The sequence below is a fragment of the Siphateles boraxobius genome, unplaced genomic scaffold (genome assembly GCF_051911475.1).
Source record: "Siphateles boraxobius isolate OS27281-9 unplaced genomic scaffold, OSU_SipBor_1 19, whole genome shotgun sequence".
Classification (NCBI taxonomy): Eukaryota; Metazoa; Chordata; class Actinopteri; order Cypriniformes; family Leuciscidae; genus Siphateles; species Siphateles boraxobius.
This window is the reverse complement of record NW_027508799.1, coordinates 21,516,730-21,650,939: the sequence shown is the minus strand read 5'-3', so window position 1 is coordinate 21,650,939 and position 134,210 is coordinate 21,516,730. Positions and strand designations below refer to the sequence as shown.

The following is a 134,210-nucleotide window of genomic DNA, read 5'->3' as shown; positions in this document are numbered from 1 at the left end:
GGTGGATGGAAGAACAAGGTGGAACATTGTTATTGGTCCAAAATCCTTTTCAACATAACTGCACATTAAAGTTGCAATGTAAAGGAAGTTAAAACAGATCATTTCAAATGTATTATGACATATATTCAAGTTAAACTCTGGGACTGCAAGCTTGCAGTCGAATGTAAGAACGGGTTTAAACAGACTAAACCATTGGTGGAGTCTGGCATATGTCACCTTGTTTCACCAGGAGATACAGTTTAAGATTTAAAAAAAAAAAAAGTATATGCATGGATAAATTGTTATGCATTGATAAATTGCTCACAATAAGATTGATAACATAACATGCATTTAGAAAATAGATTTCCATTTCTTGCCCACTTTAAGTATCAAATATCTTCAGAGTGGCTGTTATGTCATGGTGCAGTTTTGTGTTCATTGTAGATATACAAATTGCTAGATATACCAAGACCATTTAACACGAATATTTGATACTAATGTTCAGGCAAAATTTTTGAATAGAGGCAACATTTCTGTTCTATTAACACTTCACATCATTATGCAATCTACAATAAGTCAATTCTACAATAATGAAATAACAAATGAGAATAAAATTGCCATAATGGAATACAATAATATTTCACTATACAAAAAACAAAAAACTGAAATTATTTTCGTTAAACAATCGTTGGTTGTGTAAATGTGCCATCACATTAGCAAAATTTCACAAGCAAAAAAGATCCATTGTCAATATGAAGCACAGTTCACACAGAAGTCACTTTTGTCGGTCAATGCAGAAAATCTGTGCGACCAACTTGACCCGATGCAAAAACTTTCACCCATATGCAAAATTCAGGATCTAATGGCATCCTGTTAAAATGCCTGGATTTCAACCGAGAAATTTGCCAAAGAACAGTAGATGTCACCACAGCTTAATACTGGGGTAGGGATGGCCACCTATAACCACATAGCAATACCCTGGGAAGGCACCATTCACATTTTCTCCAGTTTTTTATTTCTTTATCTTGCTGATCCCGACTGTGGATATAACGGCCTGGCTCGGGAAGTACAGTCATTAAGTCAATGAGTTTATGTCTGTGATCTTGCTCCAAAAACGCTTGTTCCTTTTAGAGAGCACTTCATTAAAGTACCATCAGAACTCCCGTCTGAACCTCAGCCACTCCTCCGATCTCTGTCTCTTGCTGTCTCATTCATTAATTGCCATTCTTATTCATTCTGATTATATCTGTTTGTCACACTCCCAAACAGTCTCTATCTCCATCACTGCCTTTGCTCAAACTCTCCTCATCAGTGTGAGCGCTGTCGCCTCTGAGGAGAGCGCCTGCTTCGGCTTCAGCCGTTATATTGCAGCTGGACAGAGAACAAGCTCAGATATCAAGGGAGGAAAAGCAAGCCATGAGCACAGGTCTTAAGAGTCACTTTAGGACAACACAGGCCTCTTAAAACACTGGAGAGAAATTAGGATAAGACTAAGGTTTAGGTAAAATATGGATTTTCTGTCTGGTACATGTGAATTAGCACCAAGGGGTCAAGTTTTGGCAGGCTAGAATAGGCCAGTTTGCCCCTACTGGTAGAAGTCTGCAAAAAGCATATTTTCTCATTTACAGCCATTGAAACGTAGCCATGTTTTCTGATGGAATATATATTTTTTTGCAAGCAACATATAAATCTCAAGTATTTCATTGTGTTATACTACATGATTTGTTGGTGTTTTAATGTGACGCTGTGCTTCCCCTTTTTATTGTAAAACAATTGTAAAAAAAAGAAGCTTTTCTACCACCACTATCGCTCACATATCTCTCGTCCTGTTTCTTTCCCATTCGGGCCTTTCAAATGTATATTATCCTTCCTTCTTAATTTCTAATCTCAAGAAAACATTACTGTAGATATACTAGGGCATTAAGTTTCAAACACAAACACTTATGTACTGTAAAATTGGTGTTGTGGTCTTTGTCTCTCATCTTATTTTACATTTGCACACACACACACGCACGCACGCACGCACGCGCGCGCGCGCACACACACACACACACACACACACACACAAACACACACACACACATGACATAAGTCTTTTAAAACGGACTGACTCTGAAACTAGCGAGATGGAAGGTGAGTCTCACAGAAAGTGGGTCATCACATTTTTAATGATGTAAAGGTAACTAAATGTTCATTGCAAATATAATAAATAAAGACAAATAAAGAAAAAAAACAATTGGGCAACATGTTTATTTATTCATCCATTTAAATTCATTCACTTTATTTAAATTAGCACTGGTTAAAATATATAAAACAGGAACAATATATTTAATATATTTATTAATAATACACAGTTTAAATATCACAAATATCAAATTTTATTTTCATTTGTGTCCTATGCTGGCTAATTACGACGTTAAACCTGTTATCATAACACTGAACAACCAAACATTGTGTTTCTTAATAGAAATCTATCGGGGGTACAGTTGAGACACGTGTGTCTCAACCATACCCCGCTGGCCACCTCGCACATTTCTCTAGATTTTGCAATGATCTTGCATGACCCAATACCATGAAATAAGCCAGTTTTTAGGGCACAGAATAACGTTTGTGATGACACCAGTGATGTTTAACAGTCACACAAGGATATAAGCTATTCATTGTGGAGTGTGCATGGTGAAGTGAACGTCTTATCTTAGTAAAAAAAAATTGCCGATATCTTCGGATCGGAGATGTGTCCGTTGTTCAAATTTCCCACGATCAAAGAGGACACTAATACGTATGTGCACAGCAAAAATCACAAGTTGTGCTTGCTGCGCACGCAAGTTATATAAGGTGTCTCAACTGTACCTATGTCTCAACTGTACCCAGTCTACCCCAGCGGGCACAAGTCTGGAACTTCAGGTCTGAAGGGTCATGTGTGCACCGTTTTGAAAGGCCAAACTTCCCTGACGTTTATGGCAAGTCAGTCGAAAGTGTCAAGAAATCCAGGTTTATTATTATTATATAATTTATTAGGCTATACTATTATTATTATGGTATATTTTTATTTACATTTCTTACTTTTTTTACTGTATTTCTATGTTCTAAGTTCATGTTCATCCATTGAATTAAACCCAAATAAAACGAAACATTTGTTTATTTTGCGTTTCTTTTTAAAAAAATTATATTCAACAAGGGAGCAAGTGAAAAAATAACAGAGTAGCAGACAGAATACGCAATGTATTAAAAAAAAAAACTACTTATACGTTTACCCGCGGGATTTTGCGGGTGGGAGTGGGACGAAACTTGATTGTTGCGGGCGGGAGCGGGAGAAAATAACATATATTTTTGCGGGAGCGGGACACAATTTTGCGGGAGCGGGACGGATTCGCAGATCTCTAGTTCAAACCCTAATCAAACACATCTGAACAAGCTAATCAATGTCTTCAGGATTACTAAGGCTGTAGGCAGGTGAGGTTTTTTTCAGTGTTGGAACCAAACTCTGCGGGAAAGGCGGCTCTCTAGGACCGGACTTGCCTACCCCTCCACTAGAAGTTTGAGGGAAACACTTCTTTTCCAAGGCTGGGGTCTGTCGTCCCCCAAGGTTAGGAACAGGTTTTGTGGTGTGGTTAGGCTTAAGGGGTTACTAAACAGTGTAATTAAAGATGTAATTGCAGAAATTAATTACAGCTGTAATAACATGCAGGTATTTGTTTTAGGTTACGCTTTATTTTGAGGTCTCGTTGTTACAGTGTAATTTTATATTTAAGTACTGAGTAATATTAAGCAACTACATGTACTTACTATAGGGTTAGGGTAGGATTAGGATTTGGTTGAGGGTTAGTTGCATGTAATTATGCCTAATTTACAGTTAATATGGTAAGTGCATATAAGATATGTAACAAGGACACTGTCAAATAAAGTGTAACCTTGTTTTATATATAATAACAATGTAAAACAAGTAGTTAAAGACACTTAATAGAAAGTGGGTCCGAATGTTGCTTTGTGGTTGCTAAAGTGTTCTAAGTGGTTGTTAGCATGTTAGCAATTTTATCACTGTTAACATGTTGGCATAGACCTAATGCGCCAGAGAAACAACCGCACAGCCATCTTTAGAATTTCGTGTTTGAACTTCCGTTATTTTTCCGGTAGCTGCTTATATTTCTATGGCATCGCTGCTTTAGAGTAGCTGGTGAAGTGAATTTACTTATTGTGGAGTTAACCAAAGTTATCACGGGCACTGTAATGTTTGAAGCGGATGTCATAACAAATGTCAGAAGACCGGGAAGATTCCAAAACGAGCGGTTCGTTCATAGTTTGATTGAGTTTGATTGCTTTGAAAAGAAGCACACGTAAAGCATGATGCGGGACATCTTGCATGCCCAAGTTTAATACTTAGGGTCAGGGGTTTTGTAAAAAGAGTTAGCGATAGTAATGATGATGCTTGCCTTTTAGCAAGCACAACTAAATGTATAGCTAGCAATAAAACATTGATATATGTGTAAAGGAAATAAACTTCGACAATGACAACTTTGAAATTGACAATGGAAAGTTCAGAGTTTCTCACTGAAAATGGTTCAGAGAGTCTAACTAGCATAGCAAACGCAGTTGTGGAACAGCCAATCATGGAATCCGCATTCTGGAACCATAGTTCTCCCTTGTGTGGCAATAAAGTGGCCCTCCAGCACTATGAATCTGCACGTCTGGGGCTTTCCTTGCTTGTTGTGTAGCGATCGTTGGTCCCATGCTCTAATAGGGAGCAGATGGCGAGCTATTTCACAAGTCGCGCCTTGGAAAAACATTCCTGCACATAAATCCAATTACAAACGAGCAGGTTTCTTAACCCCGGTGCGCGTGCGACCGGCCACAGATCACATCGGTACAGCTCGCGCTTTCCCCAGTATGGAAACAAAGGAAAGTGGACTGACCAAACTTTTGTAACTTGACGTCAGTGAGGACACAAATGAACAAGTTCCACTGAAGCAAGTATAATAATTATGTTGGAATAAACAATGTTAAGAGGACATTTTGCTTTGTGGTCATGACTCAATCTGGAATTTTCAGGGTAAACTTCTGAGGCATCTTCACTTTCTGACGCAAGTTTGTCTTCTGCTCTCAAAATGAGTCTTTACAAATGCTTATTACATCATATCTGGTAAAGAATTGATGCTCTTCCTATTTAAACAGCAAGTTGGGGCGGGTCAAAGGCTAATACTTTTTTTTTTTCAAATAGACAATAAGGTTTAGTTACATCACAAGTATGATCCACAATTCGGTACTTGCTATTGCTAATTTGAGGCAGGTGAATTAGGGGGAGGGGCATTCTAATTCCAGAGAGAGTTTCATTGGTTGTTTGATCTCTGTCCTGTTTCCATAACAAAATGTTGTCATCATGAAGCTTAAAACAATACAGATAACAGATCAAATGAAAATGTTTGACAAAAACTAAATCAAATTAAGTCCTGTAAAAGATTTATAATCTCAGTGGTGTTGGCTGACTCAGTCCGTTTTGCTTATTGGTTGTCTTCCAGTTCCTGGTTTACAGTTTTGAAATCAAGCCCAAAGAAAAGACCTTGCCCTGGCCTGGAAAGGGTGGAGGGCTGGAGCTCTGGTGCTGTGGCAGCTGTGAGATTGTCTGGCACCTCATTGCTTACTAAGTGGCTCCACGTGTGCGGGAACAAGCCTAAATAAATTGCTTTACCCTTCCAGACACTCAGCCACACGGCCACCCCTAGCACCCTGCTGAGACCGCTCAAGACCGGACTCGGGGTGACTGCTGTGTCTTAAGTGGAGTTATTAGCGAGGAAGAGAGAACACAGAGGGAGAGGGTAAGCGACAGAAGAAAGCAGGAGACAGGTGTTAATAGATGTCCTGCAGCTCACAAAAGCCCCTAATGCAGGTCTGGGTGCTGGACTTCAGTTTCACAGGCAGCAAATTACCTGGACCGCAGTTTGACCCCGTTACCTTAGTACACACACCACCCTAACCAAAAAAGATGTTTGGCATGTGAGTTTGGACACTAAGGGTGTAAAGTTAGTGACCTACAAGCAGATTTTCATTGTATATCTCACTGACTAAAAAGAGAAAATATTCAGAAAATCTTGGCCAAAAATATAAATCGAAACTGCAACTTTAACATGTCTGGTAACCGAAAATGAGACCTGAAGGATATTGGGATTTCACATAATCCAAATACTACATGAATGTTTCTAATATATCAATGTGCTGTAGGGTTTTTGTTTGAAATAGAGTTAGTTAAAAGTCAACATTACATTATGTATGTATAGTGTATATGTTATTTTTTAACAGTCCCACCCAACTATCTTTAAGGTCCGTGAGAGAAATGAAGCGTTTAGGGGTATTCACACAGTTCTCTTGGTTCTTTATGTCCGGACCCAAAAGGAAAATGATGCATTTAGTCCTGATTCGCTTAGCATTCACACTGTCATGTTTTAATGTGCGTACTTATGGTGGTATTTCTAACAGCTGAAAACTCACAAAAAGTTAAAACATCAGCAGGAATTCCTCTGTTGCACATACAAACCAAGATCTGGGGCGAGATGGCGGTTCTGAACTGTAATGGGCAACGTAACTCCTATGACGTGAAGAACCAGGTATCCTTGAGCATTCTGTCTGTCTATCTTGTCTATCACACCCTATTTTTGGTTCATTTAAATGTCTTTGGTCTGTGTTGCATTCATATTTCAGTCGAACCGCACCAGTGTTTATTTGGAATGGAAAAGGTGGGTGTTCGGATGGCAGCGTCTAAACTTATTCAAATGAACACGAACTAACAGAGCAATCGCAACAGAGTTTGTTCTAATCAAACCAAACCTGCCAAGTTTGAAGACACCCTAACTTCTTTGTGCCAGTCAGTTGGCTTGTTCTTGACTCATAGGTTCGGTGACTAATGAGCCAGCAATAATCTCCTTCTCTTCTCCAACAAGCTATACAGTACAAACTTCTCATCGGATCCTCTTGTTTGTCTTGGCTTCAGAAAATATTACTAATGCTAGCTGCTAAACTCTGCACAATGTATCTGGTATTGTTGAGGTCAAGGTAAATGAGCAACCCCAACAAGTAAAATCTGAGCACCAAAGAATTTCTTTTTCAACATTGCATACCTGGACTTTTGTTGGGGATAAGAACTTGGATGGATGATGAAGACCAACAGATGTTCCTCTCCCTTAATTCTTTGGGAAGTGAACCATGAAAAATTAAAAATGCCCATTTAAAGTCTGGAGGAGAAGTCTTGCAGGACTAGGTCAGTGTCGAGAGTTTTCTACAGTGATGAACTATGTTTCTGAGCTGCTCTTTGGACAAGAGAAGTTGGCCATCATAAGATGCATCCCAAATGAGGAAATTGATTCCAGACAGATTCTTCCTCCTTCTGTTATGACTTTATAAGTCCAGGCCTGTCTGAATTCTTTAGTGCACTTCCAAAAGACCCAAATACCATTCCTAGGGTGGCACTGGCTCGGCTGAATTAGGTGCGGGTAAAAAACAGAATGGCACCGACAAGGAAACAGAAAAAAAAAAAAAAAGCACATACACAAGCTCCGTCTGCCACACACACTGAATTCCAGTTGCTGGAACACCAAGAGAAGATGCCACTGAGATGCAGAACTTGAAAGAGGATAAAAGAGCATCTGTGTGCATAAATAAACCAACCCCCGGGGCAGAGTGACTCCACAGCTGAAACATAAAGCACATTAAAGCAGATTAAACACTCAGGCAGCTGCCTGGCATCTCACATCGTGCAGACACTTTTAATAACCCTATCATGTCACAAGATCATTATCACAATCACTGCTTCCTGCTACAAAACACATTGTGTTATTGTGAGTCAAGAGGTTCAGAAATACTGATTTTTGTAATCCCACACCTGCAGATTCAAAAAGACTACACATCACTACCGTCTGAGATACCATGCTTTGGTCAATATTTGAACATAGCACAACAGCAAAAAAGTGTAAAGTATTAGTCATAATTACAACCCCAAATCAGAAAAAGTTGGGACATTTTGTAAAATGCATTAAAATCAAGAATCTGTGATTTGTTAATTCTATTTAAACTTTTTTTAACTGAAAAAAGTTCAAAGAAAAGTTTTCCAATGTTTTCAGTGACCAAAATAATTATATTTAGTAAATATGAACAAATTTTGATTTTGAATATTGAGCTATAATATTGAGAATGGATATTGGATGATAGATAATTGACAATAGATAATAATATTGCTAATTTGACTGCACCTTAAGAAAGTAAAAAACTGAATTCGGAATACCATACCAGCATGCTACTATTACTGACTAACATCTTTATATAGCAGAAATAGACAGATTAACATGCTAGAGTGCTATTCCAAATTCAGCCAGTTTTTTTTAGAAATGTACCATTGACATACCATGATAATCTTTGAAGTACAGTGCCCTAATAATACCATAAAGTATGAATATGATAACATTTCATTACCATAGTAATAACATTTATTTGCATTAGATCTCAAGGAAAACACATTCATGGTACTATCATTGAATTAGCAATGGCAGACAGAGCTCAAGGAAATATTATTTATGAACTGTGTTCCGCTGACAGTTACAGGTTTAAGGGTGAACCTATACTTGTTTTTTTTTTATTATATTTCTGTTTCTATATGAATCACGTCATATGAATGAATAAGAAATAGCCTTCTCATAAAATAATTTTGTGTTTTCTCATGAGATTTGTCGGTGAGGGCTTTTGGATGAGTCTTTTGTTTGGATCACTCTTCTCGTTCTCCGTGCAAAAATTCAACACGGAATTTACTCGAAATCAGTTATTCATGAGGTTACATTTTGGTTAAGGCGCTGTTTATTGAGCCCGCTGCATTAAGACAGCCATTGCACTAGGTTTTGAGACCATATCTAGCATTACAGCATTCGTAGTTTCACTGATGGTTGAAAACTTTGCTTTCCCTTCTCTTTCCCTCCCTTTTGGATTTGTGGTGGGGTTCAGCCGGACATTACACACATCTGTGAGAAGTTATTGTGTTTGGCTGTGCTGCGTGCGGCGGCCAAATCACTTTCACAACAGACAGCTAGACATGAAAGGACATGAAAAGCAAGAGCGCTACCAGACTCCCGCTTGCAGAGCGCGTGTCTCAAATGAGTCGCAGGTGAGTCACAGTCATACAGTTCAGGGGGTCTGTGGAGTTTACAGCTGCCGGTATGGACCCTGTGTGTGTTATATCCATAAAAGCAGTCCTTTTATTTCTAGTGACCAACACCCAGAAGAAAGACTTGGCATCTAAACATTCTTGATTGTAGTGGTTTTTCTCTAGAAATGACTACAGAACTGTTTACAGCACCTGGAATTCCTATTCATCCTCTGCTGAGCATCTGTATCTAGCCAGCTTATAGGCGATTCTCACCAAATCTTGGTTTCAACGTGTTCTAACAAGACTTGCATCAACAAAGTTGGATGGATGGATGGATATAGTGCTTTGCTATGTACTACTGTATACCCAACGCGCTTTACAATCATATCAGGGGTCTAACATATATCTTTAAATTAACATTTTTAATTGATTTTCGCTGATTTCTCTCATTACCGCAACACCTTCTGCAATTCGCAATCTAATCTTTTTTTACATTTCATTGAAACTTGACATATTTTCAAAATGACGTGGCAAGCCTGAAAGAACATCAATTTATAGATTATGCACAGATTAATGTGTAGATAATGTATAGATTAAACAGACTATTCTTTTTCCATGTTATATTTACATTAAATGAACACCTGTTGCAATAATAATGTGCGGTTATGGAAATAAGGTTTATGATTTTGGTAATGATAATAAGACTTAGGCATGGTTGAAAACATTATAAAATTTAATGTAGAAAAAAGTAGATAATACTAGCACAGTAATGGATTCAAATCTTATTTTGCAGTGGCTTCGGGTTACAACGAAGAGTTACGCGTGACACATACGACAGGATGCACACAACCTGAACCTGAAGTGCAAATAATGATAGAGCCATATATATATATATATATATATATATATATATATATATATATTACACTGTATATATACAATAAGGAGTACTAAAATTTGAATTGTGCAGTGAAACGGACAGCTTTCTTGGGTATCTGGAATCTGGAGACTTTCTTGAAAAATAGCAACCACTGCCATTTCATGAAGCATCAGTGAGCCTTTATAATGGAAATAAAGTGGTCTAATAACCAGACGAGATACAAACAGTGGGGTTTATTCAAAAATAATTGTTTAGCAATCAACATTTAACCCCACCGAAATCCAACCACAAAGCTAGAAATACAGCAAAAATGAGACAACCTCGTCTGATTCTTGAGGTTTGGGCCTTTACTACTTCTTTAGTTGTAGGCTAGAAACACTGAGTCCCCACAAATACCAACAGACAAGAAAATACATTTCAGGCTAATATCACTTCTGGATTAAAGCCCTGCAGTCAGACATGTTGTTCCAGTCTGATTTGGTTTCGACCACTAAGATGTTTTGGACTCTGTAATGCATCCTTACTTAAAAATGCACATGAAATGTGCAACAGTTAGAACGTCTAGAGAGAAAACATGCTGTTTTAATACAAACAACTAAACCATGTCGTTTTCAAAATCCCTGGAAGGAGATAGAGGAGGGCCGAAGATGGCACTTGTGAAATATGTCCGGTTGAAATATGTGCAGAGTGAGCATGTTTAGTTTGCAGTGTGCACTGTCCACTTTTGTTTATGAGTTCAGGGTCGAAGCGGTGACAAGGGAGGAAAAACAAAAGAACACGTTCCTTTCGAGAGCCACCACGTCTCCAGCGCATTGTGAAATAAGGCCTTGTAAAGAGTCTACAAGAATGTCTAAAATGTGTGAATTACTAATTATTTAAAGCAACTTTTAACAACAGCAGATCCACACAGTCATTAAAATAATAATAATAAATAAATAATGTACTAACAGTACAAGGATGGTTACTCTACGATCCTATTCACATCAGTCACTTCATGCGTCATTATCAAACATTATCAAACATGTTATCAAACATTATCAAACAATTGCTATTTACGCACAATGGCCACATAAATGTGACACTAGAAATCTTTTCTACCATTTCCATCCATGACTTTGACAGACAGCAAATCAATTGTATGAATTTATAGATAAATGAAACGTTCAATTTATAAATTAAATTAAATATTGAATTAAATGTCAAATTAAATAAAAATTTGAACAAAATTTTATTTTGAATTAAATTAGAATCAAATAAATTTAATATCGAATTAAATCAAAAATTAAATGAAATATTGAATTACATTAAAACATCAAGATTTAAAATGAAATTGAATATATAAATAATGTAATTAATTACATAATAATAAACAATAATACATATTGAATTAAATGAAATATTGAATTAAATTAGATTAAATAAACTTTGAGAGCTTTTCTGAGGAATCCCAACAGAAATGCATTCACTGTAATTGCCATAACCTAACGTTAAATTGCTTGCTAACTCTTGGCCAACTTTTAGAAAGGCAGCGTTATCTATAACAGTATAGCCAAAAACAAACCAAATATTGCTAATTGGCTATTGAATAACTAAAACAAATATTTGTTGAAAATTCATACACTGATGAATCATTCACAATAAAGCATGTAGCTACAGTGGATAGCATAAGTAAAGTTAAACTTATAAAGTTCCCTTGGCCTTTGGAATTAAAAAATTCCCACACCATCACATTCCCTTCACCATATAGAGATTGGCATGGTGTTATTTCAGTTAGGCTAATAGCTGGTATGATTTGCATTGAGAGATGATCTTATGGAAAGTGCCCCATGCCAATCTCTAGGTATGGTGAAGGGAATGTGATGATGTGGGGCTTTTTTTTAATTCCAAAGGCCAAGGTAACTTTATCAGGATGCATAGTATCCTGTATCCATGAAACAACTGGCCTTTAAAAATAAAAATCTGCCTGCCTCAATGGCAATTTAACATAGGGGTGTCTTATGCAACCTGTATTTTAAGTAAGAACATTTATTTATTTACGATACATTATTCATTCACAAAGAAAATTGGTGTCCTTAAAGGTTGGATTTTTCCTAATTTTTTTAAAATTAAGGTATTAAGATCAATTTCCAAAAGATAATTTTTTATTCCTCATTTTAGTCAACTTTAGCATGGGTGTGTTCACTAACTTATGCTAGGCACTGTACATGTATCAAGCAAGTAAATAAGGCCAATGTTGATTTCATGAAGTCATTCTCCATATCCAGCACCCCTTTCTGTTCTATACCCATTCAATGGCATCTTGCGAGACAAATACTACAAACACGAATCATATTAGTAAGCAAAGTTGGGATTACAATTAATTATGAGATGCAAAAGGACCAGAGACATCGCTATGATTTCCTCCGTCTCACACCTGCTCAAGTAAACACTGCCTTTTTCACATCAATTCCGAAGCACAATCAAATATTTACACTACTGCTTACGGTCCACAAAATATTTTACAGCATTATAAGACTGACAGCTTTAATAATGCCTCAGCCGTTAATATTACAGCTTATTTCCTCCCTCCAGTCTGTAAAATCGGTAATTTTATATCGTACGTGTCCTTTTAGGGTTTCCCCCAGCTGTTTCCCAAATATAAACGGGCCTTTCATTAAACAAAAACACTGCGGGGACTGTAATTGAACGTATTTGAAATGTCGAGCACTGAAGTACCATACGTGAGCTTTAACGGTCTCGGAGTATATCACACATCGCAGAAGGAGACCGTTTAAGATCTGCAATAAACGCAGGAACGACCCTGTAAATCTGCATGCTGCTGGTTTCACATTCAAACTCAAGGTGAAACACTACAGAGGCCTTCAATGTCAAATCAGAGTAAAAAGCAAAGCAGAGCGAGCAACAGAAAAGCGATGGCAGTCAGATAACATTGTGTGAAAGCGTCGATGGCTTTCAGTGATTCGAGGGCCGTGTTGTGCTTGGCTCGGTCAGAGTCCTCGCCGATGACAGAAGAATGTCACATGAGAGCAGAGAAACGTCTCGGTTACGTATGTAACCCTAGTTCCCTGATAGGGAACGAGACGCTGCGTCAAACGCTGCGGGAACGCCCCTGCGTTGTGCGTCATGAAGCACGTATGGAATCAGCCCAATGGAGAGATGAAACGTCATAGGCGGGTGACGTCATCGACCAGGAAACTATAAAGCACCCCAAAAACACAAGCGCATTAGCTTCTGATAGGCTTGAAGGAAGCGCTAACGGGAGTGCCGGGAGTATGGCGGAGCGACGCAGCGTCTCGTTCCCTATCAGGGAACTAGGGTTACATACGTAACCGAGACGTTCCCTTTCAAGGGAACTTCGAGCTGCGTCAAACGCTGCGGGAACGCGAATACCCACGTCGCCATAGGACCAAATGACCGTCATGTGAGACTAGCGCACAGAGGACGAGAGCACCTGTGCCCCAGGGGTAGAGCTTAAGTCTAGGTCATAGAACTTAATAAAAGTATGCGGTGAAGACCATCCAGCCGCATCACAAACATCACTCAGGGAAACCCCCGACAAAAGAGCTTTAGAAGCAGCCATACTCCTGGTAGAGTGAGCTCGGACAACCAAAGGTGAAGGCTGGCCAGCCGACTCATAAGCAAGTGAGATAGCCTCAACCACCCACTTGCTCATTCTCTGTTTAGACGCCGGACACCCTTTCCTGGGTGGCCCGAAACATACAAAAAGTTGTTCTGATTTCCTCCACAGGGCAGCTCTGTGGACATAAGCGTCTAATGCCCTAACAGGGCAGAGTGAATTAAGTTTCTCCTGGTCCGATGACATAAATGGAGGAGGACAGAAAGCCTGCAGAACCGTAGGTCTAACAATATTAGTAGGAACCTTAGGAACGTAACCTGGTCTAGGATGCAGAAAAGCTTTAACCATGCCAGGTGCAAATTCCAGGCACGAGGGTGAAACCGACAGAGCCTGCAAATCTCCGATTCTTTTTAGTGAAGAGATAGCAAGCAAAAAGATAGTCTTAAAAGTGAGAAACTTCTCGGGAACTTCTTCGATAGGTTCAAAAGGAGCTAGGGAAAGACCTTCTAATACAATGGCCAGATCCCAAGTCGGCACCCTCGTACGAACTGCTGGCCTCAGCCTCAAAGTGCCACGGAGGAAACGAGTTATAAGCGGGTGTCTCCCAAGAGAAACTCCACTGAAAGGGACGTGGTAAGCAGCTAGTGCCGCCACATACACCTTTAGTGTGGAGGGGGATAACCCTGTGGAGAAGCGCTCCTGCAGGAATTCCAGCACTGCACCCACTGGGCAGTTAACTGGGTCCTGCAGGTGTTCTCCACACCAAGAAGTGAAAAGTTTCCACTTCAAGGCATAAAGCTTCCTCGTGGATGGAGCTCTGGAGTTAAGAATGGTCTCAACAACCTCGGTTGAGAGACCGGAGTCTATGAGCTGGGCCCCCTCAGAGGCCAAGCCCACAGTTTCCACAATTCTGGGCGGGGGTGAAGTATCGTGCCCCCCGCCTGGGAGAGTAGATCCCTCCTGACCGGGAGCTCCAAAGGAGAACCGTCCAGGAGAGAAATCAGGTCCGCAAACCATACTCGGGCCGGCCAGAACGGGGCTACTAGTAGTAGACTGACCCCGTCCCGGCGGACCCTCTCCAGAACTCCTGGTAACAGAGCAATCGGGGGAAAGGCGTACAGACGTGACCTCGGCCACGGCTGCACCATAGCATCCAACCCCAGGGGGGCTGGAAGAGTGATGGAGAACCACCGATGACAATGAGTGGTCTCCTTGGAAGCGAATAGGTCCACCTCGGCGCGACCGAAACTCAACCAAAGGAGCTCCACCACCTCGGGGTGGAGTCTCCATTCCCCTGGCCTCGGCCCCTGCCTCGACAGGGAGTCTGCTACCACATTCAAATACCCAGGGAGATACATTGCTCTCAGAGATAGTAGCTTCCCTTGGGACCACAGGAGGATCTGACGGGCCAACTTGTAAAGCCGGCGAGACCGCAGGCCCCCCTGATGATTTATATAAGAGACCACCGACGTGTTGTCTGATTGAACTAACACATGATGGCCTCTCAGGTCTGTTAGGAAGTGTTTCAGAGCCTGAAACACAGCCAACATCTCTAGACAATTTATGTGCCACGAAAGATGATGATCCTGCCACAGACCTTGGGCTGGGCGACCACTCATGACCGCCCCCCACCCTGTGAGGGAAGCATCCGTCGTTAGCGTTATGCGACGACAAAGAGCCCCCAGCACAGGACCTTTGGATAGGAACCAAGTTTCTCTCCACATGACCAGAGCACGAAGGCAGCGCCGCGTGACTTTGAACGTGCGGAGCGGATTTCCCCTCGGGGAGAATCCCTTGGTCCTGAGCCACCACTGTAGCGGTCTCATGTACAACAGGCCGCAAGGTATAACGTTGGACGCTGCTGCCATCAGACCCAACAGTCTCTGAAACTGCTTGACAGTGAGTAGCTGGCCTAGCTTCACTTGTTTCACAGCTGAGAGAATCGAAGCGATGCGGGTCGGAGAGAGTCGCGCCCGCATCGATACCGAATCCCAAACGACACCCAGAAAAGTGGTCTTCTGGGAAGGAGATAATACACTTTTCTTTGCGTTCAGCCTCAACCCCAACTTTCTGATATGAGCGAGGACGACATCTCGATGCCGAACCGCCATCTGCTCGGTCTGAGCTAAAATCAACCAATCGTCGATGTAATTGAGAATACGAATGCCCTGAAGCCTCAGAGGCACTAGTGCTGCATCCATGCATTTCGTGAAAGTGCGGGGAGATAAAGCTAGGCCAAACGGAAGAACCCTGTACTGGTACGCCTCGCCCCCGAAGGCGAACCTCAGGAACTTCCTGTGTTGTGGAAGGATGGACACATGGAAGTATGCGTCCTTCAGATCTATCGTGACAAACCAGTCCTCGGACCTGATTTGAGACACGATCTGCTTGATAGTGAGCATCTTGAATTTTAGCTTCCCTACCGAGCGATTCAATATGCGCAGGTCTAAAATTGGACGCAACCCCCCATCCTTCTTTGGAACGATGAAATATCGGCTGTAATAACCTGACTCCAAACTGGGAGGAGGAACCCGTTCTATAGCCTCTTTTTGAAGGAGCGTTTTCACCTCTTGTTCCAATACCAGAGCCTGCTCGGGGCCCACCACTGTGTGCAGAACCCCTCTGAATTTTGGTGGACGACACCTGAACTGGATAGCATAACCCTTTTCTACTGTCTGCAGGACCCAATGAGATATTTTTGGAAGGCTTTTCCACTCTGCCAGAAATTCTACTAAGGGTACCAGCCTCTCGAGACTGGCCTCTGGTGTAACTTGAGCAGCAGACGCAGCGCCCTGTAACGGCGCACCGGCAGGGAACAACTGGTCTGACCGCTCTGAGACCCTCCTCAGAGGGAGCGAGCGTCCCTCGGGAAAGCGCTCGCTGGGATCGTCTGTGCCCCGGCATAAAGGCGGGGTTGGCAGAACGAGCCCCTGAGGGCACCGAGGAGGAATGGGCACCGTAAAAAGAGGTGAACACCTTTCCGCCTCGGTGGGGACCACCCTCAGCATCCTGAACGGCTTGGCGTCAGGACTTCTTCTTAGCCGAAGCCTTCTTAGCCAATATAACTGTCCTCAGATCAGTTCTACTGGGAGAAGGCTTCGGCTGAGAGTGTCGCGGCTGAGCCCACTGTCCAGCAGGGGGAGCACGAGACGCGACACTCTGCCTCTGCTGCGCTCTATGTGATGAGCTCGAAGACGGCCGGGGCTGCTCCCGCCCAGCAGCCCCAGGGACATGAACTTTAAGGGGAAGAAACTTTTTAAAAGCTGCAGTTTGTTTCTTTTCTTCTTGGAATTTATCGATAACTGAATTCACAGCATCACCAAACAACCCCATGGGAGAAAGAGGAGCATCTAAAAGAAAAGCTTTTTCTCTCTCTTTAATATTAGTCTGATTTAACCACAAATGTCTTTCTGCGGCCACCAGAGCTGCCATAGAACGACCCATTAATTTGGCCGATTCTCTGGTGGCACGCAGGGATAAATCAGCAGCCTGACGCAGTTCGCGAACTACGTCAGTACTGACCTCCTCACTCTCACTCATGTCCCTTAGCAGATCAGCCTGGTATGCCTGCAAGATTGACATAGTATGCAGACATGACGCAGCCTGACCTGCTGCCGAATATGCTTTACCCACCAAAGCCGAAGTGTTTCTTAAAGGCTTGGTGGGTAATGCCGGTGCCTTAAAAGATGATGCTGCTTCGGGGGAGAGATGGCTCGCAAGCGTCTCTTCCACACGAGGCAACGCACCATAACCATGAGCCTTGGCTCCCATAATATTAGCGTATGTTGAAGTCTGGGGACTAAACACTCTATATGACACCGGTTTTCTCCATGATTTCGACACCTCGGTGTGGAGATCATGGAAAAACGGCAGGCACCGGCGTGGAGGCTGCACACGTGACGGCAAAAATCTCTCATCCAACTTTGATTTAGAAACAGACTCCTGTCTAGTCACTGGCCATTCAATATTAAGTTTTTCAACAGCTCTTGTTAACACCTCCATAAGCTCATCACTCTCAGGAGTGTGGGGTGGCGAATCCTCCACATCTCCCTCAACACTAACAACATCAAGTTCCTCAGAACTGGATAGCATTGGTGCCTCAGCCCGAGCGGAAGAAACCGCAGCGCGTGCTTCCGAACCCGGGACTGAGGCACTGGATCTCACAGGTGAAGGGAGAGATAAGGCAGAGCCCGTCTCAAACCCCGCTGTGAGATCCATCTGCGATCCCCACGATAAGCGCCGCCGCTCTGCCTCGGCAGAAGCGGGACCCGAACCGCGGGGAGCGCGCACCGAACCGCTCTCCTCAAAGAGCGACCGGCGGGAGCGGAGCGTCCTTAACGGCAAACGCTCGCAATGCTCACAGTCTGCTCCCTCGAGAGCAAACTGGGCATGCTGAACTCCCAAACAAACAACACAAAGATCATGTGTATCCCCGCTCGTTAAATAACGCGAGCAGGGAGGAACACACTTTCTAAACTGCTGTTCGTCCGCCATAATCTCTCAATATATATATATATAGGGATAAATTGTTTGTGTGGTGCAGGGTATGTAAGACAGACAATATCACACAGGGACAGATTCACATGTAGCGCGACTGAAAGCACAGAAGCTAATGCGCTTGTGTTTTTGGGGTGCTTTATAGTTTCCTGGTCGATGACGTCACCCGCCTATGACGTTTCATCTCTCCATTGGGCTGATTCCATACGTGCTTCATGACGCACAACGCAGGGGCGTTCCCGCAGCGTTTGACGCAGCTCGAAGTTCCCTTGAAAGGGAACTGCAGACTTCAACTTCCCTCTGACATACATGGGGAAAAATGTTTTGGCACCAGGACAAATACAAGTAGAAGTGATTTGGGGAAAGAAGAAAAACAGAAATGTGTCACGGTCAAAGCAGTCAAGGCAAAGGACACATCACCTCTTCCATTGATGGCAAAGTTTTTATTCTGAATATACTTGAACATGAGGATTATAAACATTGGGATTTTTGTTTTCATCATATTTGTTGTAGAGAATTATTTTTACTTTTTAAAAATTTTTTTTAACAAATATACACACTGGTTGACTCCGGTGAATCAAGATTTACAAGAGTGTTACGCATTAAATCAGTGGTTCTCAACTAGTGGGCCGCAGAACACGGAATCAAATAATAAAATGCAATTAAGCATATAATAATGCACGAAACTAAGGTCAATGCCATATTCAGTTCTATGCGAAGAAAAACAACGATGTGAGGGATGAAGATACAGTTGGTTGTACTGTATACCTTAGTGTCGATCGTTCATCCAAAAAGCTTTGAAAATATGTATATCCAAATATTTCCAGCACACGCACACAAAAACTAAAACTGAATTTAAAAAAATTAAAAACTGTAAAAAGCAGACAGACATCAGTATGTCTTTCCCTCACAGCTTACAAAAAAAACATGCTGTCTAGCCCAACTAAGGTCACAAATTAGTAGCAAAAGACATATAAACATTTTAAAGGAAGGAGAAAACGCTTCCTGTATCTTTTTTAGTTGACGTCAAAAGCCTTGGCGTAATTTAAGTTGTCATTTGATAGAAACGATTTATCCAAATTACGCAGATGACAACATCGTTACTTGAAAGCAGTCAAAATCCTCAATCACCATAAACGAAACTATGTATAGTAAAAGAAAATACAACCCGGATTACATTAAATACGGGTTACGTTTGATATTGTTTGGGTCGGCACTTAAATTCTGGCTCCTGAAGCAAAACCAGATGGGAACCACTGGATGAAAGTACAATTGAGGGAGACTGAAAATAAGCCCACAGATAAGTCCTCCTAAACCCTGACTGAGGCAGACTGACGGTCAGCCAAGAGGCAAGTGGAGGCAGCAGGATCTGACTGACCACTCAAAACACTCTTCACACTAGTAGACTATTCCAGAGATCAAAACCCACACAGTCCAGATAGACAGAGAACCGAAACACCAGCTTCAAAAAACCCACATTTTGCAAATATTCTGTTCCTTAGGTGACAGCATCTGAACTCGCAGTCTACAGGACGTTAAACAGGGCGGCTTTTTTCATCCCAGTTTGACTGAAGAACAAAAGATGCTATATCTAATTTTGTATTTTCGAAGGAATAATATGAATCGATCTCATATTTCCACAGAACATCTGTCTTTTTGATATCCTAGAAAACACTTTCACCTCTATTAAGGTATCCTGTAAACAATTTCTGTCAGAAGCTGGAGACCCTTAATTCTTTCAAATACAGCTCCCAAATCAGTTTTGACATTTGAGGTTAAGGTTAGCTTGGACCGTCAAGATTGGGATACGTCTCGGTTCAGCAGCTGTCGCCCCAAGATAAAGGCAGTGAAAGTTAAGGTGCGGTCACATTAGCAAAAAAAGGCCCTTTTATGAAGTGCAGCTCACACAGATGTCACTTTCAAACCAAGCAGCTTTCCGTTGGTGAATGCGCTGAATTTGCGTGACTAACTTGAATATGAGCGAAACCTGCACGGGGAACTTTTTCACCCTCATGTGAAATTTCCTATTGAAATTACTGGATTTCTCCCACCAAATTTGGCTGAGGAACTGTAAATGTGACCGCAACTTTAAGGCAGTGTTCTGAATGGAATATTAGCATACTACTTACAGTATACTGTACAGTATGTTCTATCTCTTTAAAAATTCCAAACTGTAGAATGCTATATTGTGACATCATCACATGGCATCCAGTTATCCGGGACTCTGAACAGTTAATTAGTCTAAATATGTAAATTTTTGCAGTCACACTGTAAAAACGAACGTCAAGTCGGACGCATTGCATTGTGGGACGCAGTATTCCATCCAGTGTGATGTTGCATACTGCATATTTTTAGCAAAAATAGTTGGTCTTCTGTATTTGCATATTGAAAATTTGCATACTGCCCATAGTATACATACTATATACTTGCGAATATGGTAGTAGTATGCTAGAATGCTATTCCGAACAGAGCCGTGATCTGTTACTTTACACACTCCAGCACCTACAGAGGCAAATACTCTAGCATCACACAAAAAAGCAGATGTTCACATGCACACAACAATGCTTAGTTTTCACTTCCAGTGCAATACATGCCAAATAAACAGGCCATAAGGAAGAGATATTAATATATTAAAGGTTTGAATACCCTCACTGGCCGCTTTCCTGTTTTTTGAAGACAAATAGTTCTATGGCACTTTTAAGTACAGCTAGAGGAAGTGAAAAACATGTATTTTAGTACATTATACTTAGTATAGATAAACAGGATTACATTAGTTTAGCTGGGAATCAACATGGGTAATTCGTCGAGTTAATGGTCTGGAGCTGGAGATGTTTTCAATCATTTCTCATTTTGACAGCCAATTAACTATGATGTTTATGGTGTTTATGGTATGGAATACATTGATTTAATGCACTTCACTTCTAGAATGCATGTCTGATAACAGTGAAGTGAGGAATCATGGATGCAAGCCACTTCACTGACTTGAAGCCAACTCCACCTAGTACAATCATGTTGTTTTCAGGTGCATTAACAAAGACGTTTCCCGTGTACAGAGGAAATTATGCGTAAAGTAACAGTGGCATTGCTCACTGGAATTCACTTTCCATCCCAGATTTGGATGTACTGTGGCTTCGTGTCTTTTATTTTCCTGTTTTTCTAAGCTAAGATACAACATAATGATGGTAATCTGCTGATTGAGATCTAAATAACTTTGTACATGTTTACACCAAACCAAAAACAATGCCGATACGGTTCAGTGGCCATAAATAACTCCCAGAAATCACGTCTGCTAGTAATTGAGCATTTCGAACACATTTCATAATCAATACAATATTGAATAAATTGAATATTGGCACCAGGCATCACTCCTCCTCTTCAAAAAAACAACAACAACTAAATGCTTAAATAGAAAAGAAAGAAAGAATAAAACATTATTCGTCTTGCTTTTCTTTTTCACAACCTTCCATAATTATCCTTGTCTCTTCTCAAAATCTTAATTATTCCATACATTTTGGATTCGGGACTAGATTTCATTGAGGCACAAAGATCCAGTCAGGATCTCTAAAGGGACGGAAGTTTCGTTAGTCAGATCAGAATGACGATATTATGCATTTCTCTGCAGAGCAACCAGGGTCAGATTGCACATGTGATATTCCTTCACTTATTTTATATGTATCCATTTAAATCAAGGCACGTTGACAGGAAAGAAAGGCTGACAGAGCTCTGCCTCTGACATTAAAGTGAAATATGACACATCAGAGACCCGAAAGACAGCTCAACCAGGGTCAACATTTCTCATATAAACTCGAGTGTCTCAAAATAACTCTAAACATTAGATGATTTTCTTTCTACCTTTTTGAGTTCTCAAGATGATATTAAAGTGTGGGAAAGAGCAACTGTCATAAATTTCTTTTCACCCATCTGCATATCCACACACACATACATTAATTATAGAACAGAAAACTTAACATTAAACATACAAAAAATCTTTAAATAACTTAAAACATCTTAAAAGATCTAAAATAAACAGGTAATTCACCAAAAAAAAAAACCAAAACACACATGCAACAGCATTTTTTTTCCCCTCTTCATATTCACAACCAGGACACATAACTTTGCGAGCTAGCTTTTAGGTCGGTACGAATTGGCAGTAGTTTAAAAAGCCCTAAATAAAAATGACAGGGCAGTTTGGCCACACGACCTGCTTGGCATGGTGCAAAGTAAGGCAAGACCACACACAGGGTAAATTTGGCAGCAGTGCACATTTGAATGCACTATGGGCGGATAAAAATCATGTGTGATAGTAAATACGGGCAAATGGAGGGAGGGATTGTTCTCACATAGCGGTTGGAAATGAAATCGATATTCCCGAGGCACAGAGGTGGACACCACTGGGAAAAACAAGAGACTTTTGCTATTGGGTCACTTGCTCATTTGTCCCTTTTTTCAGTAATGGGCTGCAGACCACAAACAAGGTTGGATTCTGATCCGACCCTGAGGGGTCCATTAAATATCTCAGCAGGGCAAATGTGACAAGGCCATAAAAGTCACATATAAACAGTTTGTAATACTGAGGAACTAGTCGCTGTAAATATGTTGAAGGACAAATAGGTTAAAAAAGGCATCACACTGGTAAAGGGTGAAACTTTGGTTGGCAGTGTTGTGATTGGATAATTTTTTCGTTATTACGCTGGGACGTAGTTCATCTCCATGGGCAAAGTGAAGATTAATTGTCAATGTCTGCCCACCCAGTTAAGTCTGCCCACCCCGTCGCTCATGTGGAGAGAGTCCGACCTCAGAGGTCAAATGTTAAAGGTCGTTGCTCATTTATCATCTCCGACCTACTTTGACCTCAAGGGCTGTGAGTGATCATGGCTTCGGTTTTGTACTTCCTGGGTCAGAGCCTCTCCCTCCATGTGCTGGGTTGTGGCGTGGGAGTCTGGATGAATGTACATATGTGATGTGGTATGTGTTTTGGCATCGTAGAGGGGTGTGGTGTCTCTGTGCTGAGGTCACGAAAGACAGTGTCCTCGTCCAATCAGAAGCCAGAGCAGCAGCAACTGGAGGATGACCATGGACACGATAGACGGAGTCAGACCTGATGCCCCACCACATTCCTCCAAAAACTCCTGTTATCATGCCGACAACAGAAAGACAATAAGTCATAGGGAATTAATGGGATGATTGTGTAGGAATTACCGTAATGACGAGACGTAAAACCTTTTTTTCAACCTTGTAATAAATTGGGGTTCAGAAAGTAAAAGTCCCATTGAACGAAGATTTTTTTTCCTTAGAGAATATGCAATATATTCAAAGTTTATAGCAATATATAGAGTATATATAAAAAAACATTAGTGCTGTCAAATCATCTAACATAAAGTTTTTGTTTACATAACACACACACACACACACACACACACACACACACACACACACACACACACACACACACACACACACACACACACACACACACACACACACACACACACACACACACAGTTATAATCAAAATAATTAAAGCCCTATTGCAAATCAGGTTCATTGACAGAATTTACATACTTTCAGCTGTTTGCAATCAACAAATCAAACAAAAGTAATCGAAATAGCTCAACACAACAAATGTTTCCAGTGGTTTCTCAAAAAAAAAACTGAAAATGCAACTTTTAATGACTTCTGCGGTCTCAAAATTATTCAACCCCTGAATAGAATCCCTCACAACAGCAGAAATCGGCAAGAGAGGTGTTGTCTCAAGCACAGAACTAATCAAGGGCTTCATTAGTTGCACCAGGTGTGCTTGAACTAGAACACATGTAATATCTGAACTGGCTAGGTTTGTTGAGTGTCATGTTTTTACTGCATGTTAGAAATAGGTCAAAAGAATCGTCCAAAAAGTTAAGACAAGATATCCTCGCCCTTCACAAACAAGGAACAGGATACAAAAAGATAGCGAAGTTACTAATTGTTCCTGATACCGTTGGAAGGATAGTTTGCAAGTTTAAACGTAAAGGAACAGTGGTTACACTACCTGGACGGAGCAGAAAAAGGAAGCTATCAACGGCTGCAAACAGATTTCTGAGAAGGCAGGTTCAGAAAAACTCTTGATTGACTACTAAAGACCTGCAGCAAGACATGGTGGCAACAGGCACTGAGGTTTCCGGTTGCACAGTAAGGCGCGTACCAAATGCATGCCAGACGTACAAGACGCCAAACTCCAAGACATCCACCACTACTGACCCAAAAGCACAAGACAAGTCAGCTCCAATTTGCTCAAAATCATATAAATAAGCCACAGAAGTTTTGGGATTCTGTTCTGTGGAGCGATGAAACAACTTTTGCAACTTTTCAGCCCTATGGATCAGCTGTATGTTTAGAGAAAGAAGAATGGAGCATGGGCTGAAAAGAACACTCTGTCTACAGTTAAGCATTGTGGGGTTTGTGATGCTCTGGGGCTGCTTTGCATCCTCTGCCACTGGAAACTTGCAGAGGAAGGGAAGATGGATTCATTAAAGTATCAGGAAATCCTAGGAGAAAACATCATGCTGTCAGTGAGGAAGCTAAAGCTTGGGTGACATTGGACCTTCCAACAGGACAATAATCCCAAGCATACCTCATATTCCACCAAGGCTTGGTAGCAGAAGCAGTCCTGGAAGATTCTACAGTGTCCATCACAGTCACCTGACTTGAATCATAAAGAAAATCTCTGGTGGGATTTGAAGAAGGTGGGTGCAGCACACAAACTGCTTGCCATGAAACGGGTTGAATAATTTTGAGACTACATAAGTCATTAAAAGTTGCATTTTCAGTTTAATTTGGGGAAACCACTTGAAACATTTGTTCTATTGAGCTGTTTCAATTACTTTTGTTTGATTTGTTCATAGCAAATAACTGAAAGTTTGTAAATGTTGCCAATAAACCTGATTTACAATGGGGGTTTAATAATTTCGATAACAACTGTATATATATTAATACAATAATACACACACACACACATATTATGTAAAAAAAAAACTTTTGTAAGATGCAATTAATTGTGATTAATCGATTTGACAGCACTAAAAATATTAATAAAAATATTAAAACATACAAATATGATTACTTTTAATTAAAAGATGTCATCTCGTAATTACGGTAATTGTGACAGTCACAATTAATCTATACTTTTGGATAAGTACAATTACTAAATATGCTGTAATATGTTGGTGATAATTTATTCATATGAATGAAGAGGTGTTGAATTAGTCAAGAATGAGTTAAATTAGCAGTTTAAGAAGATGCAAGAAGCCACAGCTAAGCTAATTAGTCTCGTGCAAAATTAAATGCATGAAAGAAAGAGATATTAATCTGAATTAGACAGAAATAATAATAATAAAATAATAATAATAATAATAATAATAATAATAATGAGCGAGGCAAGAAAGTATCATAAAGATGAAAAGACGTGTGCCGGATGATAGCCTTATTTATTAAACGAAATGCCTGATCTGTTGTAGCAGCAGATTCAGGTAACGCATCAAATCTGCATAGAAAGATGTCTTTGTTCTGAAAATAAAAATAAAATAAAAATGTACTATTTAAATACTCATTGTACTCAAGGTGCAGTTAACCCACTGCTGTTTAAAATAGATTGTGGAAACGTTGAGAGTAAAATGCGATACGACGCAAAACGTTTTAATAAATGTACTTCTCAGTTGGCAGAGAATAAATAAACAAATAAATAATGCAGGAGAGAGCGAGTGAGAGAGAAAGAGAGATAGAGAGATGGACTGACCCGGGACAGCACATGAACACTGGCAGCAGTAACATGAGCAAAGAGGAGAGCAGAGGAGAGCCTGCATTCCTCCTACACATGGCCTCATCCTAACATATATTATACAGCCAAATACACAGCAGGAGAGAGAGAAAGAGAGGAAGAGTCATGCAGAAAAATGTTTGACAGTCAGAAGTTTAGGCAACACACAACAAGAAGTGCTTAAAGCGTTAATACTGTAAGTACAAAGACAGAATCCAGAGCAGGAAGTAAGTGTGTGTGTTTAGATAAAGATGCACTACTTGCTCAAAGTATGTGGACACCTGAACACCCCACTCATATGTGCTTGCTGAACATTTAGATTCAATATCATGGTGATTAATAGAGCTTATTCTAGTTCACCCTTAAAGTGTTCAGTGGGGTTAATGTCTTGGTTTTGTGCAGGTCTTCCACACTAGATTCTTTATTTCTATACTGTAACTATACGCTTGACCTGTTAGTCATCCATCTTAAACACCCAAACCAGAAAAAAGTGGGTGTCCACATTCTTTAGGCCATGAAATATACGTTCTTGTGAGATTACAACATGTCAAACAAAGCCAAGCTCTCCTAGATCTGTCACACAGAGACTAACATCAGAGTCGATTTACATTAATTATATCTCAAAAATTTTCATGCAGTGTCTCAGTGTGGTAGATGTCAGGTAATGACTGAAATGAGAGCAGGTAAAACAAGCCATTTTAGAAGAATAGGGGACATGTGAGATCCAGGCATAATGCACGTGCTGAATGCTAGTTTGGTCTCAATCTGTTGTAGGATCTTGCCAGAAGAAGGTGTTTGGGTGACTTACAACTGAGTTGTTGTCAAAGCACTCTTTTGGACCTTTCCGATACCGTGGGTTCTGGGCTAACTTGCAGGGATCTGGACCCGGAGCTGTGAGCCCAAGTTCAGGAAAAATAACATGCTAATATTCTAAGTGACATTTAAGATAATCTAAATCTGAATTTATGGGTCAAGTTAACTATTTTATGAGGTGTCGATTTCGTATGAATTCGGACAATTGGTATGAATTCGTATGGAAACGATTTTTTGAAGAAAAGCATGGAGGTCCAACTCAACTCCACCCCTAAAACTAAATGTCAATGGGACATAAGCAGATCATACGAATTCATTCGAATAAGTCACCAATTCACCAAAATGGATATAAGACACTCCTGCTGAAAACAAAAACAGTTTATAAATGCTGGTCCATCCTGGTTTATGCAGGTCTGGTATTGGTGGTCTAGCTGTTGATTTTTCTGGTACAACTCTAAGTCTTGCTAGTTTAGCTAGCAATGTAGCCTGATGGAGACACCTGAATTCAAGTGTCCCATTATTTAAAGTCCAGATAAAACTTTGCAACCCATTTGACCTTGACATGTGAATGAGGCATTTGTTGAGATAATCATGGTGGGTAAGATGAGAGATAACTGGGTGAGATAATCAAGTTAACTGAAATCAGCTGTTTGGATGAAGCAATTAACTAAAATGAATCAGACACGAAGAGTTACTGGAAATTCTACTTCTAGTTAGTTTCTTAACTTCCTTCCCAACACTGACAGTAATCTAATGAGTTATCATTATCATTGTGTGTTTCAATACCAAATGGTAAGTTTGTTTGTATGTGTATGAAGGATACAAGGCTTTTCTTCCTGGGAGAATGGATTTTCATCACATATCTGGCAACTCATCTGTGTGTCAGCAACAATAAGCACCATATTTGTCTTCGGAAGCTTTTCAGCTATGAACTGCCTGCAAATAAAAACAAAAATATACACAACCTAATGGGCACAATTCACCTGTGATAAAAATCACTTTGATCATTAAGAATTGGGCCAACAATCAATTAACAAAATTATATAATTACATAATAAAATATTCTATTGAATTTGTTTATCGTTATACGATATTAAATAAATATTTTATTTTTTATTTAGTGTTACATGATTTGCCATTTAATTCATCAAATGAATCTCAATCAATATTTGTTTGAAAAATGCTCCCAAATGAAGATAATTTGCTTTGTTTGTAGGAGAATGCATGTACATGTCACGAGGAATAAAAATTGAAAATAAAAAAAGTTTTTTGTTGCATATACTTATTATTTAGAAAAACATAACATTAAATTGAATAATTAAATGTTTTTGTTTCATTTTCCCTCCCTGATTAAGTTCAATTTCCAAAATGGTCACCATTTCTTACCTAGAGCAGTTTAGACACTCAACAGTCCCCTTAAAAGTTGTCTCGTTGTTCTCAAAGAAATACTGCGTCTGCTCTTTAATGCAACTCTCTTTATGTGGTATTTCAGACAGGCCATCATCTTGTTCCACTGCGAACAAAACACAATTGCAATTCAATTACAATGAGCTACAATACTTTCAGTGTTTCTTCAGATTAAGGTTGATTCAGTGCCTAAATAACCCCTGCTGAAGTGTCAATGAGCCAATCATTTGTTTTTTAAAAATACGAGAAAAATAAAAATTTCCCAAAGTACACAGAATGCAGTCAAAATTTACAACATGCTTTCCATTACATTTATTGTATTTTTTACATTCTGAAACAGTCTAATGAATATGTGGTCATGCTTTGCACACAATTTCATCTTTAGCATTCATTAGCATTTGTAGTTTTGGCAGTAAACCAGAGGATAATACAAACAGGCCAAATGCCAAATTGCAATGGCTTAATGTTTCACAGCATTTAATTACTAATGTCTGGCTCTTACCTGCCTCAAGGAAATTAGGAAATGTGATGCTGACAAACAACTGCTGCAATATTGACCTGGAGAAATGAAAAGAAATATTGATTCCACTAAGAAATGTTTCAACTGCTTTTGTCTATATAATAGCAAAGTCCCTTTAAGACAAGTCATTTCAATCGGCAGCCATCTTTGAAACTCCTATCGGGCATGTAAGTGGAGCTACTAATTTGAATGGGGAAACATCAAGTTTTCCAAAACTCTTTGCCAAGCTTCCGATTGAATTTCATATTTGATATCACCAATGAAATTTGACAACAACTGTCTCATAAATTTTGTTTCTAAATGCTCAAATCATGACAGAAAATTTAATTTTTCAGGCTGGATCAAGCTAATGCGCATGCGCAGTGGAACAGCGGGTCTGACTGTTTCTATAGGAACCGGAGCTTCTAACAGCAACTGCAGTGACACAATGACTTTACCAATCACCGATTGGCTCTTATTTAGAAGGCGGGACTTATTCAGCTATGTTGAGCGGTGCACTTTTCCCGATTCAAAACAATACAAGACTTGTGTTATTCTATAGTCTTTGATATAATAGGGTCCAAAACAACATTTGGCGTCTATTGACTTCTAAAATACTACAAAACACAAAAGGAGAGATCTTCTTATTCCACAGAAGGAAGGTAATATGAGGGTGAGTAAATGATGACAAAATTTTGTTTTTGTATGAACTAAGTTAATAAGGGCAACATTTCAAAAACACTTCTTCACTCACCAGGCTGCTGCAGAAGCCCACCAACCAATGTTCAGGATGTCGGCTATGGTGGGCTAAAAGGGACAAACAACATGTTATTAAACCTACACAACAATTCCGGGGGCACCTAAAATGTCCTTGTGGCATACCATCGAATGCGTCTCGCAGCATAAACTCTGGGATGTTGGCACCTTAAAGGCCATGTTGCAGGTTAACCACCACTGTCGATTAATGGGTACATAAATCACTCAAGATATGTATATCATTTTTAAAATGTCTCAAAAATGGTCTTAAAGACCAGTTTTTTACGTTTTTGGTAGTAACGTTTTTTTTTTACGCAATTCGGTGATGACGTCACGTTGGGGAGAAGTGGAGGAAAGGTAGCCTCAGTCTAGTATATGGCGACTGACTGGGATGAGGAAGAGGTGGCAAGAGCCAACATGTATGATGGCCCGCAGCCGTATAATTTCGAACCTGCCAGACGTGAGAGGGCAAATGAGGAATTGCCAAGAACTGATGGCCGTTAAAGCCAATTAAATGCATGGTCCGAGGAGAATGAGCGGAGAGTTGGTGAAGTGTCCTAGTGAATTGCTATCATTTTGCAACGCAGCAATGAGCACTGGAGCTAGTCTACGAGCAGCAGAGCACAATAACGACACATATTTTTGTCATTAAATAGCACCGAGTGAAAAATCTGTCTTTTTATCTAGTGGCAGTGATTATGACGTTAGTTCAGATAAGTACCGGTAACCCTTTGTCATAGTGTCATAGTACTGGTAAACTTTGTCTTTGTCATCTAGAAATAGAAGGCATCATGCTAGCTATATAGGCGTGGTGTGTTCACACCGAACGCAAATTTAATTATTTGCGCGAGTAGATTACATACAAAGTCAATGCAAAGACGTGAATAGGGCAACGCGTTTGCCGCGAACGTTTTCCGCACAAGTTGAAAAATTTGAACTCGAGCGAATGTTCAAGCCTCCAACTAGACTCGTATTTGACGCTCTATTCGTGCTATTCAGCACTAGGAGTCTCTTGACCAACACAAAATAACGTAGTTGTAAACATTTGGGCTTAATTAACTAACATAAATAATATTTGTAATTTGTAATACTTGTAATGTTTAATTTTAGAGTTTTGCCGAAGTTTGATTGACAGTCGATCTGACAGTCAACAGATTTATATAAAACAGTTACACCTCAAAAGAGAAAGGCGAGCACAGTTTATTATTGAATAAATTGAGGTGTATTCTCAGTGTATAATTGTAAATGTTGCAGAAATTACTTGCCTTTTTGATGTTGATACTTCCTCAATATAGATATTTTATTATTTCCAATTTGTGAATTGAACTGTTCTCAAATCTTTTAATTCTTCCTTTACACTATATTTTCCTGCACTAAATAACATGCTACTATCTCTGTTTCTACACCTTCACTAAGCCGTTGAACAGGCTATTAGTAGGCATAGTCAAACTTGCATGTCTCAGACTAACCTAGCCTACTTTTTTCTCATACCTGCAAATGTTATTTAGTTTCCCCAATTAATTTAGATCTGCATTATTTGGCATGATGTTTTTACGATGGCAGATTGTAGTTGTATTTTTCATTATTTTTTCTAATCATAGTTTTATATATAGGCCTATATATATTCTATTTTTCTTTTTATTCCAAATAGTAAATATGAATTTACACAAATTATTTTGTGTAAAAAATGTTTTTTAACAGACAGTTTTCAGAATATAATTTTTCTAGTTTACCAAAGTGCTGTAGCCTAGCCATTTTACAATTATAAAAAATTAAAATCACAATAACAACCAACAACACGCTATAAAAATGCAATAGCCTATATTAATTTGGTTTCTTCATAATTCTATCTTTGTGGGGGCATTTGGCCCTCAAAACGTGGGTTAAACAAGAACACACACACATATCCTATATAAAAATCACAGACACAAGTATCACGTTCATTGAGACCAGTGCAAGTTGCAAAGTCACATTAAAGAACCGATCAGAACGCCGGCCGCTGACACACTGCACTGAGCCGTGTTGTACTGTGAATAGCGTGTTAAATACGTGTTAGCGAAAAAAAACATTAAATAACTTCACTGCCACACGTGGATGACGCGTAACGTCTGACTCGACACTTCACTGCCACACGTGATTTGCGTGACGTCTGCGTGACGTCAGCGTCTTAAATTGAATAGAAATAAATAGCAGAATAAAAAAAATAAATAAGACGTTGAGTGAGACGTTCATTGAGACGAGTGCATGTTGCAAAGTCATATTAAAGAGCCGATCGGAACGCCATATATCTCTTCCTCCGGTGAAAATGTTGTTGCAAACGTAGCCGCCGCGTGTCTGTCGCTGTGTTTGGCAGGTGCTTGTGTGGGCGGTATAGAGAGAGATAGGCAGACAGCTAGATAGCATAACGTTAGCATAGATAGCTAGCAGCTAGATAGATAAATAGATAGAAATATATAGTAGGTAGATTGACAACGTACAGTTGGTCGCACGTCAGAGGCGCCCGCGCCATTGGATGTGCAGTTGCCGCATATACTAGCCTATCTATCTATATCTATATATCTCTGTCTGTCTATTTATATATCTAGTCTATATATCTATCTATATCTATGTATTTATCTATTTAATTTATCTATAATCTGCCATCTGAATAATCTCGTCTACTACTCGTCTCTCTCCAGTCACTCTCAATGCCCTCAAGGCGGTCTTTGGTAAATTCTCTCCCCAAGGTGACGTAATGCAATGCATTGTGGGGGAAAGGAGAATCGTTGCAAACCGCTGTAAGATAGTACCTACTTTTTCGTATTATATTCCGTTTTGTGATACCCAACAACATAAAATACAATGGATAAGTGTTTAAATGTTTATTACCAACAAGCAAATTGCACAAATTCGTTGAAAAATTAACCCTGCAACATGGCCTTTAAACTCTCATTCTTCTCAGACATTCTTTTCTAACTTTGCAAGTTGCATATCCGGAGCTGAGAAGCACCAAAACATCCTGATTTTATTGGCAGGGGCCCCTATTACGACCCTGCCAGATAGAAAGGACCCTGTGCCAAACAATACGGGAGATATTAGATGAAACCTCAGCAGATGCAAGCATAAATCCACAAACAAGGCTAAACGAATGAGCTCAGGGGACGATTAGCTGCCGCACACGCTGCTCTGATTAGCATGAGAGAGGAAGTGTCTCTTTGTGATGATTCATGGTTGACTGTGCGTGTTTTGAGAGATTTAGTCACCATGTAAGACAAGGTTGTAATTGTTCAAGTCACACAGATCAGAGAGAGTATCGTGAGGCTAACTTATCAGTGTGATATGGAACAATAACAAGAAGTTCACTAACCGCATGACTAAACTTTATATTCAGAGGAAAATGTGCTACATAAGCAAATCCCTATTTACAAGTGATAACTTGGCCAAAACAGTTTTAAGACAACACGCAAACCACTACGGGATAGACTTTCATTGTGAGTGAATTGTTGTAAACACATTTTTGTTGGATTTACAAACTGACTTTATTTTTGGTCATGAGGAACTGAAATGAATTCAAAAGATGAAGATGAAACTCACCACGTAGACTGATCTGAGACCAGCGGCAGCTTTAGATTCTTTGGTGGGTTCACAGAGGGCCTGGTAGTCATAGGTTTTGGTGAGTGAGTACAGGGATACATTCATCATATTTCTCATTAGGCTGGGGTCAATCATACCGAAAAACTGTCCGATCTGAAAACACAGAAAATGCACAAATACACGTTTACTTAAAAATCGACGTCATAACTCTACCATAGACTTGTTTTTTTACTGGGATAATTATAATTACTAAAGACTAAAGCTGCGGCCACATTAGCGACATTTCGGACACTTTTGCTGGCAAAAAGTTCCATTGTTTATTACCAAAGGTGTAGCATTGCCAAGTTTTGTCAGATTTATCTTATTTCTGGGGGCATATTTATTATTTAATTTCATGCCCCTCATGAATCTTCATTTTAAAAAGAAACAGTCACAGACTTTGAAGATGTACCACTGAAAAATAAAGTATACAAAGGCTATTTTTGTTTTCAGTTAACATCATTTAAGCCCGCAATGAAATGTTTGTTTATTCGCCATTTGCTCTGCAGATGTCCTGAGATGAGCTACAAACAGTATAAGGAATCAAGCTCTGAATACACATACATCTGCTCCTGAAGAGGGACTCGTCAACTATTAGCAGTTTTCTGCAGGACAAAGTGCGGCTTTCTGAATCTGATTCTTTGTCAGTGAAGCTTATTGTTTGGTTTAGTTTTTGGTAAGGTAAGGTAATTTAAGGCAAGGTAAGGTAAAATAAATGTAAAATAAAATAAATCATGAAAGCAGATGGTATCCGTCTACTTTTTTTCATATTTTTCACACTGATTGTTAGGAAAAATCTGCAGAATGTGTTTCACTATTCAAAATAGTGAATAATTCTGACCTAGCAAAGTCATAATTTCACAACATTGTTCTATAGTTTAATAGCAGGCATCAGACATGTGTCACTATGGGGATGAGGATGTCTGTCTGTACTTATCTGTAGAATAAGTTGTGAACTACATGGTGTGTGTTTAAAGAGTGTGGAGCCCACCGTGCTCGGGGGGGGTATATAGGATATAGGATATCTTCTAATCTAATTAGGAAAACCTACTTCATTACCATAAATTAAACCATAGAAAGAGTTATCTGAGAGCCCAGAAAATCTCTGAGGTGTGATACCGACCGCATGTGTGTGAGGAACAAACGCCCCCCCCCCAAAAAAACACGCCCCTGTTCTGGTTACTGTTACGAACACACACAGGTTTAGCTTCCAGCTTCGTATTAGACGTAAAAATGTAAGAGCGCATTCGTCCGAGACTATAAGTCAGTCCAAAGGTGATATAAATCCTAGAGTGTACAGAACCGCCGCCGCTCCCCGTGCAATAACAGCCGTAATGAATGTCCGGTCCTAGCCGACCCCTGGAGAGTCTGCCCACACGGAGGGGAGGAGACGGGATTTAGGGCACAATCGGTCCCCATGGCTTCAGTCCTGCTGCCAAACACTCCGGCCGTGATTTATCCCGCACACACTTTGCTCTGATTGGTTTCCCTCACTGAGCCTAACTTTAAACATTTACTCTACTGCTGTTGCCGGCGGGGTGCAGGTGGGGTTGGGTGGGTGCTCTCCAGGGGTCAAAGAAGGGGAATGTGGAATGGAAGTAAAATGGAGAGGTTCTGATTGGGTAAGAGAGAGAGGCCCACCATACTCATGTACTCGTCCTGATTGGACATGACAAGGAAGCCTCCATCGTCCAGAAGTACACAGTCCAGATACTTTGTGAGAAAAAGATAAACACAGGTTTAGAGTAATATACACTCATTTTCAAAAGATTGGAGTCAAGTTTTTTTTTTTTTTCTGAAAGAAATTCATACTTTTATTGAGCAAGTGTATTCACTTGATCAAAAGAGATATTTATATTATTACAAACAAAAAAATCACTAAAGAATCCTGAAAAAAGTTTCCACAAAAATATTGAGCTGTTTCTTGAGAAATGTTTCTTGAGCACCAATCAGCATATTAGAATGATTTCTGAAGGATCATGTGACACTGAAGACTGGAATCATGATGCTGAAAATTCACCTCTGATCACAGGAATAAATTACACTTTATAACATATTAAAACAGAAAACAGTTGTTTTAAATAGTAACAATATCTCACGTTACTGTTTTGTACTGTATTTTTGAACTAACCAATATCAAATTGCATATAATATAGATAGGTATTCCATATGATATTATCTCTTCAGATCTAACAAATAAATATGATCTTACCGCATCATTTCTCCTGCACCCACAGATTTCACCAACACACTGTGCAGGAAGATTTACAAATAGACAGATTGATTTGCACAATAGTATGAATACAATATCGGTTATCAGTCAATATTTTATTTATTTATTGGTAGATGTTGGGCATATTGGCTCATATTGGATATTTAATTGTGCATGTTCTTTTTCACATCTACATTTAGATAAATAACACACAATAACACTGTTATTAACACTGTTAAATGTAAATCTTAAAATGAATATACAGTAAATCTTTACACTGTACATGTTATTGTTGTGATGTCTAAGTTCACCTGTAGCATTTAAAAGGTTGATTTTGGTTTAAATGTTTATGTCTAATGTATTTAGACAAAATAGCAAAAATGTACTGCCATTTATGTACTTCTCAGTATCAGAGAGAATTTTACTATCTGTGCATCCCTAATTTATGCAAATGCCAAACTGACACCAGGATAAATCAAACTGGCAATATTCCCAATCATCCTTCTAACTTGCACTACAGTAAACAGAAATACAGGTAGTTAACTCTTTGCACTCACTTTAGGCGTAATTGTAGTGTTCATGAAGCTTTCCATCCAGGTCTGTATATCCAGTTTTACACCGACAACTGAAACATATAACAAAAATGAGTTTAGTTTTAAATTTTGAATCAGTTCACATTATTAAATAAACAACTATTCAAACGAGAAAGACTCATCCGATTATTACTAATAATCTATTATTGGTATATTATTAGCTCTACTGATAATGTTGATGCCAATATCTAGGGAGCAAGATGGCCAATGGCCAATGTCCAATGAGTTTTTATATTATATTATATATGTTTCAAATATTGTCCGATTACTTGACCAGGCTTTTATGTTGGTTTATCACAACATACTTTGTTGTATCTTTCTAAACCACTGGCTATCTACAGTGTATTCCTATGGTAATTATTAAAACTATAACGTCAGACTCTCACCTGCTGGTTTCAGCATGAATTCATCAATTCTCAGGTCCATTGCTCTACTCGCTAAAACTGAATCTTGAGTTTCTGATAAAGAGAGGACAGAAAATGTCAATTAATCCATAGGAAAAGTGGTATATGCCTCTATAATCATCTCAAGCTCATACATACTATTGATTGTGTATGATGTAAATATATAAACATCATTGTCCAGACTTCTCTTGTAGAAACTGGACTCATACGTTTCTGCCTCTTCTGTCCATTCTGGACCAGCACTGCGAAACACACACACAAAGACAATTTTAGTCCTATGGGCCTGCCTGCTATTCCTAAAACGTAAAAAAATATAACAGATTTACCTCGCAGGGTAGACTCTAGTGACACCGCCATCTGTCGCCACAAACTTAGCCTTGATTCTGTCATTCCTGACAATCAAAAAAATAAATAGGCTAAATTAGACTGAAAGAAATGTACTCATGCCAATCAGTGTTTAAATGTATGAAGATGACAGAAAAATTCATGCTTCTCATGTGACTTTCTTTCTCTCTGTGGACATCAAAAAGAGATGCTTAGCAGAATGTTCATGCTGCTCTTTTCCATACAGTAAAACCATACAGTGCCCAAACTCCTAAAAGGACAAAATAGAACCAAAAAATTAAAAAGCACTTTTGTCCATTTTGAAAGTTGACAGCCCCTGATCACTATATGCTTTCACTGTATGGAAAAGAGCAGTGTGAACATAGTTAAAAACATTTTGTGTTCCACCAAAGAAAAAAGAAAAAAATTAAAGATCATACAGGTTTGCAACAACATCAAGAGTGTAAATGATGACGGAAATCTCTCTATCCTATGTTAAGGTTAAATGAAAGTGATTTTTTATAATTTGGTGCAACTCACAGTCCTTGTTCGCTCCAGTGTTTGGCCAGTTCAGCGGTGATGCCAGCGTCCAGCAGCATCCTGTTTATTAGGTCCATATTACCTGAGGAACAGTACACAAATAAAAAGGCCTCAGTTGACATATCGCCATTCCTTTACTATCGTCCATCACCCATCGCCCGAGTATCAAAATGACCCTTACACTACAGGAGCAAAACCTAAAGGAGGAACAATAGGCACAAAACAAAGCTTTACATCATTATAAGCTTCACCTTTGACTTGATAAATGCATAAACACCTGTTGGTCATGAGTAAGAACAGGCTCCACATTCTGACCTTTGAGGCAACCGATGCCAAAGTCATAAAGAAGTAGAACTTCATAAAAAGAGAGCGAGACAGTGACGCAAAAAAAGAGGCGGTGAGACGCGTCGGGAAAGTAACACGCAGATTAATTTTCCGAGACGTGAAACACGATTGTATTCTTTGGCGGTATGAACAGCAGTAAGTGTTCAAAGGTTTTCCGTTTTTTTTGGTGCGGGTACCTTCAGAACATTAAAGTGTTTTATAACATCGCACTGCAGTTCATTACCGCAAAGTCTTTACGACAAAACACACACACTTCAGAAAGAGCAGCTGGTGTACAACTTTATTCCGCCCCCCTTTGCACGGCGCATGCTTTTCATTAGGACCTGATTGAGAGCAGCGCAAGAACACAATTCAACTGATCCGCCTATGTTTGACAGCGAGGAAATCGTGGACTTAAAATACCAGGCCTCTGTGACAAATAGCCCCAAAATTGAGCGTTTACAGTGCTATGTTTTGCCGGTTACAACATTTTACTGTCTGTGCTCATGAGGAAGTTTCATTCTTTGACTGAAAAAAAGAAAGAAAAAGAAAACCAGTCAAAATCATTGTCTGTTGGTGAATGTGAGTGAATTTTTGTTCTGTTGTATTTCTTCTTCTGAAATAGAGATCAACTTTTGGAGCATTATTAAACATAAATATATTATAAATCTAAATATTTTAGTTAAGTTAATGTCCTTGACCCTACCAATGTACCAGCACAGATCCTCTCTCTCTCTCTCTCTCTCTCTCTCTCTCTCTCTCTCTCTCTCTCTTTCTGTGACATGTCCTGCTTTTCCTCTTTCACACACTTCACACAGGGTAATTGGTGCCGAATTGGGGGGGTGGGCTCGTAGGTATAAAGTATTATAGCCAAACCTACACATTCAACACATGTGCACCAAACCAAGTGATTACCGCAGCACCAAGAGATCCTGGTGAGATCAAAGCAGCCTGTGGAGAGGAAGGTGAGGGGAGGGGAGGGGGGTGTCTGTGTGTGGGGGCAAAGGGAGGAGGTTTACTTAGCATTAACACGGTCAACAAGAGAACAATAAATATAATTAGACTGAAACACAAAACCTCTAATTTAATCAAGAAAAGGTGTATGAGAACAGCTTTAGATATCACGTGTTTAAACCAAAGTAGTTTGATTGTGAATAAAATATTTCATCTATGCAAGAACTTAAAGGTGGGGTAGGTAAGTCTGAGAAACTGGCAGAAAACTCCTGGATTTTGAAAGTATCCAACAGAGAAACTCCCCCCCCCCCTTCCTTCTGAGCTCATTCCAAAGCCACGCCCCCAAAACACTTGAACGCGCAATGCCAACCGCTCAGCTGCAGGACGCGTTTACCAGTGCGGAGCAGAGAGGAGCGCAGTGCGATGGAGTGACATCATGTCAGAATCACAGGTAATAAAATACCTTTTTGACAGCTCTTTCTCTGCCATAATTGTGAAACTTCGTGGCTTGACGAAAACCTCTCCTCTTCAGAAATTAGCGAGTCAACCGAGTGCGCGCATTTGGCTAGCTCCTGTTGCAGAAGGGCTGGTAGCCATAGCAGCGAGGGAGAGTGACAGTCGCCCAGTCAATCAGAGCACTCCGTCCGAATGGAATAATGAGCTTTGTTTATTGCAGCCCTGAGAGAACTACAGACACTCTATTTTTATAAACTCATTTTCAGAGTACTTACATTTTAGATATGTATTGGTATATAAAGACAGTTTAAACAAATTTGGCAAAAAGTGTTTTAGAAACACATAGCCTACTCTACATTTAAATTGATTCCAATTGTTTTTTTTTAATCTAACATCCTACATGAGTCTATGTAGTTTATTTCATTTTGTAATACTAGCAAATTAAAATATGACTATTACTTGATTTTTTTAACCGTTTAGGCATTATTTAGTCAACAAAAATTATATATACACACACATATACACACACACACACACACACACACACACACACACACACACACACACACACACACACACACACACACACACACACACACACACACACACACACACACACACACACACATATAGATAAACACACACACACCACACACACACACACATACACACACACACACACACACACACATATATATATATATATATATACATACATAAAATATTGTGTAAAACTGTTTAAAAATTTTGTATTAAAGTATTTTTAAGTACAATCAACTTGGATGTTTATGTCATTTCAATTTAAATTACATTAAACTGACTTTAAAAAATTAGTTGAATCTTGTATAACTTATAAAAAAAATCGAAAATTGCTTCACTTATTTTGATGAGTTAAAGCAATGTAAAAACATGTTATCATATATTATCACTGTATTACATTTTTTTTACACATTTGGTTTAGGATTAGGTGCTTATAATTACGCATAAGTTAGTAATCTTTACTATAGTCAGTGACGTGTACAACAAGGATAAGTGTTAACTTATTTAAAATATTAAAAATATTAAAAAGTGTCATTGCAATAATTTGTAATAATAGAATATTGCATATCTAAAAAAATACATGTATAATATTTTACAAAAAAGTATTAAATATGTAATGGTATTATCTAGTAATATAATGTGATCATTTTTTTATACTATAGTATTTTAAAAATACTATTATAAAGTGCAACATGTTTGAATAATGAAACAAAATTAGTGAAATAAAAATAGTTCTGAAATATATACATCATTTAGCTAATAGATAATAGTAGCTACTACTTTAAGTAAAGTTGGTCGTTCAAAAGACCTACATGTTTTAATATAGATTATGACCCCTGGGCAGCCCCAATGAACTTTGAACTAGCGGTATGAATCCCTGGCCTTCAAGCTAATTGTACCACCACACTCCCTGTAACAGCTCAGTGCTGGTTTTGAACCAGAAAGATACTCACACAGTGGGTTGTTGGGGGTCTTTGTGTCAATGTATTCATTGAAGTCGATGAGAAATTGTGTGTTGTTGTCACTCTGAGCTTTCAGATCTGTGCAGTAATCTCTAAAACATGAAGAGAAACATTTCTCAGAATCATTTGGAGAACAACATGAAGGCAAGTAAACAGAACTATCCCTTTAAGAAACTGACCTGGGTGCTATCAAAGTATATCCATACTCTTCAAATTTGTCCACCTGCAGGCTTTCAGAAACTGAAAGAAAATATCAGAAATCTGTAAGAACAAAGATCATTTCAATAAGTTCTGTCATTACAGTGTGATAAAATAATACAATACAGATATACAGGAAAAAAACAGACCCCCAGAACTTACAGGTACATTCAAAATGACCTGACAGTGAATCACAACTCTACAGTCAGCAGGAAGCCAAACAACAGCTTGTAAAAATATGTCTGTGAGCTTCTGTCTAGTAATGCAGTTATCTGCTGTGACACCCTGCTGTTCCGGCACACGACCTCACATACGGGTGGGCCAGAGAGAGAAAGTTAGCCCATTACATTTGATCAAAATAAGCAGAAAATAATCAAATAAAAAAGAAGGAAATAAACAGAAATGGTGAAAGTCATCCTAAAAGATCATCATTAAAACAGGTAAAAAAATTGCTTTTTAATGTATAAAATTGCAGGGCACATATTTATGCATGTGGCTATGTTTCTGAGTAAAACAATTTTTTTTTCTGAAACCAGATGATGGACTCAAACATGAGAGAGGTCAGATGTTACATCCGGAGGGTTCAAACATGAAGGAAAAGACAAAAGGGAGAGAAAAAACAGTACTTGCCAGTTTCTTCTGAAGGGTCAAATGGAAAGGAGGGAGCGATTTACCGAGGAAAGGAGGAAAAGAGAGGCAGAGAAATAGGGTAAAACCACAGGGGTCAAAGGTCACCAATATTTTATTCACAGAACAAGCCTTGAATAAAAATATTGCATTCTGATCTAAGGCTTTCTGCTCATTGTAAAGTGAATGACAAGAAATGTTAATGAATTATGCATGCACATGAGCTAAGAGAGATGGCAGATGGACGGGGGTAAAAATTACACAGAAATTAATTACAAGTCACTTTAAAAGTTTGATTTTATATTTTGAGTGGCTAAACTGTCCAAATAATTATTGAAGCCACTGCATTTCCAATTGATTTGATAAAACTTTTTTTATTCAATCTCTGTGATCATGTGTAAAAGGACAAAAAAAAGTGATAAAATATAGCTTGGTTTGTGCTGTCACAGGGAAAAGTCGAGGACTGCTGGCAGATCAGTTATTAGTACAGACTGTTATTACGGAACAGTAACGTTAGTAGCCTTGAAGTTGCACAGTCCTGTTAAAGTTAAAAAGGGACACACACACACACACCACATCTGCACCTGGACATGAACACGTGGGCCCAACACATATATACGGAGGAGATGCTTCCTAAAGAGTGAGGCCTGTATTTTGTTAGACCGCCCCTTTATGAGGCTTTGAAAGCATCCAGATGATTCAGAGAGCGAAGGGGCGGAGATTATAGTACCAGTTCAGAGCACAAAGAGTCACACTCATGTCTTCTGTGGTTTCACCTTCTAAACCTCCAGGAAAACATCCACTAAACATCTGCTGATGCTCTCACTAATACACACACATTCACAAAAATCTCAGGCCCAGTAAGGAAATGTACAGTCGCACTTTATGACACTCATACTGTTGACAAACACAGTGAAGTTGCAAGGAGAGAATACATCTAAACTGCTTTACTCAGCTGGGAAACATTTACACTGGCAAAGCAGACATTCCGGTATGTGTGTTTGTGCATTACTTTCTATGGTGACTGTGAGCAGGTTAGAGATAGACCGATAAAGAAAAATAAAACAAAATCTATTTTAAAACACGTGCCAAATTCCCAGGAATGTTCTCTCTCTCTCTCTCTCTCTCTCTCTCTCTCTCTCTCTCTCTCTCTCTCTCTCTCTCTCTCTCTCTCTCTCTCTCTCTCTATCTCTCTCTCTATATATATATATATATATATATATATATTTATTTATTTAACTAAAGTGCACCACAGATTTTTTTAAGGAAATAATAATATTATCAGTAAAAAGTATGCCAAACCGTTTAGTATATTTTCTTTTAAAGAATTTCATCCTGTATTTTTTTTCCTCATTTTAATATCAGGACAGGTGTATCACCCTGACATTTCGTTTTTTACTTTAGAGAATTTTAACTTCCTTTTTTTTTTTGCATGTATTTTTGAATACCCCACAAAGTGTACTTCCATGCAAGCTCTTTCTGTCCCCAATCTTAAAATTTTAAAAAGTTGCATTAACTCAAGTGTCTTGGACTAAGTGCATACAATCAATAAAATGGGTTAAATTTGGATTCAAATCTTTATTGACAATGAACAGCTCAGAAAATGTGAAAGACGATTCCATCTGAGCCTGGATATCGTCACAAAAAAACAATATCGGCCGATCTCTAGTGAGTATCACTGGATACAGTGAGAAGGAAAAACAGAAGGAAAATACTTGCCGGAATTATTCGAGGGACTCCAAGCTATATACAGACCGGGAAAAAAGGAAAGGAGGAGAGATGGAGAGAAAAACACAGAGAGAAAGAGAATGAAAATGGTTTGGGGTGGACAAAATAAAGGAAAGCACATGAGGGGTCTCACAATATTTTATTCAACCCCAGAAACTTTGAATAAGAATATTGCACAGGAACTGTGAGGGCTCTCCTGAACGGATGGGAGTGTGAGATTGGCTTTCCTCTCCCAAAAGCCACATGAGGGAGGACGAGAGGGTAAACACACGCACAGAGGTGCATCTGGAAGGAAAACAGGGTGTAATATGCTCAGGATGAGTCGCTATTTTTTCCTTTAAGGGGGTCGTCGTCCCGTTTGGCGAAGCGCTCATGAAGACAGACCACAACTGAGGAACCACACTGTTGCATCTCCAGAGGAGGTGAGGGTGTCAAAAAACAAAAGATGTGAAATGAACGGAGGGGGCAGGGTTGAGCTCTCTGAATATAAACCAGGTACACACACTACGGCTTCTCATCTCTGAGGCAGAGAGATTGGCATTTCACTGAGTTTGATAAAGGTGAGTGATGGTCCGGTGGGTACTTACATTTTGCCTGAGTGATGGTATCTCCAATAGTGGCCTTGATGTAGCTCACACTGTAATTGGGTAGAACTAAAGCAAGACTACAGAGAGAAGACACAGAAAATTAATGATGGTTAAAAGCAGGTCCTCCTGACATTATCTGAAGTGAGAAATTTACACCCAGTGGAATCAAAATTGGTGTTTTGTAGCTTTAAGTCCATGTAGGTTGCAATTTATAGATTCAAACTCAAATGAAGGAGATTTTATCCTCATCCTATGGCTAATTTACTGTTTTCTCTCATCTGTGTCCTTATGGAAGTATAATGTCAAATATCTGTTGAATACAGTTCATTGTGACTTTGAACAGTGCCCTCTAGTGGCAATTCATATGTCCACAAACACACCTCCACAAATACAAAAACATGTAACAAAGAACTTAAAATTAAAAAAGATTCTCAGACCTGTAGTCTGTCAAATTGACTGGAGCCCAAGTGTAGGTTCTCGTGCCTCTGTCTATGTAACGCTGCAATGAGAATAAAACAATGAACCAATGAAAGTGGTTTAATGAACCATTAATTCCTGTTTTATTTCTAAATAACTAGTGTTGTAGTCAATGGTTCTCAACTGGCTGGTTGGAAAACAAAAAAACACTTAAAAGGGAGGAGAAAATGTTTTCCATATCTTTTTGTTGTTGAAGTCAAAGGATGTGTGGCCAGTCAAACTCTGTACCATTTTAGTGCAATTTCATCTGTCATTTGTTAAAAGAAAAAATATGATCTATTTAACATTAATACGACTAGGATAGACTTGGTTTTTACTGACAACAATGTGTTTTGTGCTGTGAATTACTACAAGATATATTTTTTAAACTAATAAAAAAAATTATACATTCAAATGTTTGATTTTAAGGCCATTTTGATAGCTTTTGTACAAGTGTTACAATTTGAAATCATTTTTATGTTGTTTCCATGTGTGTAAAATCTGGGATATGAAGAAAAAACCAGCTGAGAAGCACTGCCTGTTTAAAGTATGCACAATTACCTCATCTTGTGACTTTACAAGTGTGTGGAATCCCGTTTGACCCTTGTGACCATCTATCATGTTTCTTCTGATCTAAAGACAGATAGAAAGTCAAACAGACAGGTGTGTCACTGATTGCTGTAAACGCTTCACTGGATCTCTAAAAGCCGACAACTAAAAAAGGACATTGCTGTCATTTGCTATTGTAATCTGATGTCCCGTTGGTCACTCTCAAGTGAGAAAATAAGTCATTTGGGCTGTGAGGTGAGAAAATGATATTTTATATTGTTCTGAAATCAAACAGGACTGAGATCAACTTTGCAGTTTGTTGATGCTTCGATAATCACTTTGTTATGACTTCAACAGCTGTACAACAGAGCACAAGGGATGTTACAAAATCAAAATCACACCAGCTTTGAATCTGATTGTTGATATTAGATTATTGAGCTTAAAGGGACAGTTCACCCACAAATTTAAATTCTGTTATTTATTCATGTAAAGAAGATATCCTGAAAAAAAAGTCTCAAGAGTTTTTTTTTGGTTGTTGTTGTTGTTGTTTTGTTCATGCAATTCAATTCAGTTGGGTCCATTGACTTTCAATGTAAGGACAAAAAACAATTTATGTCCTGCAGAAAATAGAACGTCATATATGTTTGCTCTATATTGCTCACCTCTACTTTCATTTCATCCTCTAGTTCAGCATCCAGGAAATCCAATGTCACGGGTTCCTGAGACTTGAGATCCTGCAGACAAACAACAACAACTTTCAAAGTAATACCATAAATCAATACTGGTCAACACACCATATTTGTATGCAAAACTATTTACCAATGAGTCACTTTTTCCTTGAAGAAGTGCCTTACTAAGGAAGCGTTTCTCAACATTCCTACTTTGTTCCATACAAAGTGTTCACTAATCCCATGGATCACTCACTAAACATTTACTAATTGTCATGCACGTGTTTTGAATAAATGTAGTTTCATCTGTGAACTAAACAGAACGATTGTGTTTGGATTGCACAAATGATATTCATTACAAAGGGCGAATGAGCTCTGCGGATGTGGGTGGCCTGCATTATTTCAACATAAACTGTAGTGAAGGTTCTTCAGCCATGCACAACTGACCATACACATGGTTATGGGCAGCAACTTTGTCTAAGAAGAGAGAAAGAAATATGACTGAGAGCCATACCTTTGGCTGAAGGTTGGGATGAAGTAGCACATAACCGTTGGGGTCGATGGCGAAGTAATATCCATTTGGCCCAAGCTTTATAAAACAAAAGACAAGAACGATGAAGCATTTGATAGGCTGTTTTTGTAATTGTACCTTTAAGACTGCAAAATGACATTTGTTCTTATTGTATATTATTATTTATTATTATATATTATTGTACTTAAGCTATTTTAGTTTCATTAAAATAATTGAAAAGACATTAACATTAACATATTTCTTGAATTTTAACAATGTGATAACTATTGGGTTATAAGTATTGACTTAAATTTAGATGTAAAATTTAAAGTCATTGTTTCAATTGATTAATTTATTCAGTAATTTCATTAACTGTCAACTCAAACAAAAGGTCAAATTCAGGCACAAAAGGTTTGATTCCTTGCTTTCATTGCGTATGTATGTCTATATTTAAGATTAAATATTTATTTCAAAAGAGTTGGGAGAATTGTTTCACATGATATGACCCGTTTAAATTAATTTGCCATTATAAAAAACAAGATTTAGTAAACACAAAGAATGCAGCAGCACTGAATGTGACCCAGCTGCTATAGTTCAATGCAATGGTTGTGCAAGTTCTTCGATGTTGCAAACCATCAGTCGTAAATAAAGAAGTGCAGATTGCGCCTACACTCTCTCACGGCTTACAGTGAAACGAGGAGTCAGTCTCTTGATGTCGTCCAGAGACACGTCTATGGCCATCACCCCCAGAATCAACTGGCTTTGGCCCTGCAATTGATAACAAGGACTTTTGAAAACAGATCTGGTTCCACTTCAGTTCATCTGATTCATAAGACAAACATGATTTAACTGAGAACACGAATGTGCCACAAAATAGTACCATAGCCTTCTCTTTACTGTTCCTGGTGCTAGTGCTGGTGCTGGTTTTATTGAACACTGGTAGAGTGCCTGTAATCACAAGGCCCAGTTCCTGCAACACAATCAACAGCCATTTAGTGCTTTTGAATCAGTATCATTTAACACATTTACTGATACAGATGTATAAGAGTTGTCACACCAGTGCATCCACGTAAACGTTGGTCCACTGCACATTTTTTGCTTTCTTGTCTTCTTTCACCATGGGTCTGCCCAACACATCCAGGTACTCCTGTATGTAAAGTAGTCTGGTTACATTGAAATATGCTGGAAAGAAGTCATATTTATGCACTAGACTGATGCTGTCAAATACCTGGGTGTTGATCCTGATGGCTCCAATGGATGGAATCTCATAGTAATAACCTGCAGGAAACCTTAACATCTTAATACATGGTTATATATAAACACATATTAGGCTAAATGTCTTTCAAATTTGATATCATTACATTTCAGTGCGTTTTACCTTTGTTATTGCAAGCCATCCATTGAATTGGTGTCTTATCATAGTTATGCTGGCCCACAGAAAAGGTGAAGATTCGAACCTTAGAGAAGAGAGAAACAAATGGATATTGGCATAATTATAGTGGAAAAGTAGGTGTATTTGTGTACATCTTAGCTGTACTTTGGGGACTCAGTATATTAACATAACCGTTTATTTTTCCTATGTTTTATGTCTCTTGAATTGTTTTATCTGTATTATATGCTTTACATAATGTAAAGAAAAAACAATTATACTATAAAATATTATTACAATTCAAAATATTTTTTTCTATTTTATTATATTTTAAAATGCAATTTATTTCAGAGATGGCAAAGCTGAATTTTCAGCACCATTACTCCAGTCTTCAGTTTCACATGATCCTTCAGAAATCAGTATTCTATGATGATTCCGTGCTTAAAAAACATTTCTTATTATTATTACTGTTAAAAACAGTTGTGCTGCATCAAATATATGTGGATTTGTTATGGGAAGCAAATATTTAAAATGTGTAGCAAATATTTGTTATGGGATTTGATTAATTGAGAACAACATCTTTGAAAAAGAAATCTTTTGTAACATTATAATTCTCTTTGCTGTCACTTTTGATAAATTTAATACATCTTTGATGAAGAAAAGTAATAATAAAAAAATATACTGTATATTACTGACCCCAAACTTTTGAATGGAATACATTTTAAAACAAATAAAAAAGTAAGAAGGTGGGGTTAGTTAAAACTAGTTAGTTAGTTAGGTTAGTAGGTTAGGTTAGTTAAAAGGTTAGTTAAAACTAAACGAAACTAACAACATTTACAGAAAAACTAACTAAAATAAAAGAATAATTAGCAAAAATAAATAATCGTTTTCGTAATTAATAAGCTCTCGTCCTGTGCCGGAAAATAACTTTTTTCCATTCCACTGCGCTAATTTATTTTTCAATGTATGACCATTGCACTCGAGTCTCGCGTCTTTTGCAAAGTTTTGCGAATGGCACTACGCAGCACACTCAAGTTAAAATAATTTAAACTTGTAACTTTTAAGACGCATCTCGAGACCTTGCGCTTTTGCCCCATTCCACTGCCTGTGTCTTTTTTCCATTTTTCAAAGCAAAACCGCTTTCTGTGTGAACCACCCCTAAGAAGCAGAAATGGCCACATAAAATTTCCATAATGACTAGACTTTATGTAAATATAGCTGTACCTTAATTCCAGGTAAGATAACCATCTCATGTGAAACTAAATAAGATACCACACATATTAAACAAGATACCACACTGAGCAGAAAAAAAAACAAAAAAACAAATAGCATGTCTAGCCCACAAATAGACGTAAGCTACATTTGTCAGAGTAGAAGTATTCCTATACTAAATGTCTGGTCTGAATAGAACATTTGAATACGAGTATAACTATAGCCCTATTCGCACTGGATTAGTATTATCTGGGAACCTCGTGTGATTTAGAAATTACCCCCCCCCCCCCCCCCCCCCACACACACATATTTATATTCGACCCCGCCAAATAACAGAGATGCCGATTCGCACAGGACTAATATTATCACAGGACCTCTGTGTTCGGCGAAATATGGTAGGTCATTTGCGGGGGAATTTTTACTTTACAGATTACAGACATGGCCGATTCGCACGGGATTTAATATCACAGACAATCTCCGCAATTATTACAAATGACTAGAGGTCACCATGTAATACTTATACAGTGCGAATATAGGGCTTATAAGTATATGATTTTAAACGGTGCAATAGACAAAAAGCATAAATGTATCAATACAAGAATAATGTTTGAAAGGATTAATCATAGAAATAACCTTAAAGAAAAATCATAATCATACACATTTTTTTTCCTTTTCTTATACATCACGTTTAACAAGATTTCATTTTTAATATGAATGAGTATGAATTAATATTTTTTAGTTGCATTTTAGTGTGTGTGTGTGTGTGGATCCTCACCTTCCTGTCGGGGTTGTACTCATCAAAGATCTCTGAAGCTCTGTCCTCCCCTCCGTCAGTGAATAGCATGATGATCTTATTACAGTTTGCTCTGGAAACATTAATCTATGAAATGAACAAATCAATTCGCGAGTGCAAAGTTTCTGGACAACATAATAACAGTCCAAGAAAAATGAGACCTTAAACCACTGTGATGCCTCTAATATTCACAGCTGCTGTTAATAAAATCAAAATGTGAACATTTTATTAGTGGAGTTTTGTTGATTATAACTAGCACAGGCCACAAGATGGTGCAATAAACTAAAAACTTGTCTTTAAACATTAAAATTGTAATCTGGCATGAAGTTCTGTAATGCACAAAACTGTAATCTTTGTATATCTCAAAATACATAATACATTATATTCAACTTGTGGGTCACACATATTTATATTAAGATTATAAAAATCCACTACAAAAGAAGAGTTTCTTATCTGATTGACAAAATAGAAGGCTATACATTGTGAAGGTAAATATGTTACATCTGAGGGGTAGAAACTGAGTAATATTTTGGCCCCATAATGTCTCTTGGTTGACACATTTAAGCTACATTATTTATTCTTACTGAGGAGAGCTGGTCAAAAGCCTTCTTGAAGCCGATTTTATAGTCAGTGGTGCCGTTCGCAGTGATCTTCTGTACCGCCTCCTTCAGAATCTTCTTATTGCGGACGTTTGCTTGGACCAGGTTTTCAAAGCAGGCAACTGACTTGGCCGAATTGTTGAACTGAAACCATATGAAAGCATAGTGGTTAGTTGGTAAGTTACCAGTAAAAATCTAAGAAAGCTGTGAGGTAGAGTACATCTCACTCGCACACATGCAAGGACAGTTATGAAATTATTTTACATCATTCAGATTCCAGGCTTTGTTCAGTTCCTCAATACAAGTCCCATGGCTCAGTGCCAGCAATACACTTAGAGCACTGTTGCCTAATTTCATTAACGTCAAGCTAACGTCACACAGCTGGAGTCAGGCCATAAAATACAAGTGCAAAACTATTAAAGGAATTGAGGGAGAAAGTTAATTGAAAATATACAAAACAACTCACTTGAAAGCAGAACACATAGTTTGTGATTTCTATTCCTGTCAGTAGTCTCACACACAAAATAAAATAAACGATGCATTTCATAAATGAATTGCACAGCGTCTGAAGCAGAGGATGATACGAAACATCAATAATTCTTTGGCCTGCCGCCTCAGCGGTGCCTAACTGAAACCGCAAAAAAAAAATTAACTATGACGTTATGGATGCTTGGAGGCCTCTGTTTCCCTCAAATCTTCTATTGCTACAGTAGTCAGCAGGAATCCAGATTTTTTTGAGGAACGTCAGAGGAGTTCATCATTCAAATAGACTCTCACCAACACACACACGTCCTGTATACTTACAGAGACGATGTTGACGTAATCATCATCAGAGAGGGTTTCCAGCATCTCACTGACGGAAGTGCGAATGAGCTTCAACGTCAGACCCGACACACTTCCACTCCTACAGAGAAGCACAGCATAGTTAGAACACAGTTATAACATGTTTATTACTATATAATAACTACCTGAACAAAAAAAAAAAAAAATTATAATACAACTGAAATCACATTTAGGCTTTTAACGGCTCCAGAACTGACATGCTGGATCAGGTTTTTATGGGTTAATAATCACTCTGTGATTCCACTGGGAGGTGTGTGGGCTTCAGTGTTTAGTCATTTAGCTAAACTACATTGATTGGCTAAAGTTGATCTACACTAATGGGCTCAATGCCCAGACAGCACAACACTATCGTCATTATAGCTGAGCAATAACAGAATAAACTCTACAAGGCCATATTTTCTAATACAAAGAGGCTAATTACAATCGTAACCTAAAGACGCCCCTTAAGTATGATAAAAAATAGAGCATATTGATCTCAAATGCTTGCTTTTGGTGAATTTTGAATATTTCTGGATCATATCCATAACCTGACTTTTCAGTTACATCTACATGACACATTTATTTGAATGCCAAGCAGAACTCTAATGTGCTTCTTTATTTTGAATGTAAATATTAAATAAATTAATAAGTTGTGAATAACATTTTTAGGTGCATAATGGGGACAAAAAAGTGTTTTTTTGCTTGTTTTTTGAAAGATTCGATGTTTGATATTCATAAACTGATTCATTTAATAAAATACTCTATTAAACAGTCTGCCAAAGATCTCCCCCCAAAAAAAGTTTCACTTTGCATTGGCTCAGCGCCACATTGTGTCATTCTTTAATCAGCCTCTCTCTCTAATGTTGATAAATGACTCTAATGCAGAACTAACATGAGCTCTTTAAGTGGATAGTGTGGAATCTGTCACACGCAATGAAAAATTACATTATGCTGATAAACCAATTACTCAAAGTGCACAACCGAATCAGGATTCAGCTCAGTGGCTTTGTGTCAGTGAGTGTATGAACTGTAACAGTGAATCACAGAGACTTCACTCACGCGTCCACCAGGATCAACATGTCTTTAGGTGAAGCTGCACCCTGGATATACCTGCAAACACACAGGAGAAAAACCATCAGGCATAACAACTGAGAGAGAAAATGAAGAAAATAGCACTTATCTCCCTCACATGTAGACACATATGGAGATAAAACAAAAAAAACACACACAGGTTTCCTCACCAGGGCCTTCGGCGTACATCATACAGGTCGATCTTGTTCAGTGTTTTCTGTGTGTCAACCCAAGGAGAAGCTATAGCAGATGGGATACTGGGATTATTATCGGTTGGTCATTAAATTAATCAATTAATCAGTAATCAATTAACCAAACCAAAAGTCAGTCAGTCAGTCAGTGTGTGTGTGTGTGTATATGAGTGTGTCAGTGAGTGAGTCAGTCAGTCAGTCAAATCAATCAATCAATCAATGATTTTAAATCAGAACAATCAAAGTATTTAATATTAAATATGTGTTGTAATAAATTGTACTTAACATTTAATTTAAAATTAGGCTTAGTATTAATTAATAATCTAATAAAACAAAATTCAATAACTTACAATTATTTTGATACTAAAGAAAAAAGAAAAAAATATCTAAGAGATTATCAGAGGTATGGTTCATAACGATAAAAGCTTCTAAATAAACAAACAAACAAACAAACAAACAGTTTGAAATCAGCACAACAGCTTTTAATAATTTAACACTTAGACCTGCATGAGTTTGTCTATTGTTCAGTGCACTTGTTTTTGATGTCCTGTTCTTGTATTCTTGCCCCGTTCATTGTTCGCCGGCCCCTTAGCTCAATAGTCTATTGCTTTGTTCCAAATGCCTCCCTCAAAAAACAACTATCAGGTATGAAATGTATTTGTTAAAGGAGAACTCCGGCGCAAAATGAACCCGGGGTGTAATAACACATCGGTACATCGGACTGTTTTCTTTGGAAAACAGTCTCGACCAGTCGAACCACGAACGCCTTGCTACGAGCTGACCTGTGACTTGGAATCTCACAGTTCAACTCACTTAGCACGGCGTTAGTGGTTCGACTGGTCAAGACTGTTTTCCAAAGACATAGATAAGCACTATTCTATGACTGTACAACTATACCTGGGCCCAAAATGAACACTGGCCAAGTAGCAAATGCGTAGTTAAAAAATGGAAATAACATTTAGGCAGTTATTCCATTCCATATTGTTTAAATCAAAATACATGAATCATGTAAGTGACTTACATTAATCAAACCAAAAAGAAAATATATGCCACCTCTTTTAACAGATTTTTTTTCTAAAGAACATTTGGTGACACATACATGAAAATATCCATCACATTATGTGACCAAAATTAATATTATGTACAAATGTGCCACAATGTGTCTTCATGACTTTGTACTGAAATATACTCTAAAATAATAATAATAATAATAATAATAATTGGATTAAGAAGAATAATTATATACGACTAATATATATATATTCAATGGCGCAAAATTAACTAGGGGTGTAATAACACATCGGTACCGAGTCGACTGTTCTCTGGGATTTGTTTTCATGATAATCGAGTGTAAAGAGTTTTATCTCTAAAAGCTGTTTAGCTTATAACGCTAGTATATGGGACATATAATAGGTAAAAAGAGGTCGCTAGTTAATACCACTAACAAGGCTCAAAATAGCCCCACACTAACACGGTAGCTTAATGAGGGTCTCTACATACAAACCGAAGCACTGAGAACTTTGTAAGTGTACAAACACTTTAATAATAATATACTTTATAAAGACAGTACCACCGCGGAGCCATCTTTGGAAAACAGTCTCGACCAGTCGAACCACGAACGCCTTGCTATGAGCTGAACTGTGACTTGGAATCTCACAGTTCAGCTCACTTAGCACGTCATTAGTGGTTCGACTGGTCGAGACTGTTTTCCAAAGATGGCTCCTGCCTGTATACGCGATGGTACGGTCTTTATAAAGTATATTATTATTAAACTGTCTGTACACTTACAAAGTTCTCAGTGCTTCGGTTTGTATGTAGAGACCCTCATTAAGCTACCGTGTTCGTGTGGGGGTATTTTGAGCCTTGTTAGTGGTATTAACTAGAGATCTCTTTTTACTTATTATATGCCCCATATACTAGCGTTATAAGCTAAACAGTTTTTAGAGATAAAACTCTTTACACTCGATTATCATGAAAACAAATCCCAGAGAACAGTCGACTCGGTACGAATGTGTTATTACACCCCAGGTTCATTTTGCGGTGGAGTTTTCCTTTAACTGTAAATGCACCATACTGTATGGCTGCATATACAGTGTTATAGTGTTATATAGTGTATGTGTTATGGTGAATGTCTGTAAATATTCTTATTCATTCCAGTGGTCTACCTGGGAAGTATCGAGCCAGGCCAGTTGCACTGCCAAACACCTGCCAGAGGAGGGACGGGTCATCTTCCTTGTTCTTCCTGAAGACGTCATCCAGAGCCGCAGTCCAGTTTAGCTCATTCAGGATTATAGTGGCTGTTACAAACATATACATATACAGGATAAATCCCATTCGATGATTGTAACTTACGGATGTGAAGCATCTCTAGGTCTAATGGTATTTAACTCAAGCTGACATGTATTCTGAGAGCTTTGTTCTAACAAACCCTCAAATGAATCCCAATTCAGCAACAAATCAATAAACTGGCTCACAAAACTTCAGACACACCATCATGTTAAGCTAAACTCGAAAGTGATAAACCACTTGGAGAAGCTGTGGTAGAGGAAACAACAAAGTGAACTATTAGCTAATGCAGTTCTAATGGGATTAGAGGAAAATTGGGCAGTTTTTCCAGAGAATGTCATAAATGGGCACTATGTCTGCTGTAAGTGAGAGTGATGTTAACATTTTAAAAATGAACATAAATGAGTGCCCTAGCAAAGATATGACATCATTTCCCATGATGCCATGTGACTCATTCTTTAAAAATAAAAGCCTTTGATATTTCTTACTTCTGTTGGTTTAGTATTATAATACTAAATGATTATTATAATCATTACCGCCTTGGCAGTCTAATTCTGAAAGGAACTGGTGTGTTTGATCCCATGGGACATCTTTTATTACCCTTAATGCCACCCACTTCCTCTTTCCATCAAGACTCCTCCCACTCTAGGTGTGTAAATCGATACAGGCTTCACTCGAAAGCAGTCCAGACCCTATCGATATTCTTTAAAAGGGTCCATCAGCAGCCAAATGCCACATTTCATCACTCTCTATTTCTATCACTCAGTCCTTCCTAGTACTCACTCTGGCTAAGGTTAAAAAAAATAATGTGGAAAAAAGTACGTACCCTGTTATTTGTACTCAGTTTATAGCCAAGCATCGTGTTCTCAGGCTCAAGTCATCTAAATAATTTTTTGTCCTAACCAGCCATTGGTTCAAAATCCTGCTCTTCATAATTGTACATTAAACATCAAATATCTTCTGATTGGCTGAGACTGTGTAGTGCTGTTCGGCATTTTTGCTTTCAGTGTGGACAGAAAAATTACTTGTTGCTAGAAACTGACATGTCATGCATGGTTAGGACACTTAAGGTGATTAAAACAGCACCCCTTACACACGCACAGGGCACAACAGTAAGGATTTTTGTCTGCTGGTCCAGATTTGGTGTTAGGCACTATGGGGAGCGCCATATTGTTGGCAGCATTTAGCTAGATGTGGTGGAAGTAGGACATGATAATGAAATTACTGAGCCTACTCCCTGCCCTGTATACGGGAAGTTGCTTGATGTAATGGCCCGCACCATGGTCAGGTTGAATTTGACGCGGTCAATTGGATAAGCAATTTTACCAATGGTCACTCTGAAGGTGTTACCCATACCATATATATACAAAGCTCTCAACTAGCTCCAAACTCTCTCACACTGGTCCAGGAAACAGCTCTGCACACACAATAAGCATTATAGTGGTGTTGTGGATATGTTTGTGAGTGCTAATTTTCAGGACCAGTGAAGAATCAAGAAAGCGTGTAATCATCCCATGAGAGGATATCCCTTATGCACACATACACACACAAACGCACACTTAATACACACGTCATCTCTTCACATACAGACTCTGTAAGTTAGAGGTCAAAAGTTCAATGAGAGGACGACACATCTTTCTACATAAGAATAGTCCATGAAGGCATCATAATTTACTGTTTCTAAAGGAATTGCATTAGTGAATGAGAGTGTAGCTGATCACAAACGTATATTTGTGTGTGTATGTGTGATCAGATGTGGTTTCACACCCCTTCCTGTTGTTTATCCATCAGGCTGTCACTCTGCAGGTTTAGACACGACACACATCCTCATTAGCTAACACCCATAAAACCAGATCTCTATCTCTGTCTATCTCTATTAGCTTCTGTCTGGAAAGTTAGCACAAATAACTTCCCTAAAGTTCAAACACTCATTACAAAAATTGAATTTGAAATTGGAAGCACTATGCTATGACTGTACAACTATACCTGGGCCCAAAATGAACACTGGCCAAGTAGCAACTGCGTAGTTAAAAAATGGAAATAAAATTTAGGCAGTTATTCTATTAGGAGCTGTGACCTAATAAATTGTTTAAATCAAAATACATGAATCATGTAAGTGACTTGCATTAATCAAACCAAAAAGAAAATATATGCCACCTCTTTTAACAGATTTTTTTTCTGAAGAACATTTGGTGACATACATACATGAAAATATCCACAATGTGTCTTCATGACTTTGTACTGAAATATATTCTAAAATAATAATAATAATAATGATAATAATAATAATTGGATTAAGAAGAAGAATTATATATGACTAATATATACACACATATATATATATATATATATATATATATATATATATATAGAGAGAGAGAGAGAGAGAGAGAGAGAGAGAGAGAGAGAGAGAGAGAGAGAGAGAGAGAGAGAGAGAGAGAGAGAGAGAGAGAGAGAGAGTGTGTATGTGGAGGAAGATTTAACAACTTCCATTGGTTTAAATGAATCAGGGCAGATAGTCAACAGAAAAAAAAAAATCTGAGCACTATGAGCACAGCCAGAGGGATCTGTGTGACATACACACGTCATCTTGCTCTCTCTCACACACTCTAAGCATGTCTATGTCCATCTTGAGATCATCTTGACAGATGACACGCTGTGTTGAGGCAAAAAGTACAGATTTGTGTCTTAATAAGACACAAATACAGACAGCCCAGAGCCTCCAATAACACACACATATAAAAATACACAAGCACTTGAATAATCAGCCACATTATTACATAATAAAATATTATTAAATATAGAGAGTTGAAAAAAAATCTGATTTAATGAAAAATAATGAATATTGCCTGAAAGCTTCACCCAGTGGCTGTCGCTGGGAAGGGGGTTATGGGTAAACACTAAGCAATGCTGCCGGACCAAGAAAATCAGGCGGAAAGCAAAAGGTACTGAGAGTAATTTGAAGTGAGTAAAAGTAGATAAAGAGAGACAGCGGGACAGAGCGAGATGAGTCATATGATGAACGCGGCTGCTTCAGTCCTCATCTAGAACAAAAATATCACATCAAACTCATTTGCCTGTGAAACACTCACATGTTAAGCCACAGTGAGTCGACCACTGAGGACAACAGATTTCTGCCAACACAGAGAATATGATACATCTTGTGACTCTTAAGAACGTGCTAGCCATTTTGACCAATATAATAAAGTGTTGCAAAATCACAGCCAACATACACATTTGTTGTTTAACATACCCTTTAACATAAGGGACCAATGAGATGGATTATGGGTGGGGTTAACTAGTGAAATGCAACAAAAAAAATCTCTTCTTTCAGTATTTAGTATGTATACTGTGGACAAAATAACCTTTTTCTCTATGTATTGAATGTTTGACCTACTGTATTTGCCTAAATGTGCAGTATGTCTGCTCAAATGCCTAAGCCTTTGTGAACCTCCTATAAGCCCACACTTTGGCTGATATACTAGTATACTAGTATACTAGTGCTGAATATTTGCTGAAAGCCCCTGAATGGACATGGTAATGAAAAAAAAAGTGAGATAGAATCTTTTTTATATATATTTGAATGGTTTTGCATTCGCTTGCATAAGTTTTGGGTTCCTCCTTGAAACTTTGAATTGTCTTGTGCTTTTAATTGTTCGAAACTATTATTACAATTTAAAATAACTAGTAATTATATAAATAGTTTTCTATTTTAAAATATAATTTATATCTGTGTTGGCAAAGCTGAATTTTCAGCATCATTAATTTACAACAGTCTTCAGTGTCACGTGATTATCATTACAATATGCTGATTTGCTGCTCAAGAAAAATGTATTATTATTATCAATGTTGGAAAAAGTTGTGCTGTGTGGAAAGTTGTGCTGTGTTTTTTTTCAGGTTTCTTTGATGAATATAAAGTTCAAAAGAACAGCATTTATATGGATTTAAAACATTATAAATGTCTTCACTGCCACTTTTATTCAATTTTAGTCAACGCGCTTGTTGAATAAAACTAGTGGTAACACTTTAGTTTAGGATCCAATTCTCACTATTAAAGGTGCAATATGTAAGAATTTTTTAATAAAATATCCAAAAATCACTTGAACAGTGTGATATATTTCCTGCAGTTGTGTACTTACAATATCCCAAAAGTTCCCAAAGATTTTTAATTTCAGAGAAATTCCAATTTTAAATAATGGCTCGTCCCGGACTCCGTTCACTTGTCGCCTGTCAATTATGTAATATCCGCGTTATCCCTGGTTTCCGCTCATACTGCCATAGTAACCATGACGACAGACGTGGACAACTGCGTTACGTCTAGCGGCACGCTCACGCTGTTGTTGTTTTGTTTAAACATTATGGACCATGGCAAGCAGACTTTGGGACAAAAGGAGAACTAAAACGAGGATCAATATCAGCGTGGCGTTTTCAAGATGCCGAGAGCTCCACGTCCGTGACAAACTTCGACTTTTATTTTTATTCCTTTATATATGTGGAATCGCGTGTGGCGCTGATATCTGTCCCTTATTAGCAATCGCGCCCTGCTTCATACCACAGTCATGTTAAAAACATCAATGTATTCACTCATCCATAAACATTATTAGATTCATCATCTTGACGACAAGTTCCATAATTCTGCTGGAATTATGCGTCATGAACCTACGCCTTTGTTATTGTAAGAGGTTAGCGACCCCTAGCGGCGGAAAAAAAAAAGCACATTAATGCCTTATTCTGAATGAACATATTCTACATACTTAATCCTACCCAATACCTAAACTTAACAACTTTATTACAACCTTATTGACTATTAATAAGCAGTAATTAGGAGTTTATTGAGACAAAAGTCGTAGGTAATAAATAATTAAATGTATAAAGTGTCAAAACAGATCAAACTGACTAAAATGGACTATTATAATATATATATATATATTTGTATTCAATATCCATCCATCCATCTATCCATGGGCGTCAGAAGCAAAAAAAGGTGGGTGGGTCCTCCCCCAGAAAAATGTTACTGGAGTAAATGCCATTTCATGTATTCTGGTGCCTTTTAATTAAACAAGTAAACTAAACTCCGCTTCACGTCGTGCATTAAATACACAGCTATCCGTGGATTATCCCGATGCTGATACCATGGTCATTTGCCAGCATTGACAACTTAAAACTGTTATTGAAGTTTACAACGCAATATTTTACTGGAAGGGTACAACAGGCGGTTATTTTGTCAGTTGCGGCTCGTTGAGAAATATAATGATTCAGCAGAAATGGAGTTTAATTTATTAGGGCATTCCTCAAGTGGAATGGATTTGACTGATAGCGCTCTGAATGCGCTGAATTAGAGATGGTAAAAGTGAGTGGGTCCAATATCATTGGTCTTAAAAAGTGGGTGGGTCTTGTCCCACCCATATACAATGGTTCCGACGCCCATGCATCTATCTATTTATTAATTAAATACTACAGGTTACAAGCTACTCATAATCTACTAGCTTTCTCAACAATGGAAAAAACCTGAAAACACTCATAACCTATAACCTTTTAAAGCAAAAGACAGAGAGTGAGAGTTATTCTCTTGCTGGAGGATAAAAGGGGGTTGTGGGGACTCTCATGGGCCAGGTGTGCTGCGTTAGAGCTGGACTGCTCTCTAAATTTAGTCTGTAGTTTTTCCACAAGCCTCTGGCTGTCCACACCTGACAACACAGCAATAAAGCTGAGCTGTCACTGAAAGATTGATTTTATAAACAGATTTTAGTTACCGCGCAAAGACGTAAAAAAGAACATGTTTGGATGAGTGTGTGTGTGTGTGTGTGTGTGTGTGTGTGTGTTTGTTTGTGTATACTCACAGCCCTCATAAATATCTGTTGGAATGTGCACTGCAGTCGTATTGTATGAAACAATGCGTTTGAAAGCAGGATCCTCTTTGAATTCTGGTCTGACCCGGTTTTGGCGTATTTCCGTGTCATTAATGTCAAACTAGGAAATAACAAAAAGCAAAATCTCTCAAATAACAAAAACAATTCTTTAAATTACATCTTACAATTGTTTAGTGCTTATCATAATATGTATTTTAAAAAATGAAATCTTACCTTGTCCTTGGCATTGTAGTAGATGGTCTCATTCACCTGTTTGATAAAAAGTGACAGAAGACAATGTAAGTGTTTTTATTTATCTTCTATATTTTTCAATAGTTTAAATATTCATTAGAACAGTATCCTAAAATAATACGGTTTGTTTTGTTTAGGTTTCCATTCGAGGAAACTCTCGCTGCGTCCCAGCTGAACCTTTGAGGAACGCCCTAAGCGTGACTGCACCTGAAGCACGTGTGCAACTAGTCCTTTTTTGATTGGTGCGGATCGGGTCCCGCTTCTGCCGAGGCAAAGGGGCGGCTTCATTCATTGCGTGGAACTAGTGGAGGGGTTTGAGACGGCTGTGGCCCTTTATCAGTCCTTACCCGCTGGTTCCTCTACTCAATCTTGGGATACCGAAGTCCGCTCTGTGGCTTCTTTAACCCCGAGTGAGAGTTTAATGTTGGGTTTGTCTAGTGTCTAGTTAGACGTCCTCAGAATTTATGCGGGACATATTAGTGCTTCGCCAGCAGTATCCCCGCAGTACGAAGAGTTTATGGAGGTTGTGTCTCGAGCTGTGTCTATACTGAACACTGACTGGCCAGCCGAGAAGTGGGAAGCGATTAGAAAAAGCAAGAAAAAAGCAAGAAATTGTTTTTTAAGGACTACAACAAACGGCTTGTAGGGACTACATGACATTCCTCCTGGGTTAGTGACATCACCAACCCCAAGATTTACATAAATCCGCCCCCTGGAACATGTTGAGAAGAGGAAGAGTTGTTGTAATACAGCACATTTGTGAGTCTGCTCAAGCTGTCGCATCTGTCTTTTAACATGCAATACAGTTCGTAACACAAATGCAATAGCCTGTCACTCTGTAGGCATCTTACAACAGGTCCACACGAGCGATCAATAGATTATCATGACAGAATATGCTAATCAATGACTTGAAGATAGTTAACTCCACATCAGCAACAAATTCATCAACTACAAATTAAGAAACGTCCTGTTGCATTCTACATGTTTTCTTCTTGAGTCTCTCCATCATTGTCCAAATCAAGTTTAAACAATAGGCAGATCAGTTTCTGACATTTTAGTGCTTGTCTGCATGAGGTAATCGGAGCTGCTAGCACACACACACAGGAGCTATTAAAGCTTCGCCCTCTGTGCCTGGAGCAGCAGCTCATTTGCATTTAAAGGGACATACACGTAACAAAGCGTTTTTACTGACCCTCAAAAAGGGACAACTTTAACATGCTGTACAAAATGATCTGTGGGGTATTTTGAGCTAAAACTTCACATACTCATTCTGGGGACAACAGAGACTTATTTTACATATTGTAAAAAGGGGCATTATACCACCCCTTTTAGGAGAATGGCTATGGGACGATGCCCAGTGTTGAAGAGACTTTGGCTACTTATCTCTCCCCTGATGCTTCGTCGTCCCTGACCCACCAAGCCGTGCCATACTACAACTTCGCTGGTGGGCAAGGCATACATGGCAGCGTGTCAGGCTTGCGCTTGTCTTCATACTATTGATATTTTACAAGCGTACCAGGCGGACCTAGTTAGGGACCTGGATGAGGCAGAAGAGTTGGGGCCCGATGTTATTAAAGAGCTGTGTCTAGCCACTGATTTACCTCTCTGTGCCATTAGGAAGACAGCCCATGCCATCACCCCCTCCATGGCAGCTAATGTGGCAAGGGAGAGACAACTCTGGTTGAACCTCTCGGGTATCATGGAGAGTCTTTCCTCCTTGATGCCCTGCTGGATCTGAGGAAAGTCCTTCTCGCTAAGAAAGCTTTGGGAAAGAGGTCCTGAAGTGATGCGCAGGCTTCTGAGGGCGCCCCTTCCTGTGAGAGAGCGAATTATACCCGCTCATCCGTGGAGTCCTCAGGAAATTTGTTAACCCTGCCACCCACAGTGCTTCAGGGCACTTTGATTTCCAATGAACCCGAACTTCATTGTCATTGGGGGTTCATCATGGGGGTTCATCACCCCGATGAGGCCCGTAGAAATATCAGTTCGGTTTTTCCCTGCCGAAAATTCGCTTTAGGGGAGGTGCTTTCTCTTCCGGCAAAGGGGGCCACAGAACTTATTCCTCCACCAGAGAGAAATGCCGGGTTCTACAGCCGGTACTTCATAATTCCGAAAAGGATGGAGGGTTGCGTCCCATTTTAGAGCTGAGGCATTTGAACTGGTCTCTAAGGAGATACAGGTTCAAGATGTGACCATTCCTCTTATTGTGTCTCAAATCAGGTTCGATGATTGGATTGTCATGATCGATCTGAAATATGCATACTACCACATTTCCATCCTTCAACAACACAGGAAGTTCTTGAGGTTCACTTTCAGGGGCGACGCATACCAATATCGTGTTCTTCCACTCTGCCTAGCATTATCCATCACACATTGATGAAGTGTATGGATGAAGCTCTGGCTCCTCTGAGACTTCAGGGCATCCGTATACTCAACTACATTGTCAACTGGTTAATATTAGCCCAGTCTCAGGAGATGGTGGAACGGCATTGTGATGTTGTACTCAACTAAATCAAGCGCTCAAGGTCTAGACTCACTTACTTTGCCCCGTCACAGCTCTTAGAGTCTACATACGTAAGATTTCTCAATGGAGAAATGCTGCTGGTATGCTTTGGGCCCCTTAAGAGGGGGTGCCCGGCCACTAAATAGAGAATCAAGCAGGTGGATTGTGGAAGCTATTTCTATGGTTTATGAGGTGCATGGTCTGCCTTCACCTCTTCAAGTCAGGGCACATTCCACTAGAAGCATTGCTTCCTCTAGAGCATTGTTGTCAGGGACATCCTTGCAGGAAGTTTGTGATGTGACAGTTTGTGGTCCCGGCACACATTTATAAGGTTTTATAGCTTATAGAGTTGTGCCGGGACAGCTTCACACCAGGACAGGCTTTTGTCAGTATGGCGAAGTGGATTTTTCGTTCTCCTAAGCGCCAGCTGGGACGCAGTGCGAGTTCCCTCGAAAGAGAACGTCTCAGGTTACAAATTTAACGATGGTTACCCGAGATTTGAACGAGACACTGCGTCCTCTTGCCATACTTCCTGCATACCTGGGAGCGTCTTGCTTTAGCCTATCAAAAGCTGATGCTGTTGTTTTGACGGCTTCCCTTTTTAGCTTCCGCCGGTGACGCAGCACCAATGAAGATTGGACTAGTTGCACACGTGCTTCAGACGCAGTCTGAGGGCGTTCTCCAAAGTGTCGGTCTATCAGGTAACCATGGCTACATTTGTAACTTGAGATGTTTTTATTTTTTAATAATCATTCATAAAAATTCCTAGAAGGTTACAAGGAAGATTTTGTGCAGGAACCTACTATGAATAATATGTTTTCTAATGGTTTTATATTCATTGTAAAACTTATTTAAAAAAATTATTACTATTATTAAAGAAATTCATTTGTCCTTAAATCATGCTTTTTTAAAAGAAAGTATATGATGCTTTACCTGAACCAAAATATTATTATTTTTTTTACACTATTTTAGTATTAAAAACTTTTTTTATCAAATCACCATTTTTTTGTGATTAAAATGATTTTTTGAGACAGTTTCCATCTCTGTCAGTATGTTTTATCTGAATTTGTCTGACTGTGTATTTCCAAGTGTTTTTACATAGATCTCCATTTGTGTTTCACTGTATATATACAAATATAGCAATATCCACAAAGATGGCAATATCCCAAACCCTTGTCGGGACATTTTTGGTTCCCATGAGGAAAACAGCTTATAAATCAATCCGAATATAGAATATACAGTTTGTACAGTATAAAAATCATGATGTCTATGGAATGTTCTCATAAAACGTATGTTTGTGTTTGTGTGTGTGTGTGTGTGTGTGTGTATGTGTGTGTGTGTGTGTGTGTGTGTGTGTGTGTGTGTGTGTGTGTGTGTGTGTGTGTGTGTGTGTGTGTGTGTGTGTGTGTGTGTGTGTGTGTGTGTGTGTGTGTGTGTGCAAACAATGTAAAATTGCAAGTAAATTGTTAGCCAGTATAACCAAGCATAGAAAGTGTCTATGAAGAGAGAGCGTTAAATAAGAAAAATTATATTATGAATGATAAGAGGCGTCTTATCGCCTCTGCTTTTGAACTGATGCCGCCTGGCCGCCGGTATTTTTTACACCGTTTTATGAAAACAGATTCAAATGGTCTTTCCTCAAGCAATCAAATTTTTTTCATTTTGATAACTGATTTGGTCATTGTTTTTTTAATTGTATATTGTATCTATGCATAGTGTGATCTCTGATGCCTGTGTGAACATAATGAAGACAGACTTCACTGCCAGTTCACTTCACACACACACACACACACACACACACACACACACACACACACACACACACACACACACACACACACACACACACACACACACACACACACACACACACACACACACAGAGAGAGAGTTTCATTGCAGGCTAGGATGTCAACTGTTGGATAGTTAGACATCGGTCAGAGATGCAGGTCCCCTCTTGGCATGTTTTTAAAAAATAAAAAAAATGCATTTTTAAAGTTATATTATGAAAAAATACCTAAAAAGAAAATTGTGTATGTCATTTTTGTTTCTTCAACTAACTAACTGAATTAAATAAGTTTAATTTTTAATAAAAATAAATAAATAAAGCTTAATTTAATCTAGTTTTTGTTTCTTCAAAATGACCAGAAACACTAGTCCTCTTGGCCAGTGAAGAGCGATAGTCCCCTGTTAGTAATATAGACGTGCGTGTGTGTGTGTGTGTGTGTGTGTGTGTGTGTGTGTGTGTGTGTGTGTCTTCTCCAAGGGTTGTTCTCCTCACAGTGTGAGGGCGCTGTCAGGACTAGCATTAGTGGGGCGTTAACAAGCGAGCTCACTATCTGACATATAGTTGCCTTGGAGACATAGAAGTGGATCATCACCGGCTGCCGCCACCTGTCCTACTTGCTTGCTAATCACGTGGCAGACAATCTTTTTAGGTTATAGTACACTGATTGCTGAGACATGCAAGTACAGGTCACCTCTACATGGGATCAAATGCTTGACCTTGTAGGTTGTGTCTTTAACATGGTTGGTACCAGCATCCCATCAATAATTCAAAAGAAAAACTCTCTATCTGTCAGCAGTAACACAGCAATTGTGTCCATAACAAACGCTTGAAGAGCAGCACCTGCCGTGACAGCTGCAGGCAGGATGGACTTTTGAACACAAAGGCGCTCACATGTGTTTTGCCTAAAAATGGCCCAGGGTGTAAAATCTTATGTATAAAAAATTAAACCATGGTAATATATTTTTTAACATTTTGGAAGTAATGTAAATTAGAAATGTGCAATATTAAAATACTATTCAATACTACTAATTATGTATAAATATATAAAAAGGACAACATTAAAAACTTAAGTAATACTTACCAGCACTTAAAATAAATTATGTACAATTATAGTATTAATGTTTCAAATTAGTTTTTATATATTTTTAGATTAAGTTTTAGTAATGTTGTTGTGCTTTTGTCATTTTTATTATTATTTTTAATATTTCTATTTAGCTTTAATTTTTTTTTTAGTTTTAGTAATTTTGGTACTTTAAATTAAACTTATTTAACTCAGTTAGTTTCCAAGGCAACATTTTATATTTTGGTGTAAGTTTCTTTTCTTTCTAATATTTAGATTTATAGTTTATTTCAGCTTGATTTCAATTACTGAAAACTATTTTGATAGTTTAAGTTAACAATAACAATGATAACTACTTGGTTACTATCGTAACCTCAGTTCCCTGAGAGAGGGAACAAGTATTGCCTAGCTATACGCAGTGGGGAAACTCCTTTTCCTCGATTTACTGAAGCCTATATGTAAAACGCATTTGCAGCTGCACAGCTAGCACACTGAGCGTCTGGCACGCTCATAGGCTGTGCTGCAGCAACCGCACATCCAATGTCGCGGGCGACTCTGATGTGCGACCAATGAGCTAGCCCAACGTCAGAGCCCACCGAGGGGGCGTGGCCTAGCCTATATAGACCCCCGAATTAGCCATTATAGCAGGTTTATACGACTGAAGCGACAACTTCACCAGTTACTATAGTGCGGCCGGCTACCCAATACTCGTTCCCTCTCTCAGGGAACTGAGGTTACGATAGTAACCGAGTAGTTCCCTTTCGAATGGTCACTTCGTATTGCGTAGCTATACGCAGTGGGGACGCCATGCAAAACGCCGCACCCTAAGTAACTGGTTGCCCTGTAACTCAGGACCCCTGAGCTAACAGAACAAGCCAGAACCCAACAAATATATTTATATACATAACAGACCAGACACTGTCGGGCCTGAAAAATATATATGAGTCAGTACAACTGACAGAATATACTAACAAAACCAGACACTGTCGGGATTATTAGCACAATTTTATAACCGGCCTAAGCGGGTTTTGTATATATATATAAATGTGAATGTTCCCCGTGGTGCTGGGTTTATGAAGCTAGTGGCCTCTTGCTATCAGTCTCAGCTGGCCTTAGGAGGCAGCTGCTGAAGGCGAGCTTGCGCCCTGGCTCGCTAAAGTGTTTATTCTCTGCTACTGGTTCCCTCCCGGAACCTTTCCTGCCTACAGTCTGGTTTGCCTACCAGGCGGACCTTGTGCTCCCCTCACCGGGGGTCATTATGAGCATGCGGCCTCCTGAGTCTGGTCAGACGGTCGTAGGCCTCTCGTGAGGCCTCCCAGTTAGTTCAGCCCTTAGGCCTTCACAGGCCTCCTCAGTGTTTTGAAACACAGACACTGGGTAGATCCGTGGATCGAGTAGAGAAACTCCCCTCGCTAGCAAGGGTTGGAAAGCACTATGCTGAGTCACACTCTCCGGGATATCCCGTCTCTGAGATCCGGGCCGAGTGGTTCACTGCCAGCTTCGCAGTCCCTCGGGTTGGATGCCTTACTTAAGGCAATTGTCCAGAGGCTCTGACTTCGGACAGACAGGATGTGGCCAGACTAAGAGTCTATGTACTGACGCCAGGTCAGGCCGTCCTTGTGGCATTTCGGGGTGAGTACGTTCCCCTGAATAGTGACTGGCTGGGGTTCCTTCGGGTTCCCTAGCCACATTCCCTAGAAGGGACCCCTTCTAATTGGAAGCTGTGGTTTCAGGCCCGGAGCCGGCCCAGGTAGGCCTTTCATTTAACCATGTTTATGAAGGGTTTTTCTGTGAGGCTGTAGCTTGTGCTATGACCGTAGGGAATGCTGTCACTGACAGCCAAGTGTGACCTGAGGGTGAGTGGTTCTAGCGTTTCATTTGAAGTTGCTGGTTCTGACCGTTGTCACTGCCACTTGGCATGCACTCCCCTTAGCATGGCGGCGTTGGTATATCGTTCCCCATAACTTCGTTGACGTATTGTTGAGTTCCCTTCAAAAGGGAACGTCTCAGGTTACGACTGTAACCTATGTTCCCTGAAAACAGGGAACGAGACAATACATCTCCCTGCCATGCCTCGGGGCTTGCCTACCGTACAGTCCCTTCAGACGATAAGGTGATTTGTCATGTTTGCAAGGCGCCCTTATATACTTCCAGGTCGCACGTTAATCATTCACGCTAATGATTCACGGGCTGTCGCCGGTCAATATGATTGACGTGATTTGATAGTGATTTCAGACACCTGTCACGCTTGAGGCGTTCCCCATAACGTCGTTGACGTATTGTCTCGTTCCCTGTTCTCAGGGAACATAGGTTACAGTCGTAACCTGAGACGTTTTTAGCGAACATAAAAATGATGTTCAGTGTTATTAAATTATTCATGTTTTTAAAAATGAACTTTAAGTTGGGGTGATAGTAAAGGTGACCTATAATTATTATTTTTAAAAAAGTCTTTTTCAAGACCTGCACAAATAAAATCCAAAAATAAAAGTTGCAAGCATTCAAATCAAACCCATACAATCTCAAAATAAATAATTTATCTCAGATTATTTTACTTTATTATTCAGTTTATCATTCAACAGCAAATTTTATGGCCTTAAATTTGATCTAACTCAATTTAAGACTTTAAGGACCCGGAGAAACCCAGAAGAAAAAAGAAAAAGAAAAAAATGTGTATATATATATATATATATATATATATATATATATATACACTGTATATATATACACTGTATATATATATATATCGTAATCATTCAGTATCATATACTGTACTATGGCATTGCCACAATATTTTATAGTATTAAGGTAATATATTAAGGTGAAAAAAGGCTCCACCAATAACACATATTCCTCACTATCTCCCACTCTCTCAAAACGGACTGACCTAAATGGCAGATCTTCTCTGATCATGATGCTGTTAGTTGATGAAGTTAGTCTGAATCTCTCAATATTCAGATTAAAACCACCGAATAAACAAAGTTTTGGGTTAAAACTAAGCTTGTTGTATGTTAAAAGTATGTTAAATAGTGAATCTCCCACAGTCTGATTCGGAAATTAAATATAGCTGCAATACAAATCTGGATGACTCATTTGGACAATGCATGAATTACAAATCTATAACAGAAAACTAGACATCACACCCATTCCTCTGCAAATTAGAATTGATATTTCAGTCTGTGGGAACCTGAAACTCATCAATACAACAGACGCAAGGTCTGAGATCAGGATGCCAACTTTTAACAGCCCTATTGATTATCTCTTAATTGAGGTGATGGCATGTGTAAATGTGTCAGGTATCTGTTCTTCTCTAATAAGGAACTGAATGAAAACAAAAGTTTTGCAGCCTTATTTTTTCCACCTGTGTGTATATGTGTATGAGTGTTTATAAAATGTGTATGTGTGAAGCATTACGTCAAGGTCATCCTTCCACTGGTGTTCCTTCTGCAGTTTCTCCGCAGCAGTCGCCAGCGCCTACAAACATAAGGAACAAGATGAAAGTTTCCTAGAATCTAAAGGCCCAAACATACACATATAACATAAAATGTATAAACGTGATAGTGCATTAGCATATTAGAATGATTTCTGAAGTGGCACTGAAGACGGGAGTAATAGCTGCTGAAAGTTCAGCTCTGCATCACAGAAATAAATTGCATTTTATAAAATATATTACAATAGAATTTTTTTTTACTGTTTTTAGAAAACAATTTTAAATTGCAATAAGATTCCACAATATTATTGTATTTTTGATCAAATAAATGCATCCTTTGTGAGCATAAGAGACAAACATATTTTTTTTAAATCTTATCGACTCTAAACTTGTGTATATAAAACAACATTTTAAAACAGAAAAGGCCCCAAAACCTCATCCGTTCTAACATTATGTAATCATATAGATATAGTTTTGCTTTAATGTTTTTCTCAAATCTAACAAAAGAGCCACAGAACCAAACCTTAACATCCTGACACTTTATAACACAATAAACGCATTAACATGACAAGAGTTCCAATATAAATGTGTAATGTATTTATCATTCAAACAACAATCAGAGGTACTTTGGGGAATGTAGCTCAGATTATCAAAGCGAGAAGACACATGACCTGCATTCAGCCTTTACTCCAGATTCTCTGCTTCTGAGAAAACCCCTCAGTGATGGCACACTACATTTAGACAGCATCTTAGATCCAGTCCAGGTCTCTTCAAATGATTAGGTTAATAACAGTATAATGTGGTCTGTACTAAAAACTCACTGTATGCCTAATTTCCCCTGGGAACTTTCACAACTCTTTCCTGAAACTTGTCCTGGAGCCCTTTTCTTTGTTTCCTTTTCTTTCTTTTTTTTTTCTTTCTTTTTTTTTACTTTTTATTGGCCTTGAAATTAGATTGAAGATTAGGGGTTCATGATGTCAAATCAATCTCGAAAACCAAGGGACCTAAAAAACAAATTAAGAAATTCTCATTTGTGTCACAGTGTTGGGTTTGTGTTCCCCTGATGTCCACTAGATGTCCTCCTTTCCCACGGTGTCCTTCACTTATGAACTACATTTCCCACGATCCTTTGTCTCATCATTGCACTCAGCTGTTTCTTATCACTGATCATTGCACTCAGCCAATTCCCCATTATCATTGTCGATTCCCTGTGTATATAACCCTGTCTGTTTCAGTATGTGTCACGGAGTCCTTGTATTATGTCCCCACACTTCCGTTATTTGTATCAGACTGGTTCTCGTTTGTATTTTATGTTTTGGATTGCCTTATTGGACTTTTGACCCCTGCCTGGATGACTAAGAGTTTGGATTGCCCTTTTATATTAAATTACTGCTTTTGGATTTTCTGCCTCCAGTGTGTGTTCCGTGACAGAAGGACTCCGTCACACAAGATCCAGCGGTATGTTTCTCAATATCTCTTCCCCAGCCACCGAGCGGGAGAGAATGGAGTTTTTTAAGGGGACCCGATTAGTTAAGTTTCGTGGAACCCGTGGAGGTCGCAGTGGAGGAGGTGGTCGAGAGCCTGTTCACGTCCCGTCTGCCCAGTCAGAGAATCTTCACGTTCCGTCTGCCCAGCGAGAGACTGTTCACGTTCCGTCTGCCCAGCGAGAGACTGTTCACGTCACGTCTGCCCAGCGAGAGACTGTTCACGTCACGTCTGCCCAGCGAGAGACTGTTCACGTCACGTCTGCCCAGCGAGAGACTGTTCACGTCACGTCTGCCCAGCGAGAGACTGTTCACGTCACGTCTGCCCAGCGAGAGACTGTTCACGTCACGTCTGCCCAGCGAGAGACTGTTCACGTCACGTCTGCCCAGCGAGAGACTGTTCACGTCACGTCTGCCCAGCGAGAGACTGTTCACGTTCCGTCCGCCTTCCTGGGCCGGGACTATCTGGAGCGTCTGGCTCGGATCCTGGACATGCCCGTGTCTGCTGTTCCAGAGCCGGAACCAGTGTCTGCTGTTCCAGAGCCGGAGCCGGAGGCAGAGCCAATGGCCGTTCCAGAGCCGGAGGCAGAGCCAGTGCCCATTCCAGAGCCGGAGGCAGAGCCATTGCCGGTTCCAGAGCCGGAGGCAGAGCCATTGCCGGTTCCAGAGCCGGAGGCAGAGCCAATGCCTGTTCCAGAGCCGGAGGCAGAGCCAGTATCCGTTCCAGCGCCGGAGGCAGAGCCAGTGCCATCTGCCTTCTTGGATCTGGACTATCTGGAGCGTCTGGTTCGGATCCTGGACATGCCCATGTCTGCTGTTCCAGAGCCGGAGCTAGTGTCTGCTGTTCCAGAGCTGGAGGCAGAGCCATTGCCCGTTCCAGAGCCGGAGGCTGAGCCAATGCCTGTTCCAGAGCCGGAGGCTGAGCCAATGCCTGTTCCAGAGCCTGTGTCTGTTCCAGAGCCAGTGTCTGTTCCAGAGCCAGTGTCTGTTCCAGAGCCAGTGTCTGTTCCAGAGCCCGTGTCTGTTCCAGAGCCCGTGTCTGTTCCAGAGCCCGTGTCTGTTCCAGAGCCCGTGTCTGTTCCAGAGCCCGTGTCTGTTCCAGAGCCCGTGTCTGTTCCAGAGCCCGTGTCTGTTCCAGAGCCAGTGTCTGTTCCAGAGCCAGTGTCTGTTCCAGAGCCAGTGTCTGTTCCAGAGCCAGTGCCTGTTCCAGAGCCAGTGCCTGTTCCAGAGCCAGTGCCTGTTCCAGAGCCAGTGCCTGTTCCAGAGCCAGTGCCTGTTCCAGAGCCAGTGCCTGTTCCAGAGCCAGTGCCTGTTCCAGAGCCAGTGCCTGTTCCAGAGCCAGTGCCTGTTCCAGAGCCAGTGCCTGTTCCAGAGCCAGTGCCTGTTCCAGAGCCAGTGCCTGTTCCAGAGCCAGTGTTTGTTTCTGTGTGTGTGTCTGTTTTTGTGACTATTACAGTTCTTGTGGCTGTTCCTGAGCCGGTGTCTGCTGTTCCTGAGCCGGTGTCGGCTGTTCCTGAGCCGGTGTCTGCTGTTCCTGAGCCGGTGTCTGCTGTTCCTGAGCCGGTGTCTGCTGTTCCTGAGCCGGTGTCTGCTGTTCCTGAGCCGGTGTCTGCTGTTCCTGAGCCGGTGTCTGCTGTTCCTGAGCCGGTGTCTGCTGTTCCTGAGCCGGTGTCTGCTGTTCCTGAGCCGGTGTCTGCTGTTCCTGAGCCGGTGTCTGCTGTTCCTGAGCCGGTGTCTGCTGTTCCTGAGCCGGTGTCTGCTGTTCCTGAGCCGGTGTCTGCTGTTCCTGAGCCGGTGTCTGCTGTTCCTGAGCCGGTGTCTGCTGTTCCTGAGCCGGTGTCTGCTGTTCCTGAGCCGGTGTCTGCTGTTCCTGAGCCGGTGTCTGCTGTTCCTGAGCCGGTGTCTGCTGTTCCTGAGCCGGTGTCTGCTGTTCCTGAGCCGGTGTCTGCTGTTCCTGAGCCGGTGTCTGCTGTTCCTGAGCCGGTGTCTGCTGTTCCTGAGCCGGTGTCTGCTGTTCCTGAGCCGGTGTCTGCTGTTCCTGAGCCGGTGTCTGCTGTTCCTGAGCCGGTGTCTGCTGTTCCTGAGCCGGTGTCTGCTGTTCCTGAGCCGGTGTCTGCTCCGCCCTGGCCGCCCGAGGGGTCTTCGCCGCCCTGGCCGCCCGAGGGGTCTTCGCCGCCCTGGCCGCCCGAGGGGTCTTCGCCGCCCTGGCCGCCCGAGGGGTCTTCGCCGCCCTGGCCGCCCGAGGGGTCTTCGCCGCCCTGGCCGCCCGAGGGGTCTTCGCCGCTCTGGCCGCCCGAGGGGTCTTCGCCGCCCTGGCCGCCCGAGGGGTCTTCGCCGCCCTGGCCGCCCGAGGGGTCTTCGCCGCCCTGGCCGCCCGAGGGGCCGCCCTGGCCGCCCGAGGGGTCTTCGCCGCCCTGGCCGCCCGAGGGGTCTTCGCCGCCCTGGCCGCCCGAGGGGTCTTCGCCGCCCTGGCCGCCCGAGGGGTCTTCGCCGCCCTGGCCGCCCGAGGGGTCTTCGCCGCCCTGGCCGCCCGAGGGGTCTTCGCCGCCCTGGCCGCCCGAGGGGTCTTCGCCGCCCTGGCCGCCCGAGGGGTCTTCGCCGCCCTGGCCGCCCGAGGGGCCGCCCTGGCCGCCCGAGGGGTCTTCGCCGCCCTGGCCGCCCGAGGGGTCTTCGCCGCCCTGGCCGCCCGAGGGGTCTTCGCCGCCCTGGCCGCCCGAGGGGTCTTCGCCGCCCTGGCCGCCCGAGGGGTCTTCGCCGCCCTGGCCGCCCGAGGGGTCTTCGCCGCCCTGGCCGCCCGAGGGGCCGCCCTGGCCGCCCGAGGGGTCTTCGCCGCCCTGGCCGCCCGAGGGGTCTTTGCCGCCCTGGCCGCCCGAGAGGTCTTCTTCGCCCTGGCCGCCCGATGGACTTTACGTCTCGCCCTGGCCGCCCGATGGACTTTGCGTCTCGCCCTGGCCTCCCGATGAACTGTGCGTTTCACCCTGGCATCCCGATAGACTTTGTGTTTACCCCTGGATGCCCGATAGATTTTTTGTTTTGCCCCGGTCCCCGGTTAAACCCTCACTCCTTGTTCCTGTCTCCCTTCATGGACCTGGCCCACCTTCCCTCCCCCTGATCCTCCACCGTTCCACCTCCCTCCTGAACCTCTTGTATTATATTGTGTTGTGTTTTCTGTGTTTCTTGTTGTTGTCATGGAGCGTCTGGTAGCCGCTCCGTAGAGGGGGGGTTATGTCACAGTGTTGGGTTTGTGTTCCCCTGATGTCCACTAGATGTCCTCCTTTCCCACGGTGTCCTTCACTTATGAACTACATTTCCCACGATCCTTTGTCTCATCATTGCACTCAGCTGTTTCTTATCACTGATCATTGCACTCAGCCAATTCCCCATTATCATTGTCGATTCCCTGTGTATATAACCCTGTCTGTTTCAGTATGTGTCACGGAGTCCTTGTATTATGTCCCCACACTTCCGTTATTTGTATCAGACTGGTTCTCGTTTGTATTTTATGTTTTGGATTGCCTTATTGGACTTTTGACCCCTGCCTGGATGACTAAGAGTTTGGATTGCCCTTTTATATTAAATTACTGCTTTTGGATTTTCTGCCTCCAGTGTGTGTTCCGTGACAATTTGATGCTCGCTGCCACAGATCACACTATATGAGATGGAGAGATTTTGATCAAAGAAACAGTGGTGGGATTGTCATTTTGTGGTAGTTTATAATAAAGGCTAAAGCTTCAACTTCACTTCTTTGAACATGTCATGTAGCGCAACAACCAAGCAGAAACATAAAACAGGAAACATAACATAAAAGCCTCATGACTGTTTGTCAAGGTCAATAAATATCTTGAAATTATCAGATAATTTGACCTTTTTTATGACAGGCAATGTTAGTTCAGGTTGCAAAAATGTCATGTGGTGTGACTTCCCAGATACAATATGTATTGATTAATGATTCATGATATTTTGTAAAAAATAATTTAATAACAAAAATGATTTAACAGTTTAAATAGTTAAGAAGTGTGGGTTATAATAACTGTATGTAATCTTAATAGGATCAATTAAAATAAGAAATATGATGTCGGTTTACATTTTTAATGTGAACTTTTCTTTTCTTTCATTCTTTTAAAGATTTTTTCGTAAATGCCACTAAAGCAGATAGCCAACAAACGCAAATCTTGCCTTATCTTAACGGACCTTGGAAGGCTTTTTATGCTGTAAGCACAAAATATAGTGGATTTTCAAGGTCTTGTGATGTTAATCCACACAAAAGATCCACCGGAGTATCGCCATTATATTAAGACTAAAAATACACTTTTTTTTAATCACTTGATCCTCCAGGGGAAAAGAATGAACAAGTGTAACGCATGGCTAGATGATGAAACCTCTCCTCCCACTTCAGACATCCCATAATAACCCATTGACCCCGGGGTCTACACACTCTGATGAGCCGTTGCCATAACAACCCCCGCAGTGTGGTCTCAGTCTCATTAGTGTGTGTTTGTCTTAGTGCACACAATCCAGGGAGGATGGGTAGTCCGTGGTTCTCAAGTGAGACCACAATCTGCATGGAAGAGCCTTGATTTTCAGCACACAGAGCCTGCATCAGCATTCAAACATGTCTCATCTCAGATTGACCAGGGTTGTCACTGTCAATTTCACTGGGTCTGGAACTATGTGGGTGTCTTCCCTGTAAGTAGGCTATAATATAAAGCCGTGTACAGTACTTGTCAATCCAATTCCCACTGGGAGGCTTTGCACTGATGGACAGACGTTTTTTCCTCCTCCACCGTGCTGGGCTATCCATCGCTATAAGGTCTCTCTCTTTTGGAATAATTATATAAATAATTAAGATTTATTTTCAATAAAACCTAATAAAACTTAAATTTAATATGTTAGGCTATATTAAGTTTTTTTGCCGCCGCCGAATTGCCGCTAATTCGAAATGAAAGTTTTGTACTTTTACTTTTGCTTCGAATTAGCGGCAATTTAGGGGCGGCAAAAAACCTGAATAGACCAACATATTAAGTTTAAGTTTTATTAAAAATAAAACTTTATTCATTATAATTAATACCCAGAATACTTAGCTAAAAACAAAAATAAATCAACAAAGGATGAATCCACACACATTCATACATAAACAAAACGGGGGGTATTGTGCCCTCCGGCTAACCTTATCACGTAACTAATTAAAGCAATAGTTAAATAATATATATGTGCATTCTCCTTTGATGAGGGCATTTTAATTAAAGAAGTAAAACTCTACAACATCAAGCTTGTGTCTCTGTATAACAGCAGTACATTCAGCATTTTAAAAAAAGCATCGACAAGCTCTTGAAAAGTCAGCCAATTATCCTTGAATCCTGCCACAGTGTTGAGGAATGATGGAAGAAATGGTGTGAAATGCTGCAGGGTGGCTTTGTCAAGTCTCCCTGCTGTTCTGAATGTGTGTCATTTAGCTCAGTTAGTTTAACAGGATCTCTTTTTTGTCTCATTTTTTTTTTTTTTTTTTTTCTGTTTCAACAGCAGCTGATTATAATGTATACAGTGTTCACTGCACATTCATCAAAGCATTAAAAGGTAAATAATAAAATACATTTCATTTTAATTTAATGCATGCATGTGTGTGTCTATCCTACTCTATTCATCACAACAAAGAAACAAAGACAGCGTGCGATAGCTGTATGAAAACTATAAACTTAATATCTGCATAATAAACAAAATACATGCAGTATGTCCCTTACTAAACAGTACACTATAGTTCAAAATTATAGGGTCAGTAATTATTTTAGTTTGAAAGAATTTAAAGGTGCAATGTGTAAAAATGGAGTATCTAATTTTGAGTTTTCAGTGATGTATAAAGAACTTACTTAATAAACCGTAATGTTTTTATTACCTTAGAATGAGACATGTATATCTACATAACCGCGGGCACCCCCTTCTATGAAGCTCGACATATTGTGACGTCATGTTTCTATCGTAGCCGAACGCGAACAAACAGCGCTACAGAGCGCGTTTCGTCACTACCTTGAATGAGAAGCAGCAGAAAGCTATAAGCTAGCCATAAACACCATGAGTAATGACTTTTCCCTTGTCAGTGGTGTAAAATATGTAGTTGGATTGTTTCATGCAACTTAGTCCTTCTCCCAAGCTGTGTTATGGCTTTGCTATGTGGGGATAAATGTGCAGGTTACATTCGTGAGACAGCTGATTAGTACTCTTGTCATTGACCTTAAAACAGTAACGTTACAGGAATCACCAACCCGTCGATCGCAGTCGACAAGTCGATCTTGGAAGCATTTTAAGTCGATCGCGAAGAGTTTTCAAAATCAGAGAAAAAAAAGCCTATTGTGTGTAGTAAATGGTGTCTAGGGGATGCGTAGGCGCGCGAGCTGTTACAATCATGCCATTTTTGCCGCGCACACCTTTGGGCTGATGCGGACGCGTCGAACAAGGCTTTATGCTTTAACCAGCTCAGCCACAGTAACAGCTCATATTTAGCCAGCTAAACTTTAACTACCCTGTTAGAAAAAATATATAGTTGCATATGTGACCCGTCACAGAAACCAGGGACACAAGTCGGCAGCACAACTTTCGAGCAAAATGAGAAAGAAGAGTTTTTTTTCAAAATTGGTGATTTTCAATTTTTTGGAGAATCTGTTAATTGAAATCACGAAGAAGCCTCTCCATGTTTGAGATAGCAGTATTGGTATATTTAAAAGCTTACATTTTGAGGTTGAAATCGGCTTGTTTTCGGAGATTCTAGCATGCAGTAGGGGCGTGGCGTGTCATTGTCTGTGTGTATTTCCATACTGAATAACCCGGCGCTTTTGCCCCCGCCCTCCAAGTCAACCACATGGCTACTTATTATGCTGTGCTCTGGCCAGCTCTCTCTGATATCAAAATTCAATGAAGATGGATGCCGCAAAGATTGTCGCAGACGAGATGAACCGTCTGGCAGTTACACCGAAAATGTTTTCGCCGCACTTCGTGGGCTCGGGAAACTGAACCGGAGGTATGGGCGCAGCGCGCTCGCCCTCAATGCTTCAATACGGCGGCTCGGCTCGCTGACAGCGGTGGCTGGCTGTTTCATATGTGACGGAGAATCGAAATAGAGGATGCAGTTAAGACCTTTGCTGCTGCGATGAAGGCCTGCCGTGCGTGTTTCTGAAATGTAAGTTAAGCTTCATTTGCTCTTTAGTCGTTATTTAAGATGCTGAACCTGCTGATGATATAATGTGCTTGCGGACATTTCATTTGTGTGTGTATACGCACATAAGAAAGTGGTGTAAAGAGATTTGCAACAGTAATTTGAGGAGGTGAAATGTGATTATTTGGAAAATTGCAGAAATGACTGCTTAAAGAAAAATGCCAGCAGGCATTTGCCTCCTACATAAACTTTAATATTGTTGACATTTTGGGCACACGAGCGTTGCGTACTATTTGCGCTATAGATATGTAGGCCTATGGCTTATTGGTCTTTGTTTGTTGTTGTTGGTTTTGCGTTATATGTATATGGTATATTGGTCTTTGTGTGTTGTTGCTGGTTTTGCGTTATACTGTATGTATATGGCATATTGGCCTTTGTGTGTTGTTGCTGGTTTTGCGTTATATGCAGGCTATATGGCATATTGGTCTTTGTGTGTTGTTGCTGGTTTTGCGTTATATGTATATGGCATATTGGTCTTTATGTGTTGTTGCTGGTTTCGCGTTATATGCAGGCTATATGGCATTATTGGTCTTTGTGTGTTGTTGCTGGTACGTTGCAAATAGAGGGGCAGCACAATTGTTTTTCGCCTAGTGCGGCAGAAGTGCACTCATTCGAAGTGTAAAAAAAGCTGTAAAGCACATGGAGGAGCTTTACAGGGGGTATGGCTTATCTAAATGAGATGTAAATGAGCCCTATTGTCACCCCCAGCAGCAGAGACAGGTGAGAACTGCACAATCTTTAGCTCGTTTTCTCCTCTTTGAGCTTTTTTAAGTGCCTACTTTAAAATGGCCACAACTTCTCCAAATATTATCAGATTTCCACATGTTACACATCGTTGGAAAGCTTGGATATTACACTCTCAGAATCTATGAATAACTCAAAATGCCCCAGAACCGACTTGTGTCCCTAGTTTCCGTGACTGGTCACAAATCTCGGAAATGGACGACAAATATTCTGATTAACGGCGATATACCCAAATGCATTATTGTTTAGACTTCATGTTGTCTTAGCCAATCAGAAGTAAACGATTATGTAATGCATGTCCTTGGTAAAGGTATAATTGTGGGAGATTTTTATGTAAGGTAAGAGTTGGCTTGCGACCTCCTCGTGACTTTGACACTGGCTCTACCAATTTAACTGCAAACTATTCTTCAGTAAAATTTTACTTATTTGATTGAATTTCACGACTCCTGGTCTTCTTTCATCATATTATCTGGTCCTGGGTCTGACAGCTGTACCCCCCCAAAAGTACAATAATCAAATATTTTTTTTTCTGTTCCCGAAGGCTGTAGTGCTTTCCTAGTGACCACACTGAATTACTACAGGTGAAATTGTGACAATAACTCCCTTACTCTACAATTATCAAATATATTTATGCAATAAACATTATTCCATGTGTTTATTACATATGTTTATGTAATAAACTGTAATTCAGCTATAGTGTTTTTTTTATATTTATATTCCAAAGGCTGTAGTGCTTTCCTAGTGACCAGACTGACTTACTACAGGTGAAATTTTGACAATAACTCCCTTACTGTACGTACAATAAACTAATAAGTTCAAGAAAAAAATACTGTAATTCCCCTAAAGTATTTGTTCCTGTTCCAAAGGCTGTAGTGCTTTCCTAGTGACCACACTGACTTACTACAGGTGAAATTTTGACAATAACTCCCTTACTGTACGTACAATAAAATAATAAGTTAAAAAAAAGTTACTGTAATTCCCCTAAAGTATTTTTTCCTGTTTCAAAGGCTGTAGTGCTGTTACAGCCAGTCAGGAACGAGACGGAGAGCGAATCCAATCGCAAGCACATTTAATAAACAAATACACACAGGTAATCCAGGGAACTCAAAACAGAAGTTTGGTTCCATAATAACTTTACAGTTATGGTAATGCCATGATATTTTGATAGGCTAAATGGGATCCTGTGGCTAGTTGTCACTTTTTACCCCAGTGAATATTTCTCTGGGTATTTTATTTTAATTTATATTACAGTATAGACACTATTCTAGGCTTTTCCACATTTGAACTGTAAAAACAGCAAACATGTAAAAGTTAACACAAAAGTGGCCAGCACAAATTTTAATTAATAAATTGTATAACATTTAGTGACAGCTTGACCCGACTTAAAAACAAAAATACCCTTAACCTGAGAACACAGTTCACCCTTTCAGTTAACCCTCTGGGGTCGGCGGTATCGGTATATACAGGGGTATATACAGCGGTATATACAGCAAGTATTGACGGAGTTACAGTTCATTTTTCGGACGCGTTTCAGAATGGACCTCACTGACGAGAGAAGGTAAAACGTGCATCATGTTTATTTTTCTTTATTTGACGAAAAGCACAACACTTTGTTTTTATTGTGAGTACCCACAAAAAAAAAGACACTTCACAGGATGTAATGATGTACAGCACTTATATGTAAGATCAAAATCAACAGAGTAATTTGAGTCTCTTTTGCACTGATAAGGAAAAAAGTGAGCTGGTATCGCCGGCGATACCACCGACCCCAGAGGGTTAAAGCCTGAAGAAATTAAAAGAAACAGTGGCTAGATGTGTCTTTTCTTAAATAAATATATAAATTGTATACTAAAATCTATGCCTTCCCTGCTTGGATCTATGACAAGTAACATGAACGCCAGCCAAATTAAAATGAGATGAATAGGGTCCATTTATTAATTTAGTAAATGAAAATCTGGAGCTGAAATCTTTATTACAGTTGCTGGAAAGCATCCATATTGTGAGTGGCACTCTTAACCTTTCAATGTGACTCAACAACATAGAGACAATGAACTTCTAAACTTCTCTTAAGATCAATACTCTGGCTACAACAGCACGTGAAAATACGGTTGTGGAAATAGAGTAGTTTTGACGCCTCTCAGCACAGTGGCTATAAAAAAAGAAGACTGTGATCCCAATAACGCTCACCATGTTCAGCCTGGCAAAGGCTGATGAAAGCTGGAGCTTGAGGGAGGGTAAAATGTACTACTGTCTTTCCAGAATTCAACAGGAGCCATTTTGGCTCAAGGTGGGTAAAGTGTGATGCTTATTGGGGATCCACCACCGGTCACTGTTCCAAGCCAAACGTGAGGAAACTGGCATCCAGCACTACTACTTCAACATACTGAAGACCAGCCTGAGGCCAAGGGATATGATCCACAACATGCTTTGAAACAGATGGCTCCACAAATGTGTGTGTAGAGATACATGTTTGGTGTGAAAAAAAAAAAAACTATTAGAAAATAAATGTGTAAATAATTGATTCTGAGGGTTAGATTTAAGGATAGAAAATCAAATATTTATATTTTTATTACATTTTAAATGTTTAATCATATTGACAATAGTAGTATTTTGTACAGAAAGAGAAACACAAATGAAAACGATTTTTGTCTTGTAGGTCCGCAATAAACCTAAAGGAAGATTAAATAGAGAATTTGTTCTTCTGCTTCTAAGATTTGGTGTATACATTGTATCTAGAAAGATTTCAGAAGAGATCTTAATCTTGCAAACTTGCTCAGATTTGCCAAATCTGAAATCGGAGATTGAACTTGAGCAATTTATCATATTGTTCCAACACCAAATTATCTGGGTAACTTTATAGTTCTATACTCCTAATCTCTCATTCATATCTAGCCAAAAAACAACACTTGGAGACCCGTCAGCCTCTCCAGTCTCAGTCTTACTAAAAAAGATCAGTGAATCAACTGTAAGATTACCCATCCTCAAACCGTCCCATTCCCAGCACAGAGTGTTAAAGCAGAAGTGAAAATATCTCCCAGTAGTCACACTGTGGGTGGACAGCACTGTAATTACGCAGCTCTGCATTGCTTGAGATGAGAGTTTAACTACTGCCAGCTCTCACACTAGTGCTTCATTATGTCTCATATTAGGTTGTTGAGCCTTCTATCATTTGTTTCCAACACTTGTTGTTTGGAGACAGGCGGTACAGCTAAGTTTAGCAGTGTCTGTGTATGGAGCCAAGGTACAGCAGAAACCAACAGCCACTAGGATCTGGTGATGATGCTTCTGGTAGTACAACTGTAACAAATCACAGTCAGATGTCCAACTATGAATGTTTTGCCAGTAATCTATATATTTTAGATCACCGGGCAGTTCCAACAGGCAGAACATATAGGCTATTAAGTACATCAAGACAAAAAAGGGCTCTTCCCATTTTTTGAGTTGTGATGGAAGTCACAGTCATTTACGCTGCTCAATTAGTTCAGTTATTTGACATGTGGTACCTTTGACAGCCGTTCGTCCTCTGAGAAGCACTGGATGCTTATGGGTATTGTACTCTGACGTCATACCCTTTGTCTGTCCTTCAAGTCCTTACTCTACCCCATTACAATGAGGGACTAATTCAGTACATTTCCCAAGCTGCAGTTCTCCTTCCTAAAATGTAATCAGTCTGTCTAGACTTTCACAGACATTGAATAAGACTACAACCAGTGTTTGGGATGGAAGAATATGGAGGGATAGAGATATTTATATACTACACTTGATATATATATATGTGTGTGTGTGTAGCCCTCCATCAAAAGAAATAGAAAGCAACAACCTGAATAATTAATACTTAAACAACAAGAAAGAGTTGGAAGGGGGTAGTGTTATAAAGAAAGACACCATCCTCTCATCGCTTAAAAGTAATAGCACACCTTTCCTCAACAAGCTAACTGTACTGGAGTGAACTGTACATAATTGAAACCGGACAAAACAACCCAGTGCTGTTTACTGATGTTATCCTGAAGCTTTCTGGTCCTTAACTTCACATCATCGAAAGAAAGACTGATAGAATAAGAAATGAGTGCAGACAGGAGAGGGAAAGGGCTTCTGAAGATTAATTTAATGTGTACAGTACTGGCCCATGAGAGTCTGAAATCTAGTTTCCAAAAGCTCTATAATGGTATTTATCCGTCTAAGAATCAGCACATAGAACGACTGAACTGGCTGGTGCGGTTTTATCGGCAACATCAAACAGAGAGCAAACAAACACCCTTCCTTTCCATCTGTTGTGTCCCTTTTGATGGATGGAAGCGGCTCTTTCCTCAGTGTGTGTGTGTGTCTCTCTCTCTCTGTCATGCTTTCATTTTTCTTCCTTTTGATGCAGCATTTAGAAGTTGGGCTCTCAGATCACTGTGAAAGAACCTTTTTTCTTTCTAAAAACAGAAGCAGATACACACTCTGGATCTGTTCCAAAACTTTGGCATCACCTAGACAGAACTTTGAGGCTTCACAGACACAATCATAACACAAATGAGATGTACTATATTTATGAAATAATTAAAAGTATAACTTGTCAAAAACAGGTCAAACTACCAAAAATTGACTATTATAATATATATCTTTGTGTGTATTCATCCATCCATCCATCTGTCCATCTATCCATCTTATTGCTAGTTGGTTTAATTGGCATTGAAAGAAGGTATTTGACTTTCAAAAAATATTGATTGTCAACCTCAAGAGGGCAAAATAAATATTTTATTAGCGGTTTTATTTATTCATATTTGCAACCCAGTTGTCAAATGTCCAATTTGTGTGATTTTGTAATTGTCCACCAATAAAGATCAACATAAAATAGAACGTTTTAGAGACTATATAAATTAAAATAAATAAATCCATAATTTAGCAAATTTATGGATAGATAAGCTAAATGCTTATTTGCATATACTGATGCATTAACTGAAAATTATAATTTTTCTTATAATACATTGGGTAACAGGATTAAAATAATTGAATTTAACAGATGTCGTCTGCACTACAATGTCCCAAATTACCATTTCAAGGCCAAAAATGTACAGACATTTCAAGATCAATTTTGTGTTGTATAATATGTTGTAGGCCTACTCTTTAAAATTGTTCATTCGAAAAAGTGTTGGAACAATGTCCAGAGAGAGTGAGATAGAGAGAGAGAGGGAGCGGGAAGAAACAAGTGATTGACAAGGAAAGGTAATTGGAATAAAGTCAAGGGAGAGAGAGAGAGAGAGAGAGAGAGAGAGAGAGAGAGAGAGAGAGAGAGAGAGAGAGAGAGAGAGAGAGAGAGAGAGAGAGAGAGAGAGAGAGAGAGAGAGAGAGAGAGAGAGAAGAGAGAGAGAGAGAGAGAGAGAGATACATTTTAGCTGTTTACGTGATTTGATTGACGTTAAAGAAAACCATAAGCGTCTCCATCTGCAGCCAGCACCTTCAGTTTCCTGTTGGACAACACAGCCTCCCGACCGCACGTCAAGCAACCTCCGTTAACTTGCATCGACTGCGTAGACAGCTGCTGATGGATGCCTCCAAATTAAAGACACCCACTGATCAACTTAACTGAGCTGCCAATCAATCAATCAATCAAGTCTAATCCAACCCCAGCATCCCACAGTCGAGATCAGTCAGGTCTGATCAGCAGATATCGATTAGAACAAGACATGATCTGTGGTCATCCTGTGCCCAAGGGGTCACTCAAGAAAGAACAACAGGAACGTGAACAGCACCACATGATCGGCAAGATATGCTCATCGTCACAGTGACAGCTGACTTCCTGTGGTGAATAAGAGGCCAATCCATGATTCTCAAGGAAAACCAATTAGAGTGTGTCTTGTTTTACGTACCATTTAAAAGCTGGTTAATCCTCATGGTGCCACAATGACAAACTGATTCATTTACAGAACATAAAGCACAGCAGATACAACAAACGGTTGTCAGAAAAGAGACCATAAGTCAAGATTTGACACAGCTGTGCATGCTGACTGGCAAGAGAGGGGTGAGATTATCTGACAAACATGTCTAGATCTACTTTTACAACTCTCCCTGGCAACAGCTTCCCACGATGTTATGCTATTTACTGAAATATGAGCTACTCCAGAAATAAAGTTCCAGAGCTAAATGAATTAAATGCTAAACACCTGCTAAAAGAGTGCAATTTAATTGCTAAGATGAGAAGTTGTCCATCTAAAAAAATAAATAAATACAATTTATTTATTTGTACTCTTAAGCTTTTAAGAAACTATGTTGTGTGTCTGATACGGCACTAGTCAGTATTTATGTTTCCATCACCCTGTTTTAAGTATCGCATCAGGAACGAGTAATGGAAACTTTTTTCATGTCAAATCTCATAATTCGCACACAAAAAAATAAAAAAATAAAAATTATGCTTGCGTAAATTGGGGTGGTTTTTGACTTGTGCGAAAAAGAGTTAATGCAAATAACGGGAGATGGAAATGCTTTTGCTGAAAAAATTTTGACGTAGCGAACATTAAACCCACATGACTTATCGGCTGTTTCTGCTGATGTTGTTTTATTTACTGTTGGTTACTAGCAGGGCCGGATTATCCATAGACGGGATTGGGCGAGTGCCTTGGGGCACCAGCCAATAGGGGGACACCCAGGTTCGGATTATCCAATGGGCATTTGGGGCCCAAGCGAGTGGAAGAAAAAAATCCTTTTTTTATATTTCTGATAACGGAGCGTATATTTGCACTAAGTGCCTGTCTTTTTGGCAAAAAGACGCCCGCCACAATATCTACAGTGGCATAGGTCGTAGGGCGTGAGGTGGTTGAAAGTAGCCTTTTTGAGCTTTCGACCCGGGTTTGAATCCGCCTTTTGCCGAACTCGCTCTTCTCCCTTTTTCCAACACATATATGAGATGTAAAATGTATAGCCTAACATAAAGTTCTCTAGCGTTGTATTTTCCCAACAAACTAAAATCGAAACTGTGATATGGCTTTGTGCCTTTATAAAACAGCACAAAACTTTAAGTAGCCTATATAGGCATTATGTTTCTGCTGCATGATTTAAAGAAGAGTGCGCACTTTGCTCACGCGATCAGCATGGTGATCTGGTGTTTTCTCCAAAATAAAAGCTCAAGGGTTTATTTCTTGCAAGTAAAGAAATTAGGACAAAGTATTGCAATTTCCCTATACTATAGTATAATGTAAAATATACTTTACGTCATAGGAATAATAATCTTGTTGGGCTACAAGACATTGTGCCCAGGGGCCTCTGAATTCTTAATCCGGCCCTAGTTACTAGGTTACCAATACCACCGTCATCTGCTCGAACAACTTGATAGAAACACAATTGTTTTATTTAAATTTTTTTGCGAACCTTGAAAAGATTCGCTTCACGTGTGGATGGAAACCCAATGAGTGTGTACAAAAAACTATTATGTAAAAAAAGAATTTAGCCCAATTACTTTACTAAAACACATTTCTGGTCTTATTCAGAACAAACCTTTTTTTTCAGTCACCATATTTTCAGTTTGTATTTTTAGTAATTCAAATTATATAAAAAAAAACTTCTACTCGTCAAAGAATTCTGAAAATAAAAGTAAAGTTTCCACAAAAATGTTAAGCACCATTTGCAACATTCATAATACAAGAAATGTTTCAAGTCAACAATTAGAATGATTCTAACACTGAAAACTGGAGTAATGATGCTGAAAATCAGCTGTGTCACAGGAATAAATTAAATTTTACAATAATTTAAAACAGTAAACACTTTTTAATGTATGTTTTATCAAATAAATGCAGCCTTGTAGAGTGGAAGGAAGGAAGGAAGGAAGGAAGGAAGGAAGGAAGGAAGGAAGGAAGGAAGGAAGGAAGGAAGGAAGGAAGGAAGGAAGGAAGGAAGGAAGGAAGGAAGGAAGGAAGGAAGGAAGGAAGGAAGGAAGGAAGGAAGGAAGGAAGGAAGGAAGGAAGGACAAACTAAAAAGTTAGTGCACAAATATAAAAATCAATATACTCTACAGAACATCTGAAAAATGTTAAACAGATATGCCAACAACATTTTATTAGCTGCATTTAATGATTAATTAAATCTTTGATTAAATGATTAAATGGTTAAAAAAATTGGTTCTTTTGTAATGCTTAATTAAAAAAAAAGTAAATTAATAGGAAATTAATTAATTACTTAATTAATTAATTAATTAAATGTAATGCTTTTAATTCACTTGAGTTGCCGAACTTGATGTGATTTTTTTTAATCATAGGCACGATGCAAAATAAAAAAATAAAACAACATATACATATATAAATAAACAGCACAACTCTGATTCAACTAAATCTTTTCACCTGAATGTGACTATAAAAGTTGAGGAGAGAAAAGCACGAAAACAGGTAAGAGATGGTAACATTTGTATTTGTGCTGGTGGATGGCAGAGGGAGAACACTAAAGACTATTTTAAATGGGGTGACATGAGGACAGTGTCCAAGCCTGTGCATTGTGACTGGAGGTAGAAACAATCCGCCAAAAATACACACACACACAAATGAACAGAGAAACACACACAAATGAACAGAGAAGCAAACAGCCAAAGTGTCCTCGCACCACAACCAGCTATTACAGATCCAACGACCTAAGAGTAGTTATTTCCATCATGTGACCCACACTTATGCTTTCGCATCCATTAGAACAAGAGCACTTAATTCAGACCAATTAAGCATGACAGAAAAAAGCCAGCAGGCAAAAAAAGGAAAGGGACAGTGAGGAAGAGAGAGAGGGAGTGAAAGGTCAATACTTTCATTTAGTCATCAGGGTGAGCTGTCAGCAATGTGTTTAATGCTCACCAATAAAAGCTGCTCGACACATTCTGCCATATACATCACATGCACTTCAGGAGGAAGAGTTAAACATTTATAACATTGACTGACCCTGCTCAAGCACACACAACATATGTTATTTCTCCCCTGTCTGGGAAAATGAGCCAGCATAATCTTATCTAATGATTTCTATTCATACAATAATAGAAAATGCTCTTGAAACACAGTTTTCAGGGCATACAGCGTACAGTTTAACAAGGAAGAAAATCAAAAGGACAGAGCGTATCGACAAACTAATTAACTTTCAGCTTGAAGCAGCCCTGCCAACAATCTGGACTCAGTTTTACCAGAGCTAGATCAATGCAGATCGATCCAAGCTGGATCTTTCTGCCAGATCTAATTTACTTTGGTCCGAGCAGAAAAAACAATGGCTATGTTGAAACATTAGCTTAGTACATATTACACACTCTTAAACATTTTTTTAAACAAGGTTCATACATGGACCCCTAGCGTTCTTGACTCAGTTTTTAACTGTTTTTAACTACCGTTCATTTCAGCAAATTTAGCAGGTCATCTGGGTATTTTACGCATTCAAAAAATGTATAAAGAAAATACACTGCTGAAATAGCAAGAGCATTATGCAAGTATGACACCTGGAATACACCTCAACAGGTGGAAATCCACATGATTAAATATGGTTGCATCAAACAAAACATATACATTCAGTTGCAATGTATAACAGGGTTTTTCCTGCACTTAAAATATTTTGGCGGCCAAAGAGCATCAAGGGTTTCTATTTATGTGTTTTTGCTGCATTGACCTGAGTAGACAATCACAGAAATATCTGTTTACCGCATGAACGCAATGGGCAATCGGATGCGTTTAAATTAATTCTTTGCGATCGCTAATCTTTTCATCATAACCAAAGTATAAACACAATGTCAATACGTGATTCATTGTAGAGCGTATACAGCTTCATTGATTATAACGGAAATTTTGTGTACCTTTTCAAGGTGAAGATTTGTGTAGCTCATGTTGAACTCAAGTAATCGACAGCTTCAGTATTTTTAATGGTGATCTTTGCTCGTTTTCTGAAAAATATTTTTCATGCTGCTAACTAAACATTGCCAAGTTTCTGGATTGACAACCATATTTAAATCCGCCATTGAATCCGATTGACAGTGACAATAACCATAATAATGGACGGAACAAAACTGTGATTACCATAATAATGGACGGAACAAAACTATCTGATACTTTATGTCAAAAGATCTCATTAAGGCTTGGAGTGTAAATGCAAAATAATAGACCTGCCACTTTTTCTATGTAATGTGTTACTTGGTTGTTCATTTTATAACCATCTTTTCAAATCAGTCACTCAGTGACTTTTTAAATAAATTTACAGGTTCCCTGAGAGGGAACTCGAGCTGCGTTGAGACGCGGTGGGAACGCTCTGCGTGATTGCGTCGTGAAGCACGTGTATAATCAGTCCAATGGAAGAGCGAGACGTCATAGGCGGTGACGTCATAGACCAGGAAGCTATAAAGCACACCAGAAAACAGACCGCGACAGCTTCTGTTGCCTTCAGCAAGCGATCTGTGTATTCTGTCCTTGTCATATTTATTGTTGTCTGTCAAGTTGCAATATATATATATTATGGCAAAAGAGAGCAAGCAGCTTTTGTGTTGTTCCCTGCCCACGTTATATCACGGGTGGGGACACACACATCAGCTTTTTGTTACTATTTGGGAGTGGAGCATGCCACAGTCAGTTCTCGAGGGGGCTGACTGTGAGCATTGCGAGAAACTGTCCGTGAGGACGCTCCGCTCCCCCCGGGCGTTCTTCGAGGAGGACGGTTCGGTTCGCGCTCCCCGCGCGGGTCCCGCTGTTGCCGATGCACGGCGGCGACTCGCATTTTGGGGTTCGCAAACGGATCTGACAGCGGGGGTTGGGACGGGCTCTGCCCTATCTCAGCTTTCACCTGCCAGATCCAGTGCTGGCGATTTCCAGTTCCGAGGAATTGGTATCGTTAGTGTTTTGTTTAGAAAAAGAGAACAAAACAAATAAAGATATTAAGAAAAGGCAGATGTTTGAGTGTTCAATAAATGAATAAATAAGTCAGCTCATAACTCTGTTGAATAAAGAGGAGCTTTAAAAGGAGGTTTATCTAGTGTTGTTGCTAGTTAAATATTTTCTGGCCAGCTGAACTTTATGAGAGTGAAATTAAGGAGTTTATTAGATGAAATAAATCTAAAAACAGAAAAACTCTGTATCTCAGCCTCCTCGTCGGGGACTGCCGTTTTCCCTATCTCCACACCACACTGAGCTGTCAAGATCGTGGAATAAGTCGGTTTCTATTTTATGTGTTTAATGCCCTACGTCTAACTATAGTAATGCTATGGGTATTAAGTATCATGGTATGACAGTGCCTCGGGTTAAAGAGACGCTTGCTAGCTTTCTCTCTCCCGAGTCGGCGTCATAATTTTTAACCCCGACGTTACCAACCAGCCATCTAAATAAAAAATTTTTTAGGCAACGCTGGTGGGTAAATTATAAAGACATGGATGAATGTGAGGTTGTCAGCACTGACGCTATTCGAGAATTGCGTCGTGCAAAAACAGATAAACTATACTGGGGAGGGACGGTTTCGAGAAATCGTTTCTCCTCTGCGTCCTCTGGGTGGCGACTCTCTGAGGAGGGTCGCACACGGCCAGTTCGGTTGTTTTCCTGCTGGTGGCCACGGACTGATATATATATATATATATATATATATATATATATATATATATATATATATATATATATATATATACACGTTTTTATGATTTAAAAGTAAAGAAAAATAAGATAAAATTATGTCTGTTCTTCCAGATGCTCCGCTTTCAAGAAACTAAGAATAAACGGTTCAGCGGCGTTCCAGAGGTTTCTTCCTCACCAATCTATGTTCCTGAGACTGCTGGGCGGAGCAGTCTCAGTCTACTAAGCTCCTCGCAGCACAGCGAGCATCGCCATTTGGGCTCCTCCACAATCAAAGGGGACTTGGGTGGCGGTAGCAGTCTACCCAGTTAGAGATATGCAAGATCTGAGGACTATTTTATCTCTAAAAAAAGCTTGGACAATAGGAAGCCCTGATGCAGAGGCTATCAGGCTTCTAAAGGGTGGTCCCCTCCGGGGTAGGGATGGTTTTTGAGAAAATCGTTTCTCCTCGGCGCCCTCTGGGGTGCGACTCTCTGAGGAGGGTCGCAGCGCTGCCAGTTCGGTTTTCCTGCCGGTTCGCCGTTCAGGACACCAAGGTGTCAGTGTCCCCAAACGATCCTCCGAGGGGGGTCGTAGAGCAGTCAGTTCGGTTTCCCTGCCGGTTCGCCGTTTCAGGGTGCCGAGGTGCCTGCTTTTTCCAATGATCCTCCGAGGAGGGTCATTGGAACTAAGTTATTTAAAGGGAGGCAAGATCTGAGGACTGTCATCTCTAATAAAGCTTCTGAGGGCTCCTCCGGGGCAGGGACGGTTTTGAGAAATCGTTTCTCCTCGGCGCCCTCTGGGGTGCGACTCTCTGAGGAGGGTCGCAGCGCTGCCAGTTCGGTTGTTCCCTGCCGGTTCGCCGTTCAGGGCACCGAGGTGTCAGCGTCCCCATACGATCCTCCGAGGAGGGTCGTAGAACGGTCAGTTCGGTTGTTCCCTGCCGGTTCGCCGCTTCAGGGCACCGTACTGACTGTTCAACCAAATCCAGAGGCCAGTCTTGAGAGACTGGTTCCCCTAGTAGAATTTCTGGCAGCGTGGAAACTACTGCCACATATTTCTCGGTGGGTCCTGCACACTATAGAAAAGGGTTCAGAATTCGGTTCTTGTCCGCCCAGATTTCTAGGGGTCCTCCCCACTGTGGTGGACCCCGAGCAGGCTTTGGTTATGGAGCAGGAAGTACTGACACTTCTGCAAAAGGAGCTGTAGAAGGGGTTCCTCCTCCCAGCAGACAGTCAGGGTTTTACTGCCATTACTTCATTGTTCCGAAAGAGGATGAGGGGTTGCGTCCTACTCTAGACCTGCGTCAATTAAACAGCATATTATGCTTACGCTAAATATGATTGTGTCACAGATTCAGTCCGAGGACCGGTTTGTCACAATAGAGTTAAAGGACGCTTACTTATCTATCCATCCTCATCACAGGAGGTTCCTGAGGTTTGCTTTCAGGGGCGAAGCATACCAGTATCGGGTTCTTCCATTCGGCCTAGGTTATCACCCCACACCTTTTACAATATGCGTGGATGCAGCTCTGGCTCCTCTGAGATTCCAGGGCATTCGCGTATTAAATTATATCGACGATTGGTTGATTTTTAGCTCAGTCCGAGCTTTTGGCAGTTCAACATCGAGATGTCTTTCTGTCCGACATAAGGAGGTTGGGGTTGCGGCTCAACACCAAAAAGAGTGTACTCCTCCCAGCTTGAGGACCACTTTCTAGGTGTATTATGGGATTCGACAACAATGCAAGCACGTCTGTCTCCTGCACGTATTTCTGCGATTCTCACAGCCGTAAAGAATGTAAAACTAGGTCAGTCACTCACTGCAAACAGTCTCTGAGACTGTTGGGGCTCATGGTAGTTGCGTCTAACGTAGTTACTTTTGGCCTTCTGTACATGAGACCCCTGCAGTGGTGGCTCGGGACCAAGGGGTTTTCTCCGAGGGGAAATCCGTTTTTCGCATGATCAAGGTCACGCGGCTATGCCTTCGTGCCTCGGTCATGTGGAAGAAACCTTGGTTCCTCGCCCAGGGCCCAGTGCTGGGTGCTTCTTGTCGACGCGTCACGCTATCGACGGATGCTTCCCTCACAGGATGGGGGGCGGTCATGAGTGGCCGCTCGGTGAACGGTCTTTAGCTGGGGCTCATGGCAGTTGCGTCCAACGTAGTTACTTTTGGCCTTCTGTACATGAGACCCCTGCAGTGGTGGCTCGGGACCAAGGGGTTTTCTCCGAGGGGAAATCCGTTTTCGCATGATCAAGGTCACGCGGCTATGCCTTCGTGCCTCGGTCATGTGGAAGAACCTTGGTTCCTCGCCCAGGCCCAGTGTTGGGGGCTTCTTGTCGACGCATAATGCTATCGACGGATGTTTCCCTCACAAGTCGGGGGCAATCATGAGTGGTTGGTCGGCGAAGGGTCCGGACAACACACTGATGGTCTCGTATATCAGAGCAGATATCCTGTTGAGGCAGGGGCTGTGGCCCGGGGAATGGAGACTTCACCCCGAGGTGGTGGAGCTTCTTAGGGAGAACTTCGGTCAAACTACAAGTCGACCTTTCGCATCGCTTGTACAATGCATTGCCCTTGTGTTTCTCCCTCACGCATCCAGCTCCGCTTGGACTGGATGTAATGTAATAGGTGTGGTTGCCACTACACTTATACGCTTTTCCCGATATCTTTGCTCCTGGGAGCTCTGGAGTTGTGGATACTGTGGGCTCGGCCTCTGAGGGGGCCCAGCTCATAGATTCAGGTTTCTCGACCGAGGTCGTGGAGACCATACTCCAGTCTAGAGCTCCCTCCACGAGAAGACTAATATGCTGTTCTCTGCCTGGTGCAGAGAACGCCTTCTGAATCTCGTTTCTGCCCTTTTTGGTACAGTACTTGATTTCTGTAATGAATGTTTCTTTGCTGGGCTATCTCTGAGGAGAGATCCCTAATTTTGTCTTCTCCGTGGTACATGAGGCTGAGGCCTGCACGTACTTGGATTTGCACCTGGTTGGTGGTAGTATTTCTTCACCCCAGATCGGGTTGTATTTCTAGGTCCCTACTAAATGTGCGGTCATTTGTGCTCCAGGCCTTCTGTCCTCCACCTTTAATACCCCAGATCAGGAAAATCTTAAATCTGTTATGCCCTGTCCGGGCTTTGGATGCTTAGGTCCACAGAGCTGCTCAGTGGCGTTTATCAGAACAATTATTTGTCTGCTTCGGGTAACCTAAGATAGGTTGTCCTGCATCTAAACAGATAATGAGCAAGTGGGTAGTTCAGGCTATCTCACTTGCTTATGAAGCGGCCGGACAGCGTTCACCTGTGGCTGTTCAGGCCCATTCTACTAGGAGTATGGCTGCCTCTAGGCTTTAATTTCGGGTGTTTCCCTTCAGGATATTTGTAATGCGGCAGGCTGGTCCTCACCTCATACATTTGTCAGATTTTATGACCTACACCTCTCCACTCCCGGGGCTAGGTTGCTTGCTTCTAGTGTGCGCAAGGACTTCACACAGAACGGACATTTGTCTTATGGCGTAGTGGGTATGGGGTTCCCACCGCGTCTCAACGCAGCTCGAGTTCCCTTGAAAGGGAACGTCTCAGGTTACGTATGTAACCCTGGTTCCCTGAGAGGGAACGAGACGCTGCGTTCTCCCGCCATACTTCCTGCATGCCCTGATCGACTTGCTTCAGGCTTTTTCAGAAGCTGTCGCGGTCTGTTTTCTGGTGTGCTTTATAGCTTCCTGGTCTATGACGTCTCGCTCTTCCATTGGACTGATTATACACGTGCTTCACGACGCAATCACGCAGAGCGTTCCCACCGCGTCTCAACGCAGCGTCTCGTTCCCTCTCAGGGAACCAGGGTTACATACGTAACCTGAGACGTTTTTAAATGATTCACAGATTTTTAAAACACAAATGGACGTGTTCGTCTGCCACCACCGAAGACCATTTTTGACCCATGCAAGAAAACCCCTGGGTAACATCTCAAAAACAGTGATACATGTTTTGAATATTAGATTGATAACGTGTAATAATGCTCGATACTTACTTCTAGAGCTTTGGAGCGGTTGGCAAGAAGTTTGTCGATTTCACTCGCAGCTTTTGCCACCAGCTGTTGAGCGTTGTTTTGCTTCACAGTATAGTGTTTGTGCAAATCCTTGAAAATCTGACAAAGAGAGAGGTTTAAGGTTTCAGATTTACTAGCTGAAATTTGTCTAAAAAGCCATTACTTATGAGCAGAGAGAAAGAAAAGGCAGAAAACTCTTGTGGTGTCATAGCCTTGACAGACAGCATAGCATTCATTACAAATGTACCCGCAAATCGAATTAGTCGAATATAAAAAAAACGTCCGTGACAGATAATCAGTGCATAAAACAAAACAAATTTAAAACCAAGACAAAACTATGTAGAAAGAGTAAAGCTGGAAAGAACATATATGAATTATGGAATAGTTTCAGACTCTGCTAAACCAAACAGGCAATTATTTAGAAGGTAAGAAGGTCTCCTGTAAAATGTCAGTAGTTATGATGGGTTAATAATACTTGATTAGAATTTAAATAATAAATACAAAATATAATAAGTTATATTAATATTAACTTCAAGGCCAAAATAAGAATTATAGGTTCCTGTCTTTTATCTGACTGTTGCTTTCAATACTGTGGCAAAAAAAAAAAAAAATTATATATATATATATATAACATAAAGAAATAGGTAATATATATACTTTGAACTCTGCTTTCCAGAACATCCCATGTAGATTTGAGGATGTTAGTGTGTGATAATTTAGGATATTCACTTAAATTTGCACTTAAATTTGTTTAGAGGTAAAAAATACACCATAATGGTTTGTGATTGGACCTGCACAGGTGTGTACCTGGTCCTGTAAAAAAAACTGCCATATTCCTTAGTCATTATATACGACAGAACAATCTTTGGACATAAGGAATCATTGGACCTCATGACCCCCATAAGATGACCACATGTACCACTGCAGATCGCTACCAAATTTAACAGCAGGTAGCATGTATTGTGGTTGATGGAATTCTTTGGCTTTCTCCCATTGAAAACCTATCTGAACACATTAAATATTCTTTGCACACTGGTCTTGGACACAAAGGCTTTCAGAATGGCAAACTGCATGACAAAGAGTAAAAGGTTTTGATGAGACTGTGTCACAGAGATGCTGATGTTTTGCTCCTTTTGAAGCTTTACAGTATATGGAAAGTTCAACTAAAATTATAATTCTGTAATCATTTAGTCACCTTCATGTTGTTCTAAAGTTTTCTTTCTATGGGCAAAGAAAAGTCGTACAGGTTTAGAACTACTGCCCTAGTAATCTGAGCACTGATATCAGCACATAACCAGGGACTTTTTTTTTAATGAATGAAAACTTATAAACCTTTAAAGACAGGACCTGCCATGATGTTGTTAATTGATGGTATACATTTATGTTGAAGCCATCAGCATGCATTTATACTGTACATATTTTCTATACTGCCACAAAAACTTCTCGATTTTATACAGACAAACACAAATGTGTGTCTGTGTAAAATCAAAGTTTTTGTGGTAGCATAGAAAATATGTATGTGCATGTTTAGCGTGCTGAAAGACCGTTGTGTGGTCTTACTTCTTTGAGCTTTTCTATGCCGCTCTCAGCATCGATCAACTGCACTAGCTCCTCCTGCATCTGTTCTGCCCATTTGCGGGTCCTGCGAACACAAAGAACTCAGATTATATATAGTGATGATTAATATACAAGCACATTTCCCAGTTCTTTTTGTTTATTGATTGTATTTACAGTAAAAATCAATCAAAAAATGAGAGAAAATAATCATTGTACATCCTGCCTTTTCATTGCAACATGACTCATGGTGATGGTATTGAAAAGCACACTGAAACTTGAAGTCAACATATAATAAAAAAAGTTATTATAAATAATTTATTCTCAATTGACAAAATCAATTTCCGTCCTACATTTTTTTCAATTTCGACAAGTCTTTTCTCTTAGATATATATGTCATAATAGGAAAGAAAAGATGGTCTCAATTTCAGTTTAATTCAGATTTGATGGTAATTGGTTTAGGTTAGTCATAAATTCTTCCCTTTATATGTGTGTTTGTGTGGGTGTAAATAGTACCACAGATGTTCCTAAAAGATTTAACAAATGGAAGTGTAAAGTGTAGCAAAAAACTAAGAATAGCTGGTCAGGGACATTCAGCTGGTCCAGGGAAAAACCTGACGTAACTGATAAACTTTTATTTGTAGAGTAAAAGTTCACACGAAAAATGGAAATTTACTTACCCTGATTTTGTTCCAGTAGTGTATGATTTCATATAAATATACATATATAATATGTGTGAACATATGTACTGTATGATTTTATCTCCATGAAAATTGTGCGCTATATTGCAACTTCATGTTCCAAAATTTGTGAGGAACATTACATTTAAATTTGAAATTCAAATAGTTATTTCACTGAAAATCATGCTCTTCGCTGTACCTCTAAAATCCCATTTGCACTTGTGATCTAAATGACATAAAAAATAGCATTGGTTCTCATTAGGCCCATCTCATATAACCAGTTGTGAAGCACGGTTATTTTCAGTGAGTAAAAACTTTGACTATTTCAGTAACACTTTACAATATCTCATTGCTTTACATTAGTTAATTTATTAACAAACATGAACTAACAAGCAATACATTTATTTCAGTATTTATTCATCTTTGTAAATGTTAATCAAATTAAAGTTGTTCATGTTAGTTCACAATGCATTAATTAAAGTTAACAAATACAACTTTTGATTTTAATAATGTATTAGTAAATGATCAAATTAACATTAACTATAGTTATCAAGAACTAAGAATGAACAATACTTCTACAGCATTTATTAATCAAAGGAATTAACCAATGTTAAATAATGAGACCATGCTGTGAAGTATTACCTCTATTTCTCATCCAAAACGAATAAGTCATAAGTCATATTAACTGCATTTTTGGTACTTTTAAATGTGCTTTTTAGGTCCGTTCTGAAGGATTTTATATGGGTTATATGAATTATATGGAAATGCCATTATATGATGTAAACGTATTCTAGTAGATCCCACAAATAATTGTGAACTTGTAAATGAGCATATAGGACCCCTTTAACAAAGATGAAGGGGGCTTCATATTATGAGTATACATGTTTAACCCCGCCTACAGTCTCAGATTAGCCCCCTGCTGACCAGCCACCTTCAGTTTTAAATACTCTACATAAATCTAAAACTGTTGAGCAGACAGCATGCATGAAGCCTCCATCTAAGGGGACTATAGCTATATTGGAGCCCTCTAAAACAAACCAGAACAAGTGCTGTAGGGGTAGAGGGAGAGGAAAAAGAGGTGTGAAGGGTGGGATATGGGCGTCATGTAAGTGAATCCATATCAAGGTTCTTATCGTGTCACCACCACTTTGAATCTCAACAGTGTGACTCAAAGCTACGACAGCAGAGCGCGTTGAATGTATGTGAGATGTCCCGCGGCATTAAACAGACACCACCGCACACACAAAATAAGGGCTGCTGAAAATTCCCTATTGCTGGAGGGTGATGAGTTTGGCTGGTTCTAATGGGAACACTTCTTATTGAAAAATGAAAAAAACAGTGTAATCTGAGAAGAGAAACCACATGTGGAGCAGCAGTATATTTAGCCACGAGAGCCAACCACCAGAGGCCTCAGCTTCAGGCAAGACTGGTGCGAGCATATTTATGCCATATGAAGATATCAAAGAATAGCCCTGCCTGGATATATCTCACATACATGCTGATACACTATTGGGTTCATATTTAGACAACTAGTCACATGTTACTGAATTTGTGCTTCTTATGATCTTAGAAAAAAACGTACAATTTACTAGCTTGTGATTAAGAAAACATTGTACATAAATATATAACTGCTTCAATACGGTTTAAAAGCCTCCGAAGAAGAAATACATAATTCACATTCCTCCATTTGTGTTTTTTATAGTTATGACTTATTTTTAAAATAAAATGTGAATCAATTATGAAGTATTGATACTTTAAATTGTGATGGAGTACATAGATTCTAGAAGAACAGCATAACAATGTTGAATAAATGTGTTTATTTTTAACTAGTAATTTTACTAATTATTTAGCATGAAAGGTTTCTTTCAAAACAAGATCACAGATTGAATGACAGAAAAGAAACATTTAAGAAATATATACTAAATAAATGTAGATAAATGTGAAATTTGATTTGTCCATATTAGACCAAAACATGGGTTAAAACAACCCAGCATTTTTAGCATATTTTATAAATTGTATATTCATTATAATTAATTAAAAAGTTTGAATAATGAATAAATGGTAAATAACAACAGTAAAATAATGATAACTTGCAGCTAAATTATTACCTATAATATCTTCCAAAATCTCAAAAAAGTTCCTTAACCGTATGTGGTATCGGATTGGAAAAGAGACTTGACAATAAAAAAATACATCTACTGTAGTGTACTTTACTGTCCTGTCCTACTGCTGTATGTACTACTGTTCTAAAATGCTCATGTCCATTTAAAAACAAAACAAAAACAAAACCAGCTCAAACCCGAACAAGGACTTATGCCAAATCAATTCCTCTCTCTGATCCCTTCTGGTGAGATGAATCAATCTAATCATTGTTATGGATCATGAGTGTCAGAATATGGCTCATTCAACAACGTTAGAAGACTGAAAAAGGCTGCCAATCCCATATAGTTTAGCTGATGAAATTCAATTGAAACTCTCTTTATGAAATTATAACAGCAGTATGATCATAACTACCACAGTAGCCATAAAAACAGAGCACGTACACGCTAAGTAGTGCTAAGGCTTGGGGGGGAGGAAATGGATGTGGTGAAAAAAAAGGAACGGAAACTTGGAGCAGTGAATGGAAAATTGAGATAAGATCTCCTTTGGTCCCTCCCCCTCCAAGTCCTCTGGAGAGGGAAGCAGGGGGCAGGGGCGACCCGGCAGGCTGTAAAACATAACGTACTGTAAATAGTTTATGGAAACGAGTTGATTCATCAAACTTCATTTCCTTGTGACATTGGGTACTCAAGAGATATATAAATTACATTAGGAATCAGGTTTTAAAAAAATCAGTTCCTTTGATCTCTGCTCACCGGGTACTTACTTTAGTAGGGAAAACACTACAAGTTAAAATAACCGTTTTCTGTTTTAATACATTTTAAAATGCAATTTAGTCAGCATCATTACTCCAGTTTTCAGTGTCACATGTTCCTTCAGAAATCATTCTAGTTCGCTGAATTGAAGCTCAATAAACATTCCAGAGTATATTTTTATGTAAATATATTAATTTCTTTGCAATCAGTGCATACAATTATTTTATAATTGACATACAGGGAAAATAAAGTGGCTTGAACAGCTAATATAGTACTGGATGTCTGTCAACTGAAAGCAAGCTTAGACTGTACCACACAACAAAGAAGCTTTCTCTTGCCCTCTTTCTCTATTTTAACTACTCCCTGAGGAAGACAGGGCTGTTTCTGTGTTCAGAGCCACATGTACCCAATATTTTAGAAATATATGACTGGAATATAAACATCTAGACCACTAAATGGTGACAACACAATTGTTCCCTGTAAAAAATTGTATTTACAGTTCTGACCTTTACAGAGCGCTGCAACTATAAACTGTAAACTAATTTAGAGTAAAAATAGTTTGTTTAACAGCAAAGAACGAACATTATTCCATGTTATGTCAAAATGGCATCCCTTGACCAGCTGTCTGGAACCATGTGGGTTGTTTAAATCTGAGCCAAATGGCCTCTTGATGGATCCCTCATGCATCATATGTGTCCACAACTTAAGGCCACAGATCAGGGGTCAGAACAACAGGTGCTGTTGGTTCAAATCAAAGCACAGAATAAACATTATCAGGTGGGACAAAAATACATTTACTGACAATAGGCAATCACAGCGAATTGCACATTGGGAACAAATATGCAAAGTAAACATCCTATGAGATAAGACACATGAACAACCAATAGTCAGGTTCAACACAAAACACATAGTGTATACATCCAATCAGGATGTTATAAAATGTTATTTTTACATCAGTGTAAACCAGGGGGGTTTAGGGATTTTTCAGGTAGGCCTACATTAGATTTATTTAACAACAGAAACTGAATAATCAAATGTAAAACTGATTCTTATTAAAGCTACTGTTACGACCTCCCCTGTCTAGGGTAGAGGAGAACGAACAGAAATAAATTAAATAAAATTTCGTCTTCAGAGCCCATGTCTCTTGCCCCAGTACTGATTCAACACTAGAACCATTTTCCACATCAAAAGGAGGAATTTACTTAGGGAACATATAATAACAGTGACCCAGAAAACTCCACAACTTTACAAGGAAGTAATTTACTCCAGGAGGACGCTAATGCCAAAATAACAAACAAAACACGTTTAACTATTTTAACAAACTAAATAACCTAAACACCAAAATAACGATGTAAACAAAAGACAATACTAAGCCTAACTTCCTCTCTAAGTTTAAACAGGAGAAAAATAAGTCATTCAGCCAAAAATTATTCAGCCAAGAGCTAGGGGTGTCGAAATTAATCGTTTCTACGATGCATCGCGATGCAGACGAGGACGATTCGGTTATCGGTTCAGTAATAGACCATAACCGGTTATAATGTACTGACGCTTTTCTGACGTCATTTGTCACGTATGTGCTTTGTCGTGATACCATACACTGGCAGAGGGAGGCGAGATGTGTGCGCATAATTAAAAATGCTCCAGCTACTTTAAAAGCCTACATCTGGACACATTTCGGCTTTTATGAACAACCTGGTAAGCACGACCTGGAGAAGACACGCGCTGTGTGCTCTCATGTCACGCACAAGTAGAATAGGCAGGAGGTAATAGCTATATTAACTTGATAAACAATGTTAGCCGTGTTCACCCCGAGCTGTTACGCCTGGCAGAGCCGGACTGCTTTAGAGTAAGAGAATGAGCTTCAACGTCACCCGAATCCGCAGCCAAAACAAATAATCCACCCGCCTCAATATTGTTCTCTGATTTAAGTATTCGCTGCCAGCCGATGGTGAAATTACAATTATTCTGTGTTGTTACGGGTGATTATAAATGATCGTCATCTTCAACAGTGAACTCTCGACGGTTGATGCGCACGCCTCTAATGCTGACATATACACTGATGAATGAGTGCTGCTTTTAAATAAACATTTCTTTAAAACAAAATTGATTTGATAAAATTTTATTTTCTTAATGGCATAAACAGGCCTTTGAAATTCAAACTGGAATGTCACTGTTTCTGTCACTGCGACTTCCCGAACAGACGAACACACAACGCACGCGAACGGATCACTTTTAAAGTAAATTAGAAAATTGAGGATGCGGTGCATCGAAATGCATTGTGATACAGAATTGAACTGAATCGATGACATGATAATCGTAACCGAACCGAACCGTGAGACCAGTATAGGTTCACAGCCCTACCAAGAGCGGTGAGTGATTTTCTCTTTGTCTTGTGTTCATGACCCAAGTTATTACATGTTAATAACAGGTGGAAACGGTAATGTGTCACGGCGGATCACTTATGATCAGATTACCGAAAATGTATCTTAATAACAGATCAATCGGGATCTACACGTGTCAAATCACGTTTCTATACAGTCTTCACACCCACCAACAGATGCTCCTGGGATACTAGTGAAAACACCATCAACACAGCTGACAACAAGCAACAGGTGTGTGAATTGAGTTTAGCTTTAGTCACTGACATACTGTACAATCACAGCACAGCTTTCGGGGTTTCAGCTGAATAAGTGAGCTGTTCCACCTCTCAAAAAGGGAGCATGCGACAAATGCACTGCATAGGTTGAAACTCAAAGGGGTAAAAGGCTTTTAAAAAGAGTCCATAGTTTTCATTATAAATGTCAGTTATATGTACAGCCTAAATGAATTGCTCCTTCAATCTCTGCTTACCTAAACCTCTTCAATCAGATGTCATTCAGGCCTCTAATACATTCTGCCAGTATTTAAGTACAGCACAGAGCAATAGGCTGGGTTTTAATTATGTTTCTAGGAGACAACCATAGTAAACCTGACACAAGAGAGCAGAAATAAACAAGCCCCCTCCCTCTGCTGTTTCTCTCTCACTTCATCGCTTTAACGCTTTCTCGGCTCCATTTCTACCACTCTCACGCTCCTGTCTGTCAGTATCTATCTTGCTCTCTCTGAGGGTGATATTTGTAATTTGGATAAGGAAAAACAAGGCAGATGACTACATAGTACACTGTTATTTGGCGAGATCATGTAATGATCAAAAGACACTGTAAGCTTTACTGTAGAGTTGAGTTATATATATATATATAAAACTCAACTTATATACATACACACAGTATATATATTATGTATAAAGAGACATTATGAAGACCCATTTATACGGTGAAGAATAAATTTCACATGTAAAATATTATCCTCAAAATATTTTGAATATACTACTTTCTATCTATCTATCTATCTATCTATCTATCTATCTATCTATCTATCTATCTATCTATCTATCTATCTATCTATCTATCTATCTATCTATCTATCTATCTATCTATCTATCTATCTATCTGTCTATAAAATAACTGATTAATTGATTTCTGAAGTTAATAAAATAGTAATAACAAACATAACCAATTTGTTTCATTTTTATTTAGGCTATCAATTTCATTTATGCATTGGCTATCAATCGACAAACTTAATTAATCTTATGATTTCTGAATTCTGAAAACACACACAAAGAAAAAAACATTTGTTTAGTACCCAGGAACTAAAATATTGCAGAGAGCAAGTGCCGATAAGCTGCTGTTGTTCATTCTTAGAATATTCTTTCATTGTTCTGCCTAACTGTCAGTGGCGGAGATTCTTAAACAGAAGATGTTTGATTCAATCACACTCAGTAAGATACAAGGGCTGTAAATTATTTTCTCTCTCAGTGTCTATGTGAGATACCATGTGTGAAAGCGGGAGGGAGAGAGGGGAGAGGGAGAGACGTGAACCCTCTAAAAAATTGCAATGACAAAAGGGAATCATTTTGTATTTTCACAATTTAATTAACACTGCATATGAATACTTCAGTTACTGGTAATGAATGAGTTAATATGATCTGAGCAGGACTATTTCTGGACTGTGCAAAATGTATATTAGGAACTTACATTAATCTGAGCTGAGGTAACCAAGTATGTGTTGTATTTGCATGCTCTGTTAACCAGCGATGACACCCAAGATAATAGAACACTGGAGAACGTTCAGAGGGGCGCTGTGACCCACCTGCAACCCAAATTCTGTTCACCCGCTATATTCAGCACAGTACCGTCAGCACGACTTACGCAGCTCACGTTCCCGCTGTGCCAAGGTGGGAGGGGCAAGAGCCAGACAAAGTCGCAATGACATTGTGAATGACCAGGAATGTTCTTCTAATACAGACTGTTGTATTATTAGAAACTGTTGAAATGGAGCCACTCCGCATAGCCAGGACTTTAGCCACTCATCTCAAGCACACAAAGAGATATGTTTGTTAAGAGTTAAAGAGCAGTTAAAGGAAGTTCACACAAAAAAAAAATCCTTCATTGAAAGACAAAAAGAAGATCTTATTGAATTTGTCAATTTTCCATAGAAAGTGGATGGTGATTTTACTGCAAAGCTCAAAAAAAGAAAAGAAAATTAACCCTAAAAGAATAATAAAAGTGAGCCATATGATCCATTCACTGTATTCCATGTATTTTGAAGCCATCCGATAGATTTGTGTAAGGAAAAGACAGATTTAAGTTGCTGAAGTTCAACTTTCTCTATCATTTGCATGGAAAACGTTCAGGAACAACATGAGTTATTAAAAAGTTGCTGCCTTAATTTAAGCACAATCAACTTGGATGTTTAAGTCATTTCAACTTAAATTACATTAAATTGGTATAAATGAGTTGAATCTTGTTTAACTTATAAAGAAAGTAAAAAGAAATTAAAGAAAGTAAAAAATAAAGAGTTAAAGCAATGTAAAAACATATGTTGTCATAACTTATTTTTCATTTTTTTTACAGTGTACATGACAAAACTATCTATCTAGTGGGATACCCCCAAATTAAAATTATTTCATTACCTTTGAAACACAAATATTGAAACTTGAGAGAACTGAGAAAGTCTTTTCAACCAAAACATTCAAAAAGCTCAGAAAATGCAGATCAATGTTTATAAAAGCTTAAAATAAATCTGTTCATAGTTTAAAATGATTGTGTCTTTTTAGAAGACTTATATGGATTAATTTTACAATGTTTTTATGAAAGTTTTGATAAAATAGATTTTTAATGGAAGGGCAGAAATCTCTCTGGTTACGTTGTTTCAGAGATGAACAAAAGTCGTATAGGTTTGAAATGAATCCTATAGGGTGTGTAATCCTAGGAAATTTTTTTGTATTTTTTTTTACTATTTCTTTAAAATCAGACTATGTGGACTTTCCAACAAAGCAAAGGGGAAGGAATGAACAATAAAAATATATATTCTAATCCTTATTTGGATGTAATATTTATCTACGCCTGTCTTGTTGAGCTTGTGAATTCTGCATCTTTCTCCCCCGGGACTGAGATTTCCTTAGGTGCTGATATTGAAATTTCTGATTAAAACTGATTTATGTCAGAATGAATTGCAAAATGTGAGTCTGAAATCCAAATGTGCTCTTTGTGCATCCAGGGAGAACGGCGCAGGAGTGTGTCTGTGCGTGAGTGAGTCCATCAAGGAAAGTGTAGGGTTTCTTTACACATTAGTAATCTCCTCTGGCAACCTTGGCTGTCTCTACAAATATATCTCTTCTCCTTTCTGTCCCTCTTGTTCTCCTTCCTTCACTCATGGTCAGGACATCTGTCTGTCTCACTAACATATTTTTTAGAAACAGACATTGCATGTATGTTGAGTCAGAGAATCTCAAGTTAACATACAGTATTATATTTTAACCTTAACCTCAACCTCAACATACACTGACATGTACATTTACTCCTTATTCAGTAAAACACTATATCAACCTGACAGCCAAAAAATGCTTTTGGGAATTCCTTATGGCCAGAGCCCCCACAAAGACAAGGATTTCAAATATTGACATATTTGAGGGGAACACACACACACACACACAGAGAGTGAGAGAGAGAGAGAAAGATATCTTTCCTTCACTATTCATTACGGATGTTGCACAGCTTTTCTATTGTAATATATTTTAAAACGTAATTTATTCCTGTTATGGCAAAGCTGAATTTTCAGCATCATTACACCCGTCTTCAGTGTCACATGATCATTCAGAAATCATTATAATATGCTGAAGAAACATTTTAGTGCTTAATAAACATTACTTATTATTATAGGACATATTATTATAGGCTAATTCTTAATATTTTGTGAAACAAATATATATATTTTTAGGATTCTTTTATTAAAAAGAACAACATTTGTTTGAAATAAATGCTTGCATACACACAAAAAATCCTCTTTACTTTCACTTTTGATCAATTGAATGCATCCTTGCTGAATAAAACTATTAATTTCTTTAAAAAAAGAATAGAGGGATAGAATAAACCATTTCTGATGCAATATGCCTACTAACTAACTGCAGGACATCAACACAAAATCTTACTGCCTGTTTTTAAAGCCACAAGCTCTCACAAAAAGCCTGCAGAAACCACTGATCAGTTATTTAGAGTAGCTATAATGGATTCACTCATCAGCACACGGGGAGGAAGGATTCTGAGATATGAGCTCACAGACAAATTTCCATTAACACTCTCAGAAAGAGCACACTAACTGTAAATGCATATGTCGGCATTCTCCACCTGTGGCGTTCAGCACTACATTCACAATAGTATTATGAGTGGAAAGCAGATGTGCTTCCTCTACAGAAGGGGGTGAGCATTCAACCAGATGTAAGCAATCTACAGTTTCCAGTTAGTTCATTGGGGAAGTCAGAGAAGTTTGGGACGAAAAAAAAAAAGTGTTCCACGTGGTCTAATGTCTCAGGGCTGAACGAAGAACTTCAAGTTTTACATTTGCAACTTTTTTAAAACATCAAACATTATTTAATAGATTCTGCATTTTGTGGTACAAATAAAATCTTCTAAAACCCTACAATGAGAGTTAAATGACCAAGAAAACAAAATTAGACTTTTTATATGTGGGCATGGGAATGGGAAGACTGTCCCTGTGTGGGTTTACTTTAGCTGTACTCTGGGGACAAATTTGTCTGTCTAATTCTGTCAAAATTCCATTTGGACACATCCGTGGACATCGTCAATTATAAAAAGTATTTTTAGCATAGCATAGCATTGCATGTTTCATTACATTCAGAAATCATGAGATTCATCTAAATCATTTTATATATAATTCATACCTATTGACAGCCATATTTGTAAATATCAATTGGACACGGGGAGAGACACATGGGCGAGATTCTGGTCCACTACCATTCAGCCTGAATCTGACTGTGCTTTAACAAGTATCGGAGTGACAAAAATAGCTTCCAGCTGTTTTCAAAGGGCTCAGCAAATACTTACAAAAAGGCTCCCTGCTGAACTAAGATGTTTAAAAAAAAGACCTAATATACTAGCAAAACCTTTCTTCCCGGCAAGATCTAAAACTCTGGAGCCGTAGTTCAAAGTTAAACCCACACCATAAAGACTATGAGCTGATTTCCAAAGGGCAAATAATGCTCATTCTGCGCTCTGTGGCTGGAGATATAATGGGAAAGGTCCATGTATTGAACTGCTTAAGCATGAAATTTGATTATGCTTGTAGTAAAAGTGCAAAATGGCAAGGAAACATGCAAATGTTGTAGATGTGTGATTCAAAACTGAGGAGAGACTAACTGACCCAGTGGCATCATCTCAGAGGCCCAGAAATGTGAGACATGCAGACATGTGACGATACCCGGTAATGCCATATATCCCCATAATGAACAAGCATGGTATTGTTATACAGTGGGCACTTTAAAATAACGTGAATAATTATTTATTATGAATTATTATTCAAATCAAAACCTGAGCTAACGTGAACTAAATGATCAGTTGTATTTTTTTAAATAACATTATCAAATAAGTGCTCATTGTTATAATCTTATTGTAAATGGTTACCTATTGTTCTTTATTATTCTTTTGCACTTGAATCTGTTTGAAACTAGTTTACTTCATAATAAACTACCACTACCACAGGATCAAAGCCATTTGGTGCATTGTTTATTGCATTTAATTGTTCAGTTCTTTTTGTTATAATAAAAAAGTTATTAAACCGGTCATAGGGCCAGATTTACTAACTGCTTGTGCCAGCGCAAACCCTCTTTTGGCGTTAAAAACTACTGTCAGGATTTACTAAAGACACGCAGTGAAAAATATGCGCTGAAAAGGCGTGGACACAGTAATTTTTGTGGATGACCTTATTACATGAATTTGAAGGAATTTCCCTTTCAGGTGCAAAATTTATGGGAGGAGAGTATTTAAATGAATCAAGCAAGGTGATTTACAAAGGTTTGTGCTTGTCAATGTACTGGTGCTTGCGCCATTATTTACAGTCCAAAAAAGCACTTCTTAAACCAGACACTTACTGGTAGATTCCGTTGGTCATTATGGAGACGATCTGACTGCGTCTGTGTTCTTTAATTTGCATGTCATCAGAAGATCAAGCGCCAGAACTTTCACTTTCGCTAGTTTGCCCTGTTTAGTAAAATCTGCCCCATAGTATGACAAAAAAGCAACTTCGATATTGTGAAAATATGGTATACTGTGATAAAAGCTTCAGCAATTACTGCAACAGGAAAAAATCTGTGTGTACAAATACGAAATAATCCACGCAGTTGTTAGTGAATGAGACCCACTACTATTAGATCTAATACATATTGCTGAAAAAAATAACCAAAGGAACTTTAAGGAACAATTAATGCATCTAATTGAAATTTTTCTATAATGATATGATCCAATTTCTAAGTCGGACAAAACAGCTTATTGTTGATTTCGTCACTTTTGTTGTCCTCTACTCAAAATGATCACTTTTTATAAGATCTTTGCTCTCTATGAACACTACCGTTAAAAAATCTCTTTACTTTTCTTTTTAATTTATTTTTAAAAATGTATTTAGCAAAATGATTTCATTAATCATTAAATTCATCAAAAATGGCAGTAAAGACATTTATAATGTTACAAAAGACTTATATGTCAAATAAATGCTGTTCTTTTGAACTTTCTATTCAACGAGGAATCTGGGGAAAAATGATCATGGTTTCCACAAAAATGTCAATCAGCACAACGGTTTTGAACATTGATAAGAAATGATTTTATTAAATCTGCATTTTAGAATGATTTCCACAGGATCATGTGCTACTGAAAACTAGAGCAATAAAAATTCATCTTTGCTGTCACAGGAATAAATTACAGTTTAAAATATTAAAATAGAAAACAATTATTTTAAACTGTAATAATACTGTAACAATACTTCATAATGATGCTGTTTTTACTGTATATTGATCAAATAAATGCAGCCTTGGTGAACAGAAGACTTCTTTCAAAAGCATTTAAAAAATCTTACCGACACCAAACTTTTGAACAGTAGTCTTATATTGAACAGTATGATGTGATTTTTTAAGTTATAGGATGCTTGAAAATATTAAGGAGATTAATTCAATTCAAAATAAACCATGCAAACGGTTTGCTTAAGTTCTACAAACACTTATTTTTTCACAGCTAAAAGTCTGTTTATTAACATGAAAGGCACAAAGTTGAATTAAAAGAGGAGGACAGGTCCCAAACCTTCACAGAAGAGTGAAAACATAATATTTCTTAAATAATGGTAAAAGTGTACAGGTGCGCTAACTGCTTTATGCTTCTCTCAAGAAGCGGTCATGGGTGGAACGGGTGACATCAGACTCAGATCTGAGGACATTAATCATTTGCCTCACAGCACAGCATAAGCCACAAGAAACTAAGAAGGGGTGAGGGAGATTGGGGAGGAGAGCACAGTCATAGAGCATCTGAAGCAGACAGGCTCTGGCATTAGGAGGTTAGGGTTTGGGCACAAAGATGCAGTCACGCAGATCAGGAGGAAGAGGGGCTTAGAACGACAACAAAGAACAAACTCCCTGACAGAAATGCATTTTCTTGTTCTAAAGCCATTTTACTTCTGCAAAGTGAAATATTTATCATGATAGAAGTAGAAATTAGAGATGCACGATATATATATATATATGTTCATTTTTAAATGTTATCATTATCGGCAAAATAAGAAAATGTGGTCGATATATTAAATCCGATAAATAATGGATTATTTCCTTCAGCTGAGACACTTCAGATGCGCACTGTTCGCTAAAATGGTTTTGAATTGCTTGAAATATGATTGGAATCACTAAAGTTAAGTGCAATCATGCAAGTCTGTCATATAGGCTAGATAAAATAATAATGAGAACATCATTATAATTATGTGTTTGGGACATGGATTTAATTATGAGACTTTTGTTTTTGTAATCAGGCTCCCAAAAATTATATAAAAATTTGGATTTAGAATATTATCGGCCAATATATCGGTTATCAGCTTTCAAATATAAAGAATTATCGGTTATCGGACAAATTTTTCATATCGGTGCATCCCAATAGTATATGTATGCCAGGATGTCAGTTTATTCATTGGGTCCATTTGTTGATGGGAAAATGGATGTTCAATATAAGAATGGACCATAATTCATGATGTCAGCTGAAAAGGAAAGTGATTTTACAAGCAAAACAAGTTATTTGATTTTTTTTTCTATTTAGAATAACAAACCATTACTAATAAGTTTTAAATTTTTTAATCTCTGGTCAACTTTAACTTGTTAGATCAGGTACAAGCTCACAACACAGTTCAGACACAGGCCTGAGGACATCAGACTGTGATTTACATATTACCAAATTCTGTCTAAACCCGAAACAATCTCAAGCAAAGAGTGGAATCAGATTGGTTGCATTTGACAGATGATTGCTTCTATGCCTTGAGCTGTTCTTGTGTCCAATCTGTCATAGAGAGGGATATATATCAGTTTGAAGATGTAACACACCACACCTGACAACTGTAGTTTAAGGCCAGAAAATGAGACTATATTTACTCGATGGAGAACATGATCTTTGGGCAGCTCTCATACACTTGCAAGAGAGCGGATAGTAGGTTGCTACTGTCAGCATCTGAGGTAAGTTTCATTACATAATCTTATGATAAAAAGGCTAGGTTTCACATGTTTGAATTTTAAATTAGGCTAGGTGACAGGTAGCCTGGCTCCGCCCTCCTACGCACTTCCGCTCAATTTCATTTTCCTTCAGTACTACGTCTGGGATTGCGCTGTATACTTTGGTTTTCTCGGATCAATTTTTTTCGGGCCAATCAGCGAACAGAGGGAGTGGCTGAGAACGATGACGTTGAGGTCGACTTGTGCGTTATTTTGAGTTGTAGTTCAAAATAAGAAAGATGCGAGCGAAGCCATTCGGTCCGTTGTGGCAACGCTGCCGAATATCAAGAAGTTAAAGCCGGAGCAAGAACAATCTTTGCTTAGTTTTGTGTTTATGGCCATCCTCCCACGGGGTTCGGGAAAAGACATATGTCACGACCAAATGTCAGCGATTGGTTATGGCAGATAGAGTGACTCTGGGCAGATCCAATAGTTTTAGACTTCAATAGAATACCCGCCTACAAGGAAGTTAACGCTTGTCAATGGAGCGGTGCCAGACTCTCTGTACAAATGAAATGTACGAGAGTCTGGTAGAACCAGGCTAGGTGACAGGCTCTTTTCAACTAAAAATAACTCACAGGACACAGGTGGCGCATCAGGTTTTGATAGCACCAGCAGCCTTCGTGCTTTAAAACCACACACAAAAAAAAGGAAAAGCAGTAACTTGATTTGTTAAAGAATTACATTTATTATTTAATATTAAACATGTCAAGGGACAGTTCACAGAAAAATCACCCTTTCTGTCCAAACATGACTTCTGCAGTACTTTAAAGAAGATATTTTGAAGGTTACTTACCCTTGACTTCCATTATATGGACTGAGACATTTTCTCAAAATAGGCCTACCTTATTTAATGTTCAACAGCAGAAATAAAGTCATTCAGTTTTGGTAAAAAAAAAATTACCGAATTTAAATTTTTGGGCGCAATATCCCTTTAAGGGATTAACATTGAGATTTTTTAAATTAGTGGGCCTTATGTGCAAGATAAACAAGCGCACAGACATCTTAAGAATTTTGCCTTTGAACTTTCGCTTTTACGGTAGCCTATATTTCTACTGTATCGCTGTCGAAGAGTATTTACAGGTGAATTGGATTTACTTATTGCAGAGTTAACCAAAGTTGTCATGGGCATTGTAATGATTCAAATGGATGTCATAACAAAATTTCAGTAGACGGGAATATTTTAAAACGGTTCATTCATAAATCCGTAAGATCTTACCTTCATGCTGTGGAAATACAAACCGGAAGACAGAACACAACAAGTACAGTGCTAAAAAAGGGACGTGGCTACATAAGGTGTATAGGCTACAATATGATCTCATCCATTTAGCTACTTTAAACGAGTGTTCCCCTCCTGACTATTGAGTCAGTGAGTTGAACTTGAGAACCGATTTGGTCAGAAATACATTTTTGTGAATTGGATCATATGAAGTTAGTGATTCATTGAAAAGATCCGACTCAAATGAATCATTCATTGACGAACACAAACATTGCTGTCATGCTGTCATTCGACTTGAAATGTAGCCTAGTGATCGAGTCGTGTGAACCAATTTTATGATAGGCTACTTCTATGGTCATCTTGTGTTATATTTTGAGGCTTGTCATCTTCAGTTACCATTCAATGCCATTGCATAGTAGCTAGACATTTTCCAAAATGTCTTTTTTTCAGAAGAAATAAAATACCGAAAGACATTCGTTGGTAGCCTAAATAAATAGGACTTACGGATTATTTATTTATTTATTTTTGATTAAGTATCCTCTTAACTTGGCACACCGCCATAGAAAGGCGACGCATCGAGCAAAGGCGTCAGTCTCACGCATGTGTACCTAAGTTACATAGCCTACACAAAATACAGTAATAAAAATAGCGCCGACGGAACGCGTCCCGTGTGAACGCGTTTTAACTGTTTTAAATGCAACTTGTGGTTGGAAGAGTACCAGTCTCTGTACCTCTCTTTAAATACAAAAACTTCAAAGTCTTTTGCTTTCAAACCCAATAATAATTGTTGATATCAACAACTGCAACGACTCAGTTTAGCAAGTTTTGTGCTGTGTACGGTACTTACAGTTGGGAGTCGGGAAACTGTATAGCGCTTCCACAGCTGAATAAAGACAGAAGTAGAAGAAGAGCAGCGGACAATCTGAGTGTATCCATTATTCTGTCTGACATCATTTAGTTTCTCCCACTAAAATCCACTGAAGTAACCCTCCTAAAGCAGCCGAGCTGCCGCCATGAGCGCGCGCTACTTCCACAAACAAATCACAGATGCTTTTGGTCCCTCTAGCTACTTCTGCCTTTGCCCTGTTGAATTAGTTCAGATGTTTCTCCAGAGGTGTGGTGACAGTTAGGGGGAGTCAGGTGTGGGGCGTTTCCGTGTCTCTCCGGTTTGCCAGTAGGTTAAAGAGTCTGTTTTAGACTGTGCGCGCCGTGGCGGATCAGTTTCCACACGCCCCCCACCCATCTGCGCGCGATCATCATCACTCGTGTCGCTCCATACAAGGAGCCCAGTTGATACATGCTGAGAGGCATCAATGAGCTCACGTCTTTGAATGACAAGAAAGTTACAGTTTCGATATTTCGATAGATAGATAGATAGATAGATAGATAGATAGATAGATAGATAGATAGATAGATAGATAGATAGATAGATAGATAGATAGATAGATAGATAGATAGATAGATAGAAATGTTTCAAATTTTTAAATGTAAAACTTTTAAAGATTGACACTATTAGGTAAATATCTCTCCCATCATCTTCAAATGGTAAAGAGGAAATAGACTAAAGCTTCTATGACAATATAAATTACTTTATTAAATTACAATATTAAAAAAATAACTTTTTGCAGGTTAGATTAGCCTACTCCGGTTATGATTTCTAAGTTATAAAAAGATATGCAGTGTTTGCTCTCTGGGTGCAGTGGAGGGGAGGTGAGCTCACTGAGCAAAAGAGCAGCTAACTCTGATCTCAGCAAATATGAGGATTTACACTATATAAAAACTCTAAACGTATTCTCTCTCTCTCTCTCTCTCTCTCTCTCTCTCTCTCTCTCTCTCTCTCTCTCTCTCTCTCTCTCTCTCTCTCTCTCTCTCTCTCTCTCTCTCTGTGTGTGTGTGTGTGTGTGTGTGTGTGTGTGTGTGTGTGTGTGTGTGTGTGTGTGTGTGTGTGTGTGTGTGTGTGTGTGTGTGTGTTAGTACCTTGGAGACAGTATGAAGTGGAACCAAAGCAGGAGATATGGAGCGACCACATAATGCAGCTGTAAAATTATATACTTCATATATTATATATATTATAATAAATATATTATATATATATTATATACTTCAAAGTCATTAAAAGATGAGTACAAGGCCAGATGGCAGATATGACTTTCAATCAAATTTATTATATCAAAAGCATGGAGAGTTTTTTTGCGAAGAGTTTTGCATTCACCTTTTAAAGTGTTTTTGTTTCCTCAATGTGAGATGCCTGGTCGCAGCAGTACATAAAGACAGAACTCATTCTCATAAAAGCATCCTCACAGATCCAGCAGCACCCTCATAACCTCATTTTAAGTGGATTACAGGGCTTTAGTTAGATTAGGTGGTATTAGCAAGAACAACATCCAACACAAACACAACCAAAACAGCAGAGTGACATTGAGAGCAGCATCAAGAACCAATGCTTGCACTTAAGCTGAATACATCAATGACAACTGACACTGAACATGAATAAATACATAAAGAAGTAAAACACAAAACAGATGTAATGAAGACCAAGTTCAAGTGAAATATATTCACAGACAGTCCTCATGCCTTTAAGTCCATCATAACGTGTGTATTTTGGTGTAACTGAGTGGCAGTTTCTCTCTGCAGATGATGAGGCTGTGGGAATTGACAGCATCTGAAATATACTATTGAGTTTAGAGTTCATTACAGTGTGTCTCTTCCATTTGTTTATGTAAGAACATGACTTGAAAAATGAAAATGAAGGCCACAATAGCAAAAATGGACAGTGCGTGAGCCATTCACTTGTTAAAAAGAAAATGTGATAGGCTATAAATAATGGAATAGCTTTAATGTTATCTCTGTTACTTACTTAGTGGAGAAGACGAGAAAAGTATCCTTAACTGAACAGAGCTGCTCTGTTAAACTAAAAAGAGAAAAAGACATTGAAAAAGATTGGTATGAAACCAGTAATTTGAAAGTTAAAATTTATAGATATTTTAAGAAAGAAATGTACCTGTTGAGAGTGTGTTGACAGTCTGTGTAGTTGGGTGAGCTCCAGAAAATCAGTAGGCCTAATGAGGTGGCTTTGACAGTTACAGATTTGAAAAACAAAAAGCCGGGAAAAATAAAGAAACCTACTCAAAGAAATTATTTGTCAATGCTTTTGTGTTCCACCGAGAAACTTTGCATTTCCTCGCAAAAACGTTTGCGTTCCCCCAAAAAATGTTGCATTCCCTCTCAAAAACGTTTGCGTTTCCACAAGAAACTGTGCATTTGCTCACAAAGAGCTCAAAAGGTTTTGCGAGCGAACGCAGAGGGAACGCAAAGTTTCTTGGGGAACACAAAAGTTTTTACGAAAGAATGCAAAAGCATTAACTTATTATTTTTCCTCCCATCTCAAATTTTTCCCACCACAATATAGCTTTAGGGGCTCCGTAGTTATTGGCAACCTGCAATTTTTACATCCAATAGCTGATTTAACCCCTAAAAAATGTATGTATTTTGTTGGTATAAATGTATTTGGGTCTATTCAGTGATGTTAAATCATATATTTGACTACAATTAGATGTAACCATTTTTAAGTTTATATTTTTTCAGTGTAACTGATAAATAGTCATTATTAAAATTCTATACCATTTTGTCTAAATAAATTGAAAATAAAATGCTAAAAAAACGATTTATATAAGTAAAAAGTAATCAAAATGAGTAGAAGAGAAAAAAACATGAAAATATGCAGCATGCACAATATTAAATATTGGCTGATGTAGTCAGTGATAATCAGCCAGTAGCCTGTCATGCATCCCTGACAGCATGTTTTTTTTGCGTGTTTCCTATGTGCATGGGGTCATCGGGAGTTCATGGTTCACCCCCCAGGATGTGAGCTAGAGAGCAGGCAGATAGGGTAAATGCTGTACACACTATCAACAGATTAACTGATCTCAGACGTCGCCTAGCAACACAACACTATCTATTCACAGCCACGGGAGTCGCCCGAGTTAGCTCAACTCTGAAAATGAAGAGGACATGCTCTTTAAAAGGCATTAGATGAATGAGTAAGTCAGCAAAAGAGAGAAAGAGCAAGGGAAGCACAGAGTGTCAAAGGGAGGATAAGGATTGCCTTTATTTGTGTGTGGGGAAAAGATATGAAAAAGGCAACATGCCCTGTCAGTGAGGTTAGTCTATACAACTTGCACTAAATTACCTCATACAGCCTAGCAGGCGATGCCAGAGAGAGCTCTGTTGTGCATTTACTGACATCAGGGTGTGCGGTGCTGTTATGGATCCCTCTGTTGGGATTACACTGAGTGATGCTGGTGGGTTTAATTGCCACTTGGGAATGGTACAATTGTTGGTGAAGGTATAGAGATTAAGGGGAAAAATATGAGTGAGAGTTTCGTTTTTTTTCTCTGTGGTTTCCTTAATTCTCTGTCCCTTCCAGGCAAGATGTCTGTTAGATAGAGGAGTGTCATGTGAAAGTATTGTAAGTCATACGCTTTATAATACTCTATATGTAACGGACGTATGCCAGTAAGACGTATGCTGTGCATGTAAACCTCACTCCCTTGGTCTCAAGAGGAGCGCTAGCGACTGACGCTAACGCTTGTGGTCTTTAGTGTACTTGTTAGTGTCCCTGCCTCCAACGCCGGAGATACCGGTTCGAGTCCCGTTTGGATTGGGTGAAGTATGTCTGGTTACATTTGGTACCGTGTACATGGGAGTGAGGTTTAGAGGATTGTGTGTAACTATGCATGTAAATCTCAGATAGTGCGCACGCTACTTTATGCCCAAAGTAGTCTACTTTGATAGACTTGCGCAGTTGAGCGGATTGTGGACAATAAAGTGTACCAGGCCCTTTAGCGTCCATGTAGCACGCCCGCCGGAGACCCCGGTCCAGAGTGTTGCTCGGTGTGGGCAGAGTAGGACTGACTATATTTGGTGCCGTGACCCGGGTGGAGTGAGGTTCAGGGGGGTGAGTGTAACGGATGTAGGCCAGTAAGAGCTGTGTGTGTAAATCTCACTCCCCTGGCTTTAAGAGGCATGTTAGCCACTGCGGTTATTAACGTCCTTGTTGGTGTGCCTGCCTCCCACGCTTGAGACCCCAGAAGTGCGCTAGCGACTGGCGCTAGTGGCCTTAGCTTCCTTATTAGGTGTCTCCGGCGCCGGAGACCCCGGTTATGAGACCCCTAAATTCCCACAATCCACAGTTGATCATTTAGATGTATTTACATTCAGTTGGAATTTGAACTGAATTGGCCAAGCCCTGCAGGAAATTGAAATTGGGTTTTATTGAACTGCAATATTGTGGTATAGAAAAAGAATTTCATGAAATTACTATTCAAAAACGTATCTTCCCAGGAACAATTTGAGTGTCATATCAATAAATAAATCTTTCAATAATAGCATAAATAAATACATATGTAAATAAATGCATTAATGTCAAATGAAAGATTTGTTTATCAATATGGATCTCACTGTCCTCTAAATTCTTCCATAGGGTTCAAATTTCATTAAATCTATAGCTGTCCCTGTCTGTAAGGTAGATAACATTTAAATATTAAATTTCATACATACAAATTGAGCCTTTATCGTGCAAAATTTGATTATTTTAATTGAATATCTTTGCATTCAGAATCAAACTGGAATCCATTTGCTTCTGTTTGCTACCTCAATTCAAATTCAGAAACTGAACTGCAGTTTAAAAGGCATTCTCTATATAGAATTTTTGCGCAATACTCTGCTGTCCTGTAGCCTCCATCTGATACAAGTCAGTTTTATAAAAATCTCCTCAGGTTATAGTAGCTGCAGCACATTTCGGTTAATTGTTCAGATTGTTGATATACTATCAACATCATAAATTATAAATGCAGCCATGGACAGAATAAACAGGACTTTGAGCTGACATTGTTCGTCATAACCTGAATAGTGATTCTGATGATAATAATAAGTAAAGTATATATTTAGACCTGGAGTGTGGCTTTAATTTTTAACATAGGCCAGATCAGCCTTATGCTCTGTCTCTGTCTTAGTGACTAATGATTGTGTGTTAATATTTAATATTGGGCCTAATCATTTCCTTTATTAGCTCTTTAGGTGTGGGTAGATCCATTTGGGAATAGTTTCGAAGGAAGACTGTTGACTTTATTAGATAAAATTACGCAGTTTTATTTTAGATCTTTCCTAGTGTCCACCTCAGACACCAGGCCCACAGATCGCTGGCTGATCGTCTGATGCATGAGCCACACAAAATGTGATTGGTTGATTGGTCATTTGATTGGTTGAATTCTACAGGATTTACGGGGGACGCGTGTACGGTCCGCCTGGAAACAAAGCCGTCTTGTTTCCAAACCCCCTCACGGAAGAGGAAAGCCGTAATTTTTACAACTGTGACAATGCGCACTTATCAGGATCAACTAAAAGCTGGATTTTCAAAAGTATGTGAAGTTTGTGGCGCCATTGTTGCAGTAAATTTGCACAACGTTCTTGAATGAATGTATTACATGCACATCTGCCTGTTGTCGTAGGGACATCGACTTTACATTTCCGCATCCCTAAACATGGCACAGAACAAAACAAACTGTGATTGGTTGCTTTACAGGTCAGTTAGATGTTCTCTTGGACGGTCCATGCCCAATGAAAGCTGCCCTAGCCTAGATCTTTCCCCAAAATAATATCAATTGTGGCCATCTATGTGGGGCACCACGTGTCACCCCAAATAACTTTAATCCCCCTCTGAATCAAGACCCCAATCTGATTCTGTAACCAGGTCTACACTAACTGGGTTGCTCTCCAACACATAAGGGTTTTGTTGTTAAACTGTTAAATATCAGAAGAAATTAAAACTGCTTCTTGGTGCTGCATATTTTCACTTTATATGACAGAAAACAGAAAATCAGAAAATGCATTAAAAAAAATTTGTCCAAAGGCAATGTCAATGTTTGGACATGAACTGACTTGCGTGCCAGAGACATACGAGTTGGGTACGGCGACGGGCATCTCTGTCCTTTTACTTGGCCAGCCTTTTTGCAGTTTAGGCCTCAGGATAATAGTATAATCTGTCAAATATATCCTTGTAAAAAAATAATTTGTTTGCACTTCACAATATTTATATTCACATGATACTGTGTTTATGCAGTAACACATATTCTCTTAATTCAATTTAAAATGAAAAGAACCTTAAAGAAATGATGTGCAAAAATCACGCCTTTCCTCCACTCATGGTTTGCCAAGTGTAATTTATTAATTAATCTGTCCCATGGAGATTGTTTCCAAGGCAACTGAGGACATCTACTGTACATTTTAACGGAGTCCCATAAGTTACATAAGACCTTGGGAGTGTTAACTAACAGGTTTGTTGCCAGATATGCATGTGAAATAGAAATGCATGATTACCTCGACATGCTTGTAATCTTTTCATCCATGAAATCCTAATGCCCTTAAAGTTTTGACTGATAAAAAAAAAATAAGATAAAAAGGCCGGATAATTTTTCGGAGACCACAGATGGAGCCACATAATGAAGAAAATAGCAGAAATGACGCTGGCCACCCTCACCTGACCTGGTTGCAGTCACACAGCTCTAACTGCAGGACACCAGAAAAAGAGATGCAGCTCTAACAGAGCAAGAAAGAATATCAAATCTTGCTGGCTAATGTGGTTTCATATGCCCAGCTGTTTCAAAATAGATGGTAAATGCTGGGGAAACAATATTCATATTGAAGAAAAAGGCACTTATTAATACTTTAGACTTATGTTACTTATGTACTTAACACAGTATGATTTAACTTGTCACTACAATGCTTCTCTCATTAAAAGAAAGAAGAAAGAACATGATAACAAGCTTCTTGTACAGCAAAAGCTGACTTTCCAACACATGACAGGTGCCATTATTGCCACTTCGTCAACATGCAACATTTTGGTTTCAGAAGATCTTAGTAACAAGAATCACACATTTAAAAGATTCAGACTGACGTCCTGGAGAAAGTGATTTATTAGCATTGCCATTCTAATCATACTAAATTGTATTTTGTGCATGATGATAGATATCACAGACCTGTTCTGTTTGTATTCGCCATATTTCAAGATCGGCAAAACAGCTTTAAACATCACTCAAGTCAATCAAAGTGAAACCTCTTTTGAGATTTGATTTGCAATGTCTGAAATTTCACAAACTTAGTTTTAAAAAGCATAGATCTTACTGTATCTGACCACTGCTCATGTAAGACTGACTTCATCTGTAAACATCAGTAAAGATCTGCTTATTCAATAAGAGTCCAGATAGGCTGGCCGTTTATCCAAGCATCTGAGGTGTAATTGTGTTACTATGTCTAATGGCTAACTTCATACAGAGCGTCACATGCCGAGGAAGAAAGAGAGCAGCTGGAAAGGCAAGGAAGTGGCCAGCCAGCCTGGACCTTCACACTGGTCTACACTTTTTTTTTTAAGCAGAAATAAACTCTGTCACCTCTATTTGAACGTTCCTCAGCTAATGAGACTCAGGGTTGTTGAACATGGAGAAACATATTGGCCATAAATAAAGGAAAAACACACCTTTAATTGTCAGCAGATTGAGGTTTGTGTGTGTGACTCATCAAAGCCAAAGTGAAGAGCATCAATGCAGATCTTTGATAAACAAACAGCTCTTCAGATGTCCACATCTGAACCTTTGAAGAGAGACACACAACGCTAATGAAAGAAAGAGAGACAGACAGGTGTCCCCCCATCAAAGTGGACCCCTATAAAATCTCCTTCGTCCTCTGTTGTCTCTCTCGCCACCACTGACAAATCTGTTACGTTATGTAACAGAAAGGGAGAAAAAAATTAAGATGCTTCTGTCCTTCATTGAGTCACAGCCCTGAATCTGCCCCACGAGAACGCTCTAGATAAACACAAGATACAACTATTAAATAGCAGTATAATCCATAACATACCTTGTCAAGTCAAGCCTCCAGTGAGTCAATTTTCATGTAATCATATGAACAACCATTTTAAGCTATCAAAACAAACAGGATTCTCATCAACGGTAAGTAACTAAGAAGGGTCCAATTAAATTACAACAAATACCAAGAACATCAATCAAAAAATACACACTTTCCTGAATAGCCTATATCCGAAACATTTGCAATAAACACATACTACTTACAATAATTAAAAGCTAAAATTGTAGTGCATCATGGGAAATCGGTTGCCTCATCTGATGCCACAATACTTGCTTAATTCAGAACCACCAGCATATTCGTTCTATATTTACCATATCGTTATATAGCAGAAATAGTATGAATATTAAGCTAGTATGCGATTCTAAATCCAGCATATCACTGTATACCTGACTATATTAGGTGAAAAACAGAGCATGAAATGAATTGTGTTGAATGAATTCATAAAACAGTTGATGAACCTGGATGTTCTACTACCTCCGACGTGATTCTGAAGTGTGCATCTCATGGTCACTTTATTATCCCATGATGCCACACGAGAGAAGTTGTGAATGGCAGTGAAGCTTTGCAACTGACTCTGTAGGTTACATGACAATTTCATTTGTAGTAGGCTACACACATTCGTACCATGTAGAATTTTTTTTAACGTTTGTGAAGTTAATTTTTCATCAAATGTAATACTCAGATTTCTGACGCACCTTAAATGCTAGTGCTTCTAGCAACATGGTCATGTAGTTGCGTTCAGAAATGTGTCCGAACCAGGTCAGAACGCAATAACAATGAAAGTACTCCCACCATTGCCACAAAGGGCACTAATAGCTGACATTTGTTTAAAATGTCTTTTTCTAAAGTCAGGTTTATTCCATCTGGTGAACTGCTTATATAGCAGAGCAACAGTTTGAAGAAATCCTTGCTGAGACTATTAAAGTAAGTTAACCTTATCTTTAAACATTAGGTCATAAATGTTTATAGCTAGCTTAGGTTTAGTAGCGCAGACATTTGAAGCAAACTCTATCGCCCCCTTTAGTACTGGAGTAATGACAGTAGAGCAGGCATCTGCAATGAGTTTCTACTTTAGCATATGTTTTTTATGGCCTAGCATAAAGGAGAGACGTTAAACGTGTAACTGCACCGAGTTAAACAAACACTTTGACATTTGATGACATTCATAAAATACAGTTTGAAGACTCCAGCTCTGCTCCTCCAGTCAGAACACACATAATACGGCTTGACTGTTTCAGCTCTTGATTGTAGACAGATGTCTGCATCTCCCAGCTTTCGACAGCAGATGTGCCTCATCTGGCAAGAACCAGCAAAGGAAGGATCACCGAACTTACGCTATAAGATCACAGCATCTCATAGCGAGATAAATGTCCCATATGACGAGGGACTTCTCGACTTGTCAGAGAAACAGTTGTGGCTATACAGCACAAATTTTCTACATGCCAATGGATGAATATAACATGGAATAAGACGAGATTTGTTTGAGACTGAATCACTCTTGCATAAGCAGTGATCTCCCTCTGGCTCTCTCGGGTATGTGTCATAGACATACTGAGAACACACATACATAAACGCACATAAAACACTCTCTCTATCTTTCCCATAAGATTTAAAGCGCTCTGGGCAATAATAGCTTTAATAGGGCTGACAAGAGTTGCTAACTTTTTTATTTCTATTCAGAAATGAGCCTCATCTGAGGTTAAGGGACACTTATTTAGTGTTACTTTCGATTAAACGCTCACAAACGTCATTCCTCATCATGGAAGGCTTTGATGGTGACAGATGGCGTGGCACTCCAGCTGCAGATGCAGCATGTTAACAAGAGGAGCTCACTGGGCCGCAGCAGGTGGAGAGAGAGGTGTGATCCATCAGTCCGATGCCCCGCCGAGGTACTTGAGTCACACACTGTACATCTGTCACAGTTTGGGAACACTGAGGCAGCTCTTGGCCAGCAGACCCAGAGTGCCAACCAACACCTGTCTGCTGGAGGAAACCTCTGTCACCTGTCCTCAGACCTGTGAAACTTTGGCCTGAGGTGGGAACAGAAGGCCAAATAACCAATGAATTGTCTGGTTTACAGCTAGTTTACATGGGATCGAATACGATGACAAACCTTAGTGAATATACAATAAAACTCTTGTTTCTAGAAAGGATTGTGCAATAAAGTAATATTCCAGGTTCGGTACAACTTGATTGCTACATAAATAAGCCATTTAGTTTGACTTACAGTTTTTTTCGATTGCTAAACGACAGCGAGCACAACTCGAGCTACATGTGCAAAACTCTAACTACAGTCTGCACTACCAACAGTCACCTGAGCTAAACAGTTCACATCACCTGCAAAACTCATTCCAAGCAACACAACTCTTAACACATGGCTTAAAACAGGCTCAGTGCAGCTAAACACTACACAACCCTCACTGAGATAACACACACTGTCACTCAAAACACACTGAGAGTAAAAACACTAGCATCAAACACCAATGCAGAAAATACAAACTTTTCATCTTTACAGTTTGAACAATATCAGGGATTTCATACAAAGTAATATTTTCTTCAAAGAAAAGAGTAACATTCTTTCTCATGATTTATTTAAATTTTTAGAACATAACGATTCTTTAAGGTAAATGAAGATTAGCAGTTTGCTTCAATAGTCTGTATTACAGTAATTTACGGAATTACAGTAATGAGAAAAAAAGGTAGAAACTAAAAGTACATACTGTAATTCGAACAAATAAAACAAGACACCTGCTTAGCCTTTCAGCTAAAATTGCAATCAGCAGTGCTTGAAACTCACAAGGCTGAAATCTATTCTGTTTTGAAAGTGAGGTTCACAGTTTTGACAGCAGTGTGTTAGCATTTGAACAAAGTGCTGTAAATCCACACTGTTGTGCAGGTTGTGGTTAAAGTCATGGGATAAGTGTGTAGAGTTTTGAAAACTGTGTTCAAGCAATGAAAAACGAACTAGAGTTTGGGTCACATGAACTGCTGCTGTGCAGACTTAGAGTTTTGCACATGTAGCTCCAGTTGTGCTCACTGTCGTTTAGCTATCGAAAAAAATGTAAATTGATTAAAATCTAGGTTGATGATGCTGTTTGAGATTTATAGATGCTTCATAATATTGTATTACTTACATTACATTTTACAGCACTTTGGTACAACAGTTGTAGTTCTTATATGTGAGTTATATTATAAATAAACTTGAACTTTAAAATGAACTTACACTTGAATGACTCGTCCCTCAGATTGTAAAAACAAGCAAAAATTATGTCTACAATAACATATTTACATTGGAAGTCTAAGCTGGTTTGCTGGTGTAAGCTTTGGTTAAGTTGGTTTATTGGCTGGTTTTAGAGCACTTTCTCTGGGAGAAACCAGCTAAACACCACCGTGGTCAGGCTTGGAAGCCATCTTAAACTAGCTAGTGGCTGTGGTCTTTAGCATCCTTGATTGCACGCCCACCTCCCACGCTGGGAATCTCGCTCAGAGCGGGTTGAGTACGACCGGTCACATTTGGTGCCGTGACCCGGATGGAGTGAGGTTTAGGGGGGTGAGTGTAATGGACGTAGGCCAGTGAAAGCTGTGCGTGTCAACCTCACTCCCCTGGCTTCAAGAGGCATGTTAGCTTCTGCGGTTATTAACGTCCTTGTTGGCATGCTCGCCTCATTCGCTTGAGACCCCGGTTCCAATCCCGCTCTGAGCTGGTCGAGCAGCACCGGCTACACTTGCCTGTGCAAGTTATATCTAATCAAACTCCTGTCATGACAAACAGGAATTACATCAGTATAATGTTTAACCAGCAAACTTAAAGAACAGTTTATACAACTTTACAATTCAACTAATTTAAGTGTTTCAATAAAAATACAGGCTGCACATTTCTGTTTTTAAACCTTCTACTAGAATTTCTTTCCCCATTGACTTCCATTCCTTTAAGTTGTGTTGTATTGTGATGGTATTGTGCTTTTGTCAAATGCATTGTTTATGTGGTTATGTAGCTGTGTTAAAGGTTGAGTCATGATGGTGTCTACAACCAAGAGCGATCTGCTTCACTGAAAATGACCAAAAGATCTCGCCTCAGCTATGAAAATGTTGAAATTAATTAAACAACACAAGCATGATACATTAACACTAACAACTATTAGGTGATTAGGCCATGGCAGTCTGTGTGTGTGTGTGTGTGTGTGTGTGTGTGTGTGTGTGTGTGTGTGTGTGTGTGTGTGTGTGTGTGTGTGTGTGTGTGCGTGTGCGTGTGTGTGTGTGTGTGTGTGTGTGATTCACAGCCTGTTACGTCCTCCCTCACATTAGGCAGTATTTCTCTCCAGTCTGTCAAAATCCATGTGCATGAGAAAATTAAGAGACATCCAGAATTACTCAAGCAAAAACCATATCTACACTTTCATGCTCTCGTGCACACCGCACATATTAATTTATAATCTCAATACTTCTGATTTCTGATATTGAACAGCCTACTGTAATTTGGGGTACCTTTTTACAAATTGCAGTGCCTTAGATTGACCATGGGCATATTGAGAGCTTTTTTAATGGCCTACCACAAGGAAAGTGTGTGGGCAGAGAAGTTAGATTATGACTGTATCAGGTCAAACAATCATGGTCAGCTGAGCAGAACAAACTGGCGATTAAACCTCGAGGAACTGCCTCAACATACAACACACACACACACACACACACACACACACACACACACACACACACACACACACACACACACACACACACACACACACACACACACACACACACACACACACACACAAATATTTGCTTAATGCATCTCATAGGCTGAATTAATTTTACTCTAATTTAACACTGAACTGTGAACCACACTTTTCCAAGACGTAATCAAAACAAGTGGTCCTCACTCACTGCTCACTCCAGAGCCAAATGACGTCCGTCTCTGAATGTAATGGGTTGAGAATGACCTAGTTCAGCTCCACTTCTTGGATCTAATGGGTGGAGGGATGGAGTTGTGGGTAGGGTTAGGGTGTGGTTGAACCTTTTAGCTCCACCCATTACACTCAAATTACAGGGGAAGCTGGACGTCCAGTCTCTCAATCAAATTTAAAATATCTCCCTCTAGTGCTCACAGCGGTCATATCAGCAAGGATCACACAATGTAAATACACTCATTCAAACGTTCAAACATTAGTCCGAGAATTTAATTAGCACAAAGTTGAGTATTGTATACATTTTGTGTTTATTAATTGTCAGCACATTAATTTGAACCCTAGCACATTATGAAATCAAATTTGTGGGCTTTAGTCCATGTGTATCACTTTCATCAGGGGTTGGACAATGAAACACCTGGTTTTAGACCACAATAATTTATTATTATGGTGTTGGGCCTCCTTTTGTGGATGGGGGGCATCAATTTGCCATGGGAATGACAGACACAATTCCTGCAGAGTGGGATTTTTAGCCATTCCTCATCCAGAACATTCCAGGTCCAGGTCCAAACTACTCCAAAGTGGCTCAAAAACATTTAGATCTGGTGACAGTGCAGCCCATAGGAGAGGTTTAGCTTCACTTTCATGTTCATAAAACCACTGTCACAAATCTCGCTGTGTGTATTGGTGCATTATCATGCTGATACGGCACCCCCTTCAGGGAACAATATTTGAACCATTAGGTGCACATGGTCTTACATAATGGTTCAGTAGTCCTTGGCAGTTACATCAAGCACAATAGGGAATCCCATGATATTTCAGCCCAAACCATAACAAATCCACCCCCTTGCTTCACTCTGGGCAGAAACCGTCCGGGTGTTACGCCTCTTTGGGGTTTCTACACACCGTAACTTAGGTAACCGTAACGTAACACAAATTTAAATAGCATTCTTTATGTATGCCTTCTATTTGCATTACGCTTATATTTATACATTATGTATATTTTAATATATTTTCTCCGGATGTTTGCAGTACTCTTTTACATTTAGGCTACAGTAGGCTATTGGGTGTTGTTAAACAAGTGCGTTTTGACAGAAATGTCTTGAATATTGAAACCAGTGTAAGTCAGTCTGTATGTTTTATTCAACAGAGGCCAAAAACAAGATTGTTGCATGACAAAATAGGCAAAAAATTAACATCTTCTTCGTCACCCCACACTGACAACCCCACCTATTGGTCGAAAGTCATAAGCAATTGAATCATATTACAAGAGATTGTGTCTATGATTTTTTTTAACCATTTTACATGAAATAATCTACAAATCTATTTAATCACAAATTTTGCAGTTAGTGTGCTTGGCCCCGATATGTGCGGCGATATTTCTTTCTTTAGTTAACAGTTATATCTAACGGCTTTTTGGCTCCTGTGGCATCATTGGATTTCAATGTTTTATTTCTAAGTCGCAACAGAAGGAAAATGATCTAATGGCGCTATCTTGTGGTCACTCTTCATTAGACAGCACAAAGGCAGGTCTAAAATGTATATTAGCCTACTGTTGTTGAAATTTTTGATGATTTTATCACATTAAGATATAGATTAGATGAGAGCATACACTATCCCCAGAAGAAAATAATGAGTTTGTAAATGATGACAGTGCATAAAGACAGAATGTTCTTTTTTTTAATGAATTCACATGATATAATGAATTTCTGATGTATGTATAAAATGTTTTCTGTTGCTTTACAGAACCTCTTTATGACAAACAACATGAAACTGTATGTATCTTGCCTCCGTTAAAGAGTATTCTGGTTTATGCTGGATTTACAGAAGAAAAATGCATTAAACTCGTCAAAAATGACAGTAAAGGCATTTATAATGTTAGAAAAGATTTCAAATAATTTATATTTATCAAAGATTCCACTAAAAATTAACAAAAATAAATGTTTCTTGAGCACCAAATCAGCTTAATAAAATAATTTCCGAAGGATCATGTGACACGTAATGATGCTGAAAATACGGCTTTGCCAATACAAGAATAATTACATTTTAAATATAAAAAAGGTATTTTTAAATTGTATTAATATTTCACATTTTGACTGTTTTTACAAAAACATAAAAAGAAAATAATTGTATCTTACCAACCAGTGTACAGCATATTCATATATGGGAATTTTGAACTGAAGGACATGCTTTAAAAATGACATAAATAAATTAAGTTGAACTTAACTGAGTTCCAAATGTTCCTTCAAAAGACAGACAACATAAAAGCTGCCATGAACAGGGCGCACTATCCACTGTATCCTTCCACACAAATCTGAAACATTCCTAAATTGCCACAAAAACAGGTTCTTCACAAGATGTGTGTAGGCAAACTGTATGTTCACCTCCATGTGTTATTTTATTCAGTCTCTCATGATGTTCTTGCTCCTGGCACAGAATTTGCTGGTGTCTCAAATACAACTTTCTCAAATATGATTGTGATGTTTAAGTCCTACAAAACTTGGCGAGGAGATATGGGTGATGATGCCTCCTGCGGACAAACAGAGAAAAGACACATGAGAAGTTTACAGAGCAGCTATTAGATTATGTTCAAACAAAAGATGAACCTCACACCCTTGTCATAACCATTTGGAGCCTTTAAGCAGTTTTACCTCAACAAAGAGTTCGCTGTGTAGAATCCAAGATCTTTTCCAAAAGTAAAACATTTGTGTATCTTAGCTCCAAATAATGTCAAAGCCAATTGCCGTTCACAGGATCTCCAAAAGTCCTGAAGCACCTGAATGTCATCTAGTCCATCATATATTATACTGCCAACAGCAATTGCAACATGTTGCAGCAGAATATTTAACAAGATTTAGCTTTGGGCTAAGTCAAACATGGCAATGCATCAGTTTTGGCACAGAAAAGTCTGTTCTTTACCTTGTTTTTATTAATTAAATATTAAATGCACTGTATAAAAATATATTGTTGTGATTACCAAAACTTAAAATTCAACATTAGAATAAAAAAGTATGTGTTCATGCTTGACTTTTAATATTGAAGTTTAGTTTAGATAAGTAGGATATTTAAGTTATCTCAAAAAAATGTTAAGTTTATAACTAACTGCAGCAACATTTTTAACAGCGTGTTCAACCTTTTGTATTTAAATGTGTTTAACATAACCGTTGACAGCAGACATGAGTAATCATAATATTCGACTACATTTATTTATAACACACACTTCATTTTCATCTAGATTCAGGGGTTGAAACCATTCAGAATCTTAATTTAAAATACATTAGATGTGGACGAAAATACTTATTTTCTTAAAGACACAGTCATTAAAACTCAATTTTAACTTATTCTTAATTAAGGCTGAACATGTTCACAATATATCTTTACCACCCCATCATGAAGAAAACATTAAATAAAAACAAAAATTGTGCTCAACCAACTCAAAAAGTAAGATTTTTTAAAACCCTTTAAAACAATGACATTTCAGTCAACTTCAAAGGCTTCATCAGACATGCATGTTTTCTAGAGTTTGAAAACAAATATTTATGTCTTTCTTAATGAGCCTGTTTCTTGGATATTCCCATCGGAACCTTGTCCATAGGTTTAAATTTGTTTGGCTTTTAATGAAAGCAACTTGTTCAAATAGTTTAAATCAAATGTGTCAGGCATGCGATTCATCCGAGTCCTCCGTTTGCAATCCGATGGTCTTGATGTGGTCTATTGTAAACGGGTTTCGCCCATGTTTGTAATAGTGCCTTAAATCATTTGGCTCTTCATCTGCCGTGTCTTCATCATTGCTGCTGTAAATAACAGAGGCCATGTTTTTGTATGGATCGTTGTCATCTTCTTCATCCTCATTTGTATTGCCATGAGTGATGATGCATTCCTCTCTAGGTCCTACAGAAGGATTTGGACAACAAAAATCCTCTTTTTCTGCAGGATTCTCCACTATAGTGAAAGTTTCCTGCTGTACAACAGGCATCAAAATATCCGCTCTGGTCTCTATTTGATTACATACAACCGCAATTTGTCCTTTGTCGTTTTTTGGCAAACTGTCCTCCGCCATTCCTTCTCCGTCTTTAAAAGAGACTGATTTTGGGAATGCTTTCCCATTGGTCAGAGCTGAAGATTTGATGTTCACGGGTGTTTTTTCTGGAAGCACCAGGATTGGCAGCGTGTCTTGCAGTGGCACAGGTCTGTCAGACTCAAAAGTCCTGGTCGCCGGAGGGAGCGCGTCATCTATTTTGGTGTACAAACCACTGGAGTATTCATAGTCAATGAACGCCTCGTTGTGGTAGGAGGCATCCTCTATGAGAGATATGGGACATCCTGAATTGACCTGTTGACCACGGAGAAAGGGCATTTAGGGTCTCCTTGAACAACCTTGATATATTCACAGGTCAAATCCACGGCTGAGGTCCAGCGCTGATTATAGAGCATAGTGATGTCTGTCACTGATTCTTGAAGACATGGGACAATGTTTAAATATTTTTAATCTACAAAAAAAATCTACAAGTGGTTTATGGGTAGATCAATGATAACATAAGCTTATGTTATTAATTTTGATCAAGTAAACAGTAAATGAAGATGAAATGCTACAGAACATTTTAGTGATCATCTTTGATATCAACTAAAGTGTGGGCTTTGTTTTGTCTCATTTCTCAAGAATCAGAATCAGTCTAAATCAATGAACATACTTAACAATTACTACAACATTTTCAACAGTGTTTATTAAACTTGAAGATGTAATACAAATACACATACACAAATACGAAACGCCTATCTACATGATATCAGACCTATTACACAGTGAAATATACCAAACCATCGGACACAGGGGGTTGTACTGCATATACTGACCAGCTTAAATGGTGCACATTTTATGAGAAATTGTAACACTGACAATCCCATTTAAACCAGCCTATCAGGAGTATACGGCTTTCAGTTTCTCAGAAAACACATCTCACCTTCACAAGGGACAGTGACACTGCAGAACACGTCTAGCTACTTAATGTCAGGTACTTACCTGCTGAAACCATCTTAAGCTCTACATAAGAGGAATTAAAGAGGAACGTGAGGCAAATACGACAAGAGCAGGAGATGTTTGACTGTGTGAATGATGCTTTATATAATTTCTGAAGTGTTTCGTCTCTTTTGGTTCTTTACACTGTAGTCTTCCTCCAATTAAAACCCAATATATTATTTTACTCTAAGCTATGTTATTGTTTGAAATGGAGTTGATTTAATATAAGGCACATCTTTGTTTAGTGCAAAAGTCCCGCTTGAACTGTAGCAGGTCAAGTAAGGTCAAGTACAGTTTGTAAGACTATGTACATAGACAGAGGGTGAACCAACTCCAGGGTAAGACTAAGGAGATTTAGAACACATTTACATAGATTTCCAGGAAATAGTTTAAAGTTATGTGTCGCCGCACAACCTACAAATCCCAGCATAAAGCGTGCAGAACTCAAAACCGTGCAGGACAAAAACTCCAGCGCTTTGGGTGGTGAGTGGGTTTTAACTTAAACACGTCTGATTGGCCATTGCGTTCAAGAAATCAACAGATATGCTTTTGATTGGCTATATTGCTCAACACTGAAAAAACTGTAAATAGAAATCTTTGATGTTCTCCTGAGCGCAAAACACACTGGATCGTTAGCCAAATCTGTTTCGCCAATATGCTGCTAAAACTGATCCTAGACCAGCAGTTATGAGCAACCAGCAGTTAAATGAATGGGAGAAATCACAGTGATCAGTTCAGTTAAAACAGCCAATTATCTTATTGTTAAATGTAGTATCTAGTCTTAGTCGTTGGGCTTCCATCAAAGTACTTTCATTCGCATACTCAATAAAATAAACTAGAAACTGGTTTGAAACAGTATGTGAAAAAAAAATCGTATACGTTCGCTTGAGGTGGATTCATTTATAATTAAAAGCGTAACCAATATGTAGCATCACAAACATCAGGCATCTGTTGTTTTGTCTGCATGCTAAAGCACTATTTATTATATTAAACAAAACCATATCTTCTGTTGTAATATATCAGTTGATGTTTTGTGCCAAATTCTTCATAAACTACTATTTTGTGAACACATTGGGTGGAATCACTGTTTGAAACCATTTTGGAGGTTTCACTTTTTCCACATTCAAGCAGAAAGAAGCTATACTTGTATGCTTATTGCCTAGTTACTGTAGAAAATGACGGCTATGACGGTGTAGCAAAGATGGCCGCCAAATGGACTGACATGCCTCGAAGGGGCTAAAGTGTGTATGGTATGTAAAAAAAAAAAAGGTATTACTCAGTATATGTTTGATATAACAAATTAGCTCTTACCACATTTGGGTGCTTCCCAAGGGCTACTGAGCCCCTGTCTTCTGGATCCCGTCTTTCTCTTCGTCTCTTGACCAGCCAGAGGCAAATAAATAGTGTTGTAACAGCCACAATAAGAACAAAAGCAGCAATGCCGCCAGCCATCCCTGCGTTCATATCTGCAAACAGCCGTTCTTCTCCAAATGGACTTATAGGAACTGTCCGAGAGAAGGGCAAAATCTATTATGACTCACAAAACCTTGTTTCTTCTGTCTTTACAGCTCTTTACAGTGATTTATCATATAGTTTGAACGACTGCCAAAAGTAGGGCAGTGATCTAATAAATCTAGCTTAACACCTTATTCATGCCTCTTAAAAAATCAACCATGAATAATCAAATTAACCAGATTAATGATCTATGAATTATCATTCATACGGTTTAACCCTCTTTTTGTAGCCATATGGCTAAATATTATTTCCCTTCGGATTTTAAAGACACATGCTGAACAATTGCACCCCAAATTAAACACATTTCTTCTACATGTGGATTTTTTTTTTCTTTGATAAGTTCAATCTATGATTTTAGTTTTATTTAACATAGTTTTACCATCAAGAGGCACCCATTAAGTTGCTGCAGTTATTATTTGGAAATGTCCATAGTAAAACAACTGTGTTAATGAAAAAACAACACAGTTATGGTTTTCTGAAAAAATTAACACAAATAGCAAAGAAGAATGCATGAAGGACTTTAAAAATGAGCATGGACTTAACTTTAAAGGGCAATTTAAAAGATCCGTTATAATGATTCATGCTATTTCAGTGTATAGGAGTTGTATCACTGTATCGGCATTTATAAACATGAACTGAATTAGAGAAGACTGTTTTTGTGTTGTTGTTGTTTCCATATCACAACATTTTATTTTATTTCATTTTTATTTTGTTAAAACATAATTCATACAGATGGTTAAGGGAATTTACCTGGAAGTCCCCTCTGTAAAACTTCAATGTCCACTGAAGCGTGCGCAGCCTCACCTGACTCTTCGTCTGTTGCAATCACCTGTGGAAAAAAAAAACACACATCATCAGTGATTTCATGACAAATTCCTGTCAGAGTCCATGTGTTACTGCTGTTTTGCACACATTTGTAGCTATTTCAATGCAAAATCTTGCTGCTTTGTAGATGGTTAAGGCACAAGTCATTAAGACACAGTCACGATTGTCACCTCTAGGATGTGTCGGTCGAACGCTCTGAGCCGGTCCGTCTTTGCAATCACAATGCCATCCTGAGTAATGTGATACAGTTTACTGCTACCCGTCAAGGGTTGCATTGTGTAACGGATTTTTGGGTTTATTCCCTGCAAGACAGCGGTGGAAAAAAGAGAGAAAATGCTCTAAATAAGAGTTTGCAGGCCATTTTTCTAAAGGGTTTCCTATAAAGGAAATGTTTTCACTCTACATCTTTGAAGTCCCTGTCGATGGCCTGGACCACTAGGACTTGGCTCCCATAAGTAGTGACCAGAGTAGCAGGGCTGGAGCTCTCGATGAGGAACCCTTTGTAGATGGTCTTGTTGAAGATTGGAGGAAACTGGTTCTCCGACACCACGTGCACCAGTGCCGTGGCCACCGAATATTTCTTTGGGTCATTCACCTGGGCAGCCTGTTGGTGTTTGCAATTATGATGAGACCACTGATGTCATTATTGTGTCACATAACCCACACATTTATGTTTAATGCAATGTTATTGTATTTCTTCATATGAAGAGTCACCGTTATGGTTTGCAATATGCATAATTCCATACCATTATGCGGAGCCTGAATGAAGGGGTAAGGAGTCTGTTTTCCACACGTTGCCTGAGAGAAATCTCTCCTGTTTTCGCGTCGATTGTAAATCTGCCATTATCATCACCTATAAAGTCATTTTGAGTAACGTTTAAAAGTTATATTATAGATTTAAAGGGTTAAACAGTTAATAAACCAACGCAACACAAAGTAAACTCGCCTGACAGAATAGTGTAGACCAGAGGGGTAAGTATGTCTTTGTCTCCATCTTCAGCATGAATGGGACCCGGAGAAAAATAAAGCACAGCATCCTAGATCATAAAGAGCATACTAATGTTATAGGGATCTGAAAAACCTCTAATCTGTACACCGCCACCACACACACATACCTCGTCTGTTTCTGTGATGTTGACGCTGTACACAGGGTTGGTGCAGATATTATGATCTCCATCTTCATAAACAGGTGCGCACGGCTGAAACTGTGGATACTGGTCATCACCGTCTAGAACATTCACGGTGACCGTAGCTGTTGTGCTGGATTTTTCTTTTGTGGTCATTTCCTGTTGATTTAAACAGCAACAGCAAGACACTGTTCTTCCTTCATTCTGATTCCATTTGAGCACATCATATGTGAACTGTTAGGTGTTTGACATACCACAGCATATATGACCACATGCAGCTGGGTTTTAGTCTCATAGTCCAACGGTTTATCCAGGATCACCATCCCGCTGTTGGGCAGATCGATCCTAAAATAGCTGGCATCAGCCTGAATGAGAGAGACACACAGTGCTGGTAATGTTTTCTTAGATTTTGGAAAAGAAGAAGGTGGTTTTCTCTCTGTATAGAGCAGGTTGTTATATAATAAAGAGCCATGAGGGGTAGTCAATGCAGACAGAATGAGGCTTCTCCTTTAATTCAGCCTTTCATATGTGATTTTGTCCCTATTGAATGTGCCACTCACTGTAGATTTGTCGGTCATATAAGTGATCGTGTCTCCATCGCCGTCTCTGGCTTTAACTGTGAACACCATTGAGTTTACAGTCAGCAACTGTGGGAAGAGAGTCAGAATTCTAAGATTTAATGACTGA

The 134,210-nt window shown here is 39.2% G+C and overlaps 2 protein-coding genes across 7 annotated transcripts in view; both read right to left on the bottom strand.

Moving 5' to 3' along the window:
- Nucleotides 1–18,474: 18,474 nt before the first annotated feature.
- On the bottom strand, nt 18,475–112,432 carry cacna2d1a (calcium channel, voltage-dependent, alpha 2/delta subunit 1a). 3 transcript variants are annotated; one of them, XR_013205235.1, is made up of 38 exons: nt 112,061–112,303; nt 95,341–95,422; nt 93,763–93,879; nt 68,771–68,830; nt 59,990–60,025; nt 59,747–59,876; nt 53,786–53,917; nt 51,600–51,669; nt 51,418–51,468; nt 50,341–50,440; nt 49,522–49,680; nt 48,920–49,024; nt 46,942–47,020; nt 46,792–46,841; nt 46,621–46,710; nt 46,444–46,533; nt 46,251–46,331; nt 45,567–45,641; nt 45,047–45,118; nt 44,397–44,468; nt 43,817–43,878; nt 43,380–43,456; nt 40,419–40,479; nt 40,231–40,331; nt 37,004–37,085; nt 36,466–36,531; nt 36,278–36,381; nt 36,122–36,193; nt 35,700–35,767; nt 35,143–35,181; nt 34,577–34,643; nt 32,892–33,044; nt 29,317–29,369; nt 28,566–28,621; nt 28,043–28,169; nt 27,480–27,592; nt 26,652–26,734; nt 18,475–23,180 (listed from the first exon to the last, which is right to left on the bottom strand). XR_013205235.1 is itself a non-coding variant. In XM_077234259.1 (38 exons), exons 1-38 carry the CDS (start codon nt 112,165–112,167, stop codon nt 23,064–23,066), a joined length of 3,264 nt encoding a protein of 1,087 aa, XP_077090374.1. In that variant the 5' UTR covers nt 112,168–112,432; the 3' UTR covers nt 18,475–23,063. The 3 variants fall into 3 exon arrangements, 2 of the variants coding, with proteins under 2 accessions (XP_077090374.1, XP_077090373.1); XM_077234259.1 differs by having other exon boundaries at nt 34,572–34,643; nt 112,061–112,432; XM_077234258.1 differs by lacking the exon at nt 18,475–23,180 and adding an exon at nt 25,698–25,911 and having other exon boundaries at nt 34,572–34,643; nt 112,061–112,383.
- Nucleotides 112,433–127,385: 14,953 nt separating this feature from the next.
- Nucleotides 127,386–134,210, bottom strand: part of cdhr5-rs (cadherin-related family member 5, related sequence) — a 20,230-nt gene continuing 13,405 nt past the window's right edge. The window contains exons 6-16 of one of the 4 annotated variants that reach the window (XM_077234254.1): nt 134,084–134,170; nt 133,778–133,888; nt 133,512–133,682; nt 133,343–133,433; nt 133,143–133,249; nt 132,800–133,000; nt 132,567–132,698; nt 132,322–132,400; nt 131,368–131,561; nt 130,060–130,080; nt 128,549–129,372 (exon numbers count right to left, since the gene is read on the bottom strand). In XM_077234254.1, the coding sequence (XP_077090369.1) occupies nt 128,695–129,372; nt 130,060–130,080; nt 131,368–131,561; nt 132,322–132,400; nt 132,567–132,698; nt 132,800–133,000; nt 133,143–133,249; nt 133,343–133,433; nt 133,512–133,682; nt 133,778–133,888; nt 134,084–134,170 (1,872 nt within the window). In that variant the 3' untranslated portion in view covers nt 128,549–128,694. Of the gene's footprint in view, nt 127,570–128,220; nt 129,373–129,469; nt 129,494–130,059; nt 130,081–131,367; nt 131,562–132,321; nt 132,401–132,566; nt 132,699–132,799; nt 133,001–133,142; nt 133,250–133,342; nt 133,434–133,511; nt 133,683–133,777; nt 133,889–134,083; nt 134,171–134,210 lie in introns of those variants that run through there. The other 3 variants (XM_077234257.1, XM_077234256.1, XM_077234255.1) reach the window with 3 other exon arrangements.

Coding starts and splice junctions, on each gene's coding strand:
- cacna2d1a (XM_077234258.1), bottom strand. CDS start 112,167: ATGATGTCAGACAGAATAATGGATACACTCAGATTGTCCGCTGCTCTT. Junction 93,880..95,340: donor GCATAGAAAAGCTCAAAGAA/GTAAGACCACAC, acceptor TCTCTTTGTCAG/ATTTTCAAGGATTTGCACAA. Junction 34,644..35,142: donor GGTGCAGGAGAAATGATGCG/GTAAGATCATAT, acceptor TTTCTCACAAAG/TATCTGGACTGTGTACTTCT.